Here is a 144,179-nt window from a genome sequence, read left to right as displayed (position 1 = left end):
CTGTCAAGATAGATTCCTGAACAAAACACAGGGGTTCACATTCACTAGGCCAGATCCAAGATATGTTCAGAGACGGCATCCAGGAATAATAGTAACATACAGTGTAGGGAAACTGTGCCTTGATTGGCTACACAGATCTACACTCAAGGATTTAAAACAGCACTTATCTTTACTTAAAGATGGCGCTGATCTTAGGGAATTCTTGCAAGGACTAGGAAAACCTCATCATAAACATTTTATATATGTCAATATCTATGCTGCTTATATTGAAGCAAGGAAGATTACGCAAGCAGAGACTGCAGAAAGAATATGAGAAATTGATTGTATTAATTTAGAGAAAACTCTCTCTGTAGTTGTCAATGGGTTAACGACTGTCATCAAAGATATATTCTTTGGACAGCATAGTATACTCTGCCATAGACATCACAGAACAGGACTTGGTCATGTTGCAACATGGTCAGTTGCAATTACGTTCTATCATGCTATTAGGCTGGACGTTACAAAACCTACATTCAGGCTATGTGCCTTGACATTTAATCAATACTACGTCACTGTTTTCAGATTTCAATCTCACTGATAAACAGATAAAACTGGCACAGAGGGGAGCATACTATACGGTGCTGAGCATTGAAAAACTGGAAATATTGCCATTTACTGTAACTGAAAAGCCAGCTACAGAATGGATTATACATGGAACAATCCCTCTGCCTGTTACAATTTTCAATTTTTAATATTGCCTAAAACACATACCAGCAGGCACATATGAAAGGATGGGTAAAGAATATATCAAGACATCCTGGGAATTACCGTACATACACAGATGTTGGAGCGGGGGAAGAGAGGTGTTTCTTAGTGGTAAAAATTGTGAAAACGCACTAATCGGTTCTCTCCTTTGTCAGGGTATTAATTTACATGGGACCTGCGATGGTTCCTCTAACAACTTATCCTGCCACCTGCATGGTTCTCCAGCTGCGGTGATTGATCAACTTTTTGGACAACTTTCAAATGGAAGTTACATTATGTTGAACGATCACAGCTGCTGTGGCATGTTGCCAGGTTTACCCAATCTAATGACTGTGTCAGCCAGGGTCACTTGCTGTATGCAAGTATTGTTTCCAAAAACCAAGACAGACCAGGAATCGCCATTATGGCCTTCACTGAACAACTCTTCTATACGAATTGATACTTTAAGTAGAATGAAAGCCATTCTTTTACTGACCTCAGCCAAAGAAACCTAGGATCTGTAAGTCGCAAGGACTTCTGCAGAGATACATGCCCTCTTAACAACAAATTGCCCTATTGATTTCTCGGAAATGTTTAGTCGTATCTTAAACATGTCTGATACGAGTGGTATTGTATATGTATTTAAGACAGTATTTTCTGGACCGTTAGCACCTTTTGCAGCAGTCCCAGGAATATTTTTCAAACTTTGTGCACTCTGTGTTTGGCGGATTGCCTTTCATTTTGGGACTCGCTGCAGGGATACTATTTTTGCTCCTACTGCTGCGATATGGCAAGTCAATCTTTAAGCGATACCTAGTTCACCATGGAGACAACTCTACTGGCAATGAAGTGTCGTGAGCGCATCGTCCAAATTTTGAGACTACTTCGCCTGAGAGAATTAAATACCACATGGTTTCTGTCATTCAGACCAATTTGGCAAGATTGCATCTTACCTGTTCTGCGCTGCCTGCTATGCGGAGAAGAATGCGTGCTAGACACATGTCTGACACTCCCATCAGTCATGCTAGTGGATGTTGATACTTTTCTTGAACCGGTAATAGCCCATGCACTGTGTTGTCCCCAGCGACTACCGATTCTGATGACGGCATTCATTGAGATCTCACAGGCGCAACATGCTGACCGTGAGGTACGAGAGGAAACAGGCACACAGGTATCATCCACTACGAACATTGCTAATGCGACCAAGGTTGACGGCGTGCTTCACATCTATGTGCGGTTGATCTTCTTAACGAGGTAATCCAACCCTCACTTACTACGGTAGACAAATTCTTTACAGACTTAGAAGATTTGATGTTTTCTCCAAACTATAACACTGGCTTTTGATTTGGCACACAGTGTTCTGAGAGACTCTGAATTCAACCTTAATTTTTTCAAAACAAAGTTCTAACTTTGGAACTCTTTTTTCTATTATTATACATTTTTCCAAATTTATATTTTTCATTTTTTGGCACAAAGTAATCTGCTTAAAGTAGAACTATTCATAGAGAACTAGAATTCTTTGAAAAACTTCCAGAGACAATATTTGACCTTGTCCTTATACCGACAGTTATATGTAATATGACATTACATGGTTTTGGCACCCTTTTATTCTGTATTAACAAGCCATTTCATAAATGTATTTTCGTGATTCATTCAGACAGCATTTACAAATGTCAACTTTATGCTTAGAATGAAACATTGCTTTGAATGCGTACAGCACCAAAGCGTTTTTGTGTACAACCAGTACCATTGCATTTTTAAGTGTTTTGGGTGGGTTTTAAGACATCATGTTTAGATATGTTTAGCGTGTTTAGAACTTAGTAATGTCGTACATAAGAAAGTGGAGTGGGTGTTGTATGGCGTTTTAGATTCCGAATGCACTTTCCCGATTCATGCCCTTATATAGGCATAGAAATCAAGCCCTTATTTAGGCATAGCCCATGCAACTCAAATACAAGCATGGCTACTTCCATCCGTTCATCAAACGTCACAACGATGTCTTGGAAAACCAGCTTAAGCTGTTAGGGACTGCCCCTTGCTTGAATATTGATTTCTCCAAGAACTCAGTTAGTTTTACAATGAACATCTATTCCTTAGGGGTTCATTCATGACGTTCATATGCCCGACTTTACGTCAAAGCTGGCATTCCTAAACACCTACAAGGTATAAATATACCTTCACTTGCTATGGCAAAGCACGGTGGTTCGGAGCAGTTTGACGATCTACTTGCCCGACGCAGCTCGCTACAGCAAGTGCCAAAGGAAGCCGACTATCGAGCTGACTGGGTGTGAGTGTTTGATTGGTTCAGATGCTCCGTCCATCACCACCCCCTATTGTACTGCTTTGGCCACCATAAGTGTGGCAGGGTATGCTCAGACGGGAGTCCCTTGCTCACTTTTCCACTGGATTCAAGCAAGCCGGGCTGAAGACGGCTGTAATGCCAGAAACCGGTCCTCGGAAGCTTGTTTCCGGTCCAGGGAAGGCATGGCTTGGCAGTTCGGGCTGGACTGTTCCCATGAGGCACAGGGTCAGATTGATTTGCATATAGCCATGTCTGAACTGGGGTGGCAGAGTGGGCTAAAGAACGGTGATGGATCAAACCCAGATCTTTTGACTGGGTGTGAGTGTTTGATTGGTTCAGATGCTCCGTCCATCAACACCCCCTTTTGTACTGCTTTGGCCGCCATAAGTGTGGCAGGGTATGCTCAGACGTGAGTCCCTTGCTCACTTTGCCACTGGATTCAAGCAAGCCGGGCTGAAGACGGCTGTAATGCCAGAAACCGGTCCTCGGAAGCTTGTTTCTGGTCCAGGGAAGGCATGGCTTGGCAGTTCGGGCTGGACTGTTCCCATGAGGCACAAGGTCAGACTGATTTGCATATAGCCATGTCTGAACTGGGGTGGCAGAGTGGGCTAAAGAATGGTGATGGAACAAACCCAGATCTTTTGACTAGGTGTGAGTGTTTGATTGGTTCAGATGCTCCGTCCATCACCATTCCCTTTTGTACTGCTTTGGCCGCCATAGGTGTGGCAGGGTATGCTCAGACGTGAGTCCCTTGCTCACTTTGCCACTGGATTCAAGCAAGCCGGTCTGAATACGGCTGTAATGCCAGAAACCGGTCCTCGGAAGCTTGTTTCCGGTCCAGGGAAGGCATGGCTTGGCAGTTCGGGCTGGACTGTTCCCATGAGGCACAGGATCAGACTGATTTGCATATAGCCATGTCTGAACTGGGGTGGCAGAGTGGGCTAAAGAACGGTGATGGATCAAATCCAGATCTTTTGACTGGGTGTGAGTGTTTGATTGGTTCAGATGCTCCGTCCATCACCACCCCCTTTTGTACTGCTTTGGCCGCCATAAGTGTGGGAGGTTATGCTCAGACGTGAGTCCCTTGCTCACTTTGCCACTGGATTCAAGCAAGCCGGGCTGAAGACGGCTGTAATGCCAGAAACCAGTCCTCGGAAGCTTGTTTCCGGTCCAGGGAAGGCATGGCTTGGCAGTTCTGGCTGGACTGTTCCCATGAGGCACAGGGTCAGACTGATTTGCATATAGCCATGTCTGAACTGGGGTGGCAGAGTGGGCTAAAGAACGGTGATGGATCAAACCCAGATCTTTTGACTGGGTGTGAGAGTTTGATTGGTTCAGATGCTCCGTCCATCACCACCCCCTTTTGTACTGCTTTGGCCGCCATAAGTGTGGCAGGGTATGCTCAGACGTGAGTCCCTTGCTCACTTTGCCAATGGATTCAAGCAAGCCGGGCTGAAGACGGCTGTAATGCCAGAAACCAGTCCTCGGAAGCTTGTTTCCGGTCCAGGGAAGGCATGGCTTGGCAGTTCGGGCTGGACTGTTCCCATGAGGCACAGGGTCAGACTGATTTGCATATAGCCATGTCTGAACTGGGGTGGCAGAGTGGGCTAAAGAACGGTGATGGATCGAACCCAGATCTTTTGACTGGGTGTGAGTGTTTGATTGGTTCAGATGCTCCGTCCATCACCACCCCCTTTTGTACAACTATCCAGCTGAAGCACTGATCAGTAAGATTGCCCTCCTCTGCTGAGAATCCAGCTCCAGTGTTTTTGACTCCCCTTGCGGGATGTTGTGAACTCAAGTCCCGAGACAGAGATACCTGACCTCCTTCATTCTAAGGTATGGAGCTGATTAGAACCTAGAGAAACCTTTGGTAGATTCTTGGTAAAACCAAACCTATGCTGAAGACCATACTTACTTCTTCCCTCGTACTAGACCTAGGTTAGGTACATTGGGGTAGGCATATTTTAGAAGCACCAGTTGAGTATTTTAGCCTGTGTTATTTATGTATGTATTTTTCTATGGCTTAGAAACCATACAATGATATTACAGTATTATTTTATAATACTATTCTCGCTGTACGCATTATACTTTGCAGTCTGTCTAACGATTGTAGCAGTTCACCTCTCTTGCATGAGAAAGAAGACTGTTCAATAAACCTTTTATTGAAAACGGCCGTCTCATTATTTCTCTGCAAACTCTTTAGAAACGAAGCATGCACTATTGACTGAGTGAAATACTTATCTATTGTTTCCAGGACTCTGAAGATAGTTATTCCAGTCCTAGGGAAACAAGTAGTATATTTGATAGAGACCTACTGACCTAAGTCCTACGTCATATCTATAGGATATACTACTCCAATGCGCAGAGCCTATTGGGAATATAGGAACTACACTACACTGGGACCTGAATAGGGCTGTGCCTTCCCTCCACAATGCTGGCTATACCGCCTGTGGTGCGTCTGATGTCCCTGGCCTGCACTGTGAAAGTAATTAAGGAGTCTTGTTAACAAAGAGCCCCCAGACTGATCAGAACTGGTTTGGCCTAGGCAAAGGCCTCTCTGCCTTCACAGTACAAAGAGAAAATGAGGATAGAAGGGGGGGACCCAGACCCAGGTATTTTAGATCACTTTGGGAAACAAGAAGAAACCTTTGCTTAGGAGAGGAACCAGAGAGACTGAGGAGAGACTATCCCTAAGCGTGAGGGATTGGACTGCAGTGGTTGCCTGACTGCCAAAGAGAGGAGAAAGGACTTTGTGCTACTTTCAGTCAACTTGTGAAGTATCTTCAAGGGCCTGAGATGGAGCTTGCCTCCTGCTGAAGTCTCAGGGACAACAGGCTTCACCCACTAGGTCCCCAAGAGTTCTTTGGAAGTGCCTGCAGTTGTGTTGGGCTTTCTTTGGGACTGCGTGTCGCAAGGAGCTGGAAGAGCGACTCACGAAGAAGAAGCGTGTTGCCAAACAGCCACTGTCGCTTCACAACGTGAAAGCGCCTTGCATCGCCGGAGAAGAGGATCGACGTCGCACCAGATGCCGCCGCATCATCTGAGAAGTGTGTCGCCACCGGAGTCACTGTCGTTGCATTGCTGGGAAAGGGTGTCGCCGCTGCAGCTGTTGCATCGTTGCCAAAGCACCTCACATCGCCAGAGAAGAGGATTGACGTCACACCAGACACTGCCGTATCACTGGGAAACGTGTCGCAGGGCCTGTCGCAGCTCAGAAGAATCGTTGAGTCGCTGCACGGACGTCGGGCATCCACACATTGTGTTGCATCAAGGAGAAGACGACCTTTTTGTTCATTGCACCGGATCTTCATTGCATCATGGCGCTGCTGGTCGCACCTCAACGGAAGCGCAGTAAGAAATCAACGCATTGTCTCCCCACTCCGAGAAGAACAAATGCATCCCCTACGCATCAGTAGGGACCGACACATTACCGTTATTGCATGTAAGGAACCAACGCATCACCTGTAACACTTTCGTTGTACAGCATTACGCATCCAAAGGTACGTTGAACTCAATGTGTCGCATTTTACATCTTAAGGGAACTAAGGTAATTCTACCATTTTTGAAGTACAGTATTGTGGATTTTTGTCTGGGTTACTGTACATGTTCACAAATGCTCTACACACTGCCTCTGAGATAAGCCGCCTGCCTGCTTGTGCCAAGCTACCAAGGGGGTGAGAAGGGATTATTTTAGGAGTGTACCCCCTTACCCTGACTAGTCGCAATTGTCCCTATTTGGACAAAGGTACCTACCTCTGCCAACTAGAGTCCCCCAAATCTAACACACACCCAAACATACACTGATTTATACACCAACACAACCAGGCACTCTGATGTATACACTGATGCACACAGAGGTACACCCACACAAACAGTCTTGCATACAATTACACAGTCAGGTTCACACTAATAAATAGACTAACTTCAGTCACACACCTAACAAAATACAAAGAAGCGTACACAAGAATAATGTAGAGGTTCAGACTCAGCTCTTTGATTGATTAAATTGTGGTTCTAGTAAGAGCCTTTCTTTGTCGATGTTTTCCAAAAAGTTTTTTGCTTTTTTTGGTAGGTTTTTTTTTGTGAAAAACTAACCACAAAGCAAAAATGCAAACAAATTAACCGGATGCATCAAGTTTGATTTCTTCATGCAAAATGGTGTCCTGCAACACCAAACGCAAAATTATAGCAATAAAAGAGTCGAACAACTATGCTTCCTGACAATGAAAAAAATCGAACATACTCTGAATTCTAACTGCAACTAGTTTGTGACAGGTGGCACAGTGTTTCAACATTCCTCCCAGCTCTGTGCAGGCAGCTGGTACACTAATGACAGTAGGCGCTGTAGTTGCTGATGAATTTGAGGCACCTGCAGCATCACCAGGTCTGTCCTCTCTCCGTCACCATCCGCAGATAAGTCCATTCATGAGTTCTTTTTATGTCTTTCCACATGCTGGCGGTGCTGTGGCTGTTCTTCTTGGCAGTGCCATGGGAAAATTGCTTGCCACTCAATTGTCATTGTACAAATGTAGCACAAACCTTCTTCTCTCCTGGGGGGATTGTAAAACACTGCTGTACCTCATTCTCTTTTCTTCTACTCGATGTTGCTTTTTTCTTCTCATCACCAATAACTTCTGAATCTCCAGATGCAGGTGGAGCACTTCCTTCAGAGATGTTTTTGGGATTGCTCCTATTAAAAAATAGGTGTGGTTAAAAACAATAACAAATAAAAAGGGAGGATTTATTTTTGAGGTTGAGCGACTATGCGAATCTCTGCTGCAGGTATGCGGATCCGTAATTTTAAAAAAAATATATAAACAGTACTGTTTTTCCGCTGTCAAATATGTTCAGCCTTATGGTATCATTTGAAAGGAGAGTCTGCTGTATTCTTAAAATATATATTTTTGGAGGTGGGGTCTAGCAGTGCATGGAGTAGGATGGGCACTGGGGTTCTCCGTGCCACGGCTGCCTTTTAAACATAATTACACGGCACCGAGGCATCGGAGAGCTCTCCTAGAAGACACAACATGCACTGGAGGGACCAGCACATGGGCTGGTCATTTATCTCTCACCAACGAGCCCGTAGGCCGAAAATAAACCATGAGCCACCCGGAACTGAGTCCGAAGCTACCATCTTGATCCACCTGGAGAGCCTTAGAGCTGAGGAACATGTGGGCGGTCCACCCCTAGAGGTTAGCGGACTGCCCGGAGGAGGTATGCACCAAGGAGTGGAGCAGCAGCGGCGGCACTGCTGGTGGAGACATATGAGCCAAATCTGCCCTCCAGGTACAAAAACAACACGACAATCTGCCCAAGGGAGACCTGGAGATCGCCATTTTGAGAGATGCGGTGGGCCAGATGGTAAACGAGCTGTGCCGCGGCCCAACTGTACTAGATACAAGGCGACGGACAGCAGCTCACGTAACAAAGCAAGCTCGGGAGAGGCAAAGGCCTGTGGTGAGTGGAGCTTGGTCCCCTCCCAGGATGCAACTGGGGTCAGCTATCTTGGAATATTCAATTTCAGGGTTTGAGGCCGGCCTGATTTAATGCGGCTGACACCCGCACTGCAACAAATCTCTGGAGGGGGTTAGCGGAGCACCGTGGCGAGCAGTAGCGTGCTGGTGAATGTCTGTCACAACGGTAATTCCTTGTGCAAGGTCGTAATGCATGGGCACTGCTCTCTGGCCTACATGGGAAGGAGAAATTGGCTGGAGGAGGTCTTGAGGCTTGCAGAGACAAGAATCGGGCCAAAGGGTGGCCATGAGGGGTTGAGCAGAAGAGGCACGGCCTCCCCAGGAAATACAGGAGAAGAGACTCTGCTGGAATTGACAGACCTGCGGAACAACTGTATGAGGAACAGAGCTGAGAAGGTAGGGGACTCCTGGGCTGTGGGAAAATAGGCCTAGTGCACAAGGGATCTGGCCCACCAAGCAAGCAAGCAAACCTGCTGATACCTCACAGTGATGACATTTTCAGGAGAATTGCGATCCTGCATCTTCTACTTTCCAGTATACAGTGTTTAAACTATTTCCCATACCACTATAGCCACCAGGTCTGATCATAATAATCATAACTGCCCCACCATAGGGGCAACACTTGAGTTGCACAGACAAGCGTTGGAGCCCCCTTGTAAGCAACATCTAGTAAGACAGCGGCTCACTCCCTGTAGACCTATTATATAGACCTCGCTCATGGTTCCAAACTTCGCAGGGAAGGATTTTTCCGGGACAGGAACACAGTGGATGTTGCACCACAAAAATCTGGTACCTACAACTGCACTCAGAAGAGCCCTCCTTTTAGACTGGGAAGCTGTCTAGCCATCTGGTAAACAGCTTTCTCTTACACCTCTTCCCATCCTGAAATGACTAATCTATTTAACTGGCTAAGCCACTCTCTGGGGGAGGCACCGCTCATAGACTATGCCACAGTCTAAGGCAGGTAAAGACACTGCTGCAAACCTCCCTAAAGACAACCCTGTGACCTATTTGTGGCAAAAGGCTGGCCCTTCAACCTTAGCTTCCATGGCATCTGCTCCGGAGGGGGCATCTGAGCCCCTCACCCAGGCCTTCATGAATAATTTTCTGTAGGAAATCAAAACAGAAATTGGCTCCCTTAAAGCTGAATTTAAGTCATGCCTCAGAGAGCTGGGGAAAGATATAACTGAAATTGGGGAGAGAGTTGATGATCTGGAAAGGACTATCCACAACTGCACGGAAGACCAGGAGCATCTTTGGAAACGATTGTCTACCCTTGAGGAGAAACATATCAAGCTTCAGATAAAGCAGGAGGATTTAGAAAATAGAAGTAGACTAAACAACCTTCGAATCAGAGGCGTGTCCAAAAGAGTGGCAGGTCCGGACATCATGGTATTTGTAGCGGAGTTGCTCCACAACATTAGAGGAGATGAAGACACATCCACGCCAGCACTTGACATGACCCATCAAGTTGCTGCTCCCCCACGGGTGCTCTGAACCGGTTCCAGATATTTGAACCAGAGTCCATTTCTTTACGGAGAAAGAAGCAATATTTCAGACCTCATGAAATAAAGGGGTATACCATTCAACTCTTCCAAGATATTTCACCAGTAACACTCAGAAGACGCAGAGACTTTAAACCAATAACCGACAAACTTCGTGAACTGTCCATTCAATACCAATGGGGCCACCCTTTTTCCCTATTCTTCACCTGGGAGAGCAAACGTTGGGTGCTGCATTCTCTCCAGGTAGCCAAGCAACTCCTACAACTCCACGGGTCTTCCGGTGTGGCTAGCCCATCCACCTTGCTACCAGCAGACAGAGAACCTGCACACCCTGAGTGGGCCAAGGTCCTAAGGCAGTGACGGAGGGTCAGAAACAGGGAACATTCCTCCGCCCAAGCTAAATAGGACATTATACAACACCTCCGGTCCATGGAAGGTGAGAAGTCGTCCACACCCTGACAGTCAGCATCAAAATAATATTATTGTAGCACCAGAACCAATGCCTATAGACCACTCCTGATGTAATCTTCTAAAGGATGCTGAGAAGCTCTATATAAAGAAGTTCTGCTCTACCTGCCCGGTCCTGGCCAGGTAGCGGGGCAGGTAGACCCCCGACCAATGGCGTATCTTCCTCTCTAGACTCGCTCTCCCCGATCTTATTCCTGAGAGAGTGACATCTCTGGAATGGACTGTGCATTGGCACCATGGTCATTCTTGAACTGGAATGGAACTTGTTGGCCTGGGTGGCCCATAATTGTTATTGATTCTCTTACTCTTTCTTTTCTCTCTTTTTTTCTCAACATATTGGAGGGAGGAAGGGACACCGCACCTTGAGTAACCAGACCCTTCAGTTGCGACTATTGGAGTGATGGGTTTTCTTGACGTATTCTCCCTTGGGTATAAGCATTGTTCTTCTTGCTTAAAGCATTAGCAGAGTCCCCAAAAGGGCAGGGCACTGTCCCAGGATCAACACCGATATACCCCAACGTTGTACATTAGAAGACACGTTATGCAACAACAATGACCACTTTTCCCTATCTAAAGATTCTCTCCCTCAATGTAAAGGGTCTCAACACCCCCAATAAACGTCATCAGATTAGGTGCTATTTACTGCATCAAGACCCAGATATTATATTCTTACGGGAAACACACCTTCTAAAATCTGACACCTGCTGTATAGCCCATCCTAAGTACCCAACACAATGCTGGGCATCCTTACCAACGAAGACCGCTGGAGTGGTAGTACTTTGTAAGGCAGGAATCACACGAGGTAAAGCATGAGTGATAAAGGGTGGGGAGGGTAAATATAATAAACTTGATGTTCAACTGGGGGCACAAATGCTTACCCTTCTTAATGTCTACGCACCTAACCAGGCACAGGATCTCTTTCTCAGGAATCTCTTGAGAGAGCAAGTGCTGCATGGGGACCACCAACTTATTTTTGGGGGAGATCTGTATTTGGTATGGGATGCAGAACTACATTGTAGCATTAACTCTTTCCAGGGAACTGGGGCTGTGTCTGCAACCCTGTAGCGAGCAATTATGGACCTGGGACTCATGGATGCCTGGCGTTATCACTCCCCGGATTTGTGAGATAATTCATACTACTCACTCATACATCGCTCTTACTCCTGCATAAATGACCTGTTTCTCTCTTATTCCTTAGTGCGAGACATAATCTCTGCCTCCATGTCATACATCTCAGTCTCAGATCATGCCCACATGGAGTTATTCTTGAAAAAACGCACCCACTCCTCGCAACATAATCCTCGCTGGCGTCTTCCCACACATGTCTGCTTGACCCAGTAGATTTAGCAGAAGTCAGTGCAGCAATCTCAGTATACTTTATATCTGACAATCTACCGGAAACACCATACCAAGTAATATGGAATGCTTTTAACCAACCACTAAAGGAATAATTATATCCATTGCAAGAGCACGTAGCCGAGAAGCTTGACTGATAGCGAATAAACTGACCAGTGGCATAAAAACCTTGGAGAAGCTGGACTACGAGGCACCCTCACTCTCCAATAAACAACACCTGGCCATGCTCCGGGGTTAACTAAGAATACATAGAACGAACAAGGCAGAACGTGCATTGCTGGCACTAAAACTAAAATATTACGATTGGGGGCATAAGGTGGGAGCAACCCTGGCGTACCGACTTAGAAAGAAGGCAGGAAAGGCACATATTGCAAAAATCAAAACTGCAGAAGGCACATGGGCCACAACTGAAAGGAATAAACTGACAGCTTTTCATGCATGATATTCCGCCCTCTATGCCCAAGGGACTTCCCATCCGACCCTGATTCATGTGGTACTTAATAGCTGCACTTGGACCCCGCTAGATAAACAACATGCACATCTTCTTGAGGAGCCAATGACATTAGAAGAACTTAAGCAGGCCTTAAAGGGATTGCCGATAGGCAAAACGCCAGGCCAGAAGGTCTGCTGGTCCACTTTTACCGCATCTTCCTTCCACAAATCCAAGACAATTGTTGTGCCTCCTTAACTTATTCACAGATGTCACAGGCCTGACAGCAACTATGGCCATGGCAGAAATAGCGCGTATTCCTAAACCTGGCAAAGACCACGCTCTACGCTCCTCGTATCGCCCCATTGCACTTCTTAACACAGATCTCAAGGTCTACACAAAAATACTTGCCAACCACCTAGAGCCATATCTGCCGGAACTCATTGACCCAAATCAAGTTGGTTTTATTCAGCATCGTCAGGGAGCTGATAGTGTAAGATGGATAGCACATTTGGTGGAAAAGGCATATCATTGGAGCATCCCTGCCTGTTTGTTATCGCTAGATGCGGAGAAAGCATTCAATCGGGTGGACTGGGAATTCTTGAGGACTGTCCTACAGAAGATTGGGATGGGACCCAAGATGATTTCTAGGATAATGGTGTCATACACTTCCGCACAGGCTCAGGTCAGGGTCAATGGACAGCTTGTGAATCCGATACATATACACAGGGACACCAGGCAAGGCTGCCCACTCTCTCCCCTACTTTTTGCACTCATAGAAGAACCATTAGCTGTAGCCATAAGACAATCAGGTAACATTAGTGATATCACTTTTGGAGGAGTAGAACACAAAATAGTCCTATTTGCAGATGACTTACTACTTACACTGTCGAAGCCACACACCTCACTACCAGCACTCCTTAAACTTTTAAAAGCATTTGAAGTAACCTACGGTCTTAAAATCGACACCACCAAATTCTGGGCATTGAATCTTACAATCCCCAATGAGGAGATCCCCGAACACCAATCCCTTATCCCTTTTCAATGGGCCGCACAATCAGGTCGATACCTTGGACTCAACCTAACCTCCATGGCAAACTCATGGACGCAGGCAAACCGGCAGGAATGTAGAAAAGCAATCCGCGAGGAGCTGTGTGCGTGGAGGTCTCGACCGTTATCATGGTAAGGATGACTTAATGCAATCAAAATGTCTGTGTTGCCCAAAATACTGTATTCATTCTAAATGCTACCCACATCAATACCGCAACCTCACATACTACACTTACAACCTAACCACCTTAATATGGGGTGGGTAATGACCACGTTTCTCAAATAAACTCCTTATGCTACCTCGAGACAGAGGTGGGTTAGCATGCCCTAATATCCTAGACTATTACTGGGTGTCACACCTACGCTACATCTCTGAGATGGTGGTTTGCAAAAAAAGCTAGAAAAAGTGGTCACATATGGATAGGGCGGTAGCTTGCAGATCTCTGTGGGACTTAGTGTGGCCTCCGTGAGAGTCTAGGCCGCGCAGTGCTTATATAGCTACCCCCACAAAAACAGTATTGGTAGTCTGGGATAAGATTGCAACTTCCAGGGGTCTAATCTCCTTTCTGTCCCTAATACTCCTTTGGCATGCAACACAAGCTTACCACCAGTGCTGCAGCCACACTCTTTCCCAGCATGGGCAGACAAAGAATGTCGAATAATCCGAAATCTCTTTGAGGGTGATCAATTTAAACCCTTCAAACTTTGTAAAAAAGAATTCTGACTTCCAGAGGAAGCTCGACTGCAGTACCTTCAAATTCGCCACTGGTTGCACACACCACTGAACATACAGGGGCGACCCGACCCTTCACCCCATTTGAAACACTGGTCCATTCTTACGATGGGTCCGGGGGGCCTGATTTCATGTACATACCAAGTATTGTAACAGTCTATCCCGATTAAACCCCACACATATCAGACATATTGACAATCAACCTGTGCAGTTGAGATCAATCCCAAGCAATGAGAGCAACTCTGTCAAGAAATAAAGAAAACATTTAGAAGTATACCATAGCGAGAGACAGCCTATAAACTTATGACACAGTGGTACAACACCCCTCAACGACTACACAAACTTTTCCCCAATACCTTACCCACCTGCTGGCGATGTCAGAATGAGATTGGAGAATTTCTGCATACATGGTGGCACTGTCCGTTACTAATCACTTATTGAAAAGAGATCCTCAGTCATATTAATGATGTAGTTGGCTACCCCATACCAGAGACCCCATTAGTGATTATCCTGGGGCCTAGGTCTACAAACCTACTTCCCATGACTCAAGCCGATTGGCATATATTAATTCACATGCTTGGAGCAGCAATGCAGATAATAGCTCTATACTGGAAGAAAACAGACACACTGCCTATTGCCCTATGATTTACCTGCCTCTGGCATACCATGGCGATGGAACTTCTCACAACCTGGATAACTTTTAACACAAATAAATTTACAAACACATGCAACCGATGTTAGAACATTTTTCTAGATGGGAATGCACCTATTTTACTCCACCAAAACTTCATGCTTTACAACTCTTCGAAGACAACCCCTCACCTCAACATACTGATGTGCTCCTTGAGGCACACCAGATGTTTTATGCAGAAAGTCCACTACCTAGTCCCTAGCATACATACTAAGGCAGTCCCTCTCTGCCCCCCGGGTCTGGTATTTCCTTTCTTTATATCAGTCTCTGACTCCCTGTCGCTAAGCTCAGGACTGTAGCTAAATGTTGAATGTCAAGTAGAACATTGCTACTGTGTATCAGATATAAGAAATTGGATATGGCATACTGAACCAGAAGTTGAGCAGCTGTGAATATTTGACAAATACTGTGCGAGACTGAGCTCTCTTTGTTTAACTCCTGTTAATTTGCCTTATCTTTAATAAAAAAGATTTGAAACAAAATACATATTTGTTTACATCATCGAATCCGAGGTTCCAGAATCACAGGTACATTGTGATCACAAGATCGAAAACAAAATCAGTAGGACTAGTCTTTGTTCGTGGTTCCGTGGGAGAATAGAAGAACCCAAAAAAATAAAAGCATAAAATAAAATATTTAAAATTATAATTTTAAATGCTCAGTATATTCTCTTTCTTTTTCACCTAAATTTCAGTGACTACTTCTTCTATTACTATCATTTTTACTGCTTTTATCTTGCTGTTTCGGTAATTTTTCCACTACATTCTCATTGCTTTATCCCCCTCTTTGTTGTGGCTTCTCCTTTCATTTCTCTCATTCATTCAGTACTCTTGCTTCTTTTACACATATTACTTCAGTGTCTATTTCTTACTTTCCCCTCTTTCTCACTGCCTTTGTTTTCAGTTTTCAACCTTTCTTTAAATAATCATTCCTTAGTTTTCTCTTATTATTACTACTTTCCCCTTGCTTTCCTCCATATTTTGTGTGACCTCTGCTTCCTTTATCATCATTTCCAGTGCATTTACCTTCCTATTTCTCTCATTTTTCCATGGCTTCTTCTTGCTTTCTCTAAGTTTTCACTGTTTTCTTTGTGCTTTTTTCCCCATGTTTTATAAGGTGGTTATTGCTTGCTTTTTTTTTTATAACATAAGGCTCCAAGCATGTATGGGGCTGACCGCAGCCAGGCCCTGTGGCCAACTCCCTACTGTTTTTGAAAAATCATAGAATTTCATTTAAAAAAAACAATGGTTACAGGGATGTTATAGTCAGGAAATAATAAACAAATGTATACTTAGAAATTCACTGCAAAAAAAGGTTAAAGGGATGGTATAGTTGACTGACATTTGAAATATACAAAACTATAGGAATTCAGCAGTCATTGTTACCTGAGCTAACTATAACTTATACCCCTGCAATGTACTGCTTATGACCTCACATTTTTCATCACTCGCGACATAGTCAGTGACATCACTATTGACATCTCAAATGACATCACTGATGAAATAATCCACAGTACCTCTCACATACCCACTCACACCCCCATACAACTTCTTATACACCCACTCACACACCCATTCAATGACTCACATACCTATTCACTCAACAACACAGCTACTCATGCAAGCAATAACTCAAACACACAGTCACTCACACAGCCATACTCACCCATACAGCTACTCACACACCTACTTATTTACCTATACAACCACTCACACACAAACTCATTCACCCATACAACCTCCCACCACAGCTACTCAGCTCACCCTAAAACCGAGAGGTAAGCTCCTGAGGCGGAAAGCCAGGAGCGAGGCACTATCTTTTTTAAAATTACCATCACAGATCACTTGTGTTTTAGAATTTCACTGTGTCACTAATTGCTTGTGTTTTTAGAATTTTACGATCACAGATTGCTTGTGTTGGTTAATCTTACCTTCCTAAAGACACAGGCGGTGCACGCAGCGGAGCCAGCGCTGACACTGCATGCTGGTCGCATACTCCCCCTCGCGCCCTCCCGCCACGAGCGGAGGCCACGCCCCTTTCAGGCCACGCTCCCAGCCACTTCCGAATAAAGCTAACGCGTTCAGGACACTTAGCAAAACCGAATGGTAAGCCCCTGAGACGGAAAGCCGGGAGCGAGGCACAATCTTTTTTAAAATTACCATCACAGATTACTTGTGTTTTAGAATTTCACAGTGTCACTAATTGCTTGTGTTTTTAGAATTTTACGATCACAGATTGCTTGTGTTGGTTAATCTTACCTTCCTAAAGACACAGGCGGTGCACGCAGCGGAGCCAGCGCTGATGCTGCACGCTGGTCGCATACTCCCCCTCGCGCCCTCCCGCCACGAGCGGAGGCCACGCCCCTTTCAGGCCACGCCCCCAGCCACATCCGAATAAAGCTAACGCGTTCAGGACACTTAGCAAAACCGAGAGGTAAGCACCTGAGGCGGAAAGCCGGGAGCGAGGCACTATCTTTTTTAAAATTACCATCACAGATTACTTGTGTTTTAGAATTTCTCTGTGTCACTAATTGCTTGTGTTTTTAGAATTTTACGATCACAGATTGCTTGTGTTGGTTAATCTTACCTTCCTAAAAACACAGGCGGTGCACGCAGCGGAGCCAGCGCTGACGCTGCACGCTTGTCGCATACTCCCCCTCGCGCCCTCCCGCCACGAGCGGAGGCCACGCCCCTTTCAGGCCACGCCCCCAGCCACTTCCGAATAAAGCTAACGCGTTCAGGACACTTAGCAAAACCGAGAGGTAAGCTCCTGAGTTGGAAAGCCGGGAGCGAGGCACTATCTTTTTTAAAATTACCATCACAGATTACTTGTGTTTTAGAATTTCACTGTGTCACTAATTGCTTGTGTTTTTAGAATTTTACGATCACAGATTGCTTGTGTTGGTTAATCTTACCTTCCTAAAGACACAGGCGGTGCACGCAGCGGAGCCAGCGCTGACGCTGCACGCTGGTCGCATACTCCCCCTTGTGCCCTCCCGCCACGAGTGGAGGCCACGCCCCTTTCAGGCCACGCCCCCTCAACCCACTGCCCGGAGCAACATAAATTATGTGCATTCATCGGTCGCGCAGCGGGCGAAACATTTGCGCGCCGAAGGGGCGCCTAAGGCAAGCCCGTCTGCGCCCGTCCGCGGTCGGGCGCGGTCCAGGGCCATTACCCCTGCCCTTCTTCCTACTGACCTGATAACTTATAATAGACAGGCCCTATGGAACTTAAGCCCACCGATAAATGAGTGTTGCAGGCACAAAATGGAGGTTATATCCTCTATCAAATGCCCACATTGCCCATTTAAAACCAGTAAACAGATAGGCAACAAAGAACGGACAAGGAGCCTCAGAGGTGGCTTGTTAAATTGTCGATCCCTCCCGAGACACGCCTTGCAAATTTGGGACCTGCTCTCAGAGGAGGGCCTCGATATACTCTTTCTGACGGAGACATGGCTGGGGGTAGACTCCGACCCTGAGATTATCGAGTCCCTTCCACCCGGCTGTAATATAGCCAGGGTGGATCAACCGTCAGGCCGATGAGGCGGGATTGCAGTGATCAGCAAGGCCCCCCTGGTATGCGCCCTCGAACCTCTTGGAATAGAGAACTGCAAGCTGGCAAATTCGCACTGAAACTCGGCCCTCAGGACCATATCTCGGGTGTCCTTCTTTATCGACCTCCTGGGACCCTGGGAAATTGTAGGCCGAGTTTGCAAGAACACCTTGCTCACCTAACACTCAGACATAGGAAGTTCCTCCTTCTAGGTGATCTAAACATTCACTTTGATGATATCCAGCTAAAGGAAGCCACGGAGATGAGGCAGGAATTACAAAATACGAATTTGGTACTAATAAATCTAACTCCCACACATACTCATGGCCATTTATTGGACCCGGTGTTTGCCAACTGGGAGGGCATAATGACGAGTATTCCTAACCCACTTCCCTGGACAGACCATTTTCTAGTCCCTTTTGAAATTTGCACTTTAGGTAAGCCGGCACCCCAGCTGACTGGCAACAATAGCTACCCATACCGTAAATGGAATAATTTTTCACAACCTATCTTTAGCGAGATGCTAAGCTTAGGTGGGATGCCGGGAGGCACGGATAGTGAAAGTGCTAATCTAAACTTAGAAACCCGGATCCTTGATGCCTTGAACAAGGTAGCCCCTCTATCCACAGCCAAACAGGGGAATAGAGTTAGGAGATCAGCCCTATGGTACAATATAGATCTGCAGACTATCAGATCAGAATGTAAAAAACTAGAAAGACTTTGGCGTAAGGATATGAATGAGTCCACTAAACTTCAATATAGAACAGCCCTGAGAAGCTACCAAAAGCAGGTCAGAGCTGCAAAAGCCACTTTTTATGGAAACAGAATTAGTGAGGCGGACTGTTCATCTAGAGAACTCTTTAAAATCTATAAAGAAATCTCAGTCGTCTCAAACTCCAATGTCCCGGAAACTGATTCCATCATGGAATGTAATAAGGTGGCAGATTATTTTGCCAATAAGGTTAAAAAAATATACAGCTCTTTCTCCAGATGTCCTGCTGATGGAGAAACCTTCATAGAACTGAAGGCAGTGGAGCTGTTGAATTCGGAGCCGAGGTTAGAGTGTTTTACCGTACCACCCAGTAAAGAACTTGAAACCATCTGTACTAGTATAAAATCGGGCTCTCCTCGAGATCCCGCTCCTCCGAGGGTCCTGGGTGCAAGCATAGTGGCTTTAGAACCTTACATCCGCCATGTCCTTGCAACATCCTTCTACTCCCAGACCCTTCCGTTAAACTGGAAAAAGGCTATTGTGTTACCTATTAGAAAAAAACCTAATGTAAGCCATGATGTCCTGGAGAACCTACGACCTATCTCTCTGTTTTCATATACTGCGAAAATTGCTGAGAAAATTGCTAATGTGCAACTGATGGCATTTGCGGAGAAGAATAATCTCCTGCACCCCTCTCAATCGGGGTTCCGAAGAGGCTTCTCTACTGAGACGGCCTTATTACGAGCCACCGAAACTCTACAGCTAGGAGCTGACGCAGGCCTAACCATGGCACTGGTCATGCTAGACCTTAGTGCAGCGTTCGACACTGTAGCACACATTACCTTGCTACAGTGTCTGAACAGAGGAGGTGTGACTGACAGAGCACTCGGTTGGCTAAAATAGTTTCTGACGGGCAGAAGCTTTCAGGTCCAACGGGGCTCGTTTCAGTCTGAGGAGAGGGTATTAGAACATGGGGTGCCACAGGGCTCTGCTTTAAGTCCTACCCTTTTTAACTTATATATGGCCCCCCTGGCTGAGTTAGTTCAATCGTTCGGCGTAGAGATTGTCTCCTACGCCGACGATACGCAGCTCTTACTCACCCTCACCCGAACTCCTGCAGCTGGAGCCAATAATGTCCGAGCCTGTATGCAAGCATTGGCCACTTGGATGGATAATCACTGCCTAAAACTAAACGGCTCCAAGACAGAAGTCTTGGTGGTTGGTGGTGATCAACGGCTCTGGACATGTGACTGGTGGCCAAGTTGTTTAGGCGCTATGCCTATACCGTGTCCTGAAGCAAAGAACTTAGGGATATGGATGGATCTCACACTCTCTTACGAGACACACATCAACCGTTTAGTAGGCAAGTGCTTTGGAGTCCCAAAGACTCTCAATAAAACCCTGGACCTCCTCCCTTTGGAGGCTCGGCGCACTATGACCCAGGCACTGATTACGTCACGCCTCGACTATGGGAATGTCCTCTTCCTGGGAGCTTCTAGTAAAAGCATAGGACGACTCCAGATACTACAAAATGCTGCAGCCCGCCTAGTGCTTAGACTCCCAAGAAGAGCCAACTCCAGAACCGCCCTGGAGGCCTTCCACTGGCTCCCAGTGAAAAAAAGAATAATGTACAAAGCCCTCCTAATATGTCATCGGATCCTTTGGCATAAAGCTCCCAGCTATCTGGCAGGTCTGGTTACCTGGTATGAACCACGCAGATCGCTTAGATCGGGCGGCATGGGCACGCTTGTGACCCACCGCTATAGGAGAGAAACAATGGGAGGTCGGTCCTTTAGAGTAGCGGCTGCCATAGGATGGAACAAACTCCCCATCAGTCTCCGCCTGGAGCCTTCAGAAACTATCTTCCGACGGCAACTGAAAACTCATCTGTTCTCCTCATAGTCTCCTTTGTCCTCTGCCTCGCAACTGCCCTCCCCTCGGGCGAGTTTCTCTTCTCTCTTTTTTAGCGCGGGGACACGCCGGGATGGCGTAACCTTGCGCTCTATAAATGTCTTTATTATTTTTTTATTATTTTATTATAAAACCACTCACATACTCACTCACACACCCATACAACCAACTTCATATTCATTCATTCAACCACATAGTCACTCAACCACCCATGCAGCCACTCACACAGCCACTCATACATACAGTCACTGACACACACAGTCACTCATCAATACAGCCACTCACACAGCCACTAAATCATCCAGACAGCTACACACACACCCACTTATACATCCATACAGCCACTCATACACCCATACAGACACTCAGACACCCACTCACACATGCATATGCACAATCACACAGTCACTCACATAACCTTTGTTAAAACATTGAAGCACTCACTAGAAGTACACAAAGTATACTAATTTAACTTTTGTGGTACCTTAGTATATATGTTTAACTCTCATAAACTTTTAGAAAGCACATTGCAGTGGTGTAAATTGTAGTTAGCTCTAGAACTAGAACTGTTGAATTTCAAAAGTTTTGTACTAGCGAAATCTGAGTCTAACTATAATGTCCCTGTAACATTTTTTGTCAGTGAATTTCTAAGGTTTTTCTATTTCTATTTCCAAACTATAATGTCCCTGTAACTTTAGTTTTTTTCAATGTATATATATATATATATATATATATATCACTTCCCAATTTCTGCTGACTTCCATTGCCCACCAAATCGAACTTCGCGTCAGCTACAAGTGTAGTCAGCAACCTCTGCACAGAATCCTTTTTGCCCTCTCACTGGTATAATATGTGATGTCATAAGTAGTGGCTTGCGGTGGCGTGAGTTATAGTTAGCTCTAGTAACTTGAACTGATGAATTTCAATGGTTTTGTACAAGTGAAATCTGAGTCTAACTATAAGGTACCTGTAACATTTGTTTTATTCAATGAATTTCTAAGGTTTTTATATTTCTTTTTCTGAACTATAATGTCCGTGTAACTTTTGTTTTTTTCAGTGTATATATCACTTCCCAATTCCTGAAAGCTTCCATTGCCCACCGAACCAAAAGGCACGTCAGCCACAAGCAAAGTCAACAACCTCTGTGCAGAATCCTTTTTGCCCTGGTATGGTAAAGGTGTCCGTGCATTGGGAAGAACTGCAGTCAAACGGATATTAGTTCAGCTTTAGTGCGCAAGGCTGCAGGACAGCCAACACACATCCGGACCTCATCACCTCACCAGCAGTGTGCCAAGAGGCGTGTTTGAAGAGTGGTGGAAAAAGGGACATGGCCTCTGACCACCTCTCAGCAATCCCATGTGTGGGGCTTACGTGAGGTATTTGGTGGGCTAGTTGGCCCCTAAGGACCCTTAGGATGCAAGGGGACTTAATCCCCAACCCATAACGCGCCAGGAGGCGAGTTTGCACAGTGATGCAGGGAGGGGGCGGGACCTCTGGCAAGATGTCGGCTTCTCCTTTGTTTTTTTTAGAAGGGGGGCTGTGTGGCCCCCTTCTCTTAATAGTTTTTGGGCCTGGAGACTCCATCCCCCTTTAACATTTTTTAAAATGTATTTATTACAGGGGGACCACATGGCCCCCTTCCCTCGACCACTATTGTCCCAGGACCCCATTCCCTGGGGCCTGGCCTCATGCTGCGGACCATGGAGAGCCCCAATGCCCCTGTGGTCCCAGCTGGCTTCCTGCCTATTGCGGGATCTGGCATTGCTTTTGGACAAGGGGAGCTGCAAACATGCAGCTCCCCTTGTCCAAAAGCAATTTGTTTCACTTCATGGAAGCGAGAGCAGGCTCCTGCTCTCGCTTCCATGAATCGAAGCACAAGTTTGCAATGACAGTGCGGGAGCATTCTCCCATGCTGTTATTGCAAACTGCAATGTCCCGGTGGTGGGACCCTGTGGAACCCCCTAAGCAGGCCTAGAGGGTCACATTGTTTTTACCCTGCCCACTTTTCTTAATTTCTAAACTTTTTTGTTGTGACTCCGTACAATCGAGTCACAAGATGGCTGTCAACACTTTCTGGGAGGAAGTGTTGGCAGCCAATCAGAGTAAGGCTCGAGATTGGGAGGGTTTGCGGATCCACCGCAGTCATCAGATATCGATATTTTTTATTTTTTAATTTCTCTAGATCTGCTGAACAAATGTACTCCATTTAACAAAAATAATGCTTTCTGAACCAAGAGCTACCTTTTTGCCAAATTTGTTGAAATTCCGTTCAGCTGTTCCGGCTGTAGCTTTGGCTAAAGTTTCCCATGAAAATTAACATGCAGAAAATGCGATTGGGACCCCCTTTTTACTCAGCCCCCACTTGACGAATCACCCTGAAACTTTAAAGAAAGGAGCTGCCCGGAGTAGGGCATTCGGTTTTAAAATGTAGCTAATATTCACCAAACAGGGCCAAAGATATTAGGGAAAGAAAAAACGCTTTTTGAATAGAAACAAGGTCCTTACGATATATATATATATATATATATTTATATCCACAGCATCCCACTCCCAAAGAGAACAGGCGGAGGCCACTCGGGGGAAGCGTCAGGAAATCCTTTAATAAATCAGCTGTGCATAATGCATTTCGGCCTGCCGGCCTTCGTCAGATGCTGCTGAAATGCAAGGAAATTCTTACAACCCCACCTTTCAATTGTCCAGTGTCTCTCCCATTGGCGGTAGTCCGCATGACCATGGTCACGTGATAGCAACTTCACTGCAGCCTGAATGCACACTACAGCTCCCAGAATGCTGTAATAATGGGTAAGTGTTGCTGGGATAGACTGATGGATAGGCACTGTAGGTGTCTGAATCCTGCTGGAAAAGGCACGGAGTGTTTCAATAATTAAGTCCTTGACAAAAAGTGGCAGATTTCCCTCGTGTCCCCTTACAACGTTCAAACCTGGTAGTGCGTGTGTCAGCCGGGCCATGAGACAGAAATAACAATGCCCCTGTCTCCTCGCTAATAACGAGCTGCACCAGCAGAAACCCAGGGCATGACGTGCATTCCCAGGTGGGCCAGAGTCCATTCGATACCTCGAAATATGCAAAGCTGCAAAAGCAGCGGGTGCCAGTGATGCTCCAGCCTCTTAGCAGAACGGGGCCTCCCACGCGCTTCTGGCCAGCGCGAAAACATCCACAGCATCCCACTCCCAAAGAGAACAGCGGGAGGCCACTCGGGGGAAGCGTCAGGAAATCCTTTAATAAATCAGCTGTGCATAATGCATTTCGGCCTGCCGGCCTTCGTCAGATGCTGCTGAAATGCAAGGAAATTCTTACAACCCCACCTTTCAATTGTCCAGTGTCTCTCCCATTGGCGGTATTCCGCATGACCATGGTCACGTGATAGCAACTTCACTGCAGCCTGAATGCACACTACAGCTCCCAGAATGCTGTAATAATGGGTAAGTGTTGTTGGGATAGACTGATGGATAGGCACTGTAGGTGTCTGAATCCTGCTGGAAAAGGCACGGGGTGTTTCAATAATTAAGTCCTTGACAAAAAGTGGCAGATTTCCCTCGGGTCCCCTTACAACGTTCAAACCTGGTAGTGCGTGTGTCAGCCGGGCCATGAGACAGAAATAACAATGCCCCTGTCTCCTCGCTAATAACGAGCTGCGCCAGCAGAAACCCAGGGCATATATTTATATATATACATATATATATATATATTTATATTTATATTTATATATATATTCGTAGATTCCTTAATCCACAACTTGTTCAGCTATGAATGAAGAGGCGGCACACCAGGAAATAGCACAATGATTTATTGTGCACTAAAAATCCCAGGACGACGCGTTTCGGCGTTAGCCTTTGTCAAGTTGCTTCCTGAACCTCTAATTCCCATAGAAATGGACTCCAATGTTACTCAACGTGGAAGAAGTACTCGGTGCTTTTCAAGCAATTTATTATGAAAATTCATTTGAGGAATTACTTAATTGAATGTTATAAATTACATTATTTTTGCTGTCCACTCCAAATTATTTAAAATGACAAAACAATATTGGTCACACATCTCGCCTTGCACAATTGCGCAGTGTTGATATTTGTAATTGTTAAACGAGAGGGACACATTCCTTTTGTTCGATGACAATGACAGGGTTAATTTCCTCAGAGACTGATTATGCTATTGCCAAATTCATATACAGTAATTAACAATTATTGTCAGTCCTGCATTAAATAAAGGATTACATATCTATTAACATTGCTTACATGTCATCGCGCATACAGCGGCATGATAGCAAGTCATCATTTTACATACATTGTGGTAATGCTACTATACAGAAATATATAGAATCTGTACTCATTTGCAACAATCATTCTTATAATATATCTGACTTTATCTGCAGTGAAACAGATTCCTAATTGTTTCGGGATAAATATATTTTCAATTCATTTTCTTTGGTCTTGCAGCATAATAACAGAACGTAATTTAAACATATATTCCTAAATTAATTGTTTTAGAATTCATGTCATTCTAACTGATACTAATGCGCGCTAATTGCGAATCATAAAGTTATAGATCGCATCGTTTGGAAGTTCTGGATATAAGGTGGTAAAGGGAAAGTGATAAGTGTAATCTAGTGCTATTTGGGAAAGAGGATAATAAATTAAACTATAGCAATTGGTACCTCAAGTGATCCCATTTAGCGGCTCCACAATTGTGGTTACTGCTCACTATTGTTCCCAGCTGGGAATTGTATTGCTATATGTAAGTGTTATCCTGTATGATCCCATTAAAAGTGAATAATATTCAAAGAAGAACAAACAATTAAAATAAAGATTAAGATTCATTTAAAGAAAGAGTTTTCTGCAGCTATTCACAAATGAGAGGAAGTTATCGACCTATATGTGTAGCAAGTTCTTCACCACTATTCAGCTCTCTAGGGACCTTACTCTCTAAGTCCAAAATGAATCTGGATTTCAAGAATCCTGAGACGTCTTTCACAGTCTGCTCCCCGTATCTGTTTGGGTATCCTGTCTATGCCAAAGAATTGTAAGCTGGTGTTATTGCTATTGTGATATTCTGTGTAATGGCGGACTACAGGGTAATTGTGATCATGATTAGATATAGCACATAGATGTTGCAGAATTCTTTGATTTAAGGGGAGTTTTGTGCTTCCTACGTCCTAGAGCCCACATGGGCATTCCAGCACGTAGACAGTGAAATCAATATTACAATTAATAGTTTGTTTTATAGATCTTCTATGGTTGGTGCCTGTTCTATATACCTTACAGTTTTTGCCTTTGCGGCATGCCTTGCATGTGCCGCAAGTGGTGAACCCATTTGGTATTTTGAGCCACTGTGCATTTGTTTCATCTATGGGAAACCTATGAACTAGGCGATCTTGCATGAATTACGCACGTTTTAAAGTAACTTGTGGTGCGGCTCCTACTCGTTGGCCTATTATAGGGTCTGCCGCCAATAAGTTCCAATGTTTTTTCATTATTCTTTTGAGTGCCCATGCTCCTCTGCTAAATTGAATTATCATTCTAGGTGTTTTGTTGGCACTTTGGTTACTTTTAGTGGGAATACTCTCAGAGGATTTGAATAATAGGTCATATTGGGATCAACCTTTTCTCTTGTCTTTGGCTTTTATCAACGTATCTTCCCTATAGCCTCTCTCCCTGAAGTGAGACATCATGACCTGTTGTTCCTTTTGAAAGTTATCATCCGTATTGCAATTGCGTCCTGTCCTTAGTAACTCACCATAGGGTATGTTTTGTGCTAAGGGAACTGTATGATGACTTCCAGCATGCAGTATTGTGTTCCCTGCAGTTACTTTGTGGAACAGGCGAGTTGTAATTTCGCCTTCTTTGATCTCTACTGCTATGTCTAAGAATTTGCAGTAATGGGAACTGATGCCATGTGTACATTTTAGATTTAAATTATTTTCTCCCAGCTTTTCAATGAACTCCTATGCTAGAGTGTCTGGGCCGTCCCATATTAGGAAAAGATCATCAATATATCTGATCCATACTAGTATGTGATCAGTATATTTTTCCATGAGATCAGTCCAGACAACCTGTTCCTCCCACCAGTCCAGAAAAAGATTAGACAGGCTGGGGGCAAAACATGTTCTCATTGCCGTTCCGGATCATTGGCCTTTTCAAAGATGAAGATGTTTTGCTGTAAACAAAAAAGCATCATAATCTCCAACATGCTGTTATGTACTGCATGGCCAATGTGTCTGCTCCTTAAGAAATACATACAGACTGCCACCCCTTTCACCTGATCAATACATGTGTAGAGGGAGCAGAGATCTAAACCAATCATCGGATAGCCTTCTCCCCATTGGACATCATGCAGCCTACTGAGAAAATATGTATTGTCTCTGCAATATGAACTTAAATTTAGTACATATTTAGATAGAAAGAGGCCCAAAAATATGGAAGTATTTTCCAATAATCCGCCATTTGAGGAGACAATAGGACACCTGGTGGTGAAGTGGCATTCTTATGCATCTTAGGCAGAAAATAGATACAGGGTTCTTGGGGTTTGTCAGTTCTTAAAAATGTATATTCATCTGTATCTAGTAATCCCTAATGGTACCAATTTCCAAGAAGTCCATGGTATTGCTATATTGTTTGTTTGTACATCTCCCAATTGATTTTATATATATATATATACATATATATATATCCTACTGGTGGTCGCCAGTAGGTAGTTATAGCTAGAACCTTGTTTCTATTCAAAAAGCGTTTTTTCTTTCCCCAATATATTTGGCACAGTTTAATGAATCTTCGCAAAATTTTCAAAACTAGTGGGGCGCTCCAGGGCGCTCTTATCTTGAAAGTTTCGGGGTGATTCGGCATGCTGAGAAAAAAGGGGGGGTCTCAAAATGTGTTTTCTCTATGTTAATTCCATAGGAAACTATAGACACAGCTACAGCCCGAACTGCTGAACCGAATTACACCAAATTTAGCAAAAAGGTAGCCCTTGTTTCAGAAAGAACTCTTTTTGTTAAATGGTGTAAATCCGTTCAGTAGTTGCTGAGAAAATCAAAAAAAAAAGTTTTGATATTTAGAGACAGGGAGGATCGGTGGACCCTCCTGACCACGAGCTGTATTCTAATTGGATGTTAACGCTTCAAACCAGGAAGTGTTGGCAGCCATCTTGTGCCTCAAGAAAAGAGAAAAAAGAAATGCACAAAACAAGAAAGGGGGGCAGGGTAGAAACACCCTGACACCCAAGGCCTGCTCAGGGGGTCCCACAAGGACCCCCAGGACCAGAAAAAGCATTTTATTTAAATCAGCAAAATCCTCTGAGGATCCACAGATCCGGCTGGGGAAAATGAAAAAAAATGAAGCACGGGCTCCCGCACTACCTTAATATTTAGCCCCCGGGTGGGTCTGGTCCCCGGGTCTTAATTTCATAATTGGGGGGTGGGGGGGGACGCTGCCCTCCCAGCACCAGGGATCACCACCCCGGGGCTGATTTTAAAATGTGTGGGGGGCTTCAAAGGCTCCCCAAGCCCCGGGGACCCCCACCCCGGGGCTTTTATTAATTATTAGTGGGGGCACACAGCCCCGCACTGCCCCCGGGACCGCCACCCCAAAGGGCTTTTTAACAAAAAATATTAGACCTGTGTGGGGGGGCTTGAGCCCCCCCACACGCCCCAGAGACCACCACCTCCCCGGAGCACTAATATTTAAATGCAGGGGTCCGTAATGGGCCCTGGGGACCACAACCTCCCCGGGGCTTTGCAATTGTTGAGAGGGGGCCGCGCGTCTCCCCTCCTGGAGCCCTTGATGGCCCCAGGGACCGCCACCCCCCAGGGCCAGCTCCTGCAGTATCCCGGGGTGCTGTTTGCTCCCGCCCTGTCATTGCAACTCTGCTTTGCTTCATTGAAGCGAGACAGGGAAACCTGCTCTCGTGTCAATGAAGCAAAGCAGAATTTATTTTCCATAAGGGGAGCTGCATGTTGAATCCTGAGGGTCCCTGGGGTCCAACTAAACCCGCAATGCACTGCTGATAAAATCACATATTACATCACTCATGATATGGTCAGTGACATCACTGATGACATCACTGATGACATCTTAAATGACATCACTCATGACATCATCCAGTGACTGAGTTTTTCTTAAAAGATTAAGAATGTTTTGAATGAATGAATGAATATTACATTTATAAAGCGCAGGCTTAGCCCAAGAGCATCAAGGCACTACAGAGGACTAATGCACAGCCGAATAAGGATGATCATATCACAGTTTGTGTAAAAAGACAGATTTTCAAGGCACTGCGGAAAAGAGACCTGATAACCCATCAGGAAGAAAGTTCCACAACCTAGCCGCGGCCTCCCCATCTAACCTTTTTGTACCTTGGAACTACCAGCAAATTCTTGCTGACAGACCTAAACTGCTTAGTAGGGACATAGCGCTGAAACATTGCTTTAATGGCATCAGGGCATAGACCCTGATAGGCATTATGGGGCAAGCAAAGAGTCTTAAAAAGAAGTCTACAAAGAAGTCTACAATCCAAAGGCAACCAGTGCAACGAAATGAGGGAGGCCGAGACTGAATTGTACTTAGGTAAGTCCATCACCAGCATTGCTGCCGCATTCTGCACTAACTGAAGGCGACACACCAGACCCTTATTCATGCCCAGATAAAGGGCATTACAATAATCGAGTCTGGACATTACCAGGGCAATAACTGCCTGTTTTTGTGATGCAAAGGAAAGAAACTGGGACATTTTACTAAGCAGCCTGATTATTCCAAAACAGGTGGACACAGTACGTTCATAGACAAAGATGTATCGATGATAGCACCCAGATTTTTCCCATGGGATACAGGGGAAGGGCAACTGCCCAAAGTATCAGGCCACCATCCATTAGACCAAGTATCCTGTTGGTTGCCAAAAATTAAGATCTCTGATTTTTCCCCATTCAGTTTAAGATACATTTCCACCATCCAAGCTGAGACTGCCTGCGTGCAATTTTTTTTAATTTGCAGCAAATTAACTAATGCTGTTGGTAATGGACACCATGATTTGAGTTTCGTCAGCGTAGGATAATACCTCAAATACCTCAAATCCAAAGGATCTCACAACTCTAGCCAGTGGGGCAACATAGATATTTAAGAGTGTAGTGCTTAGGGAGGGGCCCTGCGGCACTCCACATATCAACGAGTTGGAAGTTGAGTAAAAATGGCCCATTTTCACTATCTGTGCCCTCTCACTGAGGAACGAGGAAAGAAGCCCCAGGGCCGTGCCCCAACCCCTATTTCATTGAGGCGTTCTACCAAATGCTGTGATAAGGTCAAGCAAGATCAGCAGGGTAGTATTCCCTGCATCAACCTGGACCCGGATGTTATCAAAAACCGCCGTTAGTGCTGATTCAGTGCTATGATGGCTCCTTAAAGCCATGTTGTGAGCCATCAAGCAACTGACGGTCCAGTAGATAAGCGCTAAGATGGGAATTCAAATATCTTTCCATAATCTTAGCTGGGACTGGGAGTAAAGAAATGGGACAATCATTTTTTTATTCCATGGGATCCAGAAATGTCTTTTTAACAGAGTCTAACCACAGCAGTTTTCCAAAAGGTTGGATACGGCCCCTCAGTAATGGCCATATTAAGTACTGAAATGAGGTGAGGAGCAATAACCTCCCTTCCAAGTTTTAAAACTTTTAGGGGGCATGCATCCAAAGGTGACCCAGAGCTGACCCCTTCAAATAGATGATCCGTCATTTCAGGTGAAATGCAGGGGAAGGTGAGTAGCTTAGGTTCATCTTCCATAGATAGTGAAACATTAGAATCAGTTATGGGCGTGACAGGCATAGCTTTCCTAGCATTATAGTGCTCCAAAATGGAATATATATCTGTGATCTTAGTAAGGAAGACATTTGCCATTCTGCCACAAAGTTCTTGAGAACATTCATTTGAGTCAGCAGCAGGAGGGGAAATAAGGGAATTAATAGCCTTAGAAAGCTCTCTAGAAGATTTAATAGATTCTGTGATCTTGGAGTAATACAATCATTTTTCCTCCATAATGGCCGCTTTAAAGACCCTTAAGCTCTGTTTATGTAGCTCTCTACCCATCGGCGCCAGATCTATGCCCCAGATTCTTTCCTGTTTGCGGCAGGATTGTCTCGGCTTTCTGAGATTATCAGAGTATCATGAGCCGAGGTTTTTTTTCTTGCTACATAGTGTTTTGTTAGAGTAGCCAAAGTATCTAGGGCTCCTAACAGCCCTCTAGACAATTCATCTGCTGCTAGATTGGCATTTAAGTGGTCGGAAAATTGGAAATTCAAAAAGTATTTAGCAAGCTCATCCTTACTAACACAACTCAAATTTCTCTTTTCCTCGCTATTCCATTTGCCAGCTGAAACAGCATTAAATACTTACGTTTAATAGGGACCGAATAATGATCTGACCAAGAGAGAGGTAAAGTCAGTCCCACCTTGATCCGTGGATCATTAGAAAATATGCTGTCCAATATATGACCAGCAGTATGGGTGGAACTAGTAACCAACTACGAGAACCCACAGCAGCCTAGTGTTTCCAAAAAGGGATTGAGTATCTTTACATAAGAGTTTGTCTAAGTGAAAATTAAAATCACCCAACACTGTCAAGTTAGGTCTTGACAAGTAGGGTTCCAAGAGATTGGTAAACTCTTGGATAAAAGAAGATCTAGAGCCTGGAGGCCCGATAGTATAGAGCCCTAGAAAAACTTTCAGTAGGGAAAATATTTATTGAAAAATATAATGCCTGATAGTGGTCACAGGGTGTGGTAAGGGGCTCAGTGTGACAGGTATACATATCCCTACATAGAATGCCCAATCCCCCTCCCATTTTTCCTACCCTATCCAGCCTGGCTAAGCTATAGCCACAGGGGATTGCTTTAACAAGTTCAGGACCAGTTCAAACCCTTGCCCAGGTCTCTGTAATAAATATCCAGCCAGGTTGACGGAGTGAGACAAAATCCCTGAAAGCGATCTTGTTTTTAATCAGTGATTTTACATTAATAAGATATCCCTGGATCAGAGGCTCTAAGGGGCATAGGTTTACCTAATTCCACAGGTGTAACATCAACGCCTACCTGTGCAAGGCAGAAACTGCACAAAGGGCAGGAGAAAGAATGATTCTCACTTAGGAACTTAGGATCCATTATATGGCAGCAAGGAACTCCGCCCTGCTCTAAGCCCACAAGTTCCTCTCTAGTATAGGTGGCACCTCCACTCTGTTGTGGCACAAATTTACCAGCCTCCCTTGCACACGGCGCGGTCTTGGCATGGACGGGCGCAGACTGGCTTGCCTTTGGCACACCTATGGTGCGCCAGCGGCATGCCCCCTGCATTCGGGAAAAGGCATGGGATTTGAAAAGGCAGAAGCACTGGGAAGCTAACCAAAAGGCTACGCCCACAACAACCGGAAATGAGGCTAGCCGAAATCACTTGCGCCCTCCAAAACAAACGGAGTACCCGCGGTGGACCGTGCGAGAGCGAGAAATGTGCAAATGTGCAAAGTACAAGTAAGTAGCAGCAGTCGCCATAAAAAACGATCAGTACGTATAAATAAGAGAAAATACACTGCCTGGTTAAAAAATTGAGGCTGAGCACTCAGTAACTCATAAGCATTGCCCCAACCATTACCAACAGTAACCAGTTTCTCGCAACTGCACGTGTTCGCTTATATAATATATATATGTATGTGGAAAAGATGCAAAGTTAAACGCACTGTCATAAATAAGACCAAAGTTAAAGGTACACATAGATTTATTGCTTCATAAATCCAGATGACACATTTCAGCCATCAAACGGCCTTGTTCACATAATTACAATCACAACTGAGCAGCATATGGATACATTCAATGATATCGACAAAGTGCTGCTTCATAGGCTTGGTGTCAGATATAAATATACATGGCGGCCATATAGGTTCATACTGTAACAAAATTGAATACAAGTATAGGTACAGGGTGCAAGATTACTATGTACTGGGTCATAGTGGTACACAAGTCAAAGAAAATAGTAATGTGGCAAGTGCCAAATACAAAATTGCACCTGTGAGGTTTACAACATATTGTCTGTTATATACCTCTGTGGTCACGTGTGCCATCCGTCACAAAGTGCCTAAAAATGAAAGTGTGCCCTCATGTAACGTAACTGGTGCTATGTAAAGCGCTCTGATAACTGATTCGGTTCGGTTCTAGTTCGCGCTATATAAAACTCTGCAAAAAAAAAAAAGTAACTGTGCCAGAAAATCATGTGTGATGGGACCCTGTGTTGGAAGGTGAACATCCGCATGTCGGCGCATCAAAGGGATGATGGAGACCGTGATAAATTAGGCCATGCGGATGTCAATGTATTAATGAAAGTTGGTTATGGCCGGCGCTGGGTAACATGGTATCATGGCAGGGCCTTGTCTAAGTGAACCAAGTAAACAAGTGTACTCCACTAGGTGGGGCGTGCACTGAGTGACAAAAGTGTCATAACAGGTCCGTGCAGAGATAATCACATACACAGTGCTGGTAGAGAGCAATCTTGGCAATAAATTAATCGAGCAGCCCGGAGTGTCCTGGAGTTTTCTTGCAAAAGAGAAATTTGAGCGCTATTGAAAAAGGACTGGGTGTATACGTGTCTGAATGGATGATGTAGTAGGTGCATGACTGACTCTATAAGTGAGTGATTAAAAGTATCTTACTAAATGCATGGGTAGTGACTAACCTGTGTGAATGTCTGCATCTGTCCGTCTGTTGGTGTGTAAGCGGCTTGCTGGGTTTGTGAATAGCTACATAAGTGCCTATATGGGTTATTGATTGGTTGTCTGAGTATCTGTATAGGTACCTGAGTGTTTGTGTGGGTGGGGTGTGTGTGACTCTGTGCATAGATTGTAATGGGTGAGTCATTGGGTGCATGGTTTCAAGAGTGCATCTGTGATGGACTGTAGTGGGTGAGTGTGTGTGTATGGGTGTGTTAGTGAGTGAATGTATATCTCAGTGGTACACGTGTGAGTAACTACATATGTGAAAGACAGTATATATGTGTGTTGGAGTATATAAATGGCTATAAGTGAGAGTGTGTGATTGTGAGAGTGGCTGTGTGGATGAGTGTGTGCTTGTATCAGTGATTGTATAAGAGCGTAAGAATGTGCTAGTATTTGTATGAGTAAGTGAGCTGGTGTGTGTATAACTGTATAGGTGAGTAAACTGCAGTGTGATTAACTATTTGCATGACTGACTAGGTATGTGAGTACCTCTATGGATGATTGGAGATGTGTGAGTGTCTATATAGATGTATGAGTGCATATGATAGTCCTGTACTGAGTGACCATAAGTATGAGTGACTGTACGAATGAGTGAGTGGATGTGTGTATAAACCTAAGAATCAGTGAGTGAGTATGTAGTTATTGGTGTTAGAGAGTCTATGGTTTTGAGAATGGCAGTCTGTAATTTAGAGTGGGTGTATCAAAGGTTATATTAGGTTGTGAGAAGACGCATCAAATTATCACATGGATGATGTCATCAGTGATGTCATAAGTGATGTCATTTGAGATTTCATCAGTAATGTCATCAGTGATGTCACTGACCATGTCATGAGTGATGTAATATGTGACGTCATCAGCAGTGCATTGCGGGGTCGTGAGTTATAGTTAGCTGAACTAACTATAACAGGGAAATTTCTCTGGTTTTGTATGAGTGAAATGTCCAACTAACTGTAACTTTCCCTAAAACCTATGGTTTTTCAGTGAATTTCTAAGGTTTTTTAAATGCTAAATTCTAACTATAACGTGCCTGAAACCTATGTTTTTTTCAGTGAATTTAAAAAGGTTTTTTAAATGCTAATTTCTAACTATAACATTCCTGAAACCTATGGTTTTTAAAGTTAATTTTAAAGGTTTTTTAAATGCTAGTTTCTAACTATGCCTACAGAGGTAGGACATGTGAAGAAAGAAGAAAAATGCACAGAAAGAAGCTAAAGAAATGCAGAAAGAAGCAACAGAAGTCCAGAAAGACAAAAAAAAGTACAGGAAGAAGCAAGACATGTGCAGAAAGAACCAACAGAGGAGCAGAAAGAGGCCTTGTTGCAAAATCATCCTGTGCCACAACTTTTTCAGACGGTTACTGGTTGTAACCTACTCTGACTAACCAGGCCTAGAGCCAGTGCTATGCTAAAAGACACATAGAATACAGTGAAAACACCTACATACACTAGGGAACACTATGCGTTGGGGTTTCTAGAAGAAGGAGGGGTCCAAAAGAGACTCCAAGGCTATATCAGTTTTCACTTAGTTTGTGTAAGAGAGACACACTCAAAAACTCTGGACCTCTTGAGTTTTGAACAGATAAAGTCTTTAAAGGGTGGCGAGTGTGTTTACAAAAAATCTTCTTTTCATCAGGCTGAAACATCCGATTTTTCAACAGTATAGATTTGTAAAGGCGGAAAGCGGAAGGAACGACCTGCAGGCGCCTAACTTCGGAACTTAGGGATTTCCCTTTACAAATCTATACTGTTGAAAAATCGGATGTTTTTTGAAACCAGCGTAATAATGAGGAAGAACTGCAATGAGCAGACTCAGATGTAAATAGCCTTGAAAAAGCCCTGGCGTGAATCGCCAAAGGGGGCGAAACACGTGTCGGCTGTTCATGCTTTTACCTGAATCAATAAAGATCTCCTTTCTATAAAAAATGGACTTTTTGACTCAATTTACATGAGTAAGGATTCAGCCTGATGAAAAGAAGATTTTTTGTAAACACACTCGCCACCCTTTAAAGACTATGCGTTGGGGTACCCCTGTGATTAGCATGACCTCCTCTGTAAGGCCCTAGTACATAATAGTAGAAATCATGATGGGGTTACCCAGTATCCCTCAGAACCTGGGCAATAATGTGAAATGTACAATTGGTTCTGTCGGGTTTTGTCTTATTTCTTCAAAAAAAAATTGAATATTCAGCGATGTATTCATTATGACAAACAGTAAACTAATCCAACTGAAGAAAAAGGGTCAAACCAAACCAAACAGGGTACATCAAATTACTTTTTAAATTAGTTTAATTTATAATTACCCTAAATTCACAGTTTACAATGCTGTAAGCAATACATGGCGGCACATCAAATGTGATAAAGGTGACATTTAAGTGCTCCGTGATATTTGTGCAAGTGAGGGATATATACAAAAGTGACTTACGGTCGGGGAGAGGAAAAGGGGAAAGTGTCCAGTGACACAACGTTTTTATAATCAGTTCTGTGAACCACTACAATTGGTACTATTAAACACAGACTCCTATTCTAACTGGTCCAAGGAGATTTCAATGTCGACGTTTCAACCCCCAAAAGGCCAACTTGGCGGGTCATAGTGGGTCTTCATCAGGACCGGGTGGGTGCAGGGAGGGGATTGGGGGACAGGACAGACAGCCTGTGGAATAAATGTAACCAATGGTAAGGGTTTGGAATGACTTGTGAAATTATTAAGAGAATCTCTACACACTAGAGACTCACCTACTTGGGGCACTGGTAGCTTCACCCAGTCTGGACTAATCAAATTGAAAATGGTTCAGGCTCTCTTGGATGCTGATCCTGAAGAGAAACAGGCGTACAGATTACTAATCTAATCAAACCCCTGTTTGTATTTAAGGGCATGGCCAGGTCGGGCTATGGACTAACCCAATCCATGGAAGGAGCTCTTTAAATCCAGGAAGTGTTGCAATCTGTTCAAGCAGCAAGAGTAATGCCACTGGGGAGTTTATCTACAGGGAAGGGCAAAAATTACATATTAAAGAAATACGCCCTCATTAAAACTCTGAAAGTTGTCGTAGTACAATTACCCACAAACTACCGCCAGCTAACCTTAAGGCATTCGTGTTTCCTCTGAATGGCACTCAAGGGCAATCATTTCTATGCTGCTCCGATCGTGCTTCCTAACGCTTCTGTGAGCGGTTGCTGACTCATATAAATGACTGTACAAGCATGAGGACGTTCACCAGGAATGCCGCGCCACCAAGTTGCTAGGCAACCAAACTCGTGTCACACTTGTGTGCGTGCTGACGTGGGGTATGCATGACAAGCAAGCTCGCCGGTAGTCATACCTTTCCAATCTTCTATTAAGTGTATTTTATTGTATGCAGAAAGAATAAAAGCTAATGCCCTACATTATCGGTCACAATTGTAACGAGGACAGCCAGTGCTCCACCGCGTGGACTCCTAGTCAGGATGATGCTTCATCAAGTTTCAGCCCTCACGTTACAATGGTGAACGTGCTGACGATATTATGTCTTGCATATGTTATGGGGATGGGCGGATATGTTGAACGCCATTGCGCATCCTAGTTGTATAAATTCGGCAAGTCTGCCTTTACGCCAGCACAAATGTTTTATCCATTGGGGTCTCCCAGATCTCATGCAACGGTGCGGCAGATTTTGAAATTGCGTGGTGCATTATTATATATTGAAGTACGTGGGTGCTTAGTTTGCAATGTGAAAATAAAATTCTCTTTCAAAAAACATTTTATAGTATTATGCAGCTAATGCATACACGATAATGCATCACAATTTCATATTATGCATACAGACTTATTACAAAGCAAACCTCAAGTATAATTTTTAAGAAGCCGGGTAGTACCAAGTCCCGGGAATGTTTATTTAACAAATCCGTGGACCACCATGTGAAACACAATGCAATTCTTTAAGACATAACGTGTCATGGATTACAAATGGCCCCTTTTAACATAGAAAAAATACAGCTAACATAGCGTGTATTTACAGTTGATCCCTTTGTGCCTCAACAACAGTTCTTCATGGTCATCTTTGGAAAGGCAAGGGAACCTAGTGTCAAAATACTCCGTAATAGCCAGTGGGAGCAGCCAAGATATTGGCTCATGTGAAACATTAAACAGTCAGTTAGTACTACATAATGCATACCTCCGGGGTGACCTGGACTATGGTATAACAGTGGGAACAACCCTATAGTTCAAAGGTATTGGCTCTCATGAAACATCAAAGGTTAGATAGTACTGCATCATGTATACCTCTGAGATCAGACAACATGGCGCTAACAATTACAGCTGCCCCATTTGTCTAGCAGTCTCCTCTACTTCATTCAGCCCATTCTGCACTGAATTGAGAGAGTGTATCTACCTGCACTCCTTGTAGTTGAGAGACCTTGTGGTGGAACCCCCTCTAGCATTCGGAACAACTTTTTCTAGGACCAACCATGTGATGTCATCAGGTGTATGGTTGCATGTACTGAAATGCTCCCCCGTCCCCCGGGACCGGCCTTTATTTAAAAAAAAGTGTTTATTATTTTGGAGAGGGAGGCCGTATGGCCACCTCCCGGGTAACTTTTAGCCCCGGGGACCACATCCCCCAGGCAGGCCCTAACCGTTGGGGACCATGGGGCGAGCCCCAATCCACCCATGGTCCCGCCGGATCCCCGGAGCCGGCATTGCTTTTCCACATGGGGAGCTGCTGACATGCAGCTCCCCTTATGGAAAAGCAATTCTGCATTGCTTCATTGAAGTGAGAGCAGGTTTCCCTGGGTGGCGGTCCCCGGGGCTTCGGAGGGGCCGTGTGCCCCTGCAAATATTTCTGGAAAGCCTCGGGGAGTGGCAGTTCCTGGGGCTGCAGGGGCCTCCCTGGGTTCCCGGGACTTGGCCTACCCAGGGGCTAAATTATAATGAAGCGCGTTTATTTTTTTTTTCAGCCAAAATTTGCGCTGGGTGCGCAAATCTCGCCATTTTTTTGTTTTTATTTTTAAATAATTTTTTGGGTCCCTGGGGGTCCTTGTGGAACTCCATGAGCAGGCCTAGGGGGTCAGGGTGATTCTAGTGTGCCCCCATTTCTTTTTTTACCTTTGTTTCCCTGATGGCTGCCAACACTTCCTAATTTGGAGTATTGACAGCCAATTAGTATAAAGCTCATGGTCGGGAGGGTCCGCAGATCCGCCTCTATATATTGAAACTTTAATTTTTTGATTTTCTCAAAAACGACTGAAGGGATTTACACAATTTAAAAAAAGGGCGCTTTCTGAACCAAGCCCTACCTTGCCCAGGGACCTGCTCAATACAACCTTCCCGGACGTCGCCTTCCTGACAGAGACCTACAAGATCACACGCAGAGACCACACCAACGGAGTCGGAGGAAGAATCGCCATCGTCCACAAGAACAGCATCAGGGTCTCGACTAGCACCGACGGCGCGCTCAGCACTGCCGAACACATGCATTTCCAGATCCTCACAGACCCCAACTCCACCCTCAGAGGCACCCTCGTCTACCGACCCCCCGGACCCCACCACCAGTTCAGCAACTCTATCCCTGACTTCATCAGCACGCACGCCCTGACCTCCACCGACTACATCCTCCTTGGAGACCTGAACTTTCACCTTGAGAACAACAAGGACAACAACTCGACAACCATGATCGATAACCTCGCCAACCTCGGACTGAGACAACTCGTCACAACGCACACCCACTCCACCGGCCACACGCTCGACCCTGTCTTCTCCTCAAGCCCGCACGTCTCCGTCAGCCACACCACCGAACTCCTCTGGACCGACCACCGTGCCATCCACTTCACCTTCCAGAAACCCACCACACACCACCGTACCCAACAGATCTTCCGCCGCTGGAGCAAAATCACTGAAGACCAACTACATGCAGACCTCGCTCTCAGCCCACCCACCGAACCCTCCACCACCTCGCTGCCCACAACCTCAGACGCTGGATCGAGGACTGCGCCAACACCCTCGCCCCGCTGAAGAAACCCCCCCACAGAGACACCAGCAAGAGGGCCAGCAGGTTCACCCCAGAACTCCTAGATCCAAGGAAGCCTGCCGGAAACTAGAGAAGAAATGGCACAGTGAACAAACTCCGGACAGCCACGCAGCATACAATGACGCCATCTGCAACCACCACCTCCTCATCAGGGCTGCCAAGAATACCTCCTTCAAAGACCGCCTCGACAACAACACACACGACAGCAAGGAGCTTTTCAACATCGTGAAGGAACTCTCCAACCACAGCTCCAACACCAACGACATCCCGCCATTGCAAGCCCTGTGCGACTCTCTCACCACCTTCTTCCACCGCAAGATAGCAGACATCCACGACAGCTTCAACACCCAGATAGCCCCAACAGACAGCAACACAACAGACCCACCGCACGCCATCGACCAAGGCCCTTTGCTAGCCTGGACCAGCGTGAGCATCGATGACACTATCAAGACCATGAGCGCAATCCACTCCGGCTCTCCGTCAGACCCATTCCCGCACCACGTCTTCAACAAAGGAAGCAGCTGCATCGCACCCCACCTACGCAACGTCATCAATCTCTCCCTTGAGACCGCAACCTTCCCAGAGAGCTGGAAACACGCCGAGATCAACGCCCTACTCAAAAAACCCAAGTCAGACCCAAGAGACCTCAAGAACCTCCGACTCATCTCTCTGCTCCCCTTCCCGGCCAAGGTCATCGGGAAAATCGTTAACAGACAGCTAACCCGATACCTTGAAGAGAACAGAATCCTGGACCCTTCCCAGTCAGGGTTCCGCAGCAACCACAGCACCGAGACCGCCCACATCGCCGCCACCGTCCACATCAGGACCCTGCTAGACAACGGGGAGACTGCAGCACTCATCCTCCTAGACCTCTCCGCCGCCTTCGACACAGTCTGCCACTGCACACTACGCGCACGCCTCCACGCCGCAGGGATCCAAGACAAGGCTCTGGAATGGACCACCTCCTTCCTCTCCGGCAGAACCCAGAGCGCCCGCCTCCCCCAGTTCCGTTCCGAAGCCTCCGAGATCATCTGCGGCGTACCCCAAGGATCCTCCCTCAGCCCGACACTGTTCAACATTTACTTGACCCGCTTGCACACGTCGCCCGACAGCACAACCTCAACATAATCTCCTATGCCGACGACACTCAACTGATCCTCTCCCTCACCAAGGACCCCATCACCGCCAAAGCCAACCTCCATGAAGGACTTAAGGCCATCGCTGACTTGGTGAAGATCAGCCGCCTGAGGCTGAACTCGAACAAGACGGAGGTCCTCATCCTCGGCTCCAACCCATCAACCTGGGATGACTCCTCGTGGCCAACGGCACTGGAGGCAGCCTCGACCCCCACTGACCATGCACGCAACCTGGGAATCATCCTCGACTTAACTCTCTCAATGACCAAGCAAGTCAACGCCATCTCCTCCTCCTGCTTCAACACCCTCCGCATGCTCCGCAAGATCTACAATCCCGACAGATACAAAGAAAGACAGTCACCCAGGCCCTCATCAGCAGCAGACTCGACTACGGAAACGCCCTCTACGTGGGAGCCCTGACCAAGCTCATCAATCAACTACAACGCATCCAAAACGACTCGGCATGACTGATCCTCAATGTACCATGACATGGCCACATCACCCCCCACCTGAGAAACCTGCACTGGCTCCCCGTCAACAAGAGGATATCCTTCAAGCTCCTCATCCACGCACACTAGGCACTCCACAAGACCGGCCCGCCTACCTCAACAGACGGCTCTCCTTCTACACCACCAACCGCCAGATATGCTCCGCCAACCTCTCACTCGCCACCGTCCCATGCATCCAAAGAACAACCACCGGTGGGAGATCCTTCTCCCACCTCGCCGCCAAGACATGGAACACCCTCCCACTGAGCCTACGACAGACCCAAGACCTGCTGATCTTCAGGAGGACACTAAAGACCTGGATGCTCGAACAGTAGAGGCCCCCACCTCCCCCCAGTGCCTTGAGACCCTCACGGGTATGTAGTGCGCTTAACAAACAAATGACTGATTGACTGACCTTTTTGCCAAATTTGGTGAATTCTGTTCAGCAGTTCGAGCTGTAGCCATGTCTGAAGTTTCCTTATGGGAAATTAATTTTTCAACCTCTTTGTTTTTTATTTCTCAGAAACTACTGACCAGATTTACACCATTTAACAAAAAGAGTTCTTTCTGAAACAAGGGCATCTTTTTGGCAACTTTGGTGTAATTCCGTTCAGCAGTTCAGGCTGTAGCCGTGTCTAAAGTTTAGTATGGAAAATAACATGGAGAAAACACGTTTTGGTACCCCCCTTTTTTCTCGGCTCCCACATACCGAGTCACCCCAAAACTTACAGGATAGGAGCTGACCGGAGCGCCCCACGAGTTCTTAATATTTTGCGAAGATTCGTGATCTGGCACCAAAGTTACAGGGGAAACAAAAATTGCTTTTCCTATGGAAACTAGGTCCTAACTATAACAACCTACTGGCGACTGCCAGTAGGTAACATATATATATATATCAAAAGGCTATCCCTCGACCAACATCAAAGGATAATGATGTCATGTCTTGCCAAAATACTGATTTAATTGTCAGCTGTCGGGCACGTTTCACCTGTCCTGCAGGCTTTTCCTCTGTGGGTGCCACCATCACTATTGACTGCCACTACAATCTTCCTGTACTTATGGATGTTTCCAGCATGTGTCACAGAACTACGGTGACAAACACACCATCATCTTTGTCACTCAACTTACGTTAGTGCTTGGCATTATTCTAACCTATTTTATTATTTGGTGTGTTCACACTATATCCATACATATAGGAGTGGCAATGGGTACTACTCCCACTTTGTTTACTACAATATTGCTTACCTGGGCTAAATCGTGCATATATGGTCGCTGGGTACTTACCGTGGTTGGGTTCATGGTTCTTTTTACATGTGTACATTTACACAATATTCTTCCCTACACAAGGATGGGTTTGGGTCTAGCCCCATTTCCCCACATACATTTGCCTACATGGGTCACATACGGTGTTAACCCTTACACAGGGCACCGTGCATGGGTCACAGTCCCATATGCATTTTCACAGGTACCCTTTCACAGGGCACTGTCTCATTGGTCACAGTCCCAGTCATATTTACACAGTCTCCTTCACACAGGGTGTCTCTTGGGTCGTAGTCCCATTTCTACATGACACTACAGTTTTCCTCTACATGGAGGTTCACCTTACACGGGCTGCTTTGTCATGGGTTTAGGTCCCATTCACGGTGCTCCTCACCCTCCTGCCTAGGATTAGAGGACGGCCATGGGTTTTTGTCCCATTGGCTGTTATTTTCTCAATATTTAATCATTTATGTTACATTGTTGGTTTTATTATACAGCGCAATATATTAAATCTTATTGTTTTTTCTATTTGATAATAGGGGAGGATAAGTGATACTGATTGTATTTACTTCGCTTCTTCTCTGTTTCTCATTTGTTCAGATTTCCTTTTAATGTCACTTCCATTTTATCTTTGGAATCTGGACCATACACATTTCGCTGTTATTTCTTCTTTGGTATTCAGTCTTTCCCTTTCTGCAATGTTCTTGTTCTTCCTTGTTCAGGAGAAATCTCTTCCTTCTCTTCTCCCTGTGCTTTGTCCTTCTTTCCTCACTTGCCTGCCTTGCCAGTGGGTGTGCGTAGGGATTGTCTTTGGTACATCTGTCTCTCTCCGTTTCTTATTTCCTCTCTTGCATCTCACTGTCTTCTTCTTTCTATTTCATTGTTGTAGAGGATGGGTTTATTCTTTTTGCTTACTTACACTTTACCCTCTCCTCCTTGTCTTCTCCCATCTATCTTCTCGCTCTGCTTTGCTTGCTCTTTTCCTTGAGGTTCTCTCTGTCTCTCGGTTGTTCCTTCCTTGCTATCTTTCCTTTGTTCTCTCTCGTTATATTTTATTCATATTTGGATTTATGCTTCTGTTGGAAGGAAAGGGGATATGTAGTATCCTGCATTTGTAATGAAATGTATTTTACACCTCCTGCTCAGCCAGTGCCTGTGCTTTGCGCCCAATAGAATGTTCTTCTTTATGTGCGTCGGAATGTTGTGACACAGAGAGGTGAAGTTACAGTTGGACATGGGCTGAGCAGTAGTCAGGCTGTTCCTGGTGGGGCTCTTCTTCAGAGCTTAATTACTTGTTGTCTAGAACTATACTTCTTGTTAACTAATTGAATAAATCATACTTAATCACATCCTACCTGCATGGACCTCCTCACTACAAATTGCAATAACGTTTTCAGGCATTTTAAATATCACAAGTGCCATGTCAGGTGTCAAAAACTACTCAAACAGTGTATCAGAAGACATACTTGTAGTTTTACAATTGTAAACACATTGTTCTTAATAATCTGAACAAACTTTTCTGTATTTAAATTAAATCAACCAATTAATATGATATCGTTGCACTACTGCTTGGTAATGCTGATTCTATGATTACGATATCTCCTCCTCGCTGTTCTGGACATGTGCCCATATTTTAATGGATAAAAAGAGCAGACAAACCTTAATAGGAATCTCTCGTAACACATCATTATGCCCCCCTCCTCCCTCAGCCAATTTTGGCCCCAGGGACCCCATCCCTTTGGGGTCTGATCAATCATTTAAGAGGAGGGGGAGCCTCCCCCTTCTGAACTGATATCGGCCCTGGGAACCAAATTCCCTGGGGCCCAGCCAATGATTATAGGGGATAGGGACTGCATGTCCCCCTCCTCAGGCTGATTTCGGCGCTGGGGACCCCATCCCCTGGGGCCCTGCCAGTTAAGAATGGGTACCCTTGATGTTCACCCAGGGCACCCATAATCTCCTTTTTGCGGGATGCAGGGGGAGCCCCAAGGCCCCCTCTGCCCAAAACTGCCTCCCTGCATCTAGAGGGCACAGGCATTGCTCCCACCTGCATTGGACAGCTAAAAATGCTGCAGGCAGGGAAACAGATCAGGAGTCTGCTCCCAACTGGCAGGAGCATTGCCAAAGCTCTCGCCAGCTGAGAGCAGACTACGTGTTCACACTTACTTGGCAGGAACTTTGACATTTCTACCGCCAAGCAAGAGCAAACACAGGTTTACCTGCCAGCACCAGTGTGGGTAAGGAAACCACTAAACCCCCTCCCTTCTCAAAGCGTGGCCGTGCCCTGGTGGATGGAGCCCTCAGGGCTGAAATTGGCCCATGAAGGGGGGCTGCTTGAACCCATCCACATTTTTCCACTTTCTCCGGACCCCTGGTTGTGGGGTCCCTGGGGCCGATATCAGTCAGCAGGGGCCCACATGCCCCGTCCCAATTTATGTTAATTGCCGGCCTCAGGGATGGTTCCCCAAGGCTGATCCCAGCCCAGGATTGGGGCTGCATGCCCTCTACTCATTTTAAAATAAGGCCAGGCCCAAAGGATGGAGTCCCAGGGGATGAAATTGGCCCGGGTAAGGGGGCGACATGTGCCCCCCTCTCCCAATTGTACAGCACATAATTCTCCAAGGACCTGGCCCACCTGCTTATTTTTTTTAAATTATACCGTGAATTTGCGGATCCTCCATGAATTTGTGGTAAGTTAAAAAAACACACATTTTTGGCACCCGGCATTGGGGGTCAGGGTATTCTTACCGTGCCCTCTTCTGCTTTTTTTCAGTTTTTTGGGGACTCGGGTGGAATCCAAAATCCCAAAATGGCTGCCAGAAGGTAGGTATAATTAGGACCTAGTTTCCATAGGAAGAGCATTTTCTCACTTACCAATAACTTTGGATAATTTGACTAACCCTTGCAAATTTCTCAAGACTAAGGGGGAGTCCCAAAACAAGCTTTATCCATATTAATTCCCATAGAGACTGCATTCCAAAGTGCTGAATGGAATTACACCAAATTTGCCAGAAAGATAGCTGTTGGTCCAGACAGTAACCTTTTTTTTAAATTGGCTTAAATTTGTTCAGTAGTTTATGAGATATCAAGAGAAAATTGTGGTTCCAACAGGCCCTGTGCTCAAATCTGATTGGCTGTCAACACTTCAATCAAGGAAGAGTTGGCAGCCATCTTGTGACTCGGCTTGAGCCAAGTCACAGAAAAAACATTAAAAAGAGAAGCGGGCATGGTAAGAATACCCTGACCGCCCTAATCCTCTTTGGGGAGTTAGAGCAAAAAAGCATTTTTTTGTTTAATTTTCAGTGGGAGCCTTGCTGGATCTGTGGCTCCAGCTGAAAATGAAAAAAACACCGTTCTCTAACCTTTAGCCTCGGGTGGGCCTGGTCCCTGGGGCTTGTGCCAAAATATGTAGGAGAGGATGCATGGGCCCCCTCCTTATAAAAGCTCCGGGGACCGCCACAACCCGGGGCTGTAATGTAATGAATGCGGGGATGCCCGTGAAGCACCGCTGTGCCCTGGTGACCACCACCTCCTTAGGGCAAATGTAAAATAAATGCAGGGGGCATTACCTACCCCACAGTACTGGGGACTGGCACCTATCCAGGGCACTTAAAATCATGTATGTGGGGTGGTCTGCTAGGCCCGTGCTTGCCCCTGGGACTGCCACCTCCCTGGGGCTTCATTGAAAAAATAAATTGGCGGGGCCTCACAAATCCACTTATGTCCTTGGGACCACCACCTCCCTGAGGACCACTCCATATTTAACTTGTAATTGGGGGGCCTCAGGGACTCCCATGCCCAAGGGACCACCACCTCTCCAGGTCCAAATATTTTCTTAAATTAGAGGGAGGGTCGTGCGGCCCCCTTCGACTGAGTAGTTCTCAGCCATGGGGACAGTCACCCATTAGGGTTGGCTCCTGCTATGTCCCAAGGTGTCCACCCCGGGACATAGCTGCTTGCTGTGCTTTGGTGGGAGAAGCCCTAGCAAACAATCAGCTTCCAGCAAGCGAGAACAAACAAAATGCTCTAGCATGCTGAAAGTGGAGCATTCATCTTTTACTCTGCCCGCTGGCAAACAAATACATTGCTTTCAGACACAGGGAGCTGCATGTTTAGTAGCTCCCTCTGAAGTCCCCAATGGATGTCACTGGGTGCCCTGGGTGAGACTATGGCACCCATAATGGAGGCTGGGCCCTGGGGATTTGGTCTCTGGACCCAGGGGGACGGCACAGCTCTGCCCCATTTGTAAACTGAGGATGGGGTCCATGGGGCCAAACTGAGCCTCGGGAGGGGGGTCACACTGCCTCTCTCCTATTTTGTACTGGCTGGGCCCCAGGGAATACGGTCTCTGGGGCTGAAGTAGGCTAAGGGAGGGGGTCCATGCAGCCTCACTCTCCTATTATACATGACAGTTTTTTAAAGGCTGGTCTCCGGGGGATGGGGACTCTGGGGCCAAAATAGACTCATGGAGGGGTCCGCACTGTCACTCATGACATCAGTGATGTCATGAGTGATGTCACTGACTATGTCATGAGTAATGTAATATGTGACGTCATCAGCAGTGCATTGCGGGCGCGCAAGTTACAGTTAGCCGAACTAACTACAACGGGGAATTTCACTGGTTTTGTATAAGTGAAATGTCCAACTAACTATAACCTGAAAGCTGTGTTTTTTTTGTGAATTTCTAAGGTTTTTTAAATGCTAATTTCTAACTATAATGTGCCTAAAACCTATGGTTTTTCAGTGAAGTTCAAAAGTTTTTTAAATGCTAATTTCTAACTATAACGTGCCTCGAACCTATACTTTTTTCAGTGAATTTCAAAGGTTTTTTAAATACTAATTTTTTTGAATTTTTGAATGCTAGTTTCTAACTATGCCTACAGAGGTAGGTGATGTGCAGAAAGAAGAAAAAAACGCACAGATAGAAGCAAAAGAAATCCAGAAAGAAGCAACAGACGTCCTCAAAGATGAAGAAAAGTGCAGGAAGAAGGAAAATGTGCAGAAAGAACAAACAGAAGAGCAGAAAGAGGCCTTGTTACAAAATCATACTGTGCCCTCAACTTTTTCAGACAGGTACTGGTGGTAACTGACTCTGACTAACCAGGCCTAGAGCCAGTGCTATTCTAAAAGACACTTAGAATACAGTGAAACCACCTACGTACACGAGGGAACACTATGCATTGAGGTACCTGTGTGATTAGGATGACCTCCTCTGTAAGGCCTAGTAGATAATAGGAGAGGGAGATTAAAACTACCTCTAAGTCAGAGGTGCAGAAAGGCCCTGCCCCCTCCCTTCACCACTGTGCAAACGCACCCCGTGGTGCATTTTAAATTGGGGGATTAAGTCCCCTGGAATCCTGAGGGTCCCTGGGGTCCAACTAGCCCACCAGGTACCTCAAGTAAGCGCCACAGAGCTGCGTTGCAGAGAGGTGCAAAAAGGTGCGTGGCCTGGACCACCTTGCGCTTCATTTTTTTTACTATCCCTGGCCGGATACGCGGATCCTCCGTGGTTTTTGCCGATTTTAAAAAAAAGGTTTTTTTTGCCCTGGGGCTCCTTGTGGGAACCCCTGAGCAGGCCTAGGGGGTCACGGTGTTTCTACCCTGCCCCCTTTTCTTGTTGTGCGTGTTTCTTTGGCACAAGATGGCTGACAACACTTCCTGGTTTGAAATGTTGACAGCCAATTAGAATACAGCTTGTGGTTCGGAGGGTCTGCGGATCCTCCATGCCTTTATATATTGAAACTTAAATTTTTTTGATTTTCTCAGCACCTAGTGAACGGATTTACACCATTTAAGAAAAAGAGTTCTTTCTGAGACAAGGGCTACCTTTATGCCAAAGTTGGTGTAATTCCTTTCAGCAGTTCGGGCTGAAGCAGTGTCTAAAGTTTCCTATGGGAAATGCATTTTTAGACCTCTATGTTTTGATTTTCTCAGGAACTACTAAACGGATTTACACCATTTAACAAAACGAGTTCTTTCTGAAACAAGGGCTACCTTTTTGCCAAATTTGGTGTAATTTTGTTCAGCAGTTCGGGCTGTAGCCGTGTCTAAGGTTTCCTACTGAAATTAACGTGGAGAAAACACGTTTCGGGACCCCCTTTTTTCTCAGCCCCCGCTTGCCAAATCACCCTGAAACTTTCAAGATAGGAGCAGCCAGGAGCACCCCACTAGTTTTGAAAAAATTGCGACGATTAGGTCCACAGGCACCAAAGTTATTGGGAAAACAAAAAACGCCTTTCGAATAGAAACAAGGTCCTAACTATAACTACCTACTGGCGACCACCAGTAGGTAATATATATATATATATATATATATATATACATATATATACATATATATATATATATATATATATATATATATATATATATATATATATATATATATATATATATATATATATATACACATATATGCAAAAAGGTGCGTGGCCTGGACCACCTTGCGCTTCATTTTTTTTACTATCCCCGGCCGGATACGCGGATCCTCCGTGGTTTTTGCCGATTTAAAAAAAATGGGTTTTTTTGCCCTGGGGCTCCTTGTGGGAACCCCTGAGCAGGCCTAGGGGGTCAGGGTGTTTCTACCCTGCCCCCTTTTCTTGTTTTGAGTGTTTCTTTGGCACAAGATGGCTGACAACACTTCCTGGTTTGAAGTGTTGACAGCCAATTAGAATACAGCTTGTGGTTCGGAGGGTCTGCGGATCCTCCATGCCTTTATATATTGAAACTTAAATTTTTTTGATTTTCTCAGCACCTAGTGAACGGATTTACACCATTTAAGAAAAAGAGTTCTTTCTGAGACAAGGGCTACCTTTATGCCAAAGTTGGTGTAATTCCTTTCAGCAGTTCGGGCTGAAGCAGTGTCTAAAGTTTCCTATGGGAAATGCATTTTTTGACCTCTATGTTTTGATTTTCTCAGGCGTAAAGTTTCCTACGGAAATTAACGTGGAGAAAACACGTTTCGGGAAACCCTTTTTTCTCAGCCCCCGCTTGCCAAATCACCCTGAAACTTTCAAGATAGGAGCAGCCAGGAGCACCCCACTAGTTTTGAAAAAATTGCGACAATTAGGTCCACAGGCGCCAAAGGTATTGGGAAAACAAAAAACGCCTTTCGAATAGAAACAAGGTCCTAACTATAACTACCTACTGGCGACCACCATATATATATATATATTTTATATATATATATAACAATACTAATGTGGATAATGGCAATGTACAACACAGGGAAGTGGGGGGCACATCTGGTGAGGACATTCTATGATCCAACATGACAGCATTCACAACATTACATTTTGAATTGATTTTGGATGAAATGCCAAAGAATGGATATCAAGTACCGTAAACCAAATATCAGAAAGAACGCTTTGGGTGCAAATCTTATGCACAATTAAATTTGAATCCACGCACTCCACCATGGTATCCAAAATAGGCTACTCTTTAGCTCAAGGAGATTCCTTAGGAAACTCAAACACAAGAACGAATGTTACGTAGGCGATGGTGGCACTGTGCACTGCGTTGGAAGTGGGGGTAGACTTATACGGCGAGTATAGCATGAAACCTACATTTTATCAGGAAAAGTAGGGGGGTCGTCTTATACGCCGGGTCGTCTTATACGCCGGAAAATACGGTACACACACACATACCCATATATATGTGTGTGTCTGTGAATATATATAATAAATGAGTGAATGAGTGTACATGTTTGCTGAAAATATATGTATTTGTATTCATCATGGGCCAGGACAAAAAGAGCTGGGGCATGGCTGCATCTGTAATGCTTATAGAGACACCAGAGAAAGAACTTGTTAAGGGATATGAAACAATCCTAGAAGCATCATGTGTAATAAAAGTACATAACTTTGATAAAAATAACATCCATAAAACAAAAACCCAGTGAATCTGTTTGTCTGGTTTTATTTTAATTAAAAACAAATTAAAATATTTATTTAGTATAAATTGACTAGGCGAGCAGTTACAGAGGAAGATTGACTCAGAGTTAGCAAATTATAAGAACTTAATCACCAATAATATAAAGAATGCCATTTGTGTGAGAAAATCCCTCTTTTTGTGGGCTCACTTCCACTTTTTGCTGACTTGTGTTGGTGGTTTTTGAACTCTGCACACTGGGGCACTGATATCTAGTTCCAAGTGGATGTCTTATGAATCCTATTCCATGGTAAACAAATCACTAATCTCAATTGGGATATTTAACTTTCCAGTATGTCAATTTGATATGGTGCACGAAAATACACCAATGGTATGGGTATGTTATGTCACCAGTGGACTGCAGCAGATATTTTGCACCCTAAAGGGTGATAAGGAACATTTGTGAGAACTACCTGTGTAGTATGAAACCTGCAGCTTATAAACCTGCAAACTTATCAAATACCCATTTTAATTGGAAAGAACCCTACTTATAAATAATAAATAAGTCACCCCTAGGTGTGCGGGCATTGCCCACAATCTAAGGTACCTAATATCTAAAAGTGGTAGATGCAAGTGACAAGCCTTCAATAGTTACATACACTCTGAAAATTTGTAGCCATTCCTATAAGGAAAACTAAAGTTCTGATTTAATAATTCTGCTTCTTGGTTTTGGACAACTTATCAGAATGATTGAACCACTATTTCTTTTTCAATCACTGTTAAAGTCCGATTTGTAGTACATATTTGGAAAAAGTTACTATTAAAAAGTAATATATTGTCTGCCCAAACCTCCAGTACGCTTATCAGCATTAGCAAAAAAAAAAAAAATTACTTATGGTCCAATGTAGGTAAATGGATAGGTTATTATCACAAACAAATCTCAGGTGGCATAATTTGGGACCCTCTATTTGGTTGAAGAAACCCCTCTACATATTATAGAAAGTAATTAAACTATTCCTGCCAAATTGAACTTCGGTAGACTAGGATAATAATCATAATCCACTTATATAGTGCCCAGTTACACAATACGATGTGTCCCGCGCTGGAAAAACCACTCTTCAAAGAGGCAGGAATGAGCCAGAAATGCTAAAAAGGCTAAAGAATATGCATGTCTCACAGATGGAAAAGCCAAGATTTTAGTTTTTTCCAGAAAAAATGTTTTCTGAGGGTTTGCCCAAAGAAAGAGAGGTAATGCGTTCCACTTTTTAGCTGGCAAGTAGCCAACGAGCGCGCACCCATTCTGGCTCTATGGACTTTGTGTACTATTACCAAGGAGGCTCTGGTTGATCTAACATGACAGGCTCGCTGATGGGGGTTAAGAAGATGGTGGAGACACTCATCGAGCATATGAAGGTAAAACTCAGAGAGGGCGCTGCACTCAAACATGAGATTTGTGACAGGGTGAAGGAGAGAGCCATTACGAGCCTCATCAGTGAAAGAGTTGTATATTTTAGCTACTTTCGTAGCAAAGAAATCACCAATCTGGTTACATGAATCTAGAGAGCTAGGGCCGGGCCAGTGTACTATCTAATGAGCATTGGCGCTCTAAGCGCTTGCAAGATTTTTTGGCTACCAACAAATCTTCATTGAGGGGTATTATTAGTCGATAGAGCTACAGTATCCAGTGCTCCAACAATCCACCTCATCACTGCAATGTAGGCAGCGTTAATATCCTTTCCCACATGAGGGTGACTCTGCTGGAGAGCTTGGGTGAAGCTCCCTGCGTTGAATCTGGTCCCTTTCCTGTGTGCAGTGTTCAAGCAGATTCTGGCCGGGGGAGAGAGGGGGTTGCCAAGGGAGTGGAAAACACCACCAGATGGTGGTTAGAGAAGGTACCGCCAGCGGGGCTTCAACCTCAATCCTCATACAGTTAGAAAAGGTGGGATGCAATATATGACGCAGCTGATGGGTGGGTCGGTGGTTTTGAGATCTAGCTGGAGAGCAGCTAATTCCTAACAGAGGGATTGCGCTGCGGTGTTCATATGGGAGTCACGATGTATATTAAAATCGTCCAGAATAATCAGATTACTGTGGCGCAACACTGGTTGGACCACCGTCTCCACCAGACTTAAGATCAAATTGGTCGCCAGGCCAGGGGGCCAATAAATTAGGAAGCCATTAAGCACAAAGTCATCAACTGCTGCTATAGTAAAAAAGGCAGCTTCACAATTGTCTATGTTAAGCACTTTCATGGTGCATTTTAAAGAGAGTTTATGAATAATGGCTATTCCTCCTCCGCGCTTGATGGGACAACCATGTCTAAGTATACCATAGTCGGGGGGAGGGCTTTTAATATCACAGGGGCAAAGTCCTAATTTCAGGTTGACTGTCAGTAAAACAATCATAGATTTGCTGCACACGCCATCAGCAAGCGTCAGGAGGCGATTGAAAAGCGACGCGGGGCAAGAAGCTCTTGGGGCACTTTAATTCCAAGGAGGCCGTCAAGCATACCTCTTTCATCGGTCCTGGGAGACCGCTACATCCATCTCCTGTCCCCTGCTTTTCCCGCTGTCTCGCCCAACATCAGCGCGGGATGCAGGACGAAGGACCACAAGTCCCGGCATCCCCTCGGAGGCGCCTGCTGCACACACCATCAGCAGGCGCCAGGAGGCGCTTGAAAAGCGGAGCGGGACTCACGCATCGCGGGACGCGCGCGGGCGCGCGCCGGGCGAAGCCTGGGCCAAGGGTGGGACCATCGGAGGCCATCAGAGGCCGGAGGAGGCTGGGCTGTGCCTGCTCTCTAACCCTTAGACCATGGGACCCGTAATTAAGGTACGGTGGCTGTGTCCTCCAGACTGCTAAACATTTGCAATTGTCCTTTCTTTTATTGGTGCCTAGTTGGCTCAGTGTGTACCACAATTGACTCTGGACTGAAAATACTGAAGAACATCGTGTGTGTAGATCCCTTTGCTACCCTGCTGGTCTTAGATAGTGCTCCCTAGTACTGGTTTACTTACCAAGTAGTCGTGTAGTTGTGTATACTTTAGAGCCCTGTAGTCGTGCTTTTAACAGTAACCTCTTGTGCCCACTCAAAATTCAAACCTAATAACTAACGTGAGAGTCTAACCTAAAGATATTGCAGAATGGGGAGTAGAGCATGCGCTGAGAAGAAACAGGCCCCGGTCTGCTCCAAATCAAACACTAAACCTACTTCTATTGACAGGATGCTAGAAAAGGCTCTAGGAGCTGTGGCAACTGAAACAGAGACGACTGTCTCTGACCCCAAATCTAGAAATTGCGCCGAGAACTAAAGAATAAATGTGTTCACTGGCTTGTAAACCATAGATATTTTAGTTATGAGTATGTGGAAGAGAGCTTAACCACAAGCAGGGCGGGATGGATAGGCAGACGACACAAGGATATACTTGGAGATTGCATAATAATTAATTTTAGAAATCCGTTGATGACCCGAAAAACTTTAGCTAGAGAGGATGGGAGAAAAATGGGTAGTACCCAAGTACCCCCTTTAGGTTATTTCTTCCCCCCAACAGGCCCTATCATGGCATCTGGCATTCGGAGCGGGGTTGGAGAAATGACCCCAATAATCGTGAGTTTTCTCACCCAGACCAGCACTGGCAAAAGCAACTTATTTTTAACATTCCTACTGTAAATAGCATTAGCTGCTTGGATGGAGCAGACTGACTAAAGGGAAATCCCTCTAATATTAAGGTACAAACATGCCCACCCCAAACAGAAACCCAGACCCAAGTTAGCTTTACAGGACCTTCTATGCCGCGTGGGGAGGGTCTAACCTGTGGGAGCATGAGCGGCTCCCCTGGTTGCACCCACGAAGGCGGTGACTCGGTCCGGAGGGATAATCCTAAACTTCGATTATCCGTGGGGTCTAATTTCAAGGATGAAAGTGGGAAGATAGAGGTCCTATGGCAACTAGTGCCTCATATACTGAATCCCCCTAATTGTCTAAAAACAAGGGCCCTATCATGGAACATTGCGGTTCTGAATAACAAGATAGATGATCCTAGCTGGGGCTCTTTCATTAGTCAATTCGGGATCTGCATGTTCCAGGAAACATGGGCAAGAGGGGAGGCTTCCAAAATGGGTTTTGCCACTTTTAGCATCCCCGCAACATCTGGGGGTAAAGGGAGACCAGCAGGAGGCCTTAGCACATGGGTGGGAGTTCATCTAGGATGCATGGCCAAGCAAATTGACACAGGATCCAACGATATACTATGTGTTATACTGCAGTTTCCACTAAAGATTTCATTGTTCTTTTAAATGTATACTCTAGACCTACGGTCCTGGCAAAGGAGTCTACCACGTTGGAAGAACTAACTACGTTATTAGGTACCATTGCTGAAAATCATATGGTGATCTTGGGAGGGGGTTTCAATTGTCAGTTCGAGTCACTAGAGGGAATGCTCCTGGACAGCCTATATGATGAGGATTATTTTTGGGCAATCCTGGAGACTTGATGTCCACCACTCAAAAAATGGTCCCTTCTGGTGATTCAGATGAACTGCCTTGATCCGAATAACTCCCTAAGAGCTTGAAATGGTAGAACTTTTTCTGAAACATCAAGCAGTAATACCTTTCATAGAAATGACTGTGGTTCTCTATTAGACTAAGTCTTAATTGACTAAAAATCCTTGGATATGTTAATTGATTTTAGGGTCGTTCCATGGCTAGATAGTGACCATCATGCACTTGTACTTGAACTAAAGGAGTTTAATCCTGGGAGTGTCCCCAATTCGGACAACCCTATTGATGCCAGGTTGACACTTTCCAATAGTAGGCGTAGAGCACGATGGACTGATATCAGTCAATCGCAAGATAAATTGAGCACTTTATATGAAGCCCTGGTCCCGGTGCTCCTGACAGCATCCAACTCAACAACTCATAATTGAGTCGGTATAGATCTTGAGTTGGTCACAACGAACCACGCTAAACTAGGAGAAGTCACATTGGACTTCTTTTACCCCAAATAAACAACCGATCAAGCAGGATGCCCTCCCACCCTTGGTATAATGATCAATGGTGCAAAGCCAAAAGATCGCTGGTATCGTCCATTAAGGCTAATGATCGCCGGCGAATTAAAACTGCCAGGACGGTATATAAAGCGGCCATCTTTGAAGCCAAAAAAGGGTGGGAAATGGATAAGTGGGATGCTCTGAGAAGCGCCTTGGGGGCCAGGAACATGAGGACCTTCTGGAAAGTTGTCAACACCGGCAGGTCTGGTGTTAAATCACTGGTAGACCTGAATCTGGATGAAGAGGTCTGGCAGAAACATTTTGAAACTCTCTATTCCAAGGGAGAAAGGCTGACTGATGAGATATCCGAGGGATGTCCTATGGGGATGGATTATTTCCCCAATTTAAGGGAAACTAAAGAACCCTACGACGATAGCTTTGATATAAGTATGAGCCTAAACGAAATCAAGGGAGCTTTAGCAAAAATAGCCCAAGGCAAAGCACCCTGCCTAGATAAAATCCCTGGGGACATTTTTCGTAGCGAACCATCTGTCTGGGCTCCATACCTCTAGGTGCTATTTAATGCCATACTTCAGGGCATGAAGATTCCCCCTAGTTGGGCTGGAGCGGAAATAAATCCCATCTATAAAAAAGGCTCACCGCTCCTACCAATTAATTATAGGCCAATTAGCCTGATAGATATCACGCAAAAAATCTTTGCCCGTGTATTGCTGCTCAGGTTACAAACTTGGACGGAGGAACGGAGATATTATCCGCCTTACAGGCGGGGTTTAGGGAAAAACTGTCCACTTTGGACCAAATATTCAGACTTCAACTGTTATACTGGAAGACTGTGTGTATAGAGGGTGGCAGACGCTATTTATTATTTGTAGACCTAAGGTCAGCCTTTGATCTGGTCCCAAGGGAAAAAACTCTGGACAGTTCTCCATGAGATGGGGGTTTCAGCATATCTAACCCATCTCATTAAGCGGCGGCATGAGGATAACTTTGCCCAAATTAGGTTTGGCAAGGATGGAAAGTTAACTGCACCCATCCCGATAAAACGTGGAGTTCGCCAGGGCTGTGTGCTTGCCCCCCACTCTTTTCAGTCTTTACATCAATGGCTTGATAGATCATTTACTAGTAGACAAAGACCTTGATGCACCTAAGTTAGCCTCCTGTATAATCCCAGCAATGATGTTTTCCGATGATACTTTATTAGTATCTAAATCACCTATGGGGATCCAGAGGGTACTCAATAAATGTTAAGTATTCTGTAGTGAAAGAGGATTATAAATTAATCTACAGAAAACCAAATTTATGGTGTTTAATAGCCCCAAAAGTACACGAGCAAACCCTTCATTAAATGGCAAACCCCTCGAAAGAGTTTCCTCTTTCGACTATCTCGGCATTACAATCACAGAAACTGTGGATTGGGGGGCAAAAATTAAAAAATCATCAATAAAATTATCACAATCATCAGGTGGTATCATGAAGGTCTTCTGTAAGTCTAGCCAGAAACCAGTGAGCCCAGCCATTGAAATACGTAAGGCTCAAGCCCGGGGAGGGGCGTTATACGGTGCAGAACTCTGGGGCTATACAAGTCCCGAGAACTTAACGCAGGTAGAGAACAACTTCCTGAGACAGTTGCTAAAACTCCCATGGAGCACCCTGCTTATTCCGCTCTGATTAGATCTGCGTCTTATGGCAATTGCAGATGTTACCAATCTTAAACCCTTATTGTACTGGCGTCGCCTATGGGTCACTCCAGAACTTTTATCATACAGGGAGGAAACAAAAGAAGTAATGAACCTGCGGGGGGCTGCCAAACTGCCGTGGATTGTGTACATTAAGCACATGCTAGCCAGTATGGGGTTGGGGGAACTTTGGGCTGATCTTGAGTCTGCCTGCTCCTCACTGCCTAGGAAATCATTAAAGGCCTATTATGAGGAGCATAAAATGGCACAGCTTCATAGTTGCCCCTGAATAGGCATGTTAACCTCAGCCTTTTTAGAAATCAAAGATAGGTTCAGCTTTGAGCCGGCCCTAGATGATATCAAGCCGGCAGCTGCTTGAAAGCTTTACCTTCAGTTTAGGCATGGGGTACTGCCTCCCCGTTGTTTCACACACAAGTGGGGGGGTTTGCAAGTTTTGAAGGGCCCGGCATGTGACTGCCCAGAAGAGTCAATACTCCACGTGTTTTTTAGCTGCCCTGGCTACTATAAGGCAAGAAAATGATGGCTGGTTCAGATTTGTAGGAACCTTGGAACTAGACGTTGCTCTGAGGCCTTCAGGATACTGAAACATGATTGCAGTACCCCGATTGTTTACTCAGTTGCAGGTTTCTTATTTTCCATGTGGTGTACAAGCAGGACATTCATAAAAGCACCCTAAAAAGAGCTAGGATGTGTTTCTGGTGGATATGAAGCAACCTTATTATCAAATAGCCGGGAATACACCTATTCATGGTCCCCTCCGTTAGTTTTTAAAATTAGGTCTTGTTTTAACATGATTAGATCAAAGTGAGCATGTTCGTTGGCCCCTCAATTATGTTACAGGGAAATTGTAATTTACTAGTCTACTATCCTGTCTACAATCCTCTGTAGAAGTAGCCTGTATTATAGGGGGCTCCCAGTGCTAGGACCTATTATCTGTACTATGATAAGAATACTGGTCATCTTTTTAGAAATCCTTTTTATGTAAATTATTTATTTGCATTATGCACTTTCCAAGGCGAATCCTTGTCCCTTGCCTTGAATAACCCTTTGTGACTCTCGCTCCTTTTGTCCTCCCTCGGCGAGCTAATTAGAATTGTAGGCACCTTAAACGGAGCGTGGAATCAATTTACTTTACACGTGCACCAATAATGTCCATTATTGGTTTCTCCATTTCTTTTTAATCATATGTAATTGATTCTTGATGTAATTTTTAAATGTACATATATGCATTGTGATTGCACTTTTGAGGTCATATTGACCGACATAAAGTTTATTGAAATGAAATGCTTTTAATTAATGTTTTTAATGGAAATCAGAAACATCAAAGTCATCTCTTTGCAGCGACTGTTCAATCATCAAGGTATGATGCATGTAAAAAAAATCAGGAATGTCTAGTGTATCTGCAATGTGATCATGTCATGTGTGCCACAATGGAGTGATAATATTCAATGGACTGAAACAAATCTGGACATTTTGATTGCTGGCATGTCAGTGGCATGCGATCTTTGCACAATCTCAAAGACTTCTTGGAAGTCACAGTAAACTGGCAAATGTTTCCCAGTGGGTCTTGTAAACTGGCATATGGATTTCTTTACCAGGTAAGAAATTGCAGCTCTTTAGAGTAAACTTGCCTCTATTCTCAAAACTAAACCAATAATCAACCAAAGCCACGGAAATATGATAGACAGAATTTCATATATGTGACTGATTCCCAATTGAGAACATTATGAAGCAGATACAAATCCGTGGGTGGAGCCTTGGTAGAAGTAACACCGTATGTCCTTTATTGCTCCATCCTAATTTTGATTTGAATGTCCCTGCCTCTGGATGTCTTAGAATTTCTGGTGGCTGTAGATAGAGCCAAAGGCCTTAATTAGCCTTTTCAATCATCCAGTAATGTAGTTTCTACAGCACTTTTTACAATTAGGCAAGACTAAGAATAAACTCTGGAGCGTTGTCACTATAAGACCAAGCAACATACAATTAACAGCCTTTTTTGGTGTCCAGTGTTTGATCCTCAATGTTAATGTGCTCTGCACACTGGATAAAGCTTCCTAACAACCAGAGTGGAGAAGTGTGGCTCACTGGTTAGAGGAGGCAGACCTGGAAGCAGAGGTCAGCCCGGGACCAGGGTTCAATTCCCGGCTCGGCGGGGTCTTGACTCCTGAAATGTCCATGGACTCGACAATTCTCGCTCCGGTGCCTACTCGATTCACGGGTTCACACTCTGGGCAATAGCTTGCTTAATCTCCACAACGGCCCCTCGCGGCGGGATGCCTGGCTTTCACCTTGCGGATACCCTGGCGGGGTTATCTCACAGGGGAATACCAGGACGGGTTCCCTAACCAACCGCTTGGTGATTTGCGCTGTATAAATTCCTGTACATTTACATTTACAACCACATGTAATCTGCTCATGACTGCCCTGCACACATTGTATGATCAACCGTAAAGCAAACCTCAATTCTTAGTTTAAAACTGGGATGCAGAAAATATAATGTAGAGTACAATGTTATAATTTCTTCTATTCATATTTACAAAATGGAAACAGAAAAAGTGGTTAAGATCTAAAGTATAAACTAAGCATCACTTTTAACTCAGATTAAATTTGAAAGCATCAAATGTGTTGTAAAGTAATGTTTTATATACCATGGCATATTCTGGTGTTAATTTGATAAGTAATATGTATAATGCAAAGTGCAGATACATTTAAAACTTACATTAAAGTAGAAATGTTTAATAATTTTTGTGCTTGATAAAGAGATTGGATGACTTATTAATCACATTTACAATTCTTCATAATTTGTCCTGGTTTGCTCAAAATCCAACATAGGGCTCGATTAAGATGTCGGTCAGAGTTGCCTCTGACCAACACTATCGCGGTCTCGGGTCAGACCTACCTCTGGTTCGTGGTCCCGACACCACAATTGCAATGTGAACGCACATGTTGCATACTCCCATTTCTCTATGGAAGCTTGTGCTGAGGCTGTAAACTGGCCGTAGCACAAGCTCCCATAGAGAAATGGGAGATTGTGTTAATATCTGCACCGCACATGGATTAACAGGGGGACACGGTCCCCAACCGGAGGCTGCAAGTAGAAGGGGACCCTGCTAGAACCCCAAATGTACTTTCTGACAGGCTTTCCATGTCAGAAAGCTTAGCATGGAAAGCCTGTCAAAACTGTGTATCATAATCCCTATGGCATAAAGCCGTCCATAGCGATTACGGGTCGATTTCCAACTGGCCGACAGGCTCCTTGAGCCTGTCAGAATCTAGCCGGAAATTACAACCGCCTAGTTTGTAATTAAGTGGTCAGAATTGAAACCTGCGATAAGTCTTGGAAAGTCTCCAACCTGCGGCCAGAGGTTTTTCTGACCTCATCGTAATAAGGCCCATAGTGGGATGCAGTTTGTGCTATTTGAAGTTAGGCTACCTGTTATAGTTTGTGCCATGCCACTACACAACCCACCATGTGGTCTCTTGTTCGAGCTCCAAACGTTGGTGGCCTCTCTCTCGGTTTGTTGGAAGCAATACCACACTTGCAAGTGAAAGGCTGTTTGGGCCAGAATACTTACATGGAAGCAGAATGTAATCTGACACTGGAAGGAATGCCGGGGAATAGATCCTGTTGACATAATTATATGGATAGTGAACTTTTGCAGCAAGCAACACAATCAGAAAGTAACTGAGTACACTCCTACCTGCTTTCACAAGAAGGATGGATTGTGGAATATGGATATGCTCCTCTAGCTGGGACTCGGGAGGGAAATGTGATGAGATAGGATCGGGCCGAACTGAGGGGCATATTATCAAGGGTGGCGATAGGGAATTTTCGCTGCTTTAGCGGCCGTTTTCGGCCGCTAAGTGGCGATAATTCTATCGCCCTATTAGCAAGCTGTCGCTAACAGCAGTTAGCGACAGCTTTTAGGTGATAGCAGGCGGTTTGGGGCCCGCTTTGCATGTTAGCGATATTTATTGCTAATGACATGCAAAGTGGGTGTCCCCAAACTGTTAGCGACTGAAAACAGTCGCTAACATCGCTATCGCCTATTAGCAAGGCAGGCGTAGCGATGGAAATATTTGCGCTAAGCGCGAATATCTCCAAATACTAACACCTGCCCAGACCAGTTCTTAGCCATGTTATCCAATGGGAGGTGGATAACATGACTAAAAGCATTTCATCGCTAATGCGTGAATATCGCTGTATTCTCAGCGATATTCACGCATTTCGCCGTTATCGCCAGAAAATGTATCGCTTTGGAGATAAACGTTGCTAATAGCACGTTATCTCAGCGATAAATTCTGGCGATGCTCAGCGATAAAAAAAATCGTCGCTAAGCCTATTTAGCGATCAATATCGCTTCTTCTTGGTCATTTGCCCCCCAGACCCTGTCTAGATAAATAACGGGTACGTTTTTTGTATATCAACAAACACTTGAGGGTCTTGCACACACCAAAATCATTTTTTGAACAAACTGTCTAATTCTCCCCGAATGCAATGTACAACCAAGAAATTGCATTAGTTTTCTTCTTTCCATGTGCTGGATCTTCCATCAAACCCAAAACACTCCTGGGTTCCAGAAAGCACCCTCACTAGAGGATGTTTAACTCTCCGTTAATGTTCCCTTTAAATCACGTGTACATATAGCAATGACAAGCTTGAGGCTACTACTCTCTACCTACTTTCTATTATTTTAAGTCAAATCCCACAACTTCCTTATGTGAAAAATGCATAGGTCTTTCTTCCATAAAAATGTCACAACCGAGGGAGAAAAGAATCTTTTTGCAGAAGCCCGATGCAACGTGAGGCCACCTCTACCAGAAATGAACAATAACTGGCCTTTGATTTAGGGCTGAGCCTGTTTAAATACCCAGGCTCTGCCCAAGATGGTGTGGCGATTTGAAGCCATCTTTCATCTTCAGTTCAGTTTTTTTAATCACCTTTGGTATTCTATTAAAGATTAGCAATGGATGGGAAGACATTTTTATATTTTACTTTATGCCCCTCATAGTCTCAACACATAACATAAAGGAAGGGACTAAAAAACTTAAAGTAAACAAAAGAACTTCATGATATCTTATTTCGGATGGTGCCTCGAATTTGACATGCACGACCTAATGCAGAATCTGTCGAGCAAATTCAGTAATACTGGTGCAAGCTTCCAGAGCTCCCTGTCTGCTTTTGCATTCCTATTATTTCTGTGGAGATTAATGTCTGATTTCAAAGGTACTCTTTGCTCTGAAGATACCTTCCTCTAGTATTGATTTTGTGTCTGATAACGTGTCTGAATGTTTCATTATTGCAAAATGTTCTTTTCCTCTACCCAACCTTGCTGAATTGTTTTTGATTTCATGTGAAATAAATAAATGATTGGATACTATTACTGTGAGCACTTATAGTTTACATACCCGTGCTAGCTTATATTGTACCTCCATGCTGTGACTGAGCCAGCTCAGTATCTTATTTTCTTTGCTGTGGCATGTAGAAGATTCAAACTTGCCTTTATTATGATTAAGTTAATTACCCCCTCTGCAGTGTAAGAGATGTGTTGCTTTTTACAGTATCGGACTGGAACCCAAAAAAACTCAGTTTTATTGCATTTGAATATTAGGGTTTTGAGCCTATGATTTGGGGTTGACCCACTGTTGGAATTTCAGTTACTATATGCTATGTGTTCAAATGGATTTCAGTCATAACTTCTCATGCACACTTTTTAAAAATAAAATTTGCTCTGTGCAGGTGGGCCAAATTGCCACGAGCAGATGGCATTTGACCACTGGCGTTGGCATGTAGGCTGAGTAAGACTGTTGCCTGACTCAGCTTGGCATCTGATTACAGGTAGCACTGTTGCAAAAGAGGCACAGATTGCATTGGATGTGGCCTGCTAATGTCTTACATTTCAATTGGGGATCAACACAGCAATGCCCCATTTACTTTTGTCCAAAGTCTAAATTTGTAGATTGTGTACTAGTTTGTACTTTGTGCAGTTTGCCTAAATATAACTTTTGATTGTCACTTACATAAATTTCATTGGAATGTCCTTCCCTTTGACTTCCTGGGTCATGCATTCTTAATGAGAGTCCGCTGTCCTCTATATATGTTTGCTCATTTGCTTATAAATTTGTCAAATTTCCCAGAACCAGCATTAATAAGATCCATGTTTCGTGCTGGCCTCCTGGGTCAGCAGGCAGACCAAAGCCATCCTCAATTGAATACAATTAACCCATGCTATAGCGATAATATGAGGAAGGGGTGGGATTGTAATCTCAATAAGCTTATAAACAACACACTTCTGTCGAGAAAATTGCAGGATGTTGCCATATAGGACTAAGGGCCATATGTATGAAGCCTTTTTTTTCTGTTCGCAAATTGGCCAATTCTCAGAATCTGCCCATTTGTGAACGGGTAAAAGTCTTTTGGTATGTATCATCCCAAACGGCCCTCGCAAAATAGGGAATCGCAAAATTTGCGATTTGCTATTTTGCGAATGCATTTAAGGAATCGCAAATTGTGATTCCTTAATTGCAATTCTGGAAGCACCCAACTTGTGCGAATTTGCCTTAAGAAATCACCATTTACCACCAACTTCAAGTTGTTGGTAATTTCCGATTTCCTTGCAAAATGCATTTTTTGCATATTTCAAAGTGCCATATGGCGTACATATAAATAAATTGTAAATACCAGCATTTGTAAAGCGCACAGCTACCTCCAACGGAAGTGTTCCGGCACTGTCCGTACACCGCTATGGAACCCTTCCTGGCTTTTCCCTGTGAAACGTCCACTCCTGGGCACCCCCAAGGTGAAGCCAGGCATCCAGCGCTGTTGGGACCGTTGTGGAGATTAAGCAAGCTATTGCCCAGAGTTGCAGAGTGGGACCCATGATTAGAATAGGCACCGAGGTGAGAATTATCAGGTTCGAGGAAATTGAGCCCAAAACTCGCCGAGGCGGGTACTGAACCCTGGTCACGGGCCAGACCTCTGCATGAGGGTCTGCCGCTCTAACCATTGAGTCACACTTCTCCACAGCCCTTAGGGCATGTACGTGTGCCACATGTGCGCACATGCATATTTCAGGGGTGCAACAGGGTGTCCTTTTGGCACCCTTGCACCCTTGAAATTGCATTTGCAGCTTGTGAGTACCTATTGGGTACTCGTAAATTGTGAATGTCTTCCCATTCGTTCCTATGGGCCTCTAGGCCTATAGGAATGAATGCGAAGGTATTTCTTAATTGCGAATCACAATTTGCGATTCGCAATTAAGGAAAATTTAGGAATCACAATTATTATTGCAAAACCTAAATACATTGCATTTTGGGAGTCCTTAATAGCGACTCTCTAAAATTCGCTATTGAGGAATCGCAAACTGCAGCGATGATACATCTGCCCCTAGGAGGACTGACAAAGCTCTGAGCTCAGTCTCTGCAATAGAGTTTATTTGACATTTTGGAGGTTAAAAATCAGGCCTGAGTGGTTTGAGCTTGTCTATGGAGAGAGATGTGGTTCCCATTTACTTCAATCTGCCATTATTTGTATTTCCCAGAATACTGTGCAATGGATTAGGCATCCAATGAAAGGATCCTGGAATTGGCAGCTAAGGTGTGGTGATGGGGAGTCCATGGACTGGGTCAATGAGTTCCCTGTCCTAGAACTCTCCTCCTCCACTTGTAACCCCAACACAGAATATTGCAGTTGAGCATAAGAATCATATACGAAGGGTATGTGGCCCGCCCTGCCAATGGACACCCTTCAAGAGAGTTATAACCATGGACCTTTGCAGATTCCTTCACCATGTCGAGTGGCATTAACTCCCTGACTTTATCTCAGGACCAGTAGAGGGTGGACTTCTGTGGGATGAGCCTTTTCTGAGTGAGTATTACAGGTTCCCGATGGAAACACGTTGCCTGAGTGCTTGGGGAAAACAGGCCAAGAGAATGGGCTGTTTGTTAGCAGTGGGATTACTGGCAGGAAGGCCCCAGATCAGGAGACCACGGGGGTATGAATGAATGAATGAATGAATGAATGAATGAATGAAATTATTTGTAGAGCGCACGATGGCCGAACGGCTTCCTGGCGCTGAGAGCTCTAAGGAACAGGACAGACAGGGCCAGGAGGTTTAGCGGGGGTAGGCCAGGGCAAACAGAAAAGTTTTAAGCGCTTTACGGAAGTGTGAAAAGATAGGGATAGAACGCATGGAGAGAGGAAGGGAATTCCAAAACCGGGGTGCAAGAACAGAGAATCTAGTTCCACCAGTGCGAGTTTTGTGGAAACGGGGAACAGTGAGGAGAACAGAGGAAGATGAACGGAGAGTGCGGACAGGGGTGTGGAGGGAAATCAAAGAGTTGATAAAAGCCGGAGCAGAGCGATCAAGGGCCCGATAAACAAGGCAACCTAGTTTAAACAAAGATCTCTGCAGAATGGGTAACCAGTGGAGGGATTTGAGGACAGGAGTGATGTGATGGGTTTTGGGCAAGTGAAAGATGAGACGGGCAGCCTGATTTTGGATTGCTTGGAGGCGGCGGGTTTCATAGGCAGGGATGCCAGCGAACAAGCTATTACCATAATCAAGGCGGGAAGGGATAAGGGCAGAAATGATGATTTTAAGGGAGTCAAGAGAAAAGAAGCGAGAGATTTTCCGGATCATCCGAAGGGAGAGGAAGCAGGAGGACACCACGGCACTGACCTGGCCATGCATGGACAGGTCCTGGCTGACCTTAATGCCCAATGTTTTAACGGAGGGAACCGGGGTGGGAGGGGGGCCAAGAATAGGGGGCCAGAAGGCGGGGGACCAAGGGCTGGATGAGCCGCCAGTCAGGACAAGCTCAGTCTTATCTGGATTGAGCTTGAGGTGATTGGCGCTCATCCACCCGGAAATAAAGACCATGGTAGAGCGAAAGAAAGATAGGGAGTGAGAAGAAGAAGAAAGATCAAAGACGAGCCGGAGGTCATCTGCGTAGTTATACACAGAGACCCCCAGCTCAAGGAGAGAAGAGATAAGTGGATGAATGTAAAGATTGAAAAGAAGAGGAGAAAGAGAAGAACCTTGGGGAACCCCACAGGGCACCGGGAGGGGGAGAGCAGAGAAACCAGGGAGGTGAACGGCTTGTGAACGTCCTGTCAAAAAGGACGTGATCCAGGAAAGGGCGGAGCCTCGTATGCCCGCTGCGCTGACACGGTCCAAAAGAATGTTGTGGTCGACCGTGTCAAACGCAGCGGACAGGTCGAGGAGAACCAAAGCTTGGGGAGAGTTGGTGTCAGCCTTGGCTTTGAGCTCGTCAAGAACGGCTAGCACCACAGTTTCCGTCGAGTGACCCGAGCGGAAGCCTGCTTGGTGAGAAGCAAGGAGTTGGTTCTGTTCGACATAAGTGGAGAGACAGGAGGTGACGTGGGATTCCAGAATTTTGGCAAGATAGGGAAGAAGAGAGATGGGCCTGAAGTTGGAAGGGAGGGAAGAATCAAGACCAGGTTTTTTAAGAATGGGGGAAACAATAGCAGATTCAAACGAGGAAGGAACCAGTCCGGTAGAAAGAGAGGCATTGAGGAAGGAAAGGGGGGTAGCAGGACAGGAAGAGAAGAGAGTTTTAAGAATGCGAGCAGGGGCACAATCAGTGGGAGAGCCAGACTTGATTTTTGTGAGCAGAGCTAGGAAAGAATCCAGGGAAAGGGGCGGGAAGGAGTAAAAGAAAGATTTAGACACAGAAAGGACAGAATGAAGTGGAGTAAAAGGAGTGACAGAAATGTTGGATTTGATTTTAACGATCTTCTCAAGGAAGAAGTCGTTTAAGGAAGAGCAGAGGGCCTGGGAAGAAATAAAGTGGGGACAAGCACGATTAGAGGTGGCCAAATTGTTGACCAAGGAGAAGATCTCTTTAGATTTGTTGGCCGAAAGGATTACTTGTTCGGAGAAATACTTGGTCTTTGTCGCCAGAATGGCCTTCTTGTACTCTTTAAGAAGAGATTTATGTTTGGCCTTGAGGTCGGGGCAGTAGCTACGGCGCCAAAGGCGCTCGGAGCGTCTAAGTTCCAATTTGAGGACCTTAAGCTCAGAGTTAAACCAGCGGTGAGCCTCATGAGGACGGATGGACTTAACTAATTTGAGGGGGGCTACTAAATCGCAAGCGGAAGATAGCCAGTTGGCAACTGCAGCGGCCTGTGAGTCAAGGGAGATGCCATTAAGATCGGGAGGAGAAGAAGCAAGGGAATGAGAGAGGGAAAGCAGATCAGCGCGATTCCAGCTACGTGAAAAAACATTCTTGGGACGGAGGGGTTTGTGAGGAGAACCAATATTGATAGTGAAGGAAATGAGAGAGTGGTCAGACCAGGTACAAGGAAGGATGCTGGGGGGGGAGACTATGTCCTGGGATGACCAGACTTGGTCCAGAATATGTCCAAGATTGTGAGTAGGGATCAGTACATGGGACTTAAGGTTGAGACATAAGAGAGTGGCCGTGAAGTCCTTGGACGCTAAGTCCTCCCTGGGGTCGCCAGGCCAGTAATTAAAGTCACCTAGCAGGAGAACAGAAGCGTTGTTAACTACAAGCGTAGCGAGGAGTTCCTGCAGGGAGGCCACGAAGAGAGGCATGCTCAGGGGAGGGCGATAGACAAGGACAACAGTGAGAGGCGCGGAAAGATTAGAGGAGCGGGCGACCAGAAAGTCCACCCCAGCTATAGATGGTTGGGAGAGAAGCTGGAATTGAAGAGTGGATCGTGCAATCATGGCAACACCCCCCCCGGTCTTGCCTTCGGGGCGGTCAGCCCGGAGGGCATATTAAGAGTCGGGGAGGATGGCTAGAATGTCGGGAGGAGAGGCCTCAGAAAACCAAGTTTCCGTTAAAAACAGAATGTCCGGGGAGTCTGTGGTAAGAAGGTTGAACAGTTCAAGTTGGTGCTTGCCTGCCGAGCGGGTGTTGAGGAGATAGGCAGAAGCAGTGTGAGGTGGTGATGGGGATCTAATGGAAGGAAGTCCGGTGTCTTGAGAAGGCAAGGGAAGTGTGGAGGGAGGAGACATGACACGGTCTGAGTGGGAGACATAGATATCTAATGCAACAAGGTGCTGCATAAGGGTATGGGGAAGAGGCACATCAGCAGTGCAAGCGAGAAGTTGTGCAGGTGTATATGCCAGTGAAGGGGCAAGGGGTGTAGCCCCTAGTCCCGGCCCGTCGCGGACGGGCGCAGACGGGCTTAACTTAGGCGCAACTTCGGCGCGCCTCCGTCACGCCCGCTGCGTTCGTCCGCTGCGCGGCCGGGATAGAAGTGCCATAAGTAGGGGACCGGTAGTAGCAAGGGCGTGGCAGGGGTTGGAGGGACAGAGGAGCTGCCTCGCCAACCAGAGAGCAGCCCAAGGTGGTAGCCGCGCCCGTCCCCGCCCTCGTGACCTGCCCGTCAGAGGGGGAGGGAACGCTCAGCGTGGGGCGCTCTGGCGGCGGCAGGCAAGGGGATCCCAAGAAGACAAGGGGTGCGCGATGTCCACAGCGCAGCCCCTGAAGCTGTGAGGCAGTGAGTAAAAAGTGTCCAAGCACTGTTTAAAATTAAAGTTGCGCCGCGCCTCGGCAGCGTTGTTGCTCCCGGCGTAGAACAGGAAGACAGGTCCTGGCTATTACTGGCTTTAAACATTCCATCTATCACCTTTTATTTTGTTTTCCTCAGTGTGACAACCTAATTGTGATGGGGTTGTGAAGGCTTGGTTGGTTGTACACAGCTCTAAGCTACACACTACTGACTAGACCCAAATAAACCAAAACTCTTTCCCTTTTCCAGCAACTCTGTCTCTTCAAAAAAAGTATGTGCAACATCCAAACAAAGCCCGAGTGCTGTTAGCTTCACCACCCTTCTTAAGGTAGGAAAGGACAATAGCTTGACATGCGTTAAAGCTCAACGGGGACTTTTAATTTAGACAATATTTCCTCGATGGCTTCAGATAAATATAGTTAAAGCTAGAATGATGGTTAGGGGCCAAACAGGAGGGAGTGGCATGGGTCTGTCCCTGTCACTAAGGGTGCACGTTTGTTTTTTACTACTGACGCCCCAGAATCTAGGGAGTTGAATCAGCCCTCCTGAATGACCCCTCATTCACTCTATCTTGATCCCAACCTCAGTTGTGTGCATGGTACTAATGTTCTAGTTTGCAGCCATTCATGCACTTACTTGATAGTCAAAACTTTGACACTTTATTCAATTCTGTTTGCACCACATCCATTCTGGTCGAATGCACCACTTTTCGTGAATAAACTAATTAATTTTAAATGAAATCTCGGTGCAATTAGAGCTACCCAGTGCAGTGCAAAAGTTACCCGCATAGAAATGAGACAACTTACAACTCCCAAGCCCCACAGCTTGTGTAAGTCACACCTGCTTAACGTTTGATGCTGATGTGTTCAGACATGCTTTATAATTTAATTCTGTGGGAGAATTAACTCAAGGCAGGGCATTCCATAAACAGATGGATGGGGCAGAGAAATTTCGAATCTCGTTATGGAAAGCGTACATTTGGGATGGCACACTTTTAACAGAAATAATTAAACTAAACATGAGAAAACGCGCCATTAAGATGCAAGTTGTTTTCTCATGTTTATATGTATATTAAATATACACAGATCTATATTTGAGTCTAATGCTGATGCACTCATATAAATGGAGTGTACATGCTAAAATTCCGTTTCAACACGAAAGTATACACATTAAGGCACGCTTCTTTTCGAACTAGCAATTTATTTCCAATAAACGCTCCGAATCTAATTAATCAGTAGCTATGATTGTTCTGGCCCCAAACCTGTTTTTTCTTTTATGTACAAAAGGATAGAAATTACTATTTCATTAAAACGTTTCTCAAAATTCCCCGGCGGCATTAGGGTCTGAATTATAAATTTGAATAGAATGCGTTTCCCTATGGGATAATATTATGTGCTCTTCTGAAACGAGGGAGACTGTGTCAGGGGGGAAATGCAAAGAAGTGTGCAGTTTAATAAAGTAATGTTGTAAGATAGAGTTTAAATGAAATAATGTAGAATAAAGAGCCTCAGAAATAACGCCACGTTTGATGGATTTAGTGACAGGGCCGGCAACAATGTTATTACATTTACTTGTCTCTATCCTTTTGATTCGGAAGATATTGTGATATGTATAGGCTGAGTTTATACTTAATTTTATTGTCTGGAAATGGAAATGTAGGTCCTGAGGAAGCTCCCGTTGTACAGATTTTTATTTTTTGGGGGGTACGGAGGGGAAATAATCTTTTTATTGCAGAATTGAGAATGTGGATTTCTCAAGGACACTATGCCTGTGCTTGTGTCTAATCAACTACTGTAACATATCAGCAATACGGACTTTGTTCAGCAAAATAAGTTGTACTTGATGGACACTGTAAGAAAAAGTTCACTCCCTTTCTGGTCTTGTTTCTGTCACTCTAAAAACGTTATTACACTATCAATGGATGTCCCGGCACAATACACTTCTTCTACCAGACCAGAAAAATATACCAATGCAGAAATAAGTCATTGTATGAATGAAATGACCATATTTTCCACGGTGTGCCCAGAACTCTGTTAACTAGTGGTAAAAGTACCTGTGCTGCTTGTTTCTACATGCTGATATTTGTATATTTTTTACTGGCATAGTTAGCTGACATACACATCGCTAGTACCTGGAACAAAGTGTACCCAGGGCCTGTAAGTTAAATGTCAGTAGATGACTGAAGCACCTATTGAGCTGTCCACTACAGTGGCAATATGAAACATGGCTTTAGGCCTACCATTGTAGCCTGACTGTAGCTATGTAAACACTGCAATAAACCCTTTTTGACAGATCAACATCTCCCTTTTAAATATTAATGTCATCCCTAGTTAGGCTCACAAGGCAGGGTGCAGGGTGTTTAAAAGTAGGATATGTATACATGTAATGTTAACATGTCCTTACAATGAATATCATCCACAAGCTATTTTTTCTTTATAGCAGACCTAGTTGTCCCATTTAGAAAACCAAAATGCAGATTAAAATCCTAATAATCTCCATGGGAATGGGAATTACTAGAAAAATAATTGAACAACTATGATTGACAGTTTATAAAAATCCAATTCATTAGTGAAGTTACATTTTTAATGGATATTATAGAATATTAACTTTTAGAAATATGTAATTTCCCTGCCTAAAATTCCTGTGTGCTAATTTGCATTTGCTTTCAAAATTCTCCCAGCTAGGGATCAGCAGTTGAGTAGATGTGAAAAAAGAGCAAAGTGTTTCCCAGGAGCAAACAACAGGCTAAACATAAGGGGCAGAGATGATTCCTCCAAACCTCACTGAATATGTGGAGGAGAGGGGGTCTGATTACTTTTGACATTACAGTGTCAAATCCTGCTTGAAAAGGCTGCTAGGTTTACTGATAACATTAAGGGGTGCACTTGGAAGACAGAGAGAGAGTGGCACGACAAATCTTGTGTATCCAATGTCGGGTTGCTGGAAAACCCTACTTCTGTTTTACCAGACTTCTGTTTCTGATCATATTGTGAGAGATGTGGGGGGACACTGAGATTGCCATAGAACACTCACCACAAACATCCCCACCGCTCAGAGCCCAAGTTTAGTGTGTTTGAATACTTTTGCAATATTTAAGATGCCCAAAATGGGTAGAATTGTTTCAGCAACGTTTACCCCATTGATTTGGGCATTTCCACCTATAAGCTTGTGCCAGGTATATATATGTGGCCTGTAAGTTAAATGTCAGTAGAGGACTGAAGCACCTATTGAGCTGTCCACTACAGTGGCAATATGAAGCATGGCTTTAGGCCTACCATTGTAGCCTGACTGTAGCTATGTAAACACTGCAATAAACCCCTTTTGACAGATCAACATCTCCCTTTTAAAAATTAATGTCATCCCTAGTTAGGCCGTGTGGCTCACAAGGCAGGGTGCATGGTGTTTAAAAGTAGGATATGTATACATGTAATGTTAACATGTCCTTACAAGGAACATCATCCACAAGCTATTTTTTCTTTATAGCAGACCTAGTTGTCCCATTTAGAAAACCAAAATGCAGATTAAAATCCTAATAATCTCTATGGGAAAGGGAATTACTAGAAAAATAATTGATCAACTATGATTGACAGTTAATAAAAATCCAATTCATTAGTGAAGATAGATTTTTAATGGATATTATGGAATATTAACTTTTAGAAATATATTATTTCCCTGCCTAAAATTCCTGTGTGCTAATTTGCATTTGCTTTCAAAATTCTCCCAGCTAGGGATCAGCAGTTGAGTAGATGTGAAAAATAGCAAAATGTTTCCTAGGAGCAAACAATAGGCTAAACATAATGGGCAGAGATGACTCCTCCAAACCTCACTGAATATGTGGAGGGGAGGGGGTCTGATAACTTTTGACATTACAGTGTCAAATCCTGCTAGAAAAGGCTGCTAGGTTTACTGATAACATTTAGGGGTGCACTTGGAAGACAGAGAAGAGAGTGGCACGACAAATCTTGTGTATCCAATGTCGGGTTGCTGGAAAACCCTACTTCTGTTTTACCAGACTTCTGTTTCTGATTAAATTGTGAGAGATGTGGGGGGACACTAAGATTGCCATATAACACTCACCACAAACATCCCCACCGCTCAGAGCCCAAGTTTAGTGTGTTTGTATACTTTTGCAATATTTAAGATGCCCGAAATGGGTAGAATTGTTTCAGCAACGTTTACCCCATTGATTTGGGCATTTCCACCCACAAGCTTGTCCCAGGTATATATATGTGGCATCTACAAGCACTCACTTCAGAACACTACAGGACCTAAACAAGGTAAGAAGAGTTTTTAGCCAGCTGTCCATGACCTGAAAAGAGCCCTGAAGGACTATACCTGCTCTCTCATACACCTAGGATAAAGAGGTGCACTCCTGTTCTAGCTGCAACGATACAACACGCTACCAGATGCCTTTCCTGCAGCTGCCTCGAAGATCGATGGTAACTGGACTGGACCCTGCTATTATCCTCTGTCTGACACCCTGTGAGTCTCTAAGTGCCTCCTCAGGAGTTCTCTGGGGCTTTAGATGTGTAGTCCAGCCCTGACTTGAAACTTAGGAGACTTAAGACATAAGGTAAACGCTTTCACAAGAACAGATCTGGTTGGTATATGTGACCGACACTCCATGGTGGTCAGAAATAAATTGCACCTAGGTCTTGGTCTACTGTGACCATTGACTATAAATAGTACTTTATAGTTCTTGGCACTTTTTCTACTTAAAATTAAAAAAACATATCTATGATTCCCCTTTTGGATTATTGTGACTTTGATGCCATTTTGTTTAATAAATGTTACTTGTTATAATTCAGGTTAGGGTTTTTTATTGTTTTGCATTTTAACTTTATTACTGTTTTGGTTCTTCATTTATACTTTACACATTGCCCTACGGTAAGCTTGTCAGCTCTGCACTATAGCTACCAGAGAATTGAGTTCAGCTTAGGTAAGTGAGTTTGAGGATTCACCCTGACAAGGATTGTATTATTGATTGAGGTAAATACTTAACCCCCTCAACTAGTACATCAGTTTCTTACAGTCATGTTTTCAACTGATTGCAGAACAATGTATAGTTTAATGAGCTGAATGATAATTTGAGTGTCATAAGAGTTTAAAAAAGAACAAACCAAACAAGCAGAATAAAAGTGCACAGGATGTGATTATGATTTTAAATAAGGGGGTACTAAAGAAATATTTTAGAATGCCACATGAGCTCAGAAGATAGAATGAAAATTTGGTATGGAAATTGCCTTGGAGTGGTCAGATAAAAATTATGCAAACCAGTAGGAATGACAAAAACCTGAGCCAGTTGTGCCAAAACAAATACTTGTGCCTATCTAGGTGCCAAGTAAAGCTCTTGTTAACAATCCTAGCTGTCAGTCTATATTTCACACTGAGCACGAGTGGTCAGATGTATTATTTACAGGTCAGAAAAAATACTGGTAGCTATTTGTGACCAACATTTTTTGTGACCATTAAAAAAATAAAAGAACTGACCAATGTAGAAATAGACCAGTTCTTAAAATTTTGACTTTAATGGGACATAATCTGATCTATCGCATGAATATTCAAGAGGTAGCTCTCAAACCATGACTCGTTATGATTTAACGCCAACACAGGTATCAGTCAGTCAGGCAGAAATAACTTTATTTTGCCAACACGACAATGGCATAAAAAGCATTCTACAAACACATGTACATCAATTTCCACTGTTATTAAAATATAAAATTAGATGTATTAAAACAGGTTTGATAAAAAGGGTAAAAATGACTTTAAAAATGTGTTAATTAATTAAGAGGAGACATTTGTTCATAAAAGTACACATCATTATTGCACAATCCAACAGCTTAATTTGCAGTTTAAGTATCAGAATGACAATAGGATCTCCTTTTTCTTAAAGCAGATCAAAAGAATGAGGCCAAAGAAAAGCATGCAGAAGAGTCAGACAGTACCAGGAGATAATATAAGGCCACACAACATTGTTTGAAGTTCATTCTTCGAATAAGGGGTACAAAGAATAATTTTCTTTCATCATCATAGAATTTAAAGAAGAACAAAAAATGGAGATCATTCTGAATAGAGCAGAGTGCAAGGTCGGAGATCACATAGATTTTAGATGGAAGACCTAACATCAAGGGGATATAATTTAAGCGAAATCTCATTAAAAATATATCTATGTTGAAGATTTGTAACAAATGATAGAAAGTTCGAATTCGCATTGATCGTTGTTATACTCAGGACAGCTTAATATGATCTGACTGTCGAAAGTTTAAACTTAGTATCGTGCCTCCTCGTCTGTAAATTAGTCAGCAGCTAAAATTTCAACTCTTTATTAGAGATAGACCGACACATCTTCGTGTCATCATAAAGATGAAGTAAACCAGCCACCTTAAGGTTGGATTCAATATATTTAACCAGCTTATATCGTTCACACCATATAATTTCAGAACGTTATTTACAATATCCCTAGTTAACAGGAGAGTTTCCTTGCGCCAGACTGAGTGCCCCTTTAAAATTGGTGCAATCCATGTATAGTTATTACTGTAGTCAGCAAACCATCATGTCTATGATTGTTTTGAAATGAAGAAAATGTCTTTATCTACACAAGGCCTATTTTCCTTTAAAGCAATTGGGCTGTGTTAAAAAAAAAAATCTTTTTTTATAAATTTTATTTTAGAGTTTACAGTTAGACCGCAACTCACTCTTTTTTACATTCACAATGGGGAAGGGGTTCCCATTTGTGATACGCATTACCACCTCCTTTGCAGTGTTGGAAACATTTGAATATTTTGGGAGTGGATTTCAGTTGCAAAACATTGACAAATATGACATTGATTCAGTATTTGGAAGGGAACTACATGCCCCTTTCAGAAATCAAATTAGTAACTATTCATAATTCCATTTTAGGAGTCTAAAAGTTATTCCATGCAACCACCAACAGACTGAGGCTTCAGTTATTAGGTTCCCTGGATAAAAGCAATTCATCATTATGCAAGTGAGACACATATATCCGTGTACTGTCATATCGCTATCAAGATTCACATAAACATTTTGCCCCCTTTTTTGATAGCTTTGTTATCTACTTGCACTGTAGGGATTATTAATTATCCACAAGTGTATCAAACATATTTGGCTGGTTTCAAAATGCAATTTCCAGCTGCTTAGCTATGGTTACGGCTAGTAATGGCCTCAATGTCATCTGTCTAGAATTAACAGAAGAATTCCTGACACGTGTAAAATGTTTTACTACTGGGGCAATCTCTAACATGAGTGCAGGGAAATCTACAGTAGGTAACCTCAAGGAAACGGTTGGAGTGAGCAGATGAAGGCATGGTTTGCTTTGACGACTTGTGAAAGCCCACAAATGTCTACATTTGTTGGCATTCACAAACTCTGATCTTACCCTTTCATGCCCTGGACATTGTTGTCATTTTGACAGGCTTAGGGCTGGAATAGTTTCCCTCCCAAGATTTTAGGAGTAACTGATTACCTCCAAACTTGTATGAGCTGTAGTGTAAGGTTTTTTAGTCCTGGTGGAAAATATTTTCTCTAAGAGAACAACCTAATAGAAAAAATGTTGCATTGCACATCGGGCTATATTTCCATAGGGCAAAATTGTACAATATATATAATTCTACATTGGATAAACCGGACCATGCAGAGAACTATTTCTCAGTATTAAATGTGCAATCCTGTCTCTGGACAGCTTTTCAAGTGTTCTGTTGGGAATAGTTGTGATTTCTCAAAAGTGGCAAATCTGCACTTGTAATCTGTACATTTGGATATGCCTGGCTTTGCCTTCAAAGTGAAATCACCTGATAAATGAAAATAATATTAGCCTATGTAGTACACAGAAGTCTTTCCAAATCTCTTACGTCTTTCTGCACTCAATCTCCAAAGACAGTTCATACATTCCCATCTAAACTTCAAATGCGCTCTTATGCTCTTTGATGCATTTAGCTCTATTTGAATCAAATATTAAATCATTTATTAATATGCGTGTTGATTTGACAAAACAGCATCTGGTTTATGATTTGACAAAACAGCATCTGGTATATTTTAAGAGGGAACGTTGGAGTTGCAATCTTTAGGCTCCATCCTTTACACATTATCAATGCGTAGTTAAGCATTTATATTTGACATTTAATGTACTGTGTGCCTGAATAATAATAACTTGTGTGAACAATTAAATGCAATAATGAAACATGTTCATTGAGAAACTGAAGCTTTATTAATGTGTGCTAAAATGTTCATTTAAAATGCTTACATGTACTATTCACTTTTTATGTTTACACTTTAAGTCATATTTGCATAATTAAACATGCAGTCTTTATTTCTTGTTCTGCATTTATTTTGAAAGGTATATATGTGCATGTACTATCATTTATTTGATGTGCACATTAAGGGGCTCATTACGATATCGGGCGGAATCACTTCCGGCCTCCCCATGAGGATGCGACCGAACAGTGTTCCTCGCATTCCAATATTTCACAATGGGAGCATGCATTATAACCATGCATTATGACCATAAACTGGCCGTACTGCATGCTCCCATAGTGAAATGGAAGGTGCAGTTAATCCCTCCATCCCATGGCAGGCACAAGGTGCAGGGATTAACAGTGGGGCACCATAGTGGCCCACTCGGCTGCCAACCGGAGTCCATGCACCAAAGGGGGCCCTGCTGGGGGCCCCCATCACTCTTTCTGACATGGTTTCCATGTGGGAGAGATCGGCATGGAAACCATGTCGGAAAGCGTGCATTGTATTCTCAAGGGCGGAAAGAGCCATCCTTGAGATTACAGGCCGCATTCCGACTGGCAGACGGGCTCTATGAGCCTGTTGGAAGCAAGATGGAATGACCGGTCTGGTCCCGTTAGGACCGCCTCCATCAAAATGAGGCAGTTGGAAAGGAATCTGACTGGCCCATTACGATGCAGCCCAAAAGGCTCTGGCATTCGGTCAGAGCCTTTACGGGTCGTACAGTAATCTGCCCCTAAATGTTTAATTAAAATTAGCTTGAGTAAAGGCGTTAATTTTGAAATGTACTTTGCTTGTTTAGTGTGTTCTTTCTTTTGCAAATTTGTTTTCATGGCTTCATTATTTTAAGAAAGGAATATTGTTGTATGTGATAGTTTATTGATAACAAGGTCTGAGAAGAGAATTCTTGGCAAGAAACATGAAGATCTACTGAGCAGAAAAAAGACTCATTTTCATCGCATATCAGAAACAGAGGGATGTTCAAGGATGCAATATCTGTTCAAGTTCTGTGGTATGGGAAATTCAGATGATGTTACAAATGCACACCCGAGAAGTGAAATGATTGGTTCCTGGTGGGGTGGGAAGGGATGAGAATGTTTCCAAAGTTTCTGGTTGTTTAGTCAATATTCACACTGTGTGTTGTTAGAGCAGGTTTCCTTAGACTTAGAGGGGAATAGACCTCTCTGTTTCCTTTAGTCTTGCAAGTGTGATGCTTCATGGTAAACACTTATTCCAATTCTGAAAGACTTTTACTTGAGTCTTCACTATGTAGACACCTTCCAGCATTTCTGAATTTCCTTGAGACCCCATGCTATAATCCATTGATATTCTAGACTTAGAACGTTGAATAGATGACTAGAATGTATTTATGTTTACGATAGAGAATCGGAGTTTCTTTGAAGAACACCTATTTTTAATTCTCAGTTTCTGTATTGCTGTGGCTATGATTATTTTATATTGTATTCTACTGAGACTGAACATATTGCGATATTTCAGCTTGATAGCTGTAAGCCTATATATCTTTTTTTTTAAATATCTTTTTATTAACAAATGGATGAAAACAATATTTGATACATGGGATCACGAGGACTCTTGCGCTTCCGCTACCATTCTTCATGCTGGTGGCATAAAACCTCACCACGATGGCTGTTACACGCCCCCCCAGACCCTTCCCCATTTTTCCGGACAGCCCCTGGCCACATATACAGACTTCTCTCTAAACATGAACCAATCCAAGTCCTCAGCCCATTTAGAAACCCAGGGTGGTTGGCTGGCTCCCCACAGCTGAGTAATCTTCCGTTTTGCTATCATACATGCCAATGTCACCCATTGCTTAGAATACACATTCAGACACGTACAAACATCGGGGAAGTGCCATCATCTTTAACATCACCGCCCTACCCAGCAGGGATAGCGGAAGAGCCTTCCAGCATTCCACGTCCCTTCTGAACTGGTTTAATGATGGACCCAGATTGTTGGCATAGCATAGCCTCGGGTCGAGTGTTATGTAGATACCAAGGTAAGTGAACCCAACTGGCTCTATCTGTATCAGGCATGATTGTGGGATTACTGGTGGTTCGCCCGTGAGGACAAACTGCACTGATTTTGACCAATTTATGGCGAATCCGGAGTACCTACCAAATATGGCCAGTATATCTATAAAACAACTCAAAGACGCCCTGGGGTTGGTAAGATAAAGCAGGATGTCGTCGGCGTACAGTGAAATTTTATCCTCCCACTCTGGCGTCCACCGCAAGCCTCGAACTGACCGGTCCCACCAGACCCACGCCGCCAGAGGTTCCAGTGCAAGAGCAAAAAGAAGCGGGGACAAAGGACACCCTTATCTCATTCCCCTTCCCAGTGGAAAATCAGCCGACTAACAATTGTTCACTACCACCCTTGCCAAGGGATTGCGAATAACAGATGTACCCAACCAATGAACTCCGAACCAAAACCCAACTTTGCCAGCACCGCAAATAAGTAGGAACACTCGACCCTATTGAACGTCATGGTGGCATCCAAGAACACCAGGACAGCTGGCTCATGTACCCTCGAAGAACTACACAGGATTCCCTGCAGCCTCTGCAAATTGAGAGCCGTTTTCTGGCGCTGCATGAAACCAGATTGATCGGTGTGTATCAAAGTTGTGATCACTTTAACCAATATGGTAGCGAGCAGTTTCGTCAGGATTTTAAGCTCAGCATTAAGCAGTGAAATGGGTCTGTAAGAGGAACAAAGTGTCTTAGGTTTGCCTGCCTTATGGATCACCGTGATATTAGCCACTCGCTGGTCATATGGGAGTCTTCCCACCTCCCTACTTTCCACGAACAGTGCTCGGAGGTACGGTGCGAGCTTATGGGCATTCAATTTGTACAGTTCTATCGGTATTCCATTGGGGCCAGTCGCCTTCCCGGATTTTACCCCTCTAATCGCCTGTGAGACTTCTTCATCCATAAAGGGGGAGTCTAAGTATCCTCTATCATCCTCAGACAACTCAAGCATGCAGATATCCCTAATCACCTCACTACTCTCCGCCTCTGTATACTCACCAACAGAGGTATATACCCCTCTATAATAATCAGAGAATTCATCAGCCACTGCCTGTGGATGTGTGACCCTGACGGCATCTATTACTTGCAACTCTGGCTTCAACCTCGAGGCCCATTCCGCTCGTTCAAGCTACGCTATTAGTTTACCGGCCTTGTCACCGTGTTCATATATCCGACTTTGGATGGCATTGTTCTGGACAATCGCCCTATCCCTAGCTAGGCTTTTATATTCATCCTGTCGTAACTTCAAAAGATGTAGGTCTTTTGGAGTGGCAGATCTCGCCGCCCTCTCCTCCAACCTTATCACATCTGCCTCCGCCTCAACCATTTCAGCCTGGTGATTTCTTTTCTAACCGGCTACCAAAGACAGGACCTCCCCCTTATCACTGTCTTATATGCTTCCCACAATGACTTTGCTGAGTCGATTGCACCTACGTTTTCCCGGAAGTATCGGTCCGACATCATAACTATCTCTTTTTTGGTGGCAGGGTCCTTCAGGTGCCACGCATGGATAGGGGCTACTCTGCCTGCCGCCAGCTGCCCGAGTTCAACATACAACCACAATGGAGAATGATCTGAAAGCCTCTACCAAGGTACCGCGCTTCCCTAACTGTGGCCCCCATGACCGCTGGTATCAGCACATAGTCTAATCTGGACATATTGTGGTGCGCGGTGGATACATGCGTGAACTGTGCCTGCGTCGGATTTCGTACACGCCAACTATCTACGATCCCCACCATCTCAAGAAGTCTGGGAGCCACCTCTGTGACGGCCTGAGTACCCTCGCCGGGTGTCGATCAATCTCTTCATCAAGTACTGCATTAAAGTCACCCCCTAGCACCAACATGCCCAGGGGCAGGGTGAGGAAGACTGCACCCAAATCACAGAACGTGTCAGTCTGGAGGCCAGGTTGTACATATATCGACAAAAAGGTCACCGTCCTCCCCCCCATTGCCCCGAGATTCTGACATAGCGGCCCTTCTGGTCGGACCAGGTCGCCTGGACTGCCAAGGGAAAGGCGGTTTTCATCAGGATACCGACACCCCTAGACCCCGTGGTAAACCCAGCATGTGCCACCAATTTATACCCTTCTTTATGAAGAGCCATGCAGCGATTGCCAATAAGATGTGTCTCCTGTAACAATACTACATCCGGGGAGTGTCTTCTAACAAGCTGGTTTACCATTCCTCTCTTAATCCTGTCACCCAGGCCATTCACATTCCAACTCAGCACCTTTATCCCAGATCCCTGGCTAGCATATGATATTTGACCTATCTGAGCATCGTCTAACTTCAACCCCACCTCTTGATGCATAAAGAAAAAAAACCTTTACAAAATAACATATGACCTTTAAACAGTATGGCATCAGTCTTACTGTGGCATTGCCACCTGGTGCAGAAAGGAAAAATTCAAGGATAAATCAAACAATGCAAATATTACTACCATAAAAAAGAACACAAAACCAACCCACACCGCCCACCCAAACTTCCACCCCTCCCTCCCTGCACCCCTGCTTACGGCAATTGCCCATCCCCAACTCGCAGTGTGCCTGCCGCCCAATCGTCCCCCAATTAGTTAACCAAAAGTAGTAACGAGGAGGAAACCATTGCCCCGCCCCTCTCCCCTGCCTCCAAAGTAATCTCTTGATCCCTGAGCCTGTACACAGCCCTGATTAAATCTACCATGGTAAGGAAAGGAAGAAACAATTGTTAGTATGCCCCAGCAATTCGAGTCTCTCCTGCAGTGCACCCAACCCCACTGCCCCCAGTTTTACTGCTCCTTTCTCTCCTCTCCATCTCCAAGTTCTTGTCCCTCAGCCTCAACCGTGGGCCAATCCGACGCCACTTCCGGATTGTTGAATAACCAGGCTTTCCCTTCCACCTCCACTCGCAGTCGAGGCGGGTACATCATTCCATATCACAGTCCCTTTTCCCGAAGCTTCTTTTTCACTCAGAGGAAACTTTGTCTTAATCTCTGCACTGTCTGAGTGAAGTCCAGGAAGAAGGAGAGTCGGATTTTCATATCCCAGTGGAGTTCCCATCCGCGCCGCTTGCAGGATAGCATTTAGATCCCGGAAAGTAAGCACTCTAACAATCATCAGGCTAGTGGGAGCGCCGGGTCTAGGTCTCCCCCCCGGCACCCAGTGGGCCCTCTCAATAGTAAAAAAGTTACTGAGACCCTTTGGCTTGAGATGGTTGAGGATGATACCTTCTACGAGCAAGTCCGGCGCAGGACCTTCTGACCTCTTGGGAATTCCAAGAATGCGCACATTATTGCAACTGGCTCTCCCTTCATAGTCATCGAGCTTCCGGTCCATGGTGTCTTGAGAGGCTTTGAGGGCACGTACTTACTGTTGCAGTTCCGCCACATCGTCCACTAAACTAGCAGTCTTGATGTTAAGCGACTTCACCTTCTCGCTAGCCTTAGTGAGGTCAGCACGTATCAGGTTAACCTCGATCGGAACCGTATCCAGTTTTTTGTCCATTGACTTCATCTTTCCCCCCAGGGAAGACTGGACCCCATTTATTGCAGCCATGAGATCTGCCAGTGCTGGCTCAGTGAGGTCCCCAAGCGCGTCTCCCCCCGACGACTGGGTCTTCCTAGCTTCCACCGAGGATCCTTTGGGTAATGTATAGCGATCTAACTTGTTAGACTGCACGTGTCTCGCCCCCTTCGAATTCCTGGTCAAGGTCTTATTGAAATCAAGCTTCGTCGCCATCTTTGTGGGCGCCACCCACCCGTGGTATGTTGCAGACTATGCCTGAGCACCTCAGAACGGGGGTCAGCAATCATCCATCATGTCGTAACAGGTATTGAAGACCCTTGCACGCGTGGATTCCTGAATTAGTGAACCCCGCCCCCCCAGGTGTACAAGAGTGCGGGCCCACCGCTTAATGTATCGCCAGATGTCTGTATCCCCCTCCGTCCCGGATGACCATGCTCTATGCGGTAAAGGACACAGGCCGCCACCTCCTAAGAACCACACTCGTAGGCCAACCACTGAGACAGCCCCAGTCGATGCCCCCCGCTGCCAGCCCCATAGCAGTACCACTGGGTCACATACAGGCCGCCAGCACTTCCAGCCACCAGCCACAGTCCGCAGATAGTTCTGGTAGTTGCCTCCCACTTCCAGCTGTTCAGTGCACCAATGCTGCATCACCAAACAGTACTCTAGGCCTTCACATTTTGCCAGTCGCCGATCTGTGCTCCACTGAGTGCTCGCCCCTTATTGATGTTCACAGTGCGGTCCCGGTGCCTCCCCGGTATAATATGGGGCCGAGCCACACTCCTCAATCTACCGTCTGTCTCTCGGGGGCACTGCGCCGTCTCTTGTTATTCCCTGGGGCTCTGCAGCCCAGCCACACTCCTCAAGCTGCAGTCTCTCTCCCTCTGGGTGCACTGCGCCGCCTCTTGTGGTCCCCTGGGGCTTGGCAGCAGCGGTGCAACGCCTCCGCCCCCTCACCCCCCTGGGCAGCGCTGTTATTATTACCGCTGCCTAGGCGAGCAGCTCACAGCATTGGGGCCACAGCAGGGTTGGGCGAAGTCCGCGCGCGAGCGGGCCGGGCCGGTGACTTCCAGTTCCCGGCCCTGTTGTTGTTCCACTCGCCGCCAGGGACGAGACTCACCCCAGGTCCCGGCTCAGCAGGCAGTGGGCCGTGATCTGGCAAACGGCAGATCTCAGCAGTCCGACGTCGGATCTTGCCGAGGATTGCTGTGGTAGGCGTCGCTTTCATTCAGCAACAGGATTAGGGCACAGGATAGGAAGCAGGATGGTGCCGGCAGTGGCTGGGGTTTCAGGAGCCGTGAGCTCACGCGACCATCTTGGTCTCGATCGTGGCTCCTCCCCCAAGCCTATATTTTTTTAATATTCTCTTGATATGCATATGTACTGAACTGATTATTAGTTGGTAAAATAACTACTCAACTTCAATCATTGATTCCTGGTCGTTATTGTGCATCCAAATCTTCACGAAGATTGAATTGCCTCATTATTGCTAATACACTCGGTGTCTCAGTCAATGTAGAAAGATCCACCAGATGAGAGACTGTAAATCACGCACCTGCATGCTCTTAGATGGTAACTTGTCAGATTGTTAGTTACTGGAGCAAAGGGAGTTAGAGTATCCTATTCCAGACTTGCTCAAACTCAGTCAAGCCTCTAAAGCCCAAGTCTCAATTGGGAAGTTTGGCAGAGATCCAGAAGTTCGGAAAAGAGTTGTAACAGCTGAGGAGTGACAACTAATAGGGTCACGTGTTGCTATTCTTTCTATCTAGCTTGTGGGTTTTTGCTGAGATTGCATGATGTGATGCGTTTATGTTTTAAATTGTTGTGTGGATGTAGAAGCGCTAAAGGCAAAGAAGTTGAATTAGTTTATAGGAATGGACGTAGCCTAAGATACCAGGATATTCACACATTATCAGTGTAGAAAAACCTGTGTTGTAATCGTCTGCTAAAGTTTTGTGGTGCTCGAGGTGAGGTATCATCAATGGCACAATTGAGATAGGGATGTTTATCGTTGTGTGAGAATAAGCTGCGGTTGGTGTGGTGGATCCTTTTTGCACAGGGGTAAAGCTACACGAACCCAGGTGATTTCCTGCTGGTTGAGATTTCACTCAAGTGTGAGTCAGAGTAGGCCGGAAAATGTTACTCTGGACCATTTCTTGTGTGATTGAATACTATAGATTTTTTTGATCATAACGTTTTTTTGAGGACAACATTTGACACAACATCCATTATACAATCAAATATATGTGGAGGTCACACTTGACAATAGGCGATTGATAATTACAAGGTCACATATATTTTTATACACAATGGCATTAAACTTCATTATAACAGGCTATCTGGTGAAGCATCTCTTCTGGGCTGTGATGGATCGCAGAGTCCACCCCTATAGTCATTTCATTTCCCCCAAGCATGCGTCCCTTTGGTGGGACATCCGCAGGACTCAAATACCATCCTTTCTTACACCATGCACCAGTCCATGTTTTTCCACCTCTCCTGTAACATTAGTGGTTCCTGCCCCCTACATTTTCTCACTATGTTCCTTTTAGCTATCATTAGTACGAGTATCACCCATATTTTCTCTTTATTGTTCAGGTCTGTTGGGCCCCAGATGTTCAGGAGACTCAATTTGATGTTGCAGTCAATTTTATATCCCATTACTGGTTCCATACTGTGGACCAATATCTTTGGATAACCACGCACTCCCATAGAATATGTATAAAGGTACCCTCTTGCCCACATCTCTTATAGCAGTCAGTTTCTACTATAGATTTTTTTGTGACACAGACAAAGTTTGCTGAATTTGCTTGGCATTGTTGTTGTGCTTGCATTGCAATGTTCGCAAAGAATTGTAGAGGAGGGTGAGCCACTGCGAGGAGGGAGAAAAAGCTTACAGTGTGCTGCTCTGAAATTGGACAGTTGACGTTAGTACCATGCTGCTATTGGTTGACTACGTCATAGGGCACCATGCTGTTACTGGTTGTTGACGGCGAATGAGAATTGTGGTTAAAGAAATTATTTCCTGGTTTGAAACAAAATTCGATTTGAGATTATTTATGGAAAATAAAATTCTTTGAGATTATACGAAATGTGATGAGGGGAAATGTGAGACTACGTGTTTGAGACGGGGAAGAGGGACCACCCAAAGACACGCCATTTCATTATATGGCCATAAATGCCATTTGGGCCTTCTCCCAAATATTTGGCTGAGTCAATGGGATAAGATCACTGAGAGAGAAGGTCTATTTATGTTTCCATGCAATGGCACATTACATTTGAGAATCCTTGAATACTTGAGGAGGGTATTGTACACAATTAAGACGCCTCACAGGCCCATACAGTTTGAATCACTTAATGCTTGGGTGCACACAGCTCATGTTAGCCAAAAGAAAAAATATCAGGAAAGAGTCTGAAAGGCAGTGCCTAGCTGTGCCGGTGGTAGATGGTATGCCCAACAACAGCAGTGGAGAACTGATATAGTAGAGGAAATTAGACTGTACCCTACCTTGACAAGTGAAGAACTTGAGAAAAAGAAGGAACAGAAAGGGAAGAAGAAGGAAAATACAGAAAACCCTTATAGTGATGGTTTCCTAGCTGTGTTGTTATCAATGAGTCAGCCTCCATTTAATGTGGCCCAACCCACAGAAATGAATGGTGCAGTTCCCACTAGAAATTCTGGAATACCCAGCACACTAGTAAAAATGAGTCAGAACCTCATGGGAGAGAGCCCAAGGATTAGAACTCCTGTTAGCCCCACTGTTCTCAATGCTCCAGGGGGCACTTCAAATTTTCCATTGAGGGAAGTGCCTGGTGGAATTTATGTCCATGTGCCTTGGAATAGGCTTGATCTTGCGTCATTCACCAATAATTTCCCCAAATTGATCAAAAAGTCAATGCATGCCTATTATGAGAGATTGTTGCAGGTGTTTAAGCAGCACAGTGGAATGGAGATTCTCAAAGCTAAAGACATGAGAAGTTGTGTGTTCCGGTTTGTGACGGGATAGAGACCCGAGATTAGCTTGATGATTCAACAGCATTTGATCTGTTAGCAGAGTAAATCGGTTGATGAGATTTTAAGATATGCAAAATATTGTAGTGTTGAATTGGAAATGAAGCAGAAGCGATTGAAGGAAAAGTTGATGGTGGCACAGATGAAAGCAGCACAGAGAGGAAGTCAGAGTCAACCTTTTGTTGGGTAAATTGGTCATATGCAAGGATTGTATCACGGAGAGCTACTATGATACAAGGTGGAAAAGTGTTCAAGAAAGAAGGTAGAGGCCATGATATTCCAATTGACCTGAGTCCTGGAATTAACAACTTTGAAGACATTTAATCCTTGTCATTATTGCAATAAGTTAGGTCATTATAAGTGGGAATGCTGTCTTAACTCCAACACAGTGATGAATGAGAACCAGGGTCAGAATTCAGAGCTTACTCAGCCCCAGAGTTAAACATCTCTATTGCCAAAGAGTGTACAGAGACCGAGAATACAAAATTGTAATGTGTCTCGAGCTCCAGTGATTCAGGTTCCACAAACCCCAATGGCTCAGCAAAATGCAAATGGTCACCAATTTGATTCAAATCAAGTCCCAAATGTAAGTCAAAAGTTCTTCCAAAACCAGCAATTTCTTATGGTTGATGCCCTTGACAACTATGGCTCTGATCAGTCACAATGATGGCACCTGAGGGGGGAGGAAGTTTATGTACTTGGAGCAGTCTTAGAGGTATACCAGAGTGGTTCATTTGTAGCGGGTGAAGTGAATGGCCACCCTGTATCATTTTTGATTGATATTGGTGCTACCCATTTTACTTTTAGAACAGTGGAAGTTCCAAACCTACCCCTCTCTGGAAAAAGAATCCAGGTTGTAAGAGTTGCAAATAAGCAAATGGCAAACCCAATAACAGAAGAAGTACCTGTTAAAATAGGGTCCTTTGAGTAGAATCACCTGTTTTTGGTCTGTGATTTGAGTCCTGTCAGCTTACTAGGATGTGATTTATTATGCAAAATAATTTACACTATCTATTGTACCTTGAAAGGAGTATAATTCCAGTCCCATGATGAAGATGTATGCTTTAAGCTGATGAGACAAGGGCCAGAGGTTGGGTTGTAACCTATAAAGACAGCTGAGTATGTATCACCGGATCTTAGCGATACAGTGAAGCCTGAGGTCTAGGAGTTTTCAGTAAAAGATATTGGTCTCCTTAAGGTAGTTGAGCCTGTTCGCATAAAAGTAAAACCCAATGTTGAATGCCCAAGAACCCCACAGTATAGTCTAACCACTGAACCAATTGCTGGGATTACTCCAGTGATTAAGTCAATGATACAACAAAGCATTTTCAAGGAGATAATGGGGAGTCCATGTAATTCACCCATTATGGCCTTGCAGAAGCCTAGCAGTAATTACTGTCTAGAACAGGACCTGAGAGAGATTAACAGTAGTGTTGTTCCCTGTTGTCCCATGGTACCGAAACAATCTGTGAATTTCTTTCAAATTCAATGTGAGGGTGAGTGGTTCACTGTCATCAATTTGTGTCAGGTATTTTTCTATAGACCCTGGCATGAGGACAGCCAGCACCTCCTCACTTTCTGGTTCCATAATCGTGTTTTCGCATGGTGCAGTGTCCCACAAGTGTATACAAAGAGCCCTCAGTTTTTAATCAGGTCCTCATAAAGAATCTTGAGGCCCTAGTCATGCCCTGTAACTCAGTCCTAGTGCAGGACATAGATGACTTACTGGTTTCATCAGATACACAGGAAGATTGTAAACAAGATACCATTGCATTGCTGACCCACTTTGCTGAAAATGGACACAAAGTGTACCGGAGTAAGTTGCAGTTTTGTCAGAAGAAAGTTTTGTATCTTGGACATCACATTGAGAAAGGAGCGAAGAATGTGTAACAAGAAAGAATCTCTGTGATTTTTAAAATGAATCCCCCAATTACTCAGAGAGAAGTCAGGATGTTTTACGGAATAGTGGGCTACTGTAGCCAATGCATACACAACCTTTCCCTAATGGCCAAGTCTTTACAGAGGCTTGACACACAAGGATGTGTGTGATCCGATCCCATGGGATAATGACTGCTTGATTGGTTTCCTAGAGCTGAGAAAAAATGTCTTTAGTGTCCCAGCACTGGGAGTGCCTGATTACAATAAAGCTTTTATTCTTTTTTGCAATGAGAGGGAGGGCTATTCGCTCTCAGTCCTTACGCAAATGTACGGAAATGCAAGACAGTATATTGCTTATTTTTCTGTTACTTTTCATCCTGTAGCCACTGGACTGCTTAGATGCCTTAAAGCTGTTGCAGGAGGTGATGTCAGCATAGAACGGTGTGAAAGTATTGTGATGGGACATTCCTAGCTGTTCTTGTGCCCCATCCATTTGAGATTTTGTTGACACAGACATTGACATAGCACTTGACAAGCAGTTGTGTGACAACATATGAACAGATTATACTTGCTGCAGAGAATATGACCCTTAAGAAATGTTCTACTTTAAAACCTGACACCTTAATGCCTCTACCGGGGGACATTGAGCATGATTTTCTCGATGTCACTGTACTACGCACCAAGCCAAGACTAGATATACAAGGAAAACCCAGTTGGAGGCAAAAAAGATGTGGGATGAGTGTAAGTGGCAGGAACTCAAAGAAGCGTGTGTGACTAAGGGCCATATGTATCAAGGTACCAATTAGCGATTCTGTAATAGCGATTTTTAAGAAATCGCTATTTCAGAATTGCTAATTGGTACGTATCAAGAAAATTGCAATTTTTTTGCGATTACTTTATATTCCTTAATTGCGAATTCGCAAATTGCGAATTCGCAATTAAGGAATACTTTCCCATTCATTTCTATGGGCCAGGAGGCCCATAGGAATGAATGAGAAGTTATTCTCAATTTGCGATTCGCAATTTGCTAATCGCAAATTGAGAATAATTTCAAGGGTGCAGGGGTGTCCAAAGGACACCCTGTTGCACCCCTGAAATATGCATGAGTGCACATGTGGTGCGCATACATGCCCTAAGGGCATGTATGTGCGTCACATGGCACTTTGAAAAATGCAAAAATATGCATTTTTCAAGGAATTCGCAACTTACCACCAACTAGAAGTTGGTGGTAATTTGCGATTCCTTAAGGCCATTTAGCAAATTTTTTTGGCTTCTTACATTGCATTTAAGGAATCACTAAATGCAATCGCAAAATAGGGAATCGCACATTTTGCGATTCCTTATTTTGCATGCAGATTTGTGTGATACATACAATTTTGCAAAAATGCGTTCGCAAACGCCAAAATTCTGTGAATTTCGGCGTTTGCGAACGCATTTGGGCATGATACATATGGCCCTAAGAATCCAAAACTATTCTGGGATACGTATAAATGGGATAGGGGAGGATGCCCTGACCCCCCCAGAATAATGTTGCCCAGCATCAGTGGGTCAAATATTTTAAGCCGCAGTATGCCAGTAGTGCTAGTGAAGAGAGCTATGGTACCTTTTTCATATACATTTTATGAAGCTTTTACTCTAGAAGAAGTTGATAAGGCGTTAGACACAGTAACCCGAGGGAAGAGCACCGGGTATAGACTGTATTCCTGCCGATGTTTTTTTAAATGACAAACAAATTTGGCGTTTATATATTGTCTATCTGACAAATGCAATTGCTCAAGGAGCTGCTGTCCCTCCTTCATGGAAGGGGGCAGAAATTATCCCGGTGTACAAAAAAGGAGACAAGTCTGTTGCAGGCAATTAAAGGCCCATTGGTCTAATCGACTCGATGCAGAAGATTATGGGTAGATTAGTTTTTAGTAAGGTGCAGACTTGGATGGAAGAAAATAATATTTCAAGTCCACTGCAGGCTGGTTTCCGCCCCCTAACAAGCACAATTGATAAAGTCTTCCGCTTTATCACCCTTTACTGGCGGACAGTGGCTTTGGGCAAAGGGGCTCTGTACGCTGTGTTCGTTGATTTGAGGGCAGCTTTCGATTTAGTACCGCGCAGTAAATTATGGCGAGTCTTGGAAGAGTTGGGGATGGCCCCGGAGTTGCTGACACTGGTCGTCCGCTTACATGAGGATAATTTTGCCCGGGTTCGTTGGGGGACACACGGTGAGGTTACGGAATCCTTCCCGGTTGACAGGGGAGTGCGACTGGGATGGCCGACTACCTTTCCTTGACCCCCACGGATGCTCTGGTGCTGGCAGGTACCCGTATTCCAATCCTCATGTTCGCGGACGACACCTTGATTATCTCCAAAACACCGAGCGGCCTCCAGAGGGCCCTGCAATGGTTTGAAGACTTTTGCCTTCTGCGTGGTCGAGAAATTAATACTGCCAAGACTAAGTTCATGTCTTTCAATTACCATAAATCCTTTAGAGGTAGCGTGTATATGTATAAACTTCCTCTGGAGCAGGTTAATGTTTTTACCTATCTGGATGTTACCCTCCAAAGGGATATGCAATGGAATAGCCAAATTGACTTGGTTGTTTTGAAACATCAACAGCAATCAGGGATTCTCCTAAAACAAGGTTAAAACCTCACTAACTAAGTCCAGTACTTAACATTTATGGCATGAAGGTATTGAGTTCGGCCCTTTACGGAGCCGAATTGTGGGGGTTTGAAAACTTGAAGTGCCTGACCCTGGTGGAGAATGAGTTTCTGCCCCAAATACACCACTGACACCACTCTTTTTGGACATAGGAAAGGAAAGCAGTAGAAGATCTGGCCAGGCTCCGCCCCTTATTATTTTGGTGTAGAGTATGGAGCACTGAGGAACTTTCACACTATGCCCAGGGTCTCATGGATATCATTAAAATCGACTCCTTCCATAAAATTAAGTGGTTGAAGGAGATTAGATCTTTGCTATTGAGTCTGGGTATGTCTGAATTATGGGTTGATCCACTAAATTCAGTCTTCCCTTCTAAGAAAATCTTGAAGGAAAGATATTGGGAAATGGTCTTCTCATCAATATGTTCTAAAGGATTCTCTACCCATCTCACCGGACGTTTTCTTGAATTTAAGTCCTGGCCTGTGTTAGAGAAGTACTGGGATATGATTGAAAAGCATTATGACCGTAAACTCTATTTCCAACTCAGGGTGGGCACTCTCCCGACAAGGTAATTTACTGGTAAATGGGCGGGTCCAACCAATGACAGATGTTTTGGGTGTTGGGACCAGCAGGAGTCAGTAAGCCACATATTGTTCTTCTGTCCACTATACTCCGTACCACGCAGCAAGTGGATAAAGCCAATTTGTAAATTAATGGGTATCAGAAGATGTGCTGAGGCCTTCCAAATCTTATGCTCAGACCCTACACCACCTATTGCTATAGCTGTGTCAAAGTTTTTAAAGTGGGCATGGGCAATTCGATCAAAAATGTTGCTCCTGGTTGGACAGTAGATGTCATTAATGCTGCTATCCAGTACCATGTTGCACACTTGTAGCAATTGTAATCGCATGTATAAGTAAGGGTGTATGAGTTTTTACTGGCAGTGGTAGATTCTGTGTTTTACTGATTTATTCCCTATCTCATATAATGATTTTTGATACGGGGTAGCAATGTTTTTAGCTTTAAAACATTTTTTTCTCTTTTTAAATAATGCATTCGATAGTTGTCAAAAGAATTTAATGGCATCTTAAATATTTATATAAAACGTTTTTATCATGAATGTTTTTAGACTGTATTGAACTTTGATGAATGTTTTTACTGTCTGTGCTTTTATGACTTAACTGTCGTATAAAGTTAATATGATGATGATATACAAGATGAGCCACTGGTAAAGTCTGATTACATACTGTTTGTGGATGGATCGTTTTAATGAGACAATGATGGAAGCATGAGAGCTGCATATGCAGTCTGCACAGTTTCAGGGATAATTGAAGCCACTTGGCTTTGAGTGGTGGTCTCTGCACAAGTGGCTGATAGCTTCAAGCACTACAGCTGCCTGCAAAAATTTCAGTTGTGAAGTGTCCTACTCACTGCTGTGGTGATGATTATGTGACCGTGGGCAACCATTTTGCTGATGAGGTTGCACAACATTGTGATCATGGGTCACAAACACTCACTGGTGAATATGTCAATAAACCTGATGGTGAGACCACCTATAACATTTTTGTTATCAACAACGGATAATTGAGAGGAAATTAAGAGATTCCACGAGGAAGTGTCAGAGGCAGAACAGCAGGTTTGGATCAGAGCAGGATGTGTGAAGAGATATGATGATATGTGGGTTTATGTAGATTGCAGACCAGTGTTGCCAGATAGCATGTTGTCCCCAATGGCAAGAAGACATTTTCCATGGACCAGTGCATAAAGGGAGGGATGCCATGGTAAGTTTGTTTAAACAATATTGGTTTAACCCATGACTTAGATTAGTGACTCAATCAATCAGTCCATTTGTATAGCGCGTTACTCACCTGTGAGGGTCTCAAGGTGCTAGGGGGAGGAGGAAAGAGGCAGCTATTGATCGAAAAGCCAGGTCTTGAGAAGTCTCCTGAAGGTCAAAAGGTCCTTGATCTGATGAAGGGGGACGGTGAGGGTGTTCCATGTCTCGCCGGCGAGGTGGGAGAATGATCTGCCGCTGGTGGTCGTTCGGTAGATGCATGGGACAGTGGCGAGGGCGTTGTCAGCGGAGCGGAGCTGGAGGTTCGGAGTGTAGAAGGTGAGTCGTTTATTGAGGAATGCTGGTCCGGCATTGTGAAGTGCCTTGTGAGCATGGGTGAGGAGCTTGACGGTGATCCTCTTGTTGACCAGTGCAGATCTCTCAGGTGGTGATGTGGCTGTGGCGAGGAATTCTGAGGATGAGTCATGCGGAGGCGTTTTGTATGTGTTGGAGTCGTTTCTGGAGTTTGGCTGTGGTTCCCGCGTAGAGGGAGTTGCCGTAGTCCAGCCTGCTGCTGACAAGGGCTTGGGTGACTGTTCTTCTGGTTTCTGTGGGGATCCATCTGTAGATCTTGCAGAGCATAAGGAGGGTGTTAAAACAGGAGGAGGAGACAGCGTTGACTTGCTGGGTCATGGAGAGCGTTGAGTTTTGGATGAACCCCTAGGCTGCGTGCATGGTTGGTGGGTGTTGGGGCTAGCTAAAATCACTGAAGTATTGTACCACTTGTGTTGAGTGTCAACAGGTGAATATAGGGAAAAGAACTCCAGTGACATTGAGTCATATAGTAAGATCAGGAGGGCCTTTCAACAGAATGAAAATAGACTTTTTGGAAATGCCTGTGTGCAATGGGATGAGATATGTCCTAGTCATTGTGCGCACCTTCTTGTGTTGGGTGGAAGTCTACTCAACTAGGAGAAGTGACAGTCTCACAGTAGTCAAGTTGTTGTTGAAGGAATTAATACCTAGATTTGACTTTCCAACTTCACCGGAGTCATACAGAGGAACTAACTTCAATAATGTGGTCCTGAAAATGTGTGCAGCATTGTAAGTGGAGCAGAGATTGCATTGCAGTTATTGGGCAGAAGTTTCTCGCTTTGTGGAGCAGGCAAATGGATCATTGAAAGTCAGATTGGCCAAAGTGTGTGCATCAACATCTCTGAAGTGGCCAGACACTTTTCCCCTTGTGCTGATAAGTCTTTGTACAGTTACTGACGGAAAAACATGATTGTCCTTGCACCAGCTAATCATGGGGAGAGCAATGAGGCTGTGTGCAGTGCCCACAAATGTGCTTGTGAACTTTACAGATAAATTTGGCTCTTGACTACTGCAAAGGACTATCTGATGTGGTCAGCAGAGATGTTTTAATTCATGGGCAAAGTGGGCTCTGGCCCAGGGCCCCAGACTTTCAGGGGGCCCCCTGCAGAGTCAGCTCAGTTCTCCTAATGACCTTGAACATTTCTTAAAAAGATTGTCTTTTTATCCACCTGATGTGTGAGAGTCTAGTACAGCCTTTTTGCTGCGAAATGTTATGTTTATGTTTCATGCAATTAACATTAAAAAAGTTTCTTTTAGATCAAATCTAGGTATAGCATTTAAGAAATGGGAGAGTGTCACAGATTATTTGCATTAATATTGGTGAGCTGCTGCTGTGTTACAATATTGCAATCACTGAAAATTAGATGTAAACACATTTAGGCCCTTATTTATGAGAAGTAATGCATCGCTGTCTGAAAACAGAGATGCGTCACTTCTTAGTGCGCCCTCCTTGCAACATGAGGGATGGGTCATATTTACTGTATGACGCATCACGTCGCAAGGAGTTCCAGATACGTCAGTATTTCTGACATATCTGTAGGCACAAAAGTGATGCATTGCTGGGGTGCGTCTGAAAATAGACGCAACTCCAGCAATGTGTCTTTTCACATGGGGCAAGCCCCAGGTGAAAGGGCCTGCATCAGTCTTATGCCTGCAGTGAGGAATGTGTAAGATATTGAAGCAATGGCGTCCTAGAAGTGGCGCACTGAGTTCTCATAGATTTCAATGCGCCACTTCTACTAGGCTTTTTGCAGGGCAACACTCATCCTGCATACATTAAACATGGCACAGGTATAATGCGGTGCAGGGGTTTACAAAGTGACACATCTGCCTAGATGCATCACTTTGTAAATAGGGCGCCACATGGCACATTTTTTACACTGCCAGTGCGTCACAAAAAGTGTTGCACCGGCGGCATAAAAGAGAAGCAAGGCCTCATAAATAAGGCACTTAGAATTTGGACGAATGTTCCTCTGCACTGTCAGGGCCCGAATGAAATGAAATACTGTATTTAATAAAGCGCGCAGCTACTCAAACTAGAGTGCCCTGGCGCGTGACAGTGGGAGGAAAACGTGCGTAAGTGACTCCTCAGCTATTAAAAAGCCAGGTTTTTAAGTTCTTCTGGTTAGTCTCAGAGACTCAGTAAGGCTATTCCACAATTTTGCACTTAGAAAGGCGAGGGATCTGGCTCCAATGAGGGCATGGTATATTTTAGGCATGAGGGCCAGGTTGGCATTGGAAAATCTTAGGGGTCTAGATGTTGTGTAGCGGTTAACACGCTTATTTAGGTAGCCGGCTCCTAAGCCCTGGAAAGCTTGATAGATGGTCATCGCTTTGAAGTCGATCTGCTCTTTTATGCGGAGCCAGTGTTGAGATTTAAGAATAGGGGTCATACTAGATCTGGGTTTAGGTCTAAGGATGGCTCTGGCTCCGTGTTTTGTACCACTTGTAGCACTGGATAAGGGTTGTGGGAGACCGAGGTACAAGCTGTTGACATAGTCAAGCTTTGATGTCACCGGAGCCTGTATCACAATCTTTCTGCTCTCACGTTGTAACAGTGGCAGGAATTATTTTAGCATCCGGAGTATGCCAAAGCAAGCGCCAGTTAGATTTTGGATTTGAAAGTGCATGGAGAGTGTCTTGTGTATGACAATTCCTATGTTTTTGACTTTCTCCTTTTCCACGGGTGGGGGAGCAGATCTTTTAGTCACCAAGAGCTCAAGTCTGCCGTTTCTGGATTACCAAAGAAAACAACTTCAGTTTTGTCAGGATTGCACTTTAGCTGATTGATCTTAAGCCAGTTAAAAATCTTTGTGAGTCAAGACCTAATCATTGCCCGTCAAAGTCGGTTTCTTTTTCATACGTAAAATTCAGCTGACTGTCATCAGCATAGGAAATACTTTTTGGCGCCCTCTTCCTTTACCAGAAATGCAGGGGGGATAGATATATATTAAAAAGGATAGGACTGAGAATGGATCCCTGAGGGACACGTACATTCATGGCCCAAACCGGGAATGAGAAAGGGGGGAGCCAGATGTCCTGAGATCTTTTTGAAAAAAAGGATGACATCCATGTTAAGGCGGTCCCCCCAGGCCGATTTTAGCAAGTCTCTCCAGGAGCCTCTCATGTGGGATTGTATCAAAGGCTGCCGACAGGTCACACAGTATCAGGACAGCCTTGCCACCCCGGTCCACTTACCCTAGAGAAATTCAGTCACTTCCAGCAGAGCGGACTCCGTACTGTAGTTAACCATAAAACCGGATTGGGACTCATGTAAAAGCTTCCAATCTTCGGTGTATTTTTGGAGGGCCTTGTTTGCATGTTTCTCTAATACTTTGGAGCGGGCCGGAAGAAGGGAGATTGGCCTGTAGTTCACAGGGTGCATTGGTTTGGCGTTATCCTTTTTTATCAGTGGAAGAATCTAAGCATTCTTCCATTATTTCTGCATGTTGCCTGAGGAGAGGGAAGCATTATAAAACTGTTTTGTCGTGGGGTTTATGGTGGGAGCTAATAGGTTCAGGATATTCGCTGGACATGGGTCGTTAGGAGAGCCAACTAAATGCTTTGGAGAAGGGTCAGTAACTCTTCAAGCTGAAACTCAGGGAAAGCTAATAAGATGGAGGATCTAAGAGGTGAAATTTGCTATTAGAACTAAGGTAGAAAGTCAGTTCTTCCTCTGAGATGTTAGTGAAGGCTTGTTGGATCACAGAGATCTGGAAGAATTGAGCTATTTGCTTAGACCATTCTTTAGTGCATGGCCCTTCCTTTGTGCCGGCTTTCGGGGCAGTGAAGGATTTAACTATGCTAAAGATTTCCTTACTCTTATTTTGGGTATTTTCTATCTTGGTTTGAAAGAAGTTTTTCTTGGCTGCCTTCACAAGAATGTAATGAGCTTTTAAGGTGCCTCTATACACCTGCCTGTCCTCAGGTAGATAGCATGTATGCCATTTCCATTCCATTTTTCTACAATTTCATTTGATAGATCTAAGGGAATCATTAAACCATGGAGCTGGTGGGGTTAACCTCCTTGAGTAGCGATAAACAACCTGTACTGCTGCATCAATGTTTGTTCAGAGCCATGAATCTATTGAGAGGGCGTCCGAGTTGGGGCAGCCGGATAGCTCAGGTGAGGAACGTCTGAGGGTGTCTGGTAACGTTGGGATTGATATTTTATGGAACGACCTGTAATTAGGGACCTTCTCCCCTGCGTTAGCCCGAGGTGCTGTGGCAGAGTTGGGAATGACGAATTTTGAAAGGAGGTGGTCAGACCAGGTAATGGGAAGAGGAAGGCTTACAGATATGTCAAAGTTGTGAAAGATTTTGTCTAGTGTATGGCCCTTCTCATGGCTGACCGAAGAAATAGATGGAAACATGTTGCAGGCCTGCAGCGTCTTCAACTAGGAAATTGTTTGAGGGTCTTTTCCATTGTCCATATGTATATTGAAATCTCCCACAATCAGGCAGTTGTTGTATTTTAAGGCCAGGGAGGTGGTGGCTGTATTAAGTGTAGTAATACAATTTCCAATTGCACAGGGAGGTCTGTAAATCAGAAAAATAGCTATGCTATGATGGGGGGGATAAGGTACAGCGGAAGCCTAAGGACTCTGCCCCCTCGATGTTTTTTATCGGGATGGGAGAGCAGTCTAGCTTTTAATTGTAAATTATGACAAAACCGACCCCCTTCCCACTCGGTTGGTCCCTCCTAAGGATCTTATAACCCGTAGGGATGACTGAGGTGCCAGTAGGGTTGGAGGCTTCAGACAGCCAGGTCTCAGTGCGAAATAAAAGATCAGGCTGTTCGTCTAAAAGTAGGCCATAGATTTGTGGTTCATGCTTTTGCATAGAGTGACAATTTAAAAGGGTGGCCTTTAAATCCTCTGTTTTCTTATTGATTTTACATTTATTGTTGCGTGGGAGGAATCAGTGCGAGTTTCCTGGGCTGGAGGAGAGACCAGTTGCACTTATTGCATCAACAGTCTACCTCCAAGCTCGGATCAGCCTCTGTACACTGACATAATGGTAGCCGCCTAAGGCCAATCAGTTTTTCCCTATGTAATATAGTGGAAGAAACTCACCGGAGGGGAACTGGGCAACATGGCTGGACAGATTTGCCTTTGGTGCACCAGCGGCATGCCTACTGCTCACGTCCGATGCACGCATCCGTTTGCATCAGGAGTATATATGCTAATGCCTATGATGCAAACTGGATCGCTAATGTAGATGAGGAAGTGGAAACTGCGTAGGCGGAAGTGAGGAGCCCGATAGTAGCCTCAGCCATCCACCCAATCGGCGTATCAGCTGCGGTGGATCAGGACTGGAGGAAAGCGAGATGCGAATCGGAGCAGCTAACGAGGTGTAGGCAAGCAGAATCAAGTAAAGTGCGCGTAGGTAGGAGAAATTGTTAAAAAGCACAGAGTAATTCAGCCACATATATACAATTTAAAAAAAGTATTAAAAACCTAGTAGTAGGGCAGGAAACACTAAATCCTACCAGTGTCAGCTGCGCACGTCCATTTACATTGGGAATATATAGGTTAATGCCTATGAAGCAAACTGGATCGCTAACGCAGCAGAGGAAGCAGAAACTGCGTGGGAAACAGGGGCTAAAATCGGATCATGAATTCAAAGCTGTTCTGAACAGGGGCCCCCAAAATATGTTTGGCCCAGGGCCCACAAAATCCTTAAGATGTCCCTAGTTGTCAGTTCTGTGTCCCATCAGTTTGAAGCTGTTGCTGCCTCTCCACGTCTGGAGTAGTGCCATGACCTCAGTCTTGGTAACTGGGTCTTGAAACATGTTGGAAAACCATGTCTGGATCCTAGATGGCTTGGATTGTACCAGGTCATCCTACTGACAAATACTTCTGTTAATTTGGGGAGTCTTCTCAACTGGATTCATGTAGCACACACTTGTAGATTAGAGGGTCCTCAGTACCCCTTCCTGAAGTGCAACCCACAATTGAGAAACAGCATGAAGAGGGTGCACAAAGTGCTGAGACTCGACAAGAGCCCGTGACAGCACATCCTCAGCCTAAAGGGGGTCTTTATGAACTGACACTTGAGAGGTCTTGGCCTGAACCGCTACCTGAGCCAGACTCAGACCCTGACCCGGACAAAGGGGCTAGTGCTGTGCAATGCTGAGTAGAAACTGAGGACTGTTGGCCGAGAAGCCAAGAAGGAAAGATTAAGATTGCATACAGACTGGGAACTTAGCATTATCCTGAAGGATACTGAGGATTCTGGTCTGATTGACAGGGAAAGACAACCTGTACTTAGAAGATATAAAAGAGTTAGAGTGCCGTGTCAAAGGGACTCATCCCCTGAATGGACATATTGTGCGGCTAATAATTGTGAAGGGAAAATCTATGACTTTGGGAACACAAGTGAGATCCCAGTTGAACCTCCATGAACTCAAGATGCAATCTGAACTGAGTGTAAACTTGCACTCTGCTTAAAGTAACTGATTTGAATTACTGTCGATATAATCGTTTGAGGTGAACTTTAAAGGAGCATAAGGGTTTTACTTAGTAGAACACAGAGAAAGGCTAGGAGAGACTCACAAAGACATTGTAAATAATTTCACAGTTGAACTTTGCTTTACCTTTGCACAAGTGGAAACAAACAGATAAGACCCTGTTGCTGCTAATTTCTATTCAACAGTCTGATTCTAGAGAAGTCATGGAAACTAATAACACAAATATACATAGACATATATTAGTATGGGTGTTGTTTGCCAATGTTGTAGTGTTAATTGTTCTCATTGTAGGATTATTTTCACCACATTTTACCCAGTAGCCAAGCTTAATCCTAGTGCTGCTTCTTAGACGCCGAGTCCTAAGGTCAATAGTTTGCATGCACCAGATTATAAAGCTTTGAGATTATTCCTCAAATGCCAACAGACAATGGATATAGTTAACTTTTTCTTTTGACTGAATTTGACACTAGACACAGCTTATGCTCATAGAAACAATCTGACCTATTCTTTAAATAAGGTCGGGAAGAAATAATGGAAGACAGAAAGAGAGGAATTGATGTAAGGGAAAAAATATGATGGGATGAGAAAAATAAAGGAACGTTGGATAAGGAAGCAGCAAAACATTGAGACTTAATAAGAAGGCCTGTACTACTTCTAGATTAGCAGCAGAAAGGAAAATGATGTGTGAGTAGAGATAAACTGACCCTAAACCCTATGTACATGGGTCTCTTCTGTTCTTGAGAGGACAAGATCCTGCTGATCTTGGACTTTATTTTGTTTGTGGTACGCATGCGTACTTAAAATTATCCAGAGAATGGTATGCTATATTTTATTTAGGTGCAGATTTCCAAAAGATTTATCATGTAGAACATTTGAATGATCCTGTGAGGGAAGCAAAAATTAGAACTAAATGAGGTAGTAGTATTGCTGAAATTGTGGGAGACATTTTTGGGGCAGTGATTCCATCTATAGGTGTAATTTTTAATGATCTTATGATTAGAAAAGTGTCCACCACAGTGGGTAAATTGTCCACAACTACAACAAGTTCTTCATTGGCCGTAGATACTGAGATGATAACTGTGAGATCCATGTTTTTTCAGACTCATCTTGTGTTAGTCATCCTTCTCATGAAAGAGAGTGGAGTCTGCAAGATGTTGAAGATCCAGCAATGCTGTACCTGACTGAATCTATTCTGATATTTCAGCTTGCTAGATTTAATCCTGCTTTATAAATATTCTCTTGACATGCATAGGTACTGAACTCATTATTAATTGTTATTGTGAGGCAAAATGAGCTTCATGAACATTGAGTTGCTTTATTATAGCTAACACCCATGACTTCTCAGTCAACTTAAAAAGATCCATTGGATGAGAGACTGTAAATCATACACCTGTCCACTCTCAACGTCAAATAAGTGAGGACAAAATTAACCTGGAACAGACAAAATTAAATTGGTAGATAATCTGAAAGATGAAGTGTGCAAGAAGATTCCTGCAATGGCTTTATTTTCACCGTCATATTTATGATTGAATATCAAACAGAAAAGAGTTAATACTGGATGCTAAATAGAAAGTTGAAAAGGAAGCTTCAAAAAGAGAGCAGATGTTGAACTTGCACAAAAGCGTGTGGCTCCTATTCTCAAAGCTGTATTGCTGTATTGTTATTGGAGATCTAACTATTTTAGGTCTGCAACAATTGCTGGAACTGGTATGATTATAAATGTGGATACTTTGATACTTGACAACCATTTCTAAAAGAGTGTATGTCAGTTTGTAACACAAATGGCTCAGGAAGACATACAGAAAGCTTCACTATGAGTAGCATGTCCTTACTGCGCACATCTAGGAGGATTACAGCAGTTGGATAAGGCTCAGTGTTCCCATATATGCTGGTAAATGTGAGGTTCCCATTTGGGGAATCCTTGGTTAGCGAAGGAGTCATATTCATCTATTTCCACTCAGTATTTGCCACACCAATGATCAAGTTACCATTCATTCTCACGTTTTTTTTTTTTGTGTTTTATAGAGCGCAAACTTGACCCGTGAGGGTACCAGAGCGCTTTACAAGATATACAGAGGAGTACAAATAACGTTCAGGTACAGAAATATACATACAAAAACTGTACAAGGGGATGGGGTGTAGGGAACATAGGGATACTGGTGATACACAATACGATTGCAATCATATTTAAAGTTGGCAAAAAATAGGAATAAATTAATAAAACAATAAAAGTAAAAATAAGGGACCCGAAAGTTCTCTGCGGGTAGAGTTGGTAGTCTTAGAAACATCAGACTTGAGGTCAGGCATGGCAGTCATTAGATGCTTTCAAATGGGGAGAGATGTGGTCGAATTTCCTGGTGCTGGTAAGTAGTCTGGTGGCCGCGTTGAGGAAAGCTTTTAAGGGTGCAAGGGAGATCTTGGGTAGACCAGTGAGGGTGAAGCAACCATATTCCAGTCTGGAGATGACTTGTGCTTGCACTGTCATTTTTAAGTCAGCAGCCTCAATTAAAGGTGTCAGCTTCCAAAGATAGAAACAATAAGTAGAAACCGCTGCACTCCTAGGTAAGTAGAGTATATCACGAGAGTGAATAGATGCAAATTTTGTAGGTGCGCAGGGAGATCACCTTCTGGGTCCAAAAGGTGCAATAGAATAATGAATAGAGCACGCCTTACAAGGAGTAAGGACTATCCCTGGGCACTCTTGAATGCACAGAAGTGCGTAGTAAGAAGTAAGCTAGGTACTCCAGAGGCAATTTACTGTAGTAATAGTCTTTATTCAAGTTCAAATTTCAGTTTTAGTTTTAGCAAACTTGTAACATTTTAATCATATTCCGTCATATGATGATGTGCAATTGATTATCAAGCATAAATCCCATGGTTATATTGGTAATGTATTCCAAAAAGTTTTAGTAGTCCCGAATGCATTTCGTGCAACACTGCACTTCTTCAGGGGGAATCTGTGAGAAAAATAAAACATGTCTGTAGAACGCTGAAAAATTCAGGAGCCTAAGAGGCAAAGAACTATGAGGGGGTCTGTGGGGTTAGTGTGTGAAATATACACTACTGGTAGAACAACAGTGGAGTGCTTCAAGTTTTAAATCGCTATCGAGTTTGGGAATTAAAATACGGTGTGATTGGGAAAAGAGGAAGAAAAAGAAACAGCGTTGGTGATGTGCGGCCGGAATTCGTAGCGTGACTCGACATGAACTAAAAGTGACTCTGCGGATGTTAATGAATGTGGTATTACAAAAGAAAAATGTGCAATACAGTGCAAGCGTCTTACGTGCATGGTTATAACGGTGAAAGTAACATGGTGTACTAGGTGACATCACCTAGTACAGTAATATCGGTAATGCCCTCTGTTTTTCAGGCTTGATACAGTTTTTTGTTCTTACCCCCCCACCCTCGTATTCCATTCATTTCTCACACTATTTTCCTCGTTGTCCAGTCCGCTTTCTATGCACATCTTTTCTACTCACATTAGGGAGCATTCACACATGCTCGGCGTCTTCCGGGTTTTCGGACACACGGACCGTACCTTACCGTTAGAAGCTCGTCGGCTTACTCTTAGCACCCATGGTTGGTAAGTTACCGAATTTCTGGTTCTTTCTGCTCCTATTGGTACTCGCATGGCTGTTTGGCCCACTTTTTGTTACTTTCACCGTTATAACCATGCACGTAAGACGCTTGCACTGTATTGCACATTTTTCTTTTGTAATACCACATTCATTAACATCCGCAGAGTCACTTTTAGTTCATGTCGAGTCACGCTACGAATTCCGGCCGCACATCACCAACGCGGTTTCTTTTTCTTCCTCTTTTCCGAAATCACACCGTATTTTAATTCCCAAACTCGATAGCGATTTAAAGCTTGAAGCACTCCACTGTTGTTCTACCAGTAGTGTATATTTCACACACTAACCCCACAGACCCCCTCATAGTTCTTTGCCTCTTAGGCTCCTGAATTTTTCAGCGTTCTACAGACATGTTTTATTTTTCTCGCAGATCCCCCCTGAAGAAGTGCAGTGTTGCACGAAATGCATCAGGGGCTACTAAAACTTTTGGAATACATTACCAATATAACCTTGGGTTTATGCTTGATAATCAATTGCACATCATCATATGACGGAATATGATTAAAATGTTACAAGTTTGCTAAAACTAAAACTGAAATTTGAACTTGAAAAAAGACTATTACTACAGTAAATTACCTCTGGAGTACCTACCTTACTTCTTTTTAATACGCACTTCTGTGCATTCAAGAGTGCCCAGGGATAGTCCTTACTCCTTGTAAGGCGTGCTCTATTCAGCTTCCAAAGATAGCTCAGGTGGAATCTAGCTGCGTTAGTCATTGAGTTGATGTTGTCCCGCATGTTCAAATTACAGTCTAGGATTATGCCCAGGGATTTGGCAGAGTCCACAATGGTCGACGGGCAGTTTAGGGCTGTGATTGCCTTGATCCATGTCTGAATCTAAGGGTTGGCTTCAGAAGGGGAGATTAGGAGAAATTTGGTTTTCTTTGGGTTGAGTTTTAGTTGGTTAGCGGCTTAATGTATATTTGGATATCGTCCGCGTACATATGGTAGGAAATGTTGGCGGTAAGAAGAACTTCAGTGAGTGGCTCTAAGTAAAGATTAAAGAGGGTGGGGGACAGGGTTGAGCCTTGGGGGACTCCAACCGTAACCGGAGAGGGAGATGATAGGTTGCCGTTAATGAGGAATCTCTGTGATCGATTATGGAGGGAGGACCTGAACCATTCTAGGACCACACCATCCAGACCCATCCTGAGATTGAGTCGTTCAAGAAGTTTATCATGATTGAGCGTGTCGAAGGCGGAGTATAGGTCTAAGAGGATTAGCAGGTAGGTTTTGCCTTGGTCTAGGGCTTGGAGGGCATCATCCACAATGTGGAGCATAGTGGTTTCAGTGCTATGCCCCGGTCTGAACCCAGATGTAAGATTGTCTATGTAGAATTTCTTCCCTAAAATGAATTCCCTCTAGGTGTAAAATCCATAGGTTCTGGTTAGTTTTTATTTAGGTAAAGGAGATGTTCCCATTTCCAACACCCAATCCATTGTAGGCATATATAGGGGAAGATTATTAACCCCATGCTTTTTCCCATTTTGTTACTCCTTGGCTGCATCACTAAAACCAGGTCTTGGTTTTAATTGTTCTCTTACTGCTCATTTACAGGTAGAAGATATACAAGGCGTCCGGGACTGAAAAGTGAGAGGTTGTCCATGGGGTTTGTCAAGTTAAGCTTTCTAATAGTTTGATTCCAGTTCCATTGCATTATCCAAAATGGAACTTATATTGGCACACCCATCATGTATAGCTAAGGCCTATAGAAATTATTCTTTTACAATTGTCTCTCATGTCCTCCTTACCGGTTGAGGCCATTCTCAACCTGTTATCTGCAGGATTATTTCATGTGGAAGAATGGTTGCCATGGCTCAACCATATTTTACAAAACTGTTAATGGTAGGTATCCCCATTGAATCCAATTTTATCTAAGATTGCCTTTATGATCTCAGCATAGGAGCTGATACCATTGTGGTTGCTTGCCTCTTGTATAGTGCTTGAAAATAAAGGAGTCAGACAATGACTGCACATTTCTACTGGTCAGGGGGTATTTCAAGCTATACTCTTAAAATTAGTAAAACATATGCCAGATCGTTTCCTGGAGAATATTTGTGTATAACAGGAGCAGTTACATTAGGATATAATTGTCATGCAGGGGTTAACTTACTTAGCTGAGTCATCATTTCCTGATTATTTTCTCAAGCAGCTAACTGGCATGCTCCTAAGAGTTGTGGTGTTTGCTTGCTGTTTATGTAGCTGAAGGGCTTAGGCAAATTGAAGTTGACCCTCAGCAAGTTTTTAGATTAGGGCTCCCATCTTTGTGGTGTTCCTGAAATACCACTTCTAGCATCACTATGATCAGTTCAGAGCAACATAGAACCAACAAACGTGTACTCCCAACTTCTCATTATTAATGTTTGATTTAAATCATACAGATATATATCCTTCATACTAGCATTTGCCAACTTTACAATGTCATAAAGTATTGTCCTTTTCAAAACGTTCATGTCACAGCTTTGTTCATGGGGAATCCTGAGTGTATCACTTTATATTGTAGCAGGGATTCCGTTCTACGACAGAACTGTGCATAGAGACTTGGAACCTCAATGAATTAGGGTGTGCCAAAACTCACCTGTACCCAAAATCCCCTTACCGAGCTAGCTACAGTGTCTCATTGGTCATTACAAACTCCCAATGTTTAGACAAACCAGAACATGAACTTAGAATACCTCAGGTCACGTGGAACACATGAACACTCTTTCGTTATACAATCATTTCAAACCAGAACGTGGAGTAAATGAGGACGCGTGCACATTTGAAATATTTATTTACTAATGCAGTGTTCTCAAACGCAGTATCTTAGATAATACAAGCATACATATTTTAAGAAGCAAAGTTATCAGCATAGTTACTAGTCCATAGGATGCAAAAGGTTACAACATACTAAAATGCTGAAATGAATAGGGGTTAACAACACCTAATTCTCACCCTCCCTATCTAGTATATTATATTATATCTAAGAAGGTCTCTTTAGGTTTTAACAGGGTGACCCTATACCTCAAGATCCTAGTGGTAAGGGATCACATCATCTTACACCAGCTCTCTGAATGCGAAGCACCATCAAGTGTGTGTTGTGTGCTCTGTGTGAAGCAATATAAAACATGCCTAAATCCAGAATTTGGCTGCCGCTTGCATGTATGTTATGTCTAGGAAGGTGCGAAGATCAGACCTCACACCAACACTGTGTCGAGTTATCCTTGAAGGCTTCAGCACTCACTGTACAGACACAGTTTACCAAGCAAAGCTGATATCAGCGCAATAACATATTATTCTCGAGTAAATCACAACACTATACTAGGCTGAAAGCTAAAACAACAATTATGTGTCGTGTGCAGAAGCAGCAAAAGGTAAAATGACATTTAGACATGCTAACTTAACATAGCATATAGGCAATGAATAACTATATGACAATATGAAGGAGAAGCTTGACAATAGCAGAAGTGGAGAAAAGTAATTTCAGTTTTTTCCCCTTCACTCTGGTGAATTGAGTGTAACTTGGGTAAGAATGAGCCATGTGTCCTGCAAGTAAAAATGTGTGTAGCCAGGGTAAGGTACAGATCTCTGTCTTATCTCCCCATACATCACTCCCTTAGTCCCTTCCCCATTTTCTCCTAATACACTTGCCTGTAGGGAAAGTTCTGTGCGGTTAGGGTAGACTACATGTCTTCACCTTTTTGCCACTGGAGACATGGCTGATATAGCTTATTTTGAGACACCGAGATCCTGCCTCCCTCGTGACCCAAAATAAATTCAGGGTAAATGATTGGTGAGATGTGTATTTGTTAAAACCCCTATATTGTTCCTGGTAAGGTGCATAGGTTGATGGTGAGTCGGTGAGTCCACTCTAAAGATTGCTTCTCCCCATTCCAACAACTCATCCTGTCTCCTTTTATGGCATACTCTTTGCCTTGCATCTGGTGTATTTTCCACTAAGAGTCTCTCTCTCTCTCTCTCTCTCTCTCTCTCTCTCTCTCTCTCTCTTTCTCTTTTGCTATCTATTTTCCTTAATCAACAGTCAAAAAGACAAGAGTGGTGCACAGTACTACACCAAAAATAGGTAACAGAGTACACACATTCAGACTAGTCTCCTATAGGAATTTTTCAGTTGGCTATGTTTATAACATAATTATTATACTGAAACATTTGCAATTGTTGACATACACTTGCAATTGTTAATAGCTTTGGTCTGTTTCAGGCTTTCAATTCATTCCATTATTACCTACTTCCAGATGTACTGAATTCTTTGAAACAGGCAGAATATCCATAATTAATGTAACCATGAATGTTTTAAATGTAGTAGTAATATCAAGTTATGATTGATAACTCTTGGGTAGTTTTTCTACCATTCCAGATTGAAATACAGCTCTCCATCTCAAACATTACACTCTGTATAATTATGATAATACAAACATGAGTTTGGACTTTCTCAAAAGTTTCAGTCATGCAATCCATCTTAACATGTTGGCTCATACTTTGTAAGGCTAAAATGTGTTTAGTAAAATCAGTGACTTTTCAATATTTATAGATTATGTCTAACTGAACACACATCATTCCATTCAGAACCCAGCAGAGAGTTGGAGCATCATCCAGGTCCCCAAAGTCCCATCTTGTAGCTACTGAGGAATACACTCTTGGTCCACAGACATGAAACTAAAAGAGATCCCCTTATTCTGCCACCTATGCATGATGCCTCTAATGTCTGCTTCTTCTAAATGTTTCTCTCCTAGACTACTTCACTTTCCTGGTATGGAACATTGGAATGTCTATGTGAGTTTCTAAGAGGAAGTGCTAACATGCCTCACACAGATTTTCCCTGAAGTTCTTTCTAATAGAAACTAACATTTGTGGTGTACCAAAAGAAGGCCCTTACGTCACTGGGACCTGAAGCCACCCTCTCCACTTCTGAAGAAGAACCTAAGCAACTGTGCCTCCAGTTGCTCCTATTGCTGCCCATCACCCAACTGTAAGTGCCTACCTGGAAGTACAGCAGGCAAGCTTGACATTAGCATCTAATCTCCTGAATGACTGTGTGCTGTTCCAACTCCTTCCCCTGGAGTATGTGGCCAGGCCAGCTTCCCAGGAGGTCGTAGAGCAGGTGATTGCTGGTCAGCAGCTGCTCTCTGGTCCAAACAAGAGGTGATGGTAGAGGTAAAGGCATACCAAGAGGTGCATGCTGACCACCACAAGGAGCTCTGTTGCATCTTAGCCTGGACTGCAACCATCTCTATGTTTTGTGCTGATTTATCTTTACTAAACCTGTCATTATGTACCGAATTATATCATCCCCATCTGCCCCTAAACTTATCCCAGTGGGTCAAGATCTTCAGATAGTGTCTAGTCCTGTCCCAGAACTCCAAGAGCCTGTGGAGGAGCTCCAGGTGGTCCAGTTCTGTGAAGAGGAATATGGTCATTTTGATTTTTCCACATTTAACTTTGTACATAGACTGATCCCCGACAATACTGATGTGCTTTTTTTTATTGTCTCAGTCCTTCACCAAGTTAATCTGGCTCTATGCACTCATGCGCTATTACCACTATTTGTCCCTACCTAAAGACTGTAGAGGTTGTGCCAAAGTAGTTGCTAAATATCATTTTATAGTATATATAAAAGTTTGGACCTGATTTGGAGTTTGGCAGATGGGCTACTCCATTAAGAATGATGTTAATCCTATTATATTGTTACTAACATACTACAAAACTTTATTGTAATACATACATATTTATGGCAAGGCAAAAAGGAGATAATGCACAGGTGAAGGTAAAGTGCAAGTGGTGCTTGCTCACATTTATGAACAATAAATGTGATCCTATATATATAACATATTGAGAGATTGGGTTTTCAACAATTGTGATTGTTTTTTGTGTGGATGATTACTTGAGTAGCTCATGGGGGTTGATGGTAGTTGTCCAGGCCAATGGAGGAGAGGGTTGAAGTTGGTTAGTGTCAAACTGTGCAAAAGTGGTCTCACAGAAGAATGTCGATCTGGAGTTGAAATGTGTAGTCTTTTGTGGGTGGTGCACATGGGTTATTGGTATTGTTTGTAGGAGTGAGTCTTGCATGTTGCCTTGCATACTCCTCGGTCAAAATGCAAGATGTTCCTGGTGAAACTTCACCATGTCTTGCAGAGATTGGTTAATGTATTCCAAGACAGAGGTCTGCATTGCAATTCTCGGGACTTCATCCTCATGGAATTTGATGTTCCCCATGGTGTCTGCCATTTGACACCTATTCCCTCACATAGAGAATTATTGTTATAAAATGTGATCCTTCCTCAAAAACGGATTTGCCCATACCAATCACCACCCCTACATGCATGGCCATCTAACTATGTCAGTTGACAGTTCATTACCCAGACAGCTGAGATCTGGGAGGTTGTGGAAAAGCACACAAGGCTTTGGAGTTGTTGCCTGGAGCCTTGCATTACATATGCTTTCCCCAGTAGGGTGACAGCTGGCCGCATTTGAAATCTTTTTGAGAGGTCTGCTTGGGTGGAATCAAAAATCTCCTTTCTCCCTCTTCTACAGAAGTAGCTACAGAGGTGCTAGCATGGGGGAGGATGTGGTTTTCTCCTGTGATTGCCCAATATCAACCACTCATGGTAGGTAAGGCATTTACTTCAGCCTCTTCATACCCAGAAACCAAAGGAAAAGGACAATATAATGATAGATTGTGTATATATTGCTAAAACAGATATGTTAAACAAGGTTTCCAAATTAGAAACAACACGTTAGCATAGAGTCATGACACATTAAGTGTTGTATGCTAGTTTATGGTTAATATACAACTATTTAAATAATATAAAGTCTCCACTGCTCTTGCCACAGATGAAAACTGACCCATAGATGTTAGCTGCTAAACCTGTGACATGAAAGAAGGTGGTGGACCTTAGAACCACAGACTAGAAAAATAAATGAAATGTTATCAAGGCACCAATATACATTTTTTACATATCCGAGACAGCTATTGGTAAGAGGACATACATGTTTAACAAAATAATATGTTACAAAAACAAGTTAAAAAGTGTTTTAGATAGTGATACATGTGTTGATGCCACAGACTAACCTGACAGACAGAGTACTGAGCACCAAATTTCTGCTATCAATAGGACCCTTGAAGTCACATGTTGAGGGTAAGTAACATGGACACTGTGGTTCGAAATAATCGAAAGTGACCAAGCCTTAACTTGTAGCATTTATTCATACAAAGGAAGGGATCCACTTTGGACCTCTTTCCTATTGTAAAACACGGTGCATGTTTTAAAGGGAGAAGTCAATTTATTTATTTATTTTATTTATTTGCAAGCTTGTACCGCGCTAGGAATCGACTCCCTGAGGAGTATCTCCGCGCGGTGGTTTTGGGGACCACTGCCAACTTTCACTAATAAATAAGCCAGTTTACAAAATTAACTACGGGTGGCAAAAAGACTGGTTGCATGTAGCAGCCATGTTTTCTGACCAGTATCTTGATACATCTAGCCATACCTTATGTAAGGGAATAACTCTTGCATAGCCTGACACTTGGGCACTCAAAATAATTGTCATACTGATTGCTGAAGACCCACCAGGCTCTGCCATCAGTCTTGTATGTGGTCTGACCACATGCCAGTGCACTGGTCTGAGCAGAAGAAACGGTAGTGGAGCATTGAAAACAACACAGGACCTTCAAAGAAAAAGATTTGATGTATTAGCACATTAGAAGAATATGAAATTAAAAGATAGATATGTATTGTATATATTTTATCTAATAAAATAGATATTAAAGTCAGTGAAGTGATAGAGCAAAGATAGACAATGCCCTAGAGTGTGATAGTGCCATTAATATCAGTGGGGAATACTTGAGTGAGGCTTGGTTGTTAGCTTGCAACACAAACTACTTCAGCTGTTGCTACTAGTGCCAGTGATATGGAAATTATATAACAGGAAGATAAAGTGAAATAAGATTAATATGGTAAATGATAAATGTTCACAATAAAGAGGTGGGTTAATGTTGAGTTTGAGTTAGATAGGAGAAATATGTGCATATCTTTGGGGAGGAGACAAGTGTAATATGAGTAGGGATTACTAATGTAGTAAATAGTCAGAGCAGTTGTATTTCTTACCTGGCCTGACACTGGAATTACCATGAACAGACAGACCATATCACAGGGGACATGGTGGAGAGGATAGGTTGATTATGTGGTGTGTGAATGAGGAGAGATCCAGGTCTGCCTTCATGTAGATCCTTAGCTACCTGAATTCTGGAAAGTTTGTCCTTCACCCACCCCCTCACTACTTGCAAGTGTCAGTTCCCCACAGTGCATATATCCACTACCAATGCATTGACAGAGGTTGTCGCCTCGCCCCTCATAGCCACGGATTTATTTCTACTGAGGATGTATGGAAGCCGACAATGTACTTCCATGGTTCCATCAATTAGAGTGTCTGCTTCTTGTCAAAGTTCCCATTCCTATTGAGTAGGGTTGGCTACCAGGGTCAGTTCAGAAACCAAAGTAACATGGTCCATGAAAATGAGGGTAGACAATTGAAAATTACCACATTTTGACTGGATTTCGCCCAATTTTTGCCATCTGTTGCTGAACCCATTTTTATTGGAATTAGGACTCTTTAAACTCTGGTTCATTACATTACATATGTGCTAACTTCAGTTTGGGAACAGCTAGAGAAACACTTTTTCCACTCATTTAAAAATCCTCTTTAATGGTGAAGTTGAATCTTAAATTATTATTTTTGAAATGTCACTTCTAGAAAATTGGCATTTCGCTGCCTAACGTTTCTAGGGCCTTTCTATGAGTGGCCAGACACTCCTGGGACTGTTGATGTCCTCCCCACTGGGAATTGTGTATCACAACCTGATAGTGGACTAAAGGTGGACATGGTAGGGATGAGCTGGGCCCCTGCTCTGATTGTACTTCAAAAGGTAGCATGGGGGAGGGGATGTTACACTGCGCTTTCTGACATCAGAAGAAGCCCATCCGCTACAAGTAGATATAGCTCATGCTTAGGCCTGCCTGCTTTTTGTTTTACTAACCAGACTGGAACCAGACTCAGGGACGAGAAAAGCTAACCCGACTTAATTTTAGAGTAAGACAAATGGGTGTTCCCTCACCGACGTGCTGGAACTAGGTAAAAAAGAGGCATCCCTCACACCCTGAAATCAGAACACTCCTGGACCTGAGAAGATTCAGAAGAAAAACTGTCTGGCTATCAGAAAAGGGATAATTGGACCTACTTGCCTTGAACTCAGAACCCCAAAAGTGACTCCAAGGGTCAAATAGATGATTTCATTTTTGATCTACAGGGAAACATCAAGCTTCCAGAGGCATTTCCTGCTTTCCACTAGATCATTCCCAACTGCACCTGACCTGGCCTCCTTCGCTAGTCTCAGAGACCTCACCCTCATGTGCTGTACTCAAGGTCTTGGATCCTTGGATGGAGTGGGTTCTCACCTCCTTCAATACATAACCCAATTTCTTACACAGGCCATAGGATGCGGCTGAATTTAGGCCCCTGCAGGATTAATTTTTGTTATATGTGTGTGACTTAGCCACGGTAAATGCTGTTTCACTTTACCTGTCCATACTGAGTTTTCCACAACAGTAGTGGAGATTTCCACCACCTCTGTGGAGATGTCTATCTATAGGAATAAAGCTAAAATATGGTGAAAAAGTTACCTGTAAATTCAATGGTATGGCACTTCAACCCCTCATTTATGGAGGTGGAGTCTCAAAAACCCTGCCTGGGGATGGATACTTCCAATGAGAATTGGTGAATTCCACTTGGTATGGAAATCTCTTCCCATGTGTTTTCTTCCTCAAGTCAACTACATTCCAAACTGGAAGTTGTTGATGCCATTATTTTCTAATTTTGAGTCAACCTGTCATATAATTGACTAGTGCACATCTTAAACAATTCAGCTGTGGTTTTAAAGATGTAACGGCTTTATGTTGAGTTATTATGCATGCTTACATGTTTTTAGGAGAAAAAATTTAATATTTTTAATTTCTGTTAAACATATACCTAGCAGGAATGTGATTGCTCATTGTCATGTTTTATAAATCAAATAAAAAATACATAAAAAATACATGATTAAACACACCATGGACGTATTTATGAACAAATACTACACGTGTATTATTTTAATTCTAAATGGTTGTTGCATGCAGTGCTGTCCACGAGAACATTAGTAGAAATTTTTAACATTGCATACAGAACATTAGTAGAAATTTTCAGCATTGTATACATATGGTCGCTGGTACCTTAAAGCAAAGTAGAATTGGGAATATTATGCAATGAATTGTTGAAGGGATTAAGAAACTGATTTCATCACTGCTACGTAGTCGTACTGCAATTTCGACTACCATTCGCCATGTCTTGTTTTACCTTGTTTCTTCTAATTTCACTGAAATATATTTTGTTTGCTCTTAATAATAGCTTCCGAAAGAATATTGAAGATAAGCACGCTTTGTCTGCCACTGGCGAGGCATGTAGATATTGTGATTTCCATATTAATTGATATGAGACGAGTGATGAAATACCAAGTAGTTTGTGTACTGCCCATTATTAATCGAGCAGACAATGCCTGATAGTTCAGTATCAAAAAATAAAATGAACCTTGAATGTATTTCTCTCTATGGGGTTCAGCAACCTCCACAATGAATAATGAGCAAGTTTAGATAAGCATTAAACACAACATTAATTATAATACGTGTAGTGATTAGCAGCTGCATAACCAAAGGCATTTAGGTTCTTATGAAACATTTCATTACCAGTTGCAAAAGTTAATTATTTGACCTTATGAACAACATCTGTATGATGTGTCTGATTACTGATTAGCATGATATTAATATTATTATTCATATTTGCTTTTAACGGTTCAAAACAGGCACATGTTAATAGTGATATACAAAACGAATTAATGACATTTACCCATATTAGACCAGTTAAAAATAAGTAATCATTATGAAAACTAGACGGAAAACTATGCCATCTGTAAGTAAACTGCATACATTTGAAATGCACACTTTGCAGGACGTCGTTATGTCTTGAACGGATTAATATTTAATACACTACATTGTAAAGTTGTTTTGAGATATATTAAGCTTTAATGAGTTTGAGGCACACATATGGATCGGTATCAATCCAAGACTAGCAGTGAATTTGACGTATAAACAACCTATCAAATTCCAAATTATGATCACACCAATATATTGCCTATATGACAGAATGGTGGCTTTTGTGACAGGAAGAAAGTAGAAAAGGTGTTATGCAACACTAATATTGCATTATATATTAACAAAATGATACACATATCACGTCTATTTCAGAAATCGTGGGGATTTGCAAATTGTGCATATATGTCTAAATAAAAACGAAAATGTCAATATTGCAAACGTTTCCAAAAGAAGAGCGTTTCCACTATTTCAAAGGTATTTCTAAAAACACAAAATTAGTTTTTAAACAGTTTAAAAGCAATAGCAGTAGGAGCATTCATTGTGACAATATACATGAGACTTTTGAAGACAAAAGGTGCAATATGAGATCAATTAAGTAGTGGACAATACAAAGTGACTGGACTGACAACCTCAGATCCACTTAGTGTGTACTTCCAGTCACGTCAGTTTAGGCGGTAGAAGTTTTTCTGAAAAAACTTGGAGTTGGGGGTTACCATCCTACAAGTAAACCTATACATCTTCCAACTCCTCCTTCTATGAAGGCAAGTAAGCCCTATTGTGTCTTATGAATTCTTTAAAAATTGAATCGCCATCAACAAGATTTATTTTTTCTTCTAAATATACCTTTATTGGCATTTTTTTTATAAAACATCATTTTCTGGATGTACAGACAGTCATATGGTGTACACAGTACATTTAATGACATTCATGTTATTCAATGTTTATACATTTGAAGCACAGCGTCCAGGGCCGGACTGGGAACCAAAACCGGCCCTGGCAAAGTGCTTGGCCGCTACCCCCCCCGGGTGGGGGTTGGGGGTGCCGCCGAGGTATTTGCCCTGCCTGGTTTTCGGCCGATTTTGTTACAGGGTCGATTTTGCTGCTATGCCCAAAACCGGCCCCCACCCGTGCGGCCACCGGGGGATTGTTCGGTGCCCGCTACGGCCAGTCTGGCCCTGACAGAGTCCCTTCTGTGAGCGGCGGTGTATCTAAAAGTTAATGTTTATTTTACAGCTCGAGTCTGTACATTGATTTATGTTTACTCAACGGAGTTACTTGTGCCCATCTGTAAATATATACTTTATTTTCTATTGATCTAACTATACTTCACAACTATCCCAGCTCTGTGGTCACATTGAGAATTCATCAGTCACCACTCGGAACCGCCCTTCATCATTTGGCATTCCTGTTCACAGCTCGGTCCATCACTCGTTTAGATTAAAGGTCAGATGGTTTAACCTTAAGAAAACCTGAGTGGTGGCCTGCGTGGTTCTGAGTGTCACCAACTACCCAGCAAGATGGAATGAGAGTGACTGATTTGCAGTGCTTATGTGCGAAAACGTGATGAGTGAGTGAGATTTAAAAATGAGTGAGGGAGCATGAAATGAGACTAGCTTTATTCTGTTCTATGCTCACTCCACCATTGCTAAAAAAAAGCAGTACAAGTAGATTAACAAATATCTACATAGATGTAAACAAGGTCCTTGTTTACATCTATGTAGATATTTGTTAGGGAGCAAACCACCTGATGAGGACACTCAGAATTATCAAACCCTTCTTGCCTCAAAAGGATTTCAAGCAGGTGGTGCAAGCACTTGACTTATCAAGGTTAGACTATGGCAGTGCAACTCTCTGTGGCCTTTCTAAATACGCCTTGGCTCCACTTAGGGCCTCGCTGAACTCTGCAGCAAAATTGATTACAGGTTCCAAACGAAAAGAGCACATCTCCCCAGTCCTGAAATCTCTCAACTGGCTACCCTTTGAAGCATAAATCCAGCTAAAGATTGCGATCCTGACGCACAAAGCCCTGCACTTCAATACTCCCACTCATCTAGCGCAAAAACTTGAATTATCCTGCGGGGAGAGGGCTTCCAGAAGTGCCTCTCCTCTCCTCCTGAAATCTATCATCCTTAGCAAACAGAGAACTTGTCACCGAGCCTTCTCTGGGGTTGCCCCTAAAATATGGAACTCTCTTCCTCCGGATGTACGTAGACTCGCCTCGACGACGGCTTTCAAACTGGAAGCCAAGAGATTCTTAATGAGCAAATTCCTACCATAAGGGGTTGTGATACTCATATGGTGGCTATCTCTTGGTTCCTAGCTACATAGCACAACTAACAGTTACGGTCCATATCATCTGCTTAATGTTGGACCCTCTAAGCATACCATTGATTACTGTTTATCATTGTGGGTTTTTTTCCCCTCACAATCGCTGTGTATATTTCATTTTGTCCTCTCCACCTGCTTATTGTAAAGCGCTTTGATATCCTTCGGGATCTTGTTCGCGCTATATAAAAATGTATAAATAAATAAGTAAATAAATAATAACCGTATTGGTGGTGTGTCCCTGGTGTGTCCCCCAGAACGGGGTTGTCTCATGTGTGTTTCACAGGGGGTGTTTGTTATGTTTAGTGCAGAATTCTGTGTTCCATGAAGTTGTTGATGGTGTTCCAGGGTGGAGGGGAGGAGGTCATTCTGGTGAAAAGGATATTGACCTAGATGTGCCTCCCTCACTACTTCTAATTCATTCCTGGTCTCCGACTGCCTCTACCGACCCGCATCTATCTTCCAGATGGTCCTCTGTCTCTTCCTCCCCTTCTTCGTAATCAGGTTTGTGTCTTGCCTCCCATTCTCTCAACATCTCTGCCCATAAGTCTGCTAGAAGACGTCTATGGGTCCCCTTTGCATCCTCCTTCTGTATTGCTCTCTGTTCAGTTTTAGCCCAAGTGTCAACACTGTTGTCCCATGTCTCTATTCAGGGATTAGTGAGTGTTTTCCGGTGGTAGGCTATCTGTCAAATTGCTAGGATCAACGCTAGGTCAATACATCTGTTACCTAGTTTTCTGGCTTTTGTCTAGGGAACAAGCCAAGAATGCAGATCTCGATCGTGTTCGGGAGAGCGTGAGCTAAAGTTTTCTGAATCAAACTTAACACCTTCTCCCAAATTTCTCTCAGATTTACATATTCTCATATCAAATGAGCAAACCCCACATCTTACGTCCACATCGTGGGGAACACTGTGTCACATCCCCTCTTATAATATTTAGCCTATGGGGAATCTGGTGTAACATGTGCATGTAATTGAACTGGATTGCTTTAAAGTTGGAATTTCTGCACATTTATCTAGAACTTCCCAATACCTGGCTTCATTCTCTATCCGTTAACTCTCTTCCTATAATCTCATTCCAATTTCTCCCTGTGCGGTCCAGTGGTTTCTTAACTGAGTCAAGTAGTGCCCTATACAGCCATTTAATCAAATGTCTGGCTGCCCTCTAGGTTATTAGTGTCTGGTTCCTGTGAGTTACAACTGCATAAATCCCCAAACGTATGGTTCAGGGAATAATAAGTCAGAAATTGTCCAGGTTGGAGATCAGATTGCGACATATGGTCATCTTTGGGGATTAACACCCCCAAATGGAAGCAATGTCCCACCATAGTGATCCCTGGCGTTGTCCATTCTATGAGTTGGGGTCTCATGTATAGAGTAATAGGGTCCCCATATGGTATCCAAACTAGTGGTATATCTGGCGCATAGGGATGAGCCACAGTTGTATGTTGGCAGCATCTCTTGCTGCAGTTTAGCGCCACTTGTAAGAGAGAATTCAATTTGAGTGTAGTTACCGCTGGGTGCAACATCTTGGCTAACAGCCAGATTAGGCTTTTTCGCCATCTTTCCTCTTCTAGCAGTTCCAAGTTTCTACTGTACAGCCACTGGGCTATCCATTGGAGTTGGGCCACCAGATTATATAATTCAAAATATGGGGCCCCTATTCCCCTCTGATCCGGGGCCTGATGCATTACCATTATACTTTATTTAGCCCTCCTTCCCATATCAGTTCCCCAAGGTTCTGATTTAGATCTGTAAACCACAAAGGTGTAATTATCACTGGTAGGATTACAAAGTGGTATAGTAATATGGGGAGCATGATCATTTTTGAGAGAGCTATGCGTGCCACTAGGGGTGGCTTGAGAGAGTGCCAGAACTGAACGCATGTTTTTAATGACCTTCGGGCAGGGTTCAAGTTGCCCTCATTTAGGTCAGCTAGTTTGTGGAATATTTGTATACCGAGGTACCTGAAGGAGCAAGGGGACCATGTCAGACCCACTGGAAGGACCACTGGGAGAGTGCACTCATTCCATTGCCATCAACAAGTTTACATGTCAGTATCTACCTTTATCTCTAAGGCACACTTTTGTGTAGTGTGTGTTTATGGTTTCAAGCAGTCCTTGGTGTATCACACCAACCTAAGCAAATCTCTTTTCAGAAATTATTTTTGTCAATCGTGCATGCTCTGCCCAACAACAAGAATATTTCAGGCACTAATTCATCAGCCAGTAAGTTCAACCATTCATTCAAAAGCAAAACATCACCATTATATTTTAGGCTACATGTCTCAGTGGTCACATGTACTGTAGAAAGGATCAGCATTTGCTTCCTAAACATGCTACATATTGTGATCTGTAGTATATGAAAGAGTCATTCACAGTGTATATACTGTGTCTACTTGATAAACAGCATTGAACACCATTGCCACAAGTCAACCAGCAAATGGTGATGATGCCTTGGAACAGCACAAAATATTCCCAGTGATAAGTGTTTCCCTCATATGGAGGCCATGGCTTACAAAGACTTGGTAAAAGTACACATAGGATTGTGTAACAGTTCTAAATCTATTTGATATATAATAGTGGAAAAGCTTCCATATTTCTATTGTAAGCACTAATATGTTATAACTATTTGTTCACCTAGCATCTTTGAAAGATTTGGAAGAAGGGTGCTGAGTACATTGCTGAATCCTTCAGGCAGAGTCCCTGCATTGAGCTAAGCTTGAGCACACAGGTCCCAATACACTAAAGTAAACATAGACATAGGGCCGTATTACATAAAGTACCCCAGGGGCACAACAGGCATTTGCGCCTGCTGTGTGCGCCTCGGGGGCGCTTTGGTATTACAGAAGTGGCTGCAGACACATGCGTGGCCCCTTCTGTAATACCAATAGACCTGGTGCACAGAAAACGCCAGCGCTGTCGTCAAGGGGGCATTCCCGCATTCAAATGAGGGACTCCATTTGCCTCCGTGCCTGTGCCGTATTCCCAACATGTTAAACCACACCGGGGTTTACCCCATTGACAGGAACCAGGTAGGGCCAAAAAAAAAAAATATATACAAAAGAACCTGAATTCCAACTTTTCAATTTATCGACAACCACACTATATTCTTTTGGTGGTTAGGCTATTTTAATCAGCCTCTCATTTTTTATTTTTGATATTTTCTCTGAATAGGAAAACTCCTCGATGCTCAGAACCACATACAATTTATACAATAAAAAACATTAATTAAACATATATACATACATTTCAACCAAAATTAATTAGACATCAAAAACACAAAATATACATCAATTGCTCCAATTCTCAGTTAAAAGAAACACGCTACTCGACATATTTCATCCCGAGTAGCATACCTTAATTTTGCCGATTTGTAAAGCACCACAACAACCCAATTTGTTATCAATACAAATCTCTAAGAATCAATACACGTAGTTTAATTGATTCCTGCACTTCAACATGTCAGAACATGCCGACGCGTTTCCAGCACCGTATATATTCTTCACGGGCTTTCATCAGGGCTTCTTACTATTAAGGTGAGGTTCCGTGGATTCTGGACTCGTGTCATAACCATCGTCGTATCATGACAATTTTGGTATCAGCAGAACGAGAATGACGAGTATACTATATACGAGTATTTTTGGCGCATTCAAGTGACGAGATCACTTGAAATCAGAGATTTTGTTCTGAACCCTCGGGTTCCATTTTGTGTACGGCAGCCATTTTGTGGTTGCCCTTACATAGGCCGATGACTAAGGCCGAACAAGTCTTTTGGGACACGTACACCTTTAGCTGACTTCTGTCCGACCTGGGCAAGCTGACTCCATTGCCCGAAGCCAAACCTGTTCGGCCAGTTCCTTTCCCAGTGGCCGATCGAGATTAGGGATCCCGGCACAGCATGCCATAAACCCTTCATTGCACACAACTATGTCTAATCTTACTCACACCTGTCTCTGTTCTTTTCTTTATGGCCTGCTTTACGATGAGGAGGTGCCCGGTTTTATTAGGGGTCCGTCCGATTATCTGATGAAAAGTGTTGGGCCTTGCCGAGTAATTGAATGTGGGCTGGACAAACTGAAAATGGGCTTGTCATCATGAATCTGCTTTTCTTTGTCGAAGAAATATGTGAATGGTCAACTGTAAAATAAGGAATGTTTGCCTGAAGCATAATATTTTGTATAAAAAGGGAAGGCTGGCTTTGTAAGTGAGCAGTCTCCTGAGAATATACACCGTGTTGTACTTCTAGGATACCTGTTACTGGCTGCAGCCAATAAATTTGATCTTTGAAGTCACCAAGAATTCTCTGCATTTCTGTAGTCTGAGACAGGAGAACTCGAAGTCTTTGGGTGTGTCCCCTGGCACCGCTGGGTTCTTAAAAACCCGGTACTGCAGTTGGCGCCCAACGTTGGGCGATTTCAGCGGTAACGGTCCAAGCCAGAGGTTCGTGAGGAGCTTCGTGTGAAATTCTGGAGGAAGGCCAACCACTTCATCGACCCCTGTATGTCGTTTGTGGTCCGAAAGTCTTTGCTGCGAGGTTCCCCGCTTTCCGATGGCTACGAAGGACTGCTGCCCTGACTGTCGCCCTGTCTTGGACCCTTAGATGATTTGTAGAGCGAGATGATAGACGAGTCTGCTGGTGACGTCATCGATACCTCAGTTAAGTGTGAGTGGAGCGTCTCCCAGTCCTTAGTTTGGTTCTTAGTTTGGGTATCCCCTTGGGATCTTTGATTTGGAACTTGCAAGTGCCAAAGCCGGGGGACTTGTGTATTCACGAGACTATCGTATTCGATAATCCTTTGAAGTTTGAAGCTAAACTAGAGAGCGAAGATGCCTGGTCTTAGCAGACTTGGAAATTTGTTTTGTTGTGGTCGAAATAGGGATTCCCGATTGGAGGACTCATGTCCGGTTCCTCCAATTGGAACTCCAACCTATGAACTCTATGTGAAGCATGGCGTGGGACCCATCACATATAATGAAGTATGGATCCGATACACCAGGAAAGATGGTGTTCTAAAGTGGCCCCAATATGGTAGTTTTGACACAGAGATTGTAGATAACCTAGAGGTTAGACTTTTTAAGAAGAAAGCCCGACCGGCAATGTTTGACTCTTTCCGCCTACGGCGAAAAGAAGCCAAACAGAAAGAAATTAAATTAGCAAAGAGAAATAAAACGGAAAAGGGTATCTCGATAATGCAAGCTGCTATGCAGTTTAAAGATAACGAAGAAGAACAAGCAAGTGAGCAGTTGCACAGGCAATGTAAAATGGCGATTGATAAATGCTATCCAGTTTTGTCGCCTCTTCAGCAAGATGCAGCAAAAGAACTTGAAAAAGATCCTTTAATGTCACACTTATTGAGTTCGCCACCCCCTTATGCGCAAAGTGCTACAGCACCTCCACAACCTTTAGTTTTGCAACCTCCAGTTGTTGTGCCTCAAATTCTTCCACAGCCGCCAGCTGTTCTTCAGTTGGCCCCTACTGCTATAGCGCAGCCTCCTCCAGGGCCGCCAACTTTGCTATCTGCTCCGCCTTCACTTCCTACGACTTTGCCTGCTGTATCGACTACCATTCCCGATATTCCTTCTGATACTGCCTCTGCGTCTGCCTTGCCTCACTCTGTTTTTCCTCCTGTCCTTTTATCAACTTCTCCTTCTGTTCAACAGAGAATGACTGATACTGTTGCTAGTCTTCTATCTCCTTTCTTTGGGGCAGCAAGTATGACCCCTGTTTCAACGCACAAACAGTTGCGTAGTCAACTGCCTGATTCTAGAGAGCGGGAGATATTGGATCTTTTGGCGCATAAATGGGTTACTGACCCTACAAGATATGAGCTAGAGTCTGTTATGGATGTCTTCCGTCAATGGGAAGCACCGAAACAGAGATATGTTTTTGACAAAATGTGTGCTTTTCTTTGTGAGGAATTGGAGGACAATGATTTGGAATCCAATCCACCTGATTTGTGCCGTGTACGGTTCAAGTTTGCAAATGGCACGATTGTGGGTTCCGATGTTGAGAAAGCAGTTGCGACATTATTATCGTTTAGGAGTGAGGGTATTTCTCGGTCGTTGTTTGAGCCTGATTCCTCTGTTAGAAGGAAGGTGAGACAGTATCCCATGAGAGAAGTTCCTCCGGTATGGAAGGAAACAGTTCAGGCTGATGTAGGTCTTGGTATTTTAGCTGCACCAGCACATTTTCAGCGTGTTTGGGTACATGTTCCATGGAAAAGAGCCGAAGTATTGGCTCTTAAACAGACATTACCTGATCCCGTAAAAACCCTGCAGGGTACTATAAGGAAATATCTCAGACTGCAGACTCATGTATTATGAATCTAGCTGATATAGACATGTTGTTTGGGAATGTTGTTCCGCAGCCTTTGTGGGGATTGATTCTTCATGCGGATCATGCACAGGAATTAGGCGACACATGGGCTAATATTAGCACTGCAAATGACAGACAAGTTGGTGGTGCTAAACCTGAGCCTTTAGTAGCAGAACTCCCTGGTAAGATCGTTACTTACATGAAGACTTTAATGCCTGCGATGCGTGTAAATTGGGATAAATTGTCTGCGTGTCAGCAGAAGAAAGATGAAACAGTGTCTGATTTCTTTACCAGGTTTGAAGAGACGTTTATCGATCACAGTGGTCAAGATATGAGTACGGAAGGTGGTCAACGGTTGTTCGTTGACAAGTTTGTGCACAATTTACTTCCCGAGTTGTGTAAGAAATTGAAAGATTCAGAGAGTTCCTGGGCCGTTTCCTCTTCAGCACAGATATTGGCTACTGCACAGTACTACGAAAATAGGGATAAAGATGAGAAGGATAGAGCAGACAAGAAAACGAAAGAATTGAAGACGAAGGTTCTTTTACAGCAGGGGTATCTGCCTCGTGGTGGTCAGCGTGACTATCAGCAACCTCAGAAGTTTCAGAGAAACTCGCAAAGGTTTGAGTTTTCTCAACCACGTTTTCCTGTAGGTCCTAATCAGTGTGCATATTGTAAAGAAGAGGGTCATTTTAAAAGTAGCTGTCCTGTTTTATTACAGCGTATGAATGGTGTTCCTAGCGCAAGAGGTCGAGGAGTTCCACAAGCTCCTAGAGGTAGAGGACGTGGATTTTTCCCTTAGTACGCGCGCCCCTTTCCGCCTCAAAATTCAATAAATAGTTTTGATCAACAGAATAACGCGTCTGGTAGGACGACTCAGTACTATGCTGATGACTACTATGCAGAGGGTGAGAATATGGAAGGTGATGATTGCTAGGACAGCCATAGACAAAGAGAGGGAGTTGTTTCAGTTCAAGTAGATCAGAGTGGACCTTATGTTGAGGTGATTACATCAGGTGTGTCAGAGCCTTTTCTGTTGGATACTGGTGCTACAAAGAGTTCTATTATGCACTCTAAACTCCCTGGCGCACCTTTGTCTGGAGAGACGAATGTTTCAGTAGGTTTTTCTGGCGCCCCGGTTAGAAACCCGATTTCTAGTCCTATGTCCCTTTCTGTTGGACCTTGTGAATTCGAAGCACCCCTTATTCTGACGACAGGTTGTGGTGAGAACTTGTTAGGGTTGGATCTGTTGAAAAGATTGTATGCAACATTGTATTGTTCTCCTTCGGGAGTACAACTTACACTGGTTAAGAAAGTGGTCTCCCCAATGTATTTGTCGAAAGATAAACTTCCGACAGAATTGTCGATTCTTCCTGATATTCTTTGGGCTACTGGTCCTAATGATGTGGGTCTTTTGGAAATACCGCCATATGTTGTGACGTTAAAAGCGAACGTTAAAATGCCACGCATTCCCCAATACAAAATCTCTAGTGGAGGTGAAAGAGCATTGCTAGCGATCATTTATGATCTGATTGAAAAAGATGTAATTGAAGAAACAAGAGGCAACGTTTGCAATAGTCCTGTTCTGCCTGTTTTGAAGCGTACTGACCCTTCTCAGCCACCTGTTTACAGGTTTGTGATTGATCTTAGAGAGGTGAATAAAATAGTTGTGCCACAATTTCCAGTTGTTCCTGATATCACTGCCTTATTAACTATGATTCCAGCTTCAGCCACTTGGTTTTCGGTCATTGATTTGAAGAATGCTTTCTTCAGCATCCCGATTGCCGAGGAGAGCAGGGATATTTTCGGCTTCTGTTTAGGATGTCGAAGCTTCAGATTCAAACGCGCTCCTCAAGGCTACTGTGAAAGTCCATCGATATATAGTCAGGCTTTAAAAACACAGCTTGATATGATTGTTTTACCTGATGGCGCTACCCTTATTCAGTACGTCGACGATTTGCTAGTCGCTGCAGATACTGAGGAGATTTGTAAAGAAGCCACGTTGTCGTTGTTGTGTCATTTGTCTGATTTGCATCACAAAGTGTCTCTTTCGAAATTGCAATATTGTCGACAAGAAGTGACCTACTTAGGTCATCTCTTATCGAAGGAGGGAAGGAAACTGACCCCAGAAAGAATTCAGGCAATTGCAAAATTGAGTGTGCCAATGACACAGAGAGAAGTGCGTGCTTTCTTGGGTATTACATCATATTGCAGACAATGGATACTGAATTTTTCTCTGCTGGCCAAACCTTTGGTAGCATTGACCTGTAAAGATATACCGAATCCCCTTCCGTGGTCTGAAGATTGTCAGAAAAGTTTTTCCGAATTGCGTGATGCATTGTGTTCGGCTCCTGTGTTGGGTACCCCCGACTACAGTAAGCCCTTTACACTGCATGTCCATGAGGAAGAAGGATGTGCGTTGTCAGTGTTGACACAATCTTTTGGGGACAAGCAGCGTCCATGTGCGTATTTCTCTTCGACTTTGGATCCGGTAGCTAGAGTGTTGCCAAGTTGTTTGAGAGCCACCGCGGCAGCAGCTGTTTCTATTCAACAGTCTGCGGTTTTGTGATGAATAACAAATTGATTGTAATGGTTCCACATGCAGTGGACACTTTGTTAAACAGGACCAAGACACAGCACTTAACTAGTGCTCGATTGTCAGGTTATGAGTTGACACTGTTAGCAAATCATGTGCACATAAAGAGATGCAACTCGTTGAATCCAGCTACGTTGTTGCCGATTGTAACAGGGACAGATGTTTCTGAACAGCATGATTGCTTTCTCAGGACAGAAGAGGAAACGAAAGGGAGGGTAGATCTTAAGGACACTCCTCTTGTGAAGTGTGATGGTACCTTATGGGTGGATGGTTCATGCTTCAAGCTTTCGAATGGTGATACAACTGCAGCATAGACTGTGACGACTTTGCATACGATTGTTGAAGCTGCACGTATCCCACATAATTCAGCTCAAGCAGCAGAGTTGATTGCACTTACGAGAGTGTGTGTATTACCAAAAGGAAGGAAAGTTACCATATACACTGACAGCCAGTATGCGTTTGGTGTGGCTCATAGTTTTGGACAATTGTGGAAAGAGCGTGGGTTTCTGACTTCGCATGGAACCAAGATACAGCATGGTCAGTTGGTGAATAAGCTTCTCGAGTCACTTACTTTGCTGTTGCAAGTCGCGATTGTGAAATGCAGTGCACATAAGAAGGTTACCGATTATGTTGGTCGTGGCAATGCATTTGCTGATGAAGTCGCAAAAGAAACAGCAAGGGATGTGATGAGTCGAATATATGTTGCGAGCCCTGCAAGATGGATTGGTGACGTTGGAATATGTGAAGATACGATAGAGAGCGTGAAATCTATTCAAGCTGAAGCCACAGAGAAAGAGTTGAGTGTGTGGAGAGAAAGTACGGGTAAATTAGATGCAAATGGTTGTTGGGTTGAATTGTCAGAGCATCAGCGATGGTTGCTACCCTATGCATACGTGCTTGCAGTGGTTACAATGGCGCATGGAATGGCTCACATCAGTGTGAAAGGGATCTGTAAGTTGTTGGCTCCAGTATGGCAAAATGCTGGAATTCCCAAGTGTGCAGAGAATGTGGTCAAGAATTGCATGGTGTGTCTGAAATACAACCCTGGTAAGGGAACTCCAACTCCAGCTGGTCATTTTGCGCCTCCAACGTATCCGTTCGAGGCTTTGCAGATAGATTTCATCCACATGGAGAGGTGCAACAACTTGAAATACGTACTCGTTGTTGTTTGTGCCTTTTCAAGATGGGTAGAAGCATATCCCCTGAAAGATAACACTGCCTTATCCACAGCTAAAGCCCTTGTCAAAGAATTTTTCCCTAGGTTTGGTTTTCCGAGAATGGTCTGGAGTGATAATGGGAGTGAATTTGTGGGTCGAGTGATGAAGAAAGTATGTGAAGGGCTAGGAATCCGGCAAAAGTTTCACGCTGCAAATCACCCCCAATCAGCTGGACTAGTAGAGTGCTACAATGGCACTCTAAAACTTAAACTGGCCAAGATACAAGCAAGCTCTGGTCTTAAATGGCCTGATGCGTTGCCATTAGCACCTTTATCGACAAGAATGACTGTGCATTCACGAGTGGGACTTAGTCCTTACGAGATTGTGTTCGGCCACCCGGCCAACATATGGGGAGTGCCAAGGCCGACAAAATATAGTGAGATTGAACACCCTGTACTGCTTGATTACTTATATGATTTGATGGCTAAATTGCGTGTTTTACACCAACAGGTTCACGATACTCTGCCTCAGGTTTCTGAAGATCCAGGACACGCTATCGATCCTGGTTCGTGGGTATTGGTCAAGAACTTTCAACGGACAAAGAATGATCAGCCCCGCTGGAACGGCCCCTATCTAGTCCTGTTGTCCACGAGAACTGCTGTGCGAGTGCAAGGAAAAAAGAACTGGATCCACGGCGTACACTGTAAGAGGGTCCCTTTGCCTCTGCCGTACGACCGGTGGGTCCAGGAGGGTATTGCAGATTCTGAGACTGAGACTGTGCCTCGTTTTCTGCCTTTCAGCGATGCACGTGTAAAAGGAACAAATTCTGAAGGTGAAAGTGACAATCTTTTGCAAGAAGCCGTGCCACCGTCAGTTCGATTGGACACTACCGAGCCTGAACTCTTGTTCCAAGACCAGACGTTATCTGGAAAAAGCTGTTATAATCTGAGGCCGAGAACTATGGACAAATAAACAAACTCCTTTTCTTTGCTATTTTTGAAAGTGCAGCTCTCTCATCTGAGAAACTATTTAGATTTTTGTTTTTCGAACCACCATCCGGGTTCAGCTGTAGGGTCGCGGGCGACAAGTCTTTGGAGTGCAGGCCGAAGACACAAGGTCGACGGTTCTGGTTGGTTCTTGGGCATTTCCCTTGCACTGACAGGCGCATTCCTTAGCACGGAACACCCTAACTCCGCGAGCAGCAAGGTTAGAGGATGGAGTTTTTCGAGATGGAGAGACCTGCCAAAGAGATGAACTTTAAGGCCAAAATGTGTATAATGATGACCAGAAAACGTTTTTTGATGTTATGCATTTTCATGTTGCTTAGTGTAATGACGTTTTTAATAGGATATGTTCTATTTTATTTTCGAGGGATTTTTGCACCCACTACACAGCCCATACCTCCTTCTACTGTTTCCTCGCATTCTTTTCACCCTCTGCCTGAACATGAGTCCGCTAGAAGATTAGAGTTCGTTAATAACTCCTTCGTTCAGCTTTTGCACCAACACCAATTAGTCGTGAACACGACTAACTGTTGGGTGTGTGGTCTTATGCCTCATACCACTGATAAAGGTATCCCTTACCTGACCCTGCCATTCAGCCATAATGGTTCTGTATGGGCATACAGAACGATGTTTATCTATGCTCGTGAAGTTCACCCCTACATTCTATAAAAGATAATCCAAAGAATAGTGCTCTAGTTAAGGGTATAGTAGATATGATTAGAGGAGCTACTTCCTATGAGACTATCCCGAGAGATGAGACACTAGCATATATTGGATGGAACGTAACCGGATATGGAGTTAGTCTGAGTGAGAAACAGCGAGCAAAAAGATCCTCCCCGATTTGGGTCGTACCCCATAAGGGTCATCTATGTCTACAAGGTAATGGCAAGAATCCCAGAGCTCAGCTAGGGAAGAGTATCTGCAATGAGACGTATGTCTTTACGTCCCAGACTTCCCCTTCGTTCCTAGCAGCTAAGGGTACCTATTTCATCTGTTATGATAGAGCATACACATGGTTGCCCCCTGACTTCTCGGGCACATGTTTTGTTTTATTCCTGTTGCCTCCCACCTACACAGCTGCGGCAGATTACCACAAGACAAGGGTAGTTAGAGGTGTCTTCAGTAAGGAAGACACTGCAGGACAAGAATTGGGCGATTTCTTGAAGGGTTTTCTGTCGTTTTGGGGATCTATGGTTAACAGCAGGAACATAAGGCAATTGACGAGGGTGGTTGAGTCCACCGTAGTTGAAACTGCCGGTGCCCTCAGTAACTTGACTGCTGAGCTCCAGTCGGATCGTCTTATGACTCTTCGGAACAGAGTTGCGTTAGATGTCATACTTGCAGACCGAGGTGGGGTATGTAAGGTGATCCAATCAAGTTGCTGTGTTTTCATTCCAGATAATGCTCCAACAGTGTACCAGGCCATTTCCAAACTACATAAAATCTCTGAATCTATTCATGTGGATAAAGGAGATTGGTCATTGATGGGGTGGTTCTGGGAACTGTTATCTGCCTGGGGATGGAAGATTCTAATGGTCATTGGGATGATCTTAGCCATTCTTTTCCTGTTCTGTCTGTGCGTACAGTGTGCTTCTACTATATGTGGCCTCTGTACTACATCGTGTGTAAGGAAACCTGTATCGAGGGACGAGCTAAGTAATAGGATGATGCTACAGCAACATCTCAATGAATTTATGAATATAGACCTGGACTCAGATTAGCACGAGTGTAGGTTATTGCCTATGAAAGGGCAAAAGGAGGGTCTGAGGTTCCGTGGATTCTGGACCCGTGTCATAACCATCGTCGTATCATGACAATTTTGGTATCAGCAGACCGAGAATGACGAGTATACTATATACGAGTATTTTCGGCGCATTCAAGTGACGAGATCACTTGAAATCAGAGATTTTGTTCTGAACCCTCGGGTTCCATTTTGTGTACAGCAGCCATTTTGTGGTTGCCCTTACATAGGCTGATGACTAAGGCAGAACAAGTCTTTTGGGACACGTACACCTTTAGCTGACTTCTGTCCGACCTGGGCAAGCTGACTCCATTGCCCGAAGCCAAACCTGTTCGGCCAGTTCCTTTCCCAGTGGCCGATCGAGATTAGGGATCCCGGCACAGCATGCCATAAACCCTTCATGTCTAATCTTACTCACACCTGTCTCTGTTCTTTTCTTTATGGCCTGCTTTACGATGAGGAGGTGCCCGGTTTTATTAGGGGTCCGTCCGATTATCTGATGAAAAGTGTTGGGCCTTGCCGGGTAATTGATTGTGGGCTGGACAAACTGAAAATGGGCTTGTCATCATGAATCTGGTTTTCTTTGTCGAAGAAATATGTGAATGGTCAACTGTAAAATAAGGAATGTTTGCCTGAAGCATAATATTTTGTATAAAAAGGGAAGGCTGGCTTTGTAAGTTGAGCAGTCTCCTGAGAATATACACTGTGTTGTACTTCTAGGATACCTGTTACTGGCTGCAGCCAATAAATTTGATCTTTGAAGTCACCAAGAAGTCTCAGCGTTTCTGTAGTCTGAGACAGGAGAACTCGAAGTCTTTGGGTGTGTCCCCTGGCACCGCTGGGTTCTTAAAAACCCGGTACTTCAAAGGTGAGAATGAGCCCAAGAGCGGACGGGCGCCTGGAGCGTCTTGCCAAAATTCGAGGTGAGGGAACGTCTGGGAAGCTAGTGTAAGATCTTTGAAGTTGGGGGAAGAGCCTACACTAATGTGGGTATTCGATACTTCTCTTGTAATAGGACCGACCGCATGAAGATGACAGTCGGGTCTGTATTGCCAAATTTAGCGAGTGAAGGTAGGACAACGATAACGTTGTTTTTTCAACTAGAAACAAAGTTCACCGGGTGAATATCTACACCCATTCTCTTTGGTTTGTTTTTCCACAGAGTTGCCTCCTTCCATTGGTCCCAAACAACACAATTCATTTGAAATTCCACCACTGTCTCAAACAAGCAGTTTTTTGAGGTAGGCTTAGTCACTTGGCCCGCTGATAGTAGTTGTAATTTTACTACAGCAGACATGATAAGTCATTAGAGGAATTGTTTTTTACAGGCTGTCCTCGACACTGTCGATTGTCCATAAAGTTCCATAATTTAAGAAGCTTCGAGAAGGTGTGTGATATGAGTTTGATTACAGATATTGGCTGCTAGGAAGGTTAGAAGTATTTTTGCTGATTAGTTATTGTGATTCTCACTTGCTTCATAGATCATCTATCTTGCCAATAGTAAGAAGCCCTAATGAAAGCCCGTGAAGAATATATACGGTGCTGGAAACGCGTTGGCATGTTCTGACATGTTGAAGTGCAGGAATCAATTAAACTACGTGTATTGATTCTTAGAGATTTGTATTGATAACAAATTGGGTTGTTGTGGTGCTTTACAAATAGGCAAAATTAAGGTATGCTACTCGTTGGGATGAAATATGTCGAGTAGTGTGTTTCTTTTAACTGAAAATTGGAGCAATTGATGTATATTTTGTGTTTTTGATGTCTAAATAATTTTGGTTGAAATGTATGTATATATGTTTAATTAATGTTTTTTATTGTATAAATTGTATGTGATTCTGAGCATAGAGGAGTTTTCCTATTCAGAGAAAATATCAAAAATAAAAAATGAGAGGCTGATTAAAATAGCCTAATTACCAAAAGAATATAGTGCGGTTGTCGATAAATTGAAAAGTTGGAATCCAGGTTCTTTTGTATATATTTTGTATTACCAACATGGGCACAGAAGCAAAGAAGCCACCAGGAGACGCACCAACAGCGTGCCACCTTTTCGGTGGTGCACTCACAGTGCGCCTCCGGAGAGTAGCCCTCTGCAAGGGGTAAAGGAGGTCCCATGGACGCTCCAAGACAGCCACTTGCAAGCAGGTGCAGTCACTATCTGCACACGCCTGCAAGGGGATTTCTCTTCCCCTTTAAAAGAGCGGGCGGGTTGCCTGCACAGTGAAAAACCGAGCGGCTGTAAAGATGCGCTCTGTTTTTCACATGAATGTGCTGCTCCAAGGGTAGCACGAGTTTGCAACTGCCCTGGGAGCAGCGCATTCCCCATAATGCGGCATACTTTCCGTCATTGCGCTGGGCGCACCATTTTTAAAATGCGCCTGGGGCATTGAAGAAAAATACGCTTCATTTGTAATGGGGCCTCTGAAGTCTACGGTTAGACCTGAAGCCTAAGTTTAGGCCTGCAGTGTAAGGGGCCAATTCACAAAGGTAAATGTAGACTTCAGATCTAAACTTCAATGTCACAAACATATCACAAACATTTCACTATGGTACATCATGATGAATTAAACTGGATAATGTGGGCCTAGGACTCTGGTACATTTTCCCTACATTGATATATTTCATTTAACCAATTCTTGAAACAGGGTGCAAGAACATGCCTCTTTTTGTGTGATAATACCTAATTGTTGGACTGAGGCAGCAGTTTTTGACTCTGAAGGAGTACTGAGTCCTGCCAAACAGATCTCGGTGCCATTGCTCTTACACTGAAACATTTATGTCTGTTTGGTTCACTCACAATTGGCATAAATTAACTTACTTGTAGTTCCCTAGTGTGTGGTACAGAGGGTACCCAGGGCCTGTGAGCTAAAGTATCCCTTGGGAACTGCAGCTCTTAATGTTCCGCCACAAGTGTGAGAAAGTATAACATGACTCCCAGCCTGCCATTCTGGATGACAGAACAGTTGTCAAACTGCTAACTCTGCTTTGCCATTTAAAATAATGACAAATTCATGACCTTTTAAAAAATATATATATACAAGTCACACCCACAACAGACCTATAAGGCAGTGGGCAGTTGATTAAAACATTCTAGCATGAAAAACCCGAAATTGTTGTTTTGACTGTGGAAGGGCTAGTAGCCCCATTGGCAAATACAGTGTTACACGCTCACAACTCAGCTGTGCTAAATTCTGAATGGGACTACTAAAGCTGGTACTTCAAGGTATCAAAAGAATTGTTGCATTAAACATGATTTGATACCCAAATCCAATTTAATGTAAGTTTTTAGTAAACAGCATCTTTAGCAATTTGTCACTCTGCTGCCTGAAGTTTTCCAGTGGCCATTTTTATAGTTGCTGGCCACAAGACAGCCTTTTGCCCTCCTAGGCGGGGAGGTGTGAACGTCTCCCAGGAAGGAACATAAAAGGGACTGTTCTTGGAAGAGATGTTACAGCTCTCTGGTAGGAAGGCCAAACAGGGTGTAAGGCCAAAAGGCAGGCTTCAAAACAGAGGTCACCTTTGAAGGGCAAATAGTGGACACACACAAGAAGAGCTGCTGTTTTCTTCTGGCAGACAAGTTACCATCTGGGACAGAGATGGGTAATCAGTTGCCAAACTTCTAGGGTGGGCTACCAAGCTTCACACACTGAGAAAGTGGTTCAGCCATCTGGAGAGTGGGCAGAATATTTTATTCTGGAATAGCTAAATGCCACACTATGCAGAAAGTCGTCATGATGCAGGATGGGACCTGGTAGCCCATTGGCTAGTAGACACTGAATCTTTCAAGGGCAATTTCTCTACAACCAGGCTTCAGATTACATCTGCAGTGGAGAAAGGACTGCAGAAGGACTGCGCTACTGTTCCCTGGACCTGACAAAGTGAAGCTGCTCTAAAGACGAGACTGCACCTACTGCTCCTGGGTTAGCAAATAGAGTACCTGATCAAGGAAAATTTGTCTCTGAGCCACTGACAAAAGGAGTGACTCAAAGAGTCAGTTGGCTGACTTCCTGTTACAGCTTTAGGGTCACAAAAGCTAAAAAAGAGTGCCTTGGCAAGTTGCTTAACCACCACTGACTTGCAGCCCAGGTGGACAAGTCTCGATTTCCAAAAGCTGCACCTGAGTCTGCTGAACCCGGGAGAGTTGTTGGAGTGCAGTTTGAATGCCCAAGACAGACACTAGCCTCAGGTAAAGGGAATTGCTGGTTTCACTATAACAGGGACCAATAAACCAGTGGAAGGTGATTTTTGGCTGGATTCCAAACGAGCTTCAAGGGACATGGCCCACTCTAACTAAAGTTGTTCCTCCATGACCATGGACTGAGGAATCACTCCAGGAAGTCCCCATAACTGGATCAGCAACCCCAGCATCTTCAGTATCATTCATCAATCCCTTCATTAGGACCATTTCATTGAAGCCTACTTTGGTTTGCCTATAGAACCTAAGTGGACTGGAGACTGCTTTGACTGAAATGTAACTGTCTTACCAAGCCTTATTAGCCCCTGTGACTTGTCACCATTCTGAGTAACTGCTAACTGCGGTAGGTGCCAACGCTTGTCTACGTTTTGAGTACAACTTACTTAATCATTTGTATCTTAGGAACCCTCCAGTGGATTTTGTTCATGTTGATGTCTAAAAATTCATGAAAATAAGATATATTTTTATAAACTCGTGCTAGATTTCTTTTGTGTCATGTTTCGTTCTTCCTCAGCTGCTCAGGTACTTCTAAATGCTTTCGACTTGTTTTCTTTGTTTAAGTCTGACTGTTAAAAGCCACAGGTATCCAGAGATGCACTAAGGTTTTACAAACAAACCTCCCTGGGCCCAGGTTTGTGAGTTTATTACAAGGTGAGGTCCTGCAACCACTCCATGTAATAAACTGCTTCCTCAAACAGGGTTAACTCAAATCGGACTCCTATTAGCTGTTAAAAGAATGCATGTAAATTCATGTGAGCATGGTGGAAACAAGACTTCAGACTTAGGGTCTGATTTTTGGTTTGACAGACAGAGTAGAGGCAGACAAGGTGGCAGAGGACTTTACATCCAGCATCCTGCCTTTACAACGCCCACAACATTTGGAGATATCCGCCAGTCACTGGCCCTCTCTATACATTGAAAGGAACTACCATCATGGTGGTTCCTGTCAAGGTAGGAACGCTTAATGGATGGTTCAGTCAAACATGATGGCTGGCATCAAACTTTTCAAAATATTTTTATTTGCCAAAAGGTAACTTCCAAATTGGGAGGTTGTTTTTGAAAAACAAAAAACTGACGACTCCCACACCATGGGAATTATTTCCCATGGGAGGGGTCATTTTTCCTTTTTTCACTGCCTCCCACCACCAGGATATACCTGGTGGAGATGAACAGTAAACGAAAGTCATCTGGCCACTCACTCCAAATAGGGTGCCTGGTCAAATGGTTTACCTCCGATGGCATAACTGCACTTATTTGCCTTCATAGAAGGAGTAGTTGTAAGATGGATAGGTATGTTAGTAGGATGATAACCCTCACCCAGAAGTGAACCACATAGTCTTTAGTTGGAAGATAACAAAAGAATATTTTGTGAAATGTGTCTCTCAATATATAATAGGATCTCTTCAATTTCCATATTGCAGTACAGAACTAAAGAATTCAGTCTTCCTGCATTTTATTACAGTATGGTCCAGCCTAATAAGATCGGTTTCAGCATACATACAAAATAGCAGCTCTGGCTTCTCTGCTACGGCAGAGGAGCGTCACCCTCCTCCTCCAGCAGCGTAAAGAAAATGAAAATAAAATGAAAATAAAATGATAATAAACCATGGTTTATTATTGTGTTATTTGGGGTCCAAGAGTCTTGGGTGCGAATCCAGGGAGATTACAGGCACCCACGGGGAGTGGTATGTACTGTTATCAGTGCGCATGACTGTTTGGTCAGCCCTCATGGGCCGGCCAAACAGTCATGCACACTTTACATGTCCTCCACACAGGTTTTACAGCCTGGGCGGAGAACATGCGAAGACCCCCAGCCCCATTTGAGCACCGAACCACAGACCTCAGACCAATCACAACGCTTCACTGCAGCATTCTGATTGGTTCAGAGGAGCCCGGATGCTCTCTGCTTCCGGCAGGAGCAGAACAGCAACGAAGAGGGATAATGACGAGGTACGTTTTCTTTTAACTACACCCCCTAACACCTCCACCTTCCCACCAACCCGGATCTGTGCCATCTGCCACTGCAAACTAGACAGGAAGAGTCACACATTAATGACATCACTGCTTTAAATTGTATTTTAAACCAAAAATAATCATTTCACCGTGGCGCAAAGCCAAGTCCGAAATATGTTGCATGTGATTTATACTAGAGACATATCATCCTGTACAAATATCTGTGCAATAAAACTGCCCAATGCAAACTATCTAAAATGTTTAATTTTGTTGACATGACAGACGTTAAAGGGATGATCACAGGAGTTTGACTATTGTTTGCAGTTGATTTCATAAACTGCTAAACTTTCATACATAGAGATGTCGCTCTAGTTTTGTAAATATTGCAGTTTTTCAGCACTTTTATGCTCCCTACATGGTCCCTTTTTTACAATATTGGGGGTTTAAATCTCTGCAACAGTCACATAAGTGTTTTGGACACTGCATTTACTACAACGAGTTGTGAAACTCCACTATTTATTAGTAAATCAGGGAATAAGCATGCTAAAACAAACACCTTTCTAGCTGAGAGAAACTCTGAAGTATCTTTTTAGGAAAATATAAGACCTATGATTACTATATAGGATATCATGGGGGGTTTAGAAAACGATTAGAGAACATTAGTTGAAAGTTTTAAGAAATAAATTAGTAGCTGTACCACAAACATTTCTTTATTTACCACTTTCTTAAAATGAGAGATTGTTTTAGAATAATTAAACAGGAAATTTGTAAAAAAAAAAAAAAAAGACCATGATTTTGCCATCTGTTTCTATCTACAATGCGCCCATTAAGTCTTGTAGTGTCTTCCTTTGACATGTTTTGATTGACAATGCAACTTGACAACATACCATTCATTTGCATTGTCCCTAAACTTGCTCAGCATTCTCTGGTGTTGTGCTGTCCATTTCATAGATTTGCAGCAGTGAAAATAAATTGGCATAAATGGCGGCTCGGGAATGTTTTCTTATTAACAATTCAACTCACTGAGATTTGACCGGAAAGAGCATTTCCTTTCTTGTCTGCAAATAGCTTATCCTGCAGCAGGGATTAGCAGCTAGATTCATCAAGCGAAATACCATTCGCAAAGGGGCAGATTCTCAGAATCGGCCTCTCTGCGACCAGTATTTACGCATTTTGGGATGCATCATCCCAAATGCATTAATCGCTATTTGCGATTGCATTTAAGGAATCTCAAATTGAGATTCCTTAAATGCAATGCATGAATGTAAAATAGCTAGCGATTTCGCGGATAGGGGTCGCTATTTACTGTGAAATCAAACTTCATGGTAAATAGCGAAAACTGTGAAAAATGCACTAAAGTGCATCTTTCAAAGTTGTATGTTACACACACACATGTCCTTGGGACATGTGTGTGCGCAATACCAGTGTCCAGGTCAATTTAAGGGGTGCAACAGGGTGTCCTTTGGACACCCGTCACCCTTGAAATCGCATTCCAAAATTGCGATTAGCTAATTGCTAATCGCCAATTGAGAATGCCTCCCCATTCATTCCTATGTGCCTCTTGGCCCATAGGAATCAATGAGATGTCATTCCTTATTTGCGGATCGCACTCTGCGAGTGACAGATAAGGAATATTTAGGAATTGCTAATATTTTAGCAAATCCTACATGCATCTGATTTTGCGAGTCCCTAAATACGAATCCTTAAACTTCGCAATTAAGGACTCGCAACATCGAACGTTGATGCATCTAGCAGATAGTGCCCACATAAGCACTATTACTATTTGTTTTGTGCACCAGGACAAAAGTTTTCGACTAGTTTTAAAAAAAAAATATTCATAGTTTTAAAAAAAAATATTCATTCTTATCAGTAATATTTGGCCACAGTAATACAAATTGCCAAGCACATGAAGAGTTTTCCCAACTCCCCATATGTACTATCTTGTCATCTGTCTGCACTATGGAAGCTATTAAAACAGACAAGCATGGCCATAGCGGGCTTCAGGCGTTTCCCCGGGAGGCTGAAAGGGTGGGGGCGGATTTTCAGATGTGGGGGATGTTTTGTTACTGGGACCGGGTTTACAGCGGTCCTGCAATATCGTTCCCCAGTAACAAAAGCAGCAGTGCACAGTCACTAGCGCACCCCCTGGAAGCTGGCCTGGCAAAATGGCCGGGCTGCTTTGGGTTCTCGTCTGGCCCTGCAGACAAGGAACACGGTTCAACACGGAATAGTCCCTAATAATAACACTTAATACCACACACTGACGATATAACCCTCTCAAAGAGCAAATTAGAGATAAACCACGTTGAAGCAAAATCAACCTTTATTATGAAAAGGAAATAACTGGCAGAGCTTTAACTGATAGCACATTTTGCATGCAATCGCGTGAAAAGGGGCCCTGGGGCTCATGTGAGCAAAGCTCGCCTGCTACTCTCCGCTGTTTACTGATTGCTGTCTCAGAGGTCTGCTCTCAATTTCCACAGTGTTCTGCATGAGGCCTAGATATGCCCCGCAGCTATCTACAGACAGATTGAGAGAAAACAAGATGCGGTCATGTGTCAGAAAGAGGAAATAAAATGTAACGAAATTGAAAACCTGGGAACAAAGCAATAGGACAGACATCAAGACTAAGCAAATAGGCAGCCGCCGAGGCTCACCAGGGCCGAGAGCGGGCCCACATTTGAATATTCTCTCTGCACAGGTATCAAAGAAATACACTCTGGGACTGATGAACTGATAGATATAAAAGTTTTTTTTTTTATATTTCACGCAGGCAGCAAACCCCCTGATACAATAAATACGTAGTCTGTGTTGATAATGCGGTGGAAGAACATTCTCAAGGACACAGAATCCAGGTAATAACCTAATTGTATTTAATTTTCTGAATTCGAAACTGTGGAATTATTCAAGAATTTGAGTCAATTCACTGAGAGGCTGCGTTGTTTTCTGCACTCTGTTAGTTTTTTTTATATTTGTATTTCACACTGAAGACTAAACCAGAGCTAGGAAAAGAATAAATAATTGACTGGGGAAACAGGACAGCAATATGATTATATTGAATGTGCTGAAGCAACTCAATAAGGCTAAGCAGTAATCTAATCATGAAAACTCATTGTATTCAGTATTTATGTGTATTTAACCTCCTAGATCAGCCTTCTAAGCCAATATTTGTTCATGTTATTAATCTCATTTGCAGACTCATATTCCACATTTGTATGCCCAAGCTCTGCATTTCTTTATTGTTTTCTCAAATAAACTCCTAAAGTGGGTGTATGTTGCAGAAAAATAAAAACAGAGTGGCCCTGACACCCACGGAGTTTTCTTACTACTCCTCTTTGCCATCGTTTGTTTTCACTGCCTGGAAGCACAAAGCTGAACCAGACAGTAAAATCCTGTGTGGTCATTCTGCCCTATAGAAAGTGCAATGATCATCACAGTAAACCACAAACCCTTTGGATACTGGTCCTCTGGGCAAAGGGTTTCTACTAGTCGAATGATCTGAAAATTCACCAGTAGAAACCGTGCTGTCCCCCCTACTCTAAGCAGGGTGGTGAGAACCACAAGTCTGGTATACAGACCATCCATTGTGTTTCTTTGGCAAAGCCCTGCTTTCACCCACCCAAGAAATTACTCCTAAATCAAAGATAATTTTCTGCAGTATATATTAACTTCAGGGCTGCAACATAACCCCCGTATTTACCGTGGTATTCATTGCTCCAAGGCTGGCTTGTCCTTTTTCAAATAATATATGTACAGGATGCCTTTGCACCATGAGACAGACTCACTACTGACAAGAATTTGCAAAGAGAATTAATTTGGATAATCAGTAGCAGTGTTTCATCTTTATTGATTGCTTGTGCGATTGTGTGGACTTATGACTTGAAAAATATGAGAATAATTCAATGACTGGATGAATGAACTTTTTGGATAATGGATACATGAATAAGTGATTGAGTGCATGGGTGTAAGTTTGAATGCATTGATTATTGTTTTAATGGGTGAGTACAAAGAAGGGAATTGGTGAGTGGATGATTGTATGAAGAAGCAAGCATATTGTGTAGAAGGGTAGCATTAGTGTGCAGGGACATCCTTAGTGTAGTGTGTAAGCAGCAGTAAAGAAATCTGGGAAAAGGTGTCAGGTTATGGAGTAGAGGAAGGGAATGAGTGACTGACTGTATGAATGGAAGTGTGAGTGTCTTGAACACTGAGGAAATGCATTGAAGACTTACGGATGGACTACAATAATAATGGATGAAGGGTTCAACTGCAGTGTTCAGGCACTAATGCAGTTTGAGGGAAAAGGGAAGAGTAGGGGATTTGAGATTTGTGAGGAAAAAGGAACCATGCTGCAGTTGAGAACGTAAAGTTATAAACCAGTAAATGTGTAACAGTGTCAAAGCCCCACCACTGTAACCTACCTGATGTAAGCACCGTGCATCCCAATTAAGTTGTTTTTACCTTCCCTATGTTTTCGTCTCTAGAAAGAGGCTTCATTCACTGCCACAGAACTGCCATGTAATGCATTTCCTAGCTTAGCTCTGGTATCAAGTATGAAGGGATTATGGGCCAGATGTAGATAATCAGTATTTACCGATTCTAAAATACCGAATTATACCGATTCGGTATTTTAGAATTGGTAAATGCTATGTAGGTTTCCAATCAGAAAATTTTACCGAATCTGTAAAATTCTGTAAATACCGAATCGGTATTTACCGATTCGGTATTCCCCATTCATTCCTATGGGCCTTAAGGCCCATAGGAATGAATGGGAATTACCGAATCGGTAAATACCGATTCGGTAAAAGGGGGGAAACATTGAAGGGTGGCAGGGTGTCACTTTGACACCCTGTTGCACCCCTGAATTGTGTATGGGTGCACATGTGGCACGCATACATGCCCTAAGGGCATGTATGTCTGCCACATGGCACTGGTATTATTTGCATAAATTTGCATTTTTTAGGGTTTTCGAAATTTACCACCAACTTGTAGTTGGTGGTAAATAACGAATCCTAAAATGGGAAAATCGCTCATTTGAGTGCTACCTACATATCAGGATTTGGTAATTCACCGAATCGGTATTTAAGTATTCGATAATTTACCGATTCCTTAAATTACCGATTCGGTAAATTACCGAATCCTTAATTTAGGCCCCTACGTATGAAAAGCCTAATTCCGATCAGTAACGGCCGAAATTCGGTAATTTCGGCCGTTACCGACCGGAATTAGGCTTCCTACATCTGGCCCCTAGTCTTTAACATGACCCACTTTTCAGTTTTTCCACATGTTTGTTATCGCCTTGTAGACTGCTCTGTCTCCTAACAGCTGTAATTTCAATTCATTTTTTACTAGCCTTCTGTCATTTCTAGGTACTGTAATTAAACGTGTTGCTATTGCCAAATGGTTCTCAATATACTATATTAATTGCGCTGTCATTCTTCTCTCTCCCTGCATGTTTGGATTCCAACACTCCTAAAGGAGTTTCCTCTTGTGGAGTATGGGAGGGCAATGGCTGGTGTTGCCCCTCCCAGCAGATGGCAGCCAAATCCTTCCAGGAATGAATAGGTTCCAGGATTTAGGTCCAGGGTGTCCTTCTACTTCTCATCCCTGATCCTGGTGCTAAGTGGTTGTGAGGTGAGGCTCAGATGCAAGGCTAGTTTGGAATAACACATGAGCAGGGTATGCTGGAGTGTTACAGGGTACATCTAGCTTCCAAAGACCTCATCAAGATGGTAGCACACAGCAGACATGTACCCAATTTTACATGTAAAGACAAGATATACGGTATTTGTGCAGGTCAGATGAGGTAAGCCTAGTGTGGCACAAGAAGCACAATTCAAGCCATGAGCACTACAGTGTAGGCTGATTGCAGCACAAAAACCAGGGCAAGGGAGTTAAAAAAAGTAAACAAACAATCTGATAACCTGGGCTGCATTTGAATGAGGAAAATGACTGCTGAGGTTTTGCAACAATAAGAAAAGTTCAGCTATGGTAGTGCATAAAATATGTACTTATACAGCATATTTGAAATTGTTCTGCTTCACACTACTTTAGTAAAGAGCTCTGAAATGTAGATTCCAGTCTCACTATTAGCTGGCATGGAAGCATAGAGCTTGGAGTAGGAGGGAACTAGTATTATAGGAGTAACATGGATTACTGGTGATATCTTGTTTTTTTCTCATGATACCTAGGAACATTTAAGCAACCATATTCCATTCACAAAACAACGCTCTGCATCAGGATATACATACCTCTCCTGTGTCCTTGTCGTGTAGCACAGTACTTCATATGGGCATCTTTGACAAAGAATGCAACTTTCAAACTTTAGAATTGTAACTTTTTCTTGTACTGATCCTTTATCATAGCCATAATAGGAAAGTCATTTTTGATAAAATGTAGCACACTTCCTTATTATTATTTTTGGTCATGATGGAGCAAGGTGATGAACAAGATTTTGTTCAAACTTGCGAAGTTAATCTTCCATAATTATAATTGAACTAATATGCTTGTGGTGAATTTACTAATCAATATAGTTTAAGAATTCTTGCATCGGTACACGCGGGATAACTAATGTGCTTTTATGTTGCAAACCGCAAAAGAGAAAAATAATAAACTGACCTTGTCTATTGTCTTTGTCAGTATTAAATGCGGCTGTTTAACTAATGGTATGAGATTATTTTATGTGCTTATGTTATGTATTTTCTGTGATGAAATGCATAAAAGAGTTCCTGCAGTTCCTGAAGGAAAGGTCAAAATAATGCTGCTTATTTCTGCTTCAGCTAGGTAACATAATTAACAGGATTAATTAGTAAAGGGGGTGGGTAACAGAATGGGTTTCAATTCTTTAATTAATTGATGTCTTGTGTTTGTTTAATAATAGTTTCCGAGGTGAGGCCTAGAAGTGATTCAAAAGTATGGCTGACAGAGTTGCAGATGAAAAACTTGTCCAGAGTAATGCCTTGCACATGCGGAGCTGTGAAGACTTTTACTGCATAAACATCACGTAAATCGAAAAAGCAGTTCGTCAGCTAGGTTGAACGTGCACTCGGAGAAAGGCTCAAGGACAGGAACTTGTTGTGTCTGCCAAGGCTAGGAAGTAAAAGTTTAAAACTCGTGGAGAAAGTATCTTTTCTGAGGAAGCTGGAAGACGCGGTTATGAGAGACAATAGGGCTTATGTAAAAGCCTGAGCCTGGTCAAGTAACGGATATGACCTAACATTTTATCGTGGACTGACCCAGGACAGCCAATGGAGAGCTCGGAATCGCTCTAAATTATGTAAAATGTAGTAAGTTTAGCTAGAAAGAAAGGTATAAAACCTGACACTTGGAGCAGGGAAAAAACTCTCTTCTTTCCGATTCCTGATTGATGTGAGATGCTGTCGGACTTTTGGTGCACGTAAGGACAGCAGACTTTAAATTATTTTTCCTTTCTAGGTGAAGTGAGAATCAGACAGGGAAATAGATTTAGGGAATGGAAACTGTTATTTTGCTAATATTTCATGATTTCTGAGCTTGCTTTGAAGATGTCAGTTTATTAATTAATTTCCTCACTAAAATGCTGCTTTCTTATTTGCTCATTAAATAAAGATTCTAAAACGTAAAATGCATTTCCTTTATGAAAAATAAAGTTAATAAATAGATTTGAATTAACAAGCTGGTCTTGTTTATTCATGATCTAGTTACCATCAGTTGATTCAATCGCCTTAGTGGCCTGATTAATGATTGATACATGATTAAACCATGGTAAAAATAGGTAAAACTGCAGTTGTATATAATTTTGTAAATATTATGTAAGTTGTGTTTATTAATCAGACCACATGATTCAGTCGCTCAGAAATTGTCTCATTGGTGTTATGGGCCTTTGTAAGTGTTACATGATTAATGGTGAATATTGAGGTGATAGGTAGTGTTTTTGAGACAGTTTTTCAATAAGAGCGCTGGATCAATTCCTTGTTAGCAGAGTTTGATTACTATGCTAACTGACATGTTACATGGTAATTACATAGGATCAATGTTTAACATATGTTACATTTGTTAAGTTTGTTCAGTTGTTATATGTAGTCGAAAGGTTTTTTCCAGCAGTGTGAAAATTCCTAGTTGTGCCCTCAAGAGAAGTGTGACATGTGAAGTTACACAGTGCATTTGTTCTGTTTCAAATAGTGGTATCGCCGTATATCACATGTGTTGTGGACGTACAGCACAAGTTTAGGGATTTTAGGTGTGTAAGGTAAAATGTATAGTGAGGATTGTCTATGAAATCGTAGCTTTCGAGTATAGGGACTTGGAGCCTTTTTTAAAACTCACTGTGAAAAGAGTAGTAGAATTTATCCAAGCTTGAGTGAAGGGTAAGGAAGCGTCGTCTATCCTACTGGCGAATGAGGATTTCTTTGGGTGGGTTAGAGTCCTACTAAAGATTTCTGTATTCATGGTTAGGGATTTTTCCGTATGGATGTGTGTAAATGATTTTGTAATATTCGATCGAGTCAAACTCTGAATTGTCTCTTTGGAGGTGTAAAACATCTCTGTACGTGCATTCAGAGGGAAACAAGATCGTTATTACCTGTTAGAAGGGTAGAGTAGCCTTACATTATCGACGAATTTAAATATTCTGTGAAAATAGAGTTGTCTATTTCACGCAAAAGAATACTTGAATGTTTGGAAAAGCTATCACTTTATTTTAGTGAAATAGACAAATGGTT

The sequence above is a fragment of the Lissotriton helveticus genome, chromosome 8, assembly GCF_964261635.1.
Source record: "Lissotriton helveticus chromosome 8, aLisHel1.1, whole genome shotgun sequence".
NCBI classification, from domain to species: Eukaryota; Metazoa; Chordata; class Amphibia; order Caudata; family Salamandridae; genus Lissotriton; species Lissotriton helveticus.
Note: the sequence above shows the minus strand (reverse complement) of the source record.